Below are 136541 nucleotides of genomic sequence, written 5' to 3'. Positions count from 1 at the left end.
ATCACAGTAGAAAGAACACATTTTCTGTTGAAAACGATGGGATAAGAAAGAATTGTTTCATCGTACTCCTTATCAGGGATGGAGGTAGCTGGTCTTGAAGCAAATAATTTTCAAGCTTTACCAGAAGTCCTCACACAGATATTGTTTCTACAGCAGATTTGACAAAGTGGTCTTATATGTCAAAGCTTCAGATCCCCAGCATCAAGGCTAATGTTGATTTGTTGATAGGAAGCAACTCTACCAAGTTATTGGAACCATGGGAAATTATCAGCAGCTGCAGTGATGGCCCATACACTGTTAGAACAGTGTTGGGATGGACAGTTAATGTTCCTTTAAATAGAAATGACAGGACGCCTAACATGGAACATTCTTCTGTTGTGGTGAATAGAATATCTGTGTCCAAATTGGAGCTTATTCTGAACAACCAGTATAAGCATGATTTTAATGAAGTAACATCTGAGAACAAGGAGATGTCAAGGGAGGATATTAGATTCATTGAAATTATGGAATCTTCTGCAAAACTACAGGATAAAAGGTACTCCTTGAAATTGGCATTAAAGAAACCTGAGATCATTTTACCAAACAAAGTGGCCAAGCAAAGGATACTTGGATTGAAAAGGAGGTTTGTTAATAATTAAGTCTTTCATCAGGAATACACTAACTACATTAAGGAGATCATTCATAAAGGTTATGCAGAGCAGGTACCTGAGGAGCAGTTGCTTTCCAGAAGTGGAAGGGTATGGTAAATTCCACACCACAGTGTGTATCATCCCAGTAAAGGTTCATTATGAGTGGTCTTCGATTGTGGAGCTACACTAAAAGCAGTGTCCCTGAAAGGCAAACTACTCTCAGGTCCTAATCTTACCAGCTCTTTGCTTGGAGTTCTCATTCGATTCAGACAGTCGCAATCATGGGGGACATACCGGCTATGTTCCATCAGGTTAAAGTTGCAGAACAGGACAGGGATTTCCTTCGCTTTCTTTGGTGGCCAGAAGAAAATTTCAATAGGGAACCCAAATAATTCCGAAAGACTGTACATTTGTTTGGAGCAGTTTCATCGCCTAGTTGCGCTAGTTATGCACTGAGGAAAACTGCGGTTGACAACAGCATTGACTTTTCTGCCGAAACTGTGCAAGCTGTTAAGCAAAACTTTTTTGTGGATGGCTGCTTGATGAGCTTGGGCTCAGAGATGGAAGCTATACAAATGGTTAAGGATTTAACCACTATTTGTAAAAGAGGTGGTTTCATTTTGGAAAAGTGGATTAGCAAAAGTCAGGCAGTGTTGCATAAACTTGCAGAAGAGCAACGGGCTAAGAATTTAAAGGAGCTGGATTTAGACAGAGATGATCTTCCAATGGAGAGAGCTTTAGGTTTGCTTTGGTGTATTGAGTCAGATCATTTCAAGTTCAAGATCGAACTGAAACAGCAGTCTCTCACAAGAAGATGTATTCTGTTAACGGTCAGCTCCGTATACGATCCTTTGTGCATTCTGGCACCAGTCACTTTGTTTGCCAAGTTGCTGCAACAAGAACCTTTCAGGAGACGCTGTGGATGGATGAGGTTGTGCCAGAAGATATTTCAAACCAGTGGACTAGGTGGTTGTTAGATATTCCATTGCTAACACCATTCAAAGTGAACAGGTGCATGAAACCAAAGGACTTTGGGGAGCCCATACACAGGCAACTACATCATTTTGCTGATGCCAGCAAAGAAGGCTACAGGACAGTAAGTTACATTAGGTTGATGAACAGTGAAAACATTATTCATGTTGGTTTCATGTTAGGAAAGGCCAGAGTTACACTCCTAAAATCTGTAACTGTACCACGTCTTGAGCTCACAGCTGTTGTTCTGGCTGTCAGGGTGGATACAATATTGAAAGCAGAACTACAACTTTAACTTGAAGAATCTGTGTTTTGGACCAGTACTTCAGTCCTGAAGTACATTAATAACGAAGACAGACACTTTCACACATTTGAATCTCTGCCATTTGAGATGTTTCCAAGCCTTCTCAATGGAGGCACATTGGTTCAAAGGACAACCCGGTCGATGCTGCATCCAGAGGAATGAAGGTGCCTGACTTTCTTAAGTACACCACTTGGTGTGATCGTCCCAGTTTTCTGTGGAGATTTGAGAAGGACTGGCCAGACAATTACATTGATGTGACAGTAGACTTTGAGGATCCAGAGGTCAGAAAGGTTACATCAGTGAATTCTGTAGCCAAAAATCCACTCAGTTTCACTGGCTATCTTATTACTTACTTTTCAGACTGGAAAAGGCTGAAGGTGTCAGTGGCTTGGTTTCTCAGATTTAAGTCCTTCTTGAAGGAACTCAGTGGTCTGAGAAAAGGGTTGAAGGTCTCTGACAATGCACAAGCTGGTCAAATCAAGAACCGTAAGGCCACAATTACCCAAAGGAATAACATCATGACAGCAAAGGATGTTTTGGAAGCAGAGCTGGCTGTCATTCGGTATTGTCAGCAGCAACAATTTCAGAATGAAATTTCCTCTTTATCTGAGAAAGGAACAGTAAACAAAGTTTCATTTACAAGCTGGATTCAGTTCTTGAGAATGGACTCCTAAGAGTTGGAGGGAGATTGTGCAAAGGAGCAATGCCTTCAGAGGTCAAGCATCCTCTCATACTGTCCAAGGATCAGCACATTGCTATGCTTCTCCTTAAGTATACACACCAACTACTGGGTCACAGTGGTCAAAACCATACTCTGTCTGCACTAAGGAGGAAGTACTGGATCACCAATGTAAACTCAGCCGTGAGGAAAATCATATCACAATGCAGTTTTTGCAGACGTTACAATGGACAAGCAGTGGAGCAGAAAATGGCAGATCTTCCGAAGGAGAGAATAATTCCGGATTTACCTCCATTTACCGATGTTGGAGTGGATTACTTTGGACCTGTGGAAATCAGGGGAGCTCGAACAACGTGCAAACGATATGGAGTTATATTTATCTGCCTGACGATTAGAGCAGTTCATTCGGAAGTGGCAAGCTCATTGGAGACTGATACATGCATAAATGCGTTATGTCGGTTCATTAGTAGAAGAGTGCAGGTTGTTCCCAACAAGTCAGACAATGGAACCAACTTTGTCGGAGCAAATAGAGAACTGAGAGAGGCTCTTGCTGCTTTGAACCATCAAAAAATCCAAAAGAACTTATGCTGGCTGGAGTGGAATGGAGTTGTAATCCACCAGCGGGATCCAATTATGGTGGTATTTGGGAGCGTTTGATACGAACAGTAAAGTGTGTTCTCTATTCAATTTTGCATCAGCAGCTGTTGGATGATGATGGACTTGACACGGTTTTGTGTGAAGTAGAAGCTATTCTCAAAGATCGTCCAATTACCAAGCTATCTGATGATCCAACAAATCCGGAACCACTGACACCAACCCACCTTCTTCTCTTAAAGGGAAAGCCAGCATTGCCACCTTGACTGTTCGAACCATCTGATATGTATGTGAAACGTCGCTGAAGACAAGTTCAATACATCGCAGATCTGTTTTGGAAGAGGTGTGTACGAGTGTACCTACTGTTGTTGCAAGAGAGACAAAAGTGGAACCAAAGGAAAATAAATTTAGTACCTGGAGATGGAGTAGTCATCATGGACTCAGCGCCACGTGGTTCTTGGCCTCTGGCTAAGGTGCTGGAGGTGTTTCCAGACAAAAGAGGTCTGGTCAGTCAGGCTCCAGACCAAAACCAACATTATTGAGATACCTGTCACTAAAATTTGTTCAATTCAAAAGGTGTAAATGAAGTGTATGATTTAAGTTTGAAAATGCATGATTTAAGTTTTGAGTATGGCTCCTGTACACATTGTTTTGTGTTGAATTGTTATTCCTGTGTAGCATTAACAATTAGGGGCCGGTGTGTAGGAGCCAAATGATGCTTTGGGTCTCCTGTGGATAATTGGTCACAAAGTATAAATAGAGACCAAATGTTGGCCAGGGGAGATCTTTCCACCTGGAAGCATCAATAGTTTTTTGACCGTTGATAGCGCATTGACTGCGACTGTGAAACGCCAAACATTGAGATGTTCTGTTGTAAACTAAAGGACAAGTTAAATGGAAATAAAACAGAACATTGATGCAAAAGGTTGGCGTGTCGAATGGTGATTGAGGAAGCGCACCAACTACTCAAGAGCGGTGGAAACCTCAGTAGCTTCAAGCGTGGCTTAGCCTCTACAGATTGAAAAATTGAAAGGGGTCTGAATACTTTCTGTGTGTATGTATGTATGTATGTATATATATACAGTATGTAATCTCATTAATCTTTATTTACATTTATATCATAATATTGGGGGAAGCTCTCATTAGCTGCTGTATTTATGTGTTAGTTTTACGACAGTAACAGACTTTACGTAGCCGTTTGTTTATTTACGTCAGATGGGATATGTGACATTTGGCAGGTGTTGCTCTAGGTGATGTATCACTAATTGATGTGTTGCTGTGAGACTCCCAAAATAAAAGTTACGGATGTTTAACCTGTGTACCGCCTTATAACTATGGGTGAAGAGGGATATGAATAAATTAATGCTTTATTTTGAACATGTGCAAAATAACAATAATCAAGATAGATAGATAGATAGATATATACTTTATTAATCCCGGAGGAAACTGCACACATCCACTGCTCAAGCATTACATAATGAACAAACACTGGACAAACACCAGGAGAAAAAGAAACATTGACACCACAGGACATACCACAAGACATACACCACACTAACAGACACAACACGACATATACTAAACTAAAACTAATATATAAACAGTATAAAATTAAAATGTAGTGAGAGAGGACATCATTCCTTCATGTCCTCTCTCACTACATCCATAAACCTCCTCTTTGGTCATCCTCGAGGCCTCCTGCCTGGCAGTTCAAAATTCAGCATCCGTCAACCAATATATTCACTATATCTCCTCTGGACATGTCCAAACCATCTCAGTCCGGCCTCTCTGACTTTATCTCCAAAACCTCTAACATGTGCTGTCCCTCTTATGTACTCATTCCTGATCCTATCCTTCCTGGTCACTCCTAAAGAGAACCTCAGCATCTTCATCTCTGCTACCTCCAGCTCTGTCTCCTGTCTTTTCCTCAGTGACACTGTCTCTAGACCAAACAGTATCGCTGGTCTCACCACAGTTTTGTACACCTTTCCTTTCATTTTAGCTGGAACTTTTCTATCACACATCACACCTGACACTTTTCTCCACCCGTACCATCCTGCCTGGACACCCTTCTTCACCTTTTTTCCCCACTCTCCGTTGCTCTGGACTGTTGACCCTAAGTACTTAAAATCCTCCACGTTCTTGATCTCTTCTCCCTGTAACCTCACTCTTCTGCTTGGGTCCCTCTCATTCACACACATGTACTCTGTCTTACTGCGGCAAACCGTCATTCCTCTCCTTTCCAGGACAAACTTCCACCTCTCTAGCTTCCCTTCCACCTGTTCCCTGCTCTCACTGCAGATCACAATGTCATCTGCAAACATCATAGTCCATGGAGATTCCTGTCTAACCTCGTCTGTCAGCCTGTCCATCACCATAGCGAACAAGTAGGGGCTCAGAGCTGATCCCTGATGCAGTCCCACCTCCACCTTGAACACCTCTGTCACACCTACAGCACACCTCACCACCCTCTTACAGTCCTCATACATGTCCTGCACCACTCTAACATACTTCTCTGCCACTCCAGACTTCCTCATACAATACCACAGTTCCTCTCTGGGCACCAGCTTTCTCCAGATCTACAAAAACACAATGCAGCTCCGTTTGGCCTTCTCTGTACTTCTCTATCAACATCCTCAAAGCAAATACTGCATCTGTAGTACTCTTTTTTGGCATGAAACCATACTGCTGCTCACAAATGTTCACTTCTGCCCTTAGTCTACCTTCCACTACTCTTTCCCATAACTTCATTGTATGGCTCATCAGCTTTATTCCTCTGTAGTTGCCACAACTCTGCACATCTCCCTTGTTCTAAACAATGGGCACCAGCACACTTCTCCTCCATTCCTCAGGCATCTTCTCACTATCTAAGATCCTGTTGAACAACCCAGTCAGAAACTCTACTGCCACCTCTCCTAGACACTTCCATACCTCTACAGGTATATCATCAGGACCGACTGCCTTTCCACTCTTCATCCTCATCAGTGCCCTCCTCACTTCATCCTGACTAATCTTTGCTACGACCTGGTCCACAACAGTCACCTCTTCCGGTCTTTGTTCTCTCTCATTTTCCACGTTCATCAACTCTTCAAAGTACTCTTTCCATCTTCCCATCACACTACTGGCACCTGTCAATAGGCTTCCGTCCCTATCCTTAATCATGCTAACCTGTTGCACGTCCTTCCCATCTCTGTCTCTCTGTCTTGCCAAACTGTATAGATCAGTCTCTCCCTCCTTACTGTCCAACCTAGCATACAAGTCATCATAAGCTTCTTGTTTGGCCTTTGCTACCTCTATCTTCACCTTACGCTGCATCTCCCTGTACTCCGGTCTACTCTCCTCAGTCCTCTCAGTGTCCCACTTCCTCTTAGCTAACCTCTTTCTCTGTATACACTCTTGTACCTCCTCATTCCACCACCAAGTGGAACTTACAACTGCAGCTAAGAAGGGATCGCGGTGGAATGGGCCTTCCCTGCCTGCAGGAATATTATTTGGCAGCTCAGCTGAGACTATTAGTCTGTTTATGCTCCCCAACATACACTACAGGTTGGAAGAGAATTGAAAACACAAATATTAAAGGAATACCTATTGCAGCTATAATAGCAGATAAGACACTACAGAATGAACTGATGATCTCAGAGGAACTTTTCTTGGATATTATACTAAAATCTTGGCAAAAATTAATCAAAATTTGCAAATTAGGGGAATCTGTTAAGATCATGAGGTGGTGTGCATTTGACTCAGACTTTAAACCAAACAAAAGGAATAACGGATTTAAAAGATGGATTTCTAAGGGTTTAATTTCATATTATTCATTTGTCCACAAAGGTGTGTTCCAGAGATTTGAGGTCTTACAAGAGCAAAATGGATCGGGAGAAGAAGATTTCTATAGATATTTGCAAGTTAGACACCATTTCACTCACAACTTGGAAAAGATTGGGGAAAAACTCACTACAGGATTCCTACAGGAATTTTTAGCATTAACTCAGTCTCAAACTTGTAAGAAAATAATTTCAGTGTTATACAATGGTATCCAACAGTCCAAAACTGAGAGTAAAGAGTACATAAAAAGGAAATGGGAGAAATAATTAAATATAAAGATCTCTGAGGGGAGTTGGGACAAAATATGCAGTTGGCAGTGGACCGCAACAGGATCAAATACTTGGCGAGAATTTTGTTGGAAGAATGTGGTGAGATTCTTTATTACACCAACTCAGAAACGGTATCAGGGTAGTGGAGACGCCTGTTGGAGACTTTGTGGGACAAATGAAGCTAACCATTCTCATATCTTCTGGAAGTGTACCATCATACAACCTTACTGGAAAGAGATCCATAAACACATAAATAATGTACTGTATTTGGTTGAAGCATTTCTTTTAAATGTGAAAATTTATACCCGGGAAATGTATCAATTGAAAATGTCTGACAACGATAAGAAGTTGCTTGGTATCTTGCTCGCATCAAGTAAAAAAACTGTACACAAGAAAATGGCTAAGGGTTGAACCACCCACTGTTGATGAATGGCTGGACATTATATATGATATTTACATCATGGAAAAATTGTCATTTACTCTTAAAGTACAAACAGATAAGTTTTACCAGATTTGGTCCAAATGGACAGAATATGTGAAACCTGTAAGATCTGACTTCACCTGAATGTTGCCTTACACTGTAGCCTGATTAATTGCCTCGTTCAATTTGTAGGTGTGTGTATGAAGGACTGCTGAAGACCCCAAGGGAAACTCCCCCTGTTTGTGTGTTGTTGTTTTTTTTGTTTGTTTGTTTTTTCTCCCCCTTGTGTTGTTATTTGTTAAAATTGAAAATGGAATAAAAACATAAAAAAGAAAAAAAAAAAAAAGAAAAGAAAAAAAATTGAAACTCCCAATCTTTCATGCATAGACAGTGTGTACAGGCCCAAAGCACATGGTGCTGATAATATGGCTGACCCCCATTTGGTTGAGGAAATACTACACAGCACTTCTGGCTGGTGTGTGATCAGAGCTGGACATTGTTGATTCTGATGAATCATAGTCAATAATAGTTCCAGGAAATGTTGTTTCGGAACTGGAATACAGTGGAGGAGTCAGAGCGGCTGGTTGGTTGTGGCGTGGAGCTGGCAGGCAATCATTTCCCCTTGCTGGCCCAGCGGGATCTGGAAATGCCAGCTCATACAATTATAGTTTTGAGACAGAGAGAAAACAGAAGAATTTTGACAAGCCACCTGAAAATGATATGATATGAAATGATCTGAAATGATATGAATGTTTTTTTCTTTACTCTTTTATCTCGAACACATTCTTCTCTCAGTCGGCTCTCTGTTTCCCACATTTTCAGATATTTTTCCATCTTTTGCAGGCCTGCATTTTCGTTCCACTTATTCTTTTTTTTTGTTTTAATTCAACATCACCAGTGTCTCGCACTCAAACTTCTCGGAAAGCCATGTTTTCGTATCATATTAGACAAACAAACAAAACTGTTATCACCATACAGTATTTTCATTTTGACAATTATAGATGATGTCCATACTACCTGACTGTCACGGTTTGAAAGTTGTTTCCATTTCACTTCATTTCCAGAGTAAGGACTCTAAACCTCCAAACACAATTTGTCCAGGATTTTGATATTTGGTGAAGTTTACAACGGTGACATGAAAATGTGGCATAATCAAAAAGTATTTGATGTCTAACATGAAGAATTGAACTTTTTGAATCTTTTTCAGGGCACTCAGCAAAATATTGGAGTTACACAATGATGAATCTCAAAACAAAGGGGTCTTTTCACAAAGCAGGTTTAGTGGAAAGCCTTGGTAAGTTAACCCTGACATAAAGAAAAACCAGGGTTTCCAGTCGGAGGAGTAACCCTGAACAGTTTCATGAAACGAGGTAAACTGAACTTCTGGGTTTGTTACCATAGTAACAGACTCTTTGAAGCTAACCTGGTCTGGTGCAGGTTTTATTCCACAAACCAAATGTTTACTTAATTTCGCCTCCTTTCACACCTGCTCGTGCTGTTTCATTTCCTGGTTCTGTCGGACAGAAAGTTTTAATGACATAAGGTTTTATAAATATCTCTGTATTTTAGAGGAAACGAGGCATGTCCGTTTGACGAGAATCCCATTGATGGAGTTCCATCATTAATTCAGAGAATCAAATATTTTTGTATCGTGTTCAGATGTCTCATCATATCCAGACAGCTCTCTTTATTATAGGTTCCGGTTCACGTCCCGATCCATAAAATTAAAGATTAGATTAACATTAAATCACATTATTGTCCATACAATGGGGAAATTGCCTTTCCATTCCACTTGTGCATGCATATATATATATATATATATATATATATATATATATATATATATATATATATATATATAAAAAATGTCCCTCTCACCCTTGTAGAGTGGTATCTGTGTGTCATCCTCAAGCTCGGGTCCTCCATCAGAGGCCTGGGAGTCTGAGGGTTCACAGTATCTTATCTTTTCCTAGGACTGTCTCTGTACACATGGAAGCTCCTGTCAGGCATCATGGCAACTAAAATGAGTAGGCACATGGATCAATATATGGGCGGGGCACAGAAAGGAGTTGGTAGTGACACCAGGGGAGCCAAGCACCAGCTACTGGTGGACAGAGCAGTACACAGAGACTGTAAGAATAGGCAGACCAACCTGTGCACCGCCTGGATAGACTACCAGAAAGCCTACGATTCAATGCCACACACGTGGATACTGGAATGTCTGGAACTGTATAAGATCAACAGGACACTAAGAGCCTTCATCAAGAACTCAATGGGAAGTGGAAGACAACCCTGGAGACTAACTCCAAGCCAATTGCCCAAGTTAACATCAAGTGCGGCATATACCAAGGGGATGCACTATCGCTGCTGCTGTTCATCTCACAGTGGCTACGGATACAGATTTCAAAGCGGGACAACAGTCAGCCATCTCCTCTACATGGATGACATCAAGCTGTATGCCAGGAATGAGCGAGAAATTGACTCACAGATCCCCACCACCAAGATCTACAGTGACGACATAGGGATGTCATTTGGATTAGACAAATGTGGCCGGATGGTATCAAGAAGAGGCAAGATGATCAGAACTGAAGGGGTTTACCTACCAGGGGGCAGGATAGGATACATACAGGACAGCTACAAATACCTTGAATACCTTGAAATACCAGAAAGTAAGGCAAGTCCTGAGAAGTCAGCTGAATGGCAAGAATAAGGTCCGAGCCATCAACATGTATGCACTGCCAGTCATCAGATACCCTGCTGGGATCATAAGATGCCCAAAGGAGGAGATAGAAGCCACAGATATTAAGACTAGAGAGCTCCTCACCATGCATGGAGGGTTTTACCCCAAGTCAAAGGCTTTTACACTAAGCGGAAAGAGGGAGGCCGAGGACTAGTGAGCATCAGGGCCACTGTCCAGGATGAGACATCAAAAATCCAAGGGTACATCAGGAAGATGGCCCCAACAGATGAACTGCTCAGCAGAAACCTGAGGAGGAAGAGAAGGAGGAGACAACATTGAGGGACAAGCCCCTACATGGCATGTACCACCGTCAGATAGAGGAAGTGGCTGATATCAACAAGACCTACCAATGGCTGAATAAAGCTGGACTGACAGACAGCACAGAGGCACTAATCATGGCAGCACAAGAACAGGCCCTAAGTACAAGAGCTATAGAGACCAATATCTACCACAGTAGATCTGACCCAAGGTGCAGGGTATGTAAAGAAGCCCCAGAGACAGTCCAGCATGTGGTAGCAGGGTGTAAGATGCTTGTCAGCTCAGCATACATGGAAAGGCACAACCAAGTAGCTGTGATAGTGTACAGGAACATCTGTACCCGGTATGGACTAGAAGTACCCAAATCCCAATGGGACATACCACCGAAGGTGGTTGAGAACGGCAAGGCTAAGATCCTGTGGGATTTCAGCTTCCAGACCGACAAACAGCTACTGGCTAACAAACATTGTGGTGATGGACAAAGAGCAGAAGAGAGCAGTGGTGATAGATGTGGCGATTCCAGCTGATGCCAACATCAGGAAGAAGGAACACGAAAAGATTGAGAAATATCAAGGGTGGGAAGGACAGCTGGAACATATGTGGAAGATCAAGGTTAATGTGGTCCCCGTGGTAATAGGAGCACTTGGGGCAGTGACCCCCAATCTGGAAGAGTGGCTCCAGCAGATTCCTGGAACAACATCTGACGCCTCAGTCCATAAGAGTGCAGTCCTACGAACAGCTAAGTTACTATGCAGAACCCTCAGACTCCCAGGCCTGTGGTAGAGGACCCAAGCTTGAGGATGACACACAGATACCACCCCACAAGGGTGAGAGGGACATTTTATATATATAATATATATGTGACCACTCTGTTCTGCTGTTTGGAATTGAATGGCTCAGGAGTCGAGGTGGATGGATGCAATGTTTTTATTCCTGAGAATAACAATGGAAACAAAGAGGCACAAATTGGCCGCTGGATGATACAAACTCCGAGACACCACGGCATGTCAGCATCTTTTTGCTGTGCTCATTTCAGTGATTGTATAGTGGTCAAACAAATGATAATTAAAGAATCCTAAAGTTGTGGGACATTAACATAAAAGGTGCACTGAAACATCGTACCTGAGAATAACAATGGACATAAACAGGCACAAATTGGGTGCTGGACGATACAAACTCCGAGACACTGAAGACAGAAAAATCCACATTAGAAATCCAACAAACAGCCACGTTTTGGTGGCATTACTTTTCAACACAGAAATGCCATTACCAGGCCGATAAATGTGACCGATCTACTACACACGTATCACAGCACTACAGAATCACATAATATTGACACGTCATAACCAATGGAAAACATTTAAACAATACTTTAAGACAGTATGACAACGGAGCCTGCATCGGACCAACGTACCCACGGCATGTCAGCATCTTTCTGCCACGGGCTACTCACAGTGCACCTGACAGGTTTCAAAATAAAAGACAGACAAGTGTCCCCAAATTAAATATGAATTTAACAATATTACAAAAACATGTACCCACACCGTTACATACACCCCCCTTAAATTCTGCTTAATTTGGGTGTCATCACAGAAAGAAACCAAATAACAACCAAGAGGAGGATATGAGGAAATCTCCTCAACATGTGAAGCTGGAGCATTGATATACAACATGGTCAATTAGAAATTCTTCCATCGGAAGTGTGTAAGAATGGGGAGGTACCACGTTCCATACTCATCACAGACCAAAGAGAGATGCCGTTTACACTTCCAAACATCTAAAAACCTTTGCTCCGATGAAACATACAAAAAAAACCAAAAAAAACACATGGTTCACAGAGACCCTCTCAGGAAAACACGCAAAAGCAGATCAACACAAAAATGTTACTATACAGTAAAATGTTATCACATGTCCTGAACACTGAGACTGGCTAAACACACAAGCACATGGCCAGAACAATAACAGAAAAATTATCCTTGACTCTCTGCCCTAACATCTCACAAACCAGCCGGTTTTGAGGTCTGACTCGTATCCCAACCTGAGTAAAAACTTGACCTGTGTGCATGTTTAGAGGCTGTGTGCAAACTACTTCTTCAAGCCCAAGATTATAAATGTGTGGGAGGGTACCAGTGGGTGTGGTTTCAGGCAAAGGCGGGTGTTCTGGAGTCTGCGCACCTAAATCAGGTAAGAGGCCTGTACCATCCATGTCTGGGATGGGGCTGTCGGCCACGTCCTTGAAGTGAAGGTGAACAGAGCATTCGGGGATGTCAGTCCTGATTACACCTGACTGAGAGCTGCTCCATCTGTCACCTGACGTGTCATCAACTGGAGCATTCACATCATCACAGTCCACAGCATCAGGACTTTGCATGAGCCAGTCCAACATTGGATTCCTCCACGTCGACATGTAGCACTGAGTCTAAAGCACTGCTTTTTGTCACATCACTGAGGCCTGTTCCCACAGGAAAGGTTGGGGCCATGTCTTTGTCCAAGGGAAGGAAATCAGCTAGGAGGAGGAGGTTTCGGCGCACAACCTTCTCTCTGCCAGTGAAGACTGTCTTTGATTCTGTACACATTAATTTTGGATCTCACCGAAACAACATCACATGGGGTTGAGTCCCATTTGTCAGTGACCTTCCTTTTGCCCTTCTCACCCCGATTAGCCAGCAGGACACAATCTCCCAGAGCAAGAGGGGAACCCTTGACCTTATGGTTGTACAGTTTTGCATGTTGGGCCTGTTCTCCACAGCTCTGCTTCTGTGCAATTTGTGTGGCTTCACGGAAGTCGCACTTCAGGTGGGCAACAAAATAGTGGTTGTTGACAACTGAGTTGTTTTTCAGTGCGTGTTGAAACATAATGTCAATGGGCAGACGTGGAACTCGCCCAAACATCAAGTAAAATGGGGCAAAACAAGTCGTCTCATGCACTGTGCAGTTATAGCTGATACGTCCGAAGTATCTAGGGCCACCTGGACTTTGCCTTAGTGGGAAGTGCTCATATCATGTTCCCTAGGGTTCTGTTGAAGCGTTCTGCAATCCCATTACCCATGGGATGATATGGAGTGATATGTGACTTATGTACTCCAGCCATCTCAAGAAGATCCTTTATAAGGCTGCTTTCAAAATTGGCTCCTTGGTAAGAATAAATTCTTCTAGGGGAGCCATAAATGCAGAAAAAGTCATCCCACAACTGACGGGCAACTTGTTTGGAAGACTGATTCTGACAGGGGAAGGCGAAAGCCATCTTGGAAAAATGGTCTGTCACAACCAGGACATCGACAGTTTTGCTTTCATCTGTGGTGGGGGTTTCGTTTTTCTTAAGGACAGGAGACAGTGTAAAATACAAGATATTTATTTGTCAATTCAAATCATGTATAGGTTGAGTAGCAGTACAATAATATCATCAATAGGTTGAGTATGAGTCCAATAATATCATCGATGATATTGACAGACAGACAGGTTCAACAAACAGACAAGTTCAACAAATACTTATCTAAGCATGATGAGAGCTCTGGAGACGATGAAAAAAGTCCTCCGGTGTGTTGTTGCAGAATGTTCTGGGTACAGGAAAAAACAAGTACAAACTAGGAAATGGATCATATATCTTTCCATACCCTAAAGGTGTGACTAGGGGGAGGTATTAACCTCGGCTCATCTTCTTTCAACCAGTTCTTTACGGGCTTTCAGTTGGTACGTCATGACCTCCAGACGTTACCAAAAATATCAAGTCGACAGTTTCACAAAACTATTTGATGACATAATATAATCAGTCACGCGAACCCTGTGAGGATCTGCTGCAGACATTCTTTGGATGAGCCTGTGCAGAAAAATAATTCTAATTTCAAGTACATTGCATGAAATGATCTGGCTAGCTGCTTCTGTCAGTGTCTAACTTCTTCCAAGGATACCCACAATCATGCAACCATTTCCAAATATGGTCTAACAGGAATTATTTTCATGCAGTGTCTTCATGACCTCGAGACATCGAGGGGCCACCTTCACAAGCGCTGAATAATATGACACACACAACAATCCAGATCTTTGGTTCTATGAGATGATGTTGTTTTATTATAGTATTGTATTGTTTTATTGTATTAAAAACTTTCCACCACACATCTAACTCAGCAGACCAAAAATCGATGCACACCAATTCCATTGGTGCAGATGTTTTAATATTTTCAGGGGGCGCACGGCCTTGTGGTTCTGGTGGTGCAGTGCTTCACATTGCTTATGATGTCCTTCTCCATCCCGGTCCAGAAAAATCTGTCCCTGGTGAGGGAGAGCGTTCTCATTTGGCCCTGGTGAGCAGCTGCATCATGGACACCTTGGAGAACCTGCCGTTTAAGACTGTCAGGTATGATGAACTGGAAGAGCTTCTTACCAAGCTGACGGTCTCTCCTTACCTTCTATAGTAGGCCATCATGTACTCTCAGCTTCTCCCAATGCTCAAGAAGCCCAGCAACACCAGCCGGCTCAGACTTTCTCTCATGTCTGGTTGGCTTCCTAAGTCGCTGTACATAGTGTAGGACCCTGCTCACTGCCATATCCTGCTCCTGCAGACTCATGAGGTGGCTCTGAGGGATAACAATGGAGGGATCCTCCTAAGGTAGATGGAGCGATGACGGGCTAGTAATTGGTAGCCTGGACACACCACCACTATGATGAGCAGCCAAAACAGCAGCCAAAACAGCAGAAACCAACAGGCTGGAAGTCGTCATCATTCTGGCTACCACCAGAACCAGGTGTGTCCTCGGTCAGTTCCCGAACAGCTTGGCAGTTGTTAGAGAGCTGGAAAGCATCCTGCACAGTCCTTCTCACAACACCATTGACCTCATCCAGCAGTTTGATGCAAGGTTCTGTGACTGACACATGACTCCACAAACGGCTCACGACTCAAAACATAAGCAACAATGTTCTTTGACCCTGGGACATACTTCAGGTTGAAGTCTTATGCAGCAAGTTTAGAGACCCATCGTTGTTCGCAGGCATCAAGGCGTGGCTTTGTCAGGATCTAGGTCAGAGGGTTGGTATCAGACCATGCAGTGAAGTGTCGTCATTTCAGCCAATGGCCAAATTTATCACAAATGGCCCATTTCAATGCCAAGAATTCCAACCCATGAGCTGGATAATTCATCTGAGAGGGAGACAGTGTTTTGCTATCAAAGGCAACTGTTCTCGTGATGTTCTCATCTGGTGGCATTTGGGAGAGTACAGCTCCGATCCTATCAAATAAAGCATCAACAGCAAGACTGAATGGCTCATTGAAGTCAGGGTGTGCCAAAGTGACGCTGTGGGTCAGGTCATGCTTCAAACTTTTGAATGTCTCTGTACATGCAGGGCTCCAGTCGCTTGGTGACAGCTTTAAAGGGACATTGGACTTTTTCTTGGGCTGTCGACCCGTCTGGACTCTCCTCACATTTTTCTGTCCTGAGGGCAGCTTAAATACCGGTCTGGCTTTAGCAGAGCAATCCTCAATGAAATGTTGATAATACAGGACCATGCCCAGGAAAGACCGTAGTTTCTTCTGAGTGGTTGGTTCTCACCCTAGTCTCACAGATGATGTGCCCAAGAAACTTGACTGTCCTCCACAGAAAGTTACATTTCTTGGGTGCCAGCTTGAGGTTGTGGTTCTTGAGGCAAGAAAACAGCATCTCGAAGCGCTCCAAGGCCAGCTGTTCACTAGGAGCAAGAACCATTAGGTCATCAATGTAGCAGAGGAGACTGGTGAAATTCTCATCCCCAAAAATTGACATCATCATGCGCATGAATGTTGCAAGACTATTTGACAATCCTTGGGGGAATCCCTTGTACTCATGGAGACCAAATAGTGACGAGAAAGCTGTGTATTTCTTGTGTTCTTCGAACAGAGGCACATTGTAGAAGCCAGACGTCAAGTCCATTGTGGAGAAAAAGACATTCCCTCCAAGTGCAGCAAGAGCATCAGACTGGTGGGGAAGTGGGTGTGCATCTTTTACAGACTTTGCATTGAGCCACCGAAAGTAATTGCAAATGCGCAGGTCACCATTCTTCTTCCACACCAGAACCAGAGGTGATGCATGCTCACTGTGCGACTTCCGGATGATGCCTCTCTCTACCATCTTGCCGAGGGCAGTTCTCAGCTTCTCATAGTGGTTAGGTGGTATCCGGCGATAGGGAAAGCGGAATGGCTTTTCATCAACAAGGTGTATTCTATGGACAAAACCTGTGGCTTCACCGCAGTCCAACTTGTGTCATGAGAAGATTGACTCATAGGTCTCAATAAGTCTTAGAAGATTGTCTCTCCAATCGTCTGACACCTCACAGAAATCCAGGTCCAGGTCCTGCAACCCTAACTTCTCCATAGCACTTCTCATCTCTTCACTGGACCTTTGTTGTATAGGATCATGTGTGACATGTTGTGTGTTAACCTGAATACTTCCAGGAGGGGACAGGTCCTCGACTGCAAGGCAGGGAAAAACATCTGCAACTTTAGTATTTTTCTTTAACACCAATGGCTCATTGGTTGGACTGATCAGTTTCAGAGGCACCCATCTGTCACCCCATAACGGTGTGATAACCCTCCCAACCATGATATTCCCTGGCCTTGATCTCGATTGGCTCGGTTCAGCAATCACTTTGCTGCCTTCTGATATGACAGCTGACTCTGACAACTTGCCCCATACTAGGTGTTCACATTGCGGCTGCAGCATAACACACTGATTCAACTTCACTGTTCCAACTATGTCAGGCACCAAGCTTCCCCTCCACCCCTCTGAGTTAGACAGAAGAGATAAGAACTTTAAGCAGTCATCATCTGCAGCATCACTTGTGTCAGACATGAGCCTCCAGTAGCTGTCTGTCTCCTTCATCAACTGTCAAGGATCACATCAGTCTGTGCCGGAATCACCAGCATCAGAATGAACAGCTTGCAGCCATATACAATCACCTCTGTTTCACACACCTTTTTAGGTGAGACCAGCACTAACAACAATATTACCAGGAGGACACTGTTTAGTGTGAGGGTAGCGTTGCAGGAGATGAGCCTCAGCAGCTTCACTCAGGGAACATGATATAGAGCCACTGTCAATCATGACCTTTAGCTGTAGCCCACCTGCCACTAAAATGTCAGTATAAAACAAACTATCAGCCTGCTGAACTTTGTGTGACCCCTGGAACACTACTGTTTTGCCAGAAGGTGCAGCAACGGAAAACGAACTGTACACAGACTCCATCACAGCTGGAAGATTCACTACCATGATTAACACCATCCTCCCTCAAGTGCAGGTCCACTAGTTTTCCTGCTGCTCGTGTGACTGGGGCCGACCAACGCCAGGGCAGGCACGGCTGGAGTGACCCGGTGAATGGCACCGGAAGCAAAGTCTGTTCTCATGGCAGTGAGTGAAGGCAGAGTGAGTGGCATCACTCTCGATAGTACAAGGCAAGTCATGTAAGCCATCAATCCCACGTAGCCGAGATATGGGCTGCCTGTTTGATCTGGGCCTAGCAGCTGTAGTTGCAGACCTCTGCAATAGAACTTTCTCCAGCATGCCAATAACATGGTCAAGGGCGTCAGACTCTGCACTCTTCGCCCGAAGCGAGTCAAAATTATCCTGAGATGGCATTGGAGCTTGACAAACATCAATTTTGTTCACTAACACCCCTTTGGCTACTTCAGGTGCCAAAGCTTTCAAGCTCAACTCAGAATGATACTCACTCAGTAAATCTTGGACTTCACGTGCTGACCATTTGCCAATTGGTTTAGACCTGAATGTCATTGTGAGCTCTTTGGAAGGACAGTTTCTGATGAATATACGAGTCACCTCAGTGTTCGGGCAGTCCAACGTCTTGCCCTGCTCCTTCAGATGCTTATCAGTGAGGTCCACAGCACGGTTTAGCCTGAGCCAGTAGTCAAACGCGCCTTCGTCTTTCTCTGGCAGAGTTGTATAGAAGTCTGCTAGCGGAAGAGGTGAGCTTGGGACACTACCAAAATGCTTTCGCAGGAGGCTGTAAATAGCGTCAGGGTTATGGATGACATCAACGTCACTGTTTCTGGAACCAAACCTCACCACATCCCTAACCTTTCCTCTAAGGTGATTGAGGATCTCCTCAGCCTGATCTAGTCTTCAGATTCCCCCTCTTGATGTAGTTTCTCATGAGGTCTTCCCACTCACGCACAGAAACTGCATCAGAGCCATCCCCTCTGAAGCTAAGGGGATCCTTCACCTTTCTATGAGACACTAGCTGAACCTGAACAAGAAAGATCGGAAAGGGAAAAATTTGACCCTGCCCGGAGGAAGCCCAGGGCCCACGTCTAGTGCCAGGCCTGGACGGAGGGCCCGTTAGCGAGCGCCTGGTGGCCGGGTCCCGGCCAGGCTCAGCCAAAAAAGGCAAGGTGGACTCTTCCCACCCCTGTGGACCCACCACCCGCAGGGCAGACCGATGGGGTTGGGTACGCTGCCACATGGGTGGCAGTGACGACAGGGGGTGACGACAGACCAGACCCGGGCGGCAGAAACTGGCTTTGAGGACGTGGAATGTCACCTCACTGGCGTGGAAGGAGCCGGAGTTTGTGTTGGAAGTGGAGCGTTATCAGTTGGATCTGGTGGGGCTTACCTCAACGCATAGCCTTGTTTCTGGATCCAAACTCCTGGATAGGGGTTGGACCTTGTTTTACTCCGGAGGTGCGTCAGGCGTGAGGCGCAGGGTGGGAGTGGGGATACTCACAAGCCCCCGGCTGAGCCCCGCTGTGTTGGAGTTTACCCCGGTGGATGAGAGGGTCGCTTCTCTACGCCTTAAAGTTGTGGGGGGGGGGGGGGACTCTGACTGTTGTTTGTGCATACGCACCAAATATCAGTTCAGAGTGTTCGGCCTTCTTGGGGTCCCTAAATAGGGTTCCTTGATGGGATCCCTGCAGGGGAGTCCATTGTTCTCCTGGGGGACTTCAATGCACATGTCGGCAATGACGGAGACACTTGGAGGGGCGTGATTGGGAAGAATGGCCTCCCTGATCTAAACCCGAGCAGTGTTACGTTGTTGGACTTCTGTGCTAGTCACAGATTGTTCATAACTAACACCATGTTCGAACACAAGGATGCTCATAAGTGTACCTGGTACCAGAGCAACCTGTGTGGGAGGTCAATGATCGATCTTGTGATCATATCATCTGACCTCCGACTGTGTGTTTTGGACACTCAGGTGAAGAGAGGGGCAGAGCTGTCAACTGATCACCACCTGGTGGTGAGTTGTGTCGGTTGGCAGAGGAAATCTTTGGATAGACCTGGTAAGCCAAAACGAGTAGTGCGGGTGAACTGGGAACGTCTAGAGGAGGACTCAGTCCGCGATGCCTTCAATACGCACCTCCGAAGGAGCTTCTCGTGCATCCCTGTGGAGGCTGGGGGTATTGAACCTGAATGATTGATGTTCAAAGCTTCCATTCCTGAAGCTGCAGCTGAGAGCTGTGGTCTCAAGGTCTTGGGTGCCTCAAGTCCCTGGGGACTCCTGAAGCAGTTGCAGGGTACCGACAGGCCAGAACCGAGGCTATGCGTGGAGGTAAGCCCCACCAGATCAAACTGATAACACTCCACCTCCAACACAAGCTCCGGCTCCTTCCACGCCAGTGAGGAAACATTCCACGTCCCCTTACCTTTTCTGGCTGAGCCTGGCCGGGCCCCGTCGCAGACCCGGCCACCAGGCGCTCGCTGACGGGCCCTCCGTCCAGGCCTGGCTCCAGACGTGGGCCCTGGGCTTCCTCCAGGCAGGGTCACATTTTTCCCTTTCTGATTTTTCATGGGATCTTCTCAACCATTCTTTGTCTGGCCCTTGACATGAGACCTGTTTGCCTTGGGTAACCCTACTAGGAGTACAAGACTCCCGACAACATAGCTCCCAGGATCCTTAGGGCACACAAACCTCTCCACCACGATAAAGTGATGGTTCCTTGGAGATGTTAGAGGTTTTGGAGATAAATGTCAGAGAGGCCAGACTGAGATGGTTTGAATATGTCAGAGGAGAGATAGTGAATATATTGGTAGAAGGATGCTGAGTTTTGAACTGCCAGGCAGGAGGCCTAGAGCAGTGACAAGCAGTCAGGGGAGGCAGGGGAGGCCTCACCTGCCATAACAAGTGAAAAAAAATGAAAAATGGAAGAAATAAATTAAAAGGTTATATTTATTCAGTGACGCATCTTATAAAGTTATTTTCTATTCAACACCGCCAATTTTAGGTTATTTTTACTCAAAATTTTCACATTTACCGCTGAAATACGGAAAAAAGACCTGCGGTGAGGCACCAGCCAGCCAAGCCTCACCATGGATTGTACAATGGTTCGACTAGCTGTGGTGGCATGCTATACAATGAGACCATAATGCCATCTCTCTATATGTCACTACTAAAATATTTGTGGTGGAAAGTTTTTTAATACAATAAAATAATATAATAATATAATAAAATAATATCATTTCTTGACCCAAAAATCTAGAGTGTGTGTGTGTCAAATCTTTCAGCACTTGGGAGAAACTGCTCCAGGAAGTCTCGAGGTCATGAAAGATTCTGCAAGAATCTAATCTGTTTTTAGAAGTGTATGCGTAAATGTCAGTATCTGTTAATAATTTTGTCTGCACTAAATGTCCGCGTGACTGATTAGGTTATGTCATCAGCCATGTGAAACTGTCGACTAGATGTCTCTGCTAACTTCTTGAGGTCATGATGCACCTACTGAAAATGGGGGAAAGGTTAGTGGAGAGCAGAGGGAATGAAGTTAAACAACTGATTCACACCTCCCGTAGTTACGCCTTTAGACTATAAAAAGAGATGTGATCCATTATTTTAGTTGGTACTTGAAGTTTTCATCTACCCAGAGTACTCTGCAACAACACACCGGAGGACTTTTTCATCGTCCCCAGAGCTCTCATCATGCTTAGATAAGTATTTGTTGAACCTGTCTGTCAATATCATCAATGATGTTATTGGACTCATACTCAACCTATTGATGATATTATTGTACTGCTACTCAACCTATACATGATTTGAATTGACAAATAAATATCTTGTATTTTACGCTGTCTCCTGTCCTTAAGAAAAACGAAACCCCCACCACATATTCAAACACGTTTGCTCTATGAACTACCGTATTGGCCCTAATATAAGACGACCTTGATTATAAGACGACCCCCTTTTTCAAGACTCTTTTTGAAAAAAGACTTTTTGAACACCAAATTAAATTTTTATACAGAAAATAATTACAGTACATCTGAAACAAATGATTATAACAATATATTCGAGAGAAAAAGCATGTTATTTTGCCTCATTTAAATCATGCAAAAACTGTCTATCACATCTTAATTTCTGAACATTTGAAGAACATATGAAGTTTGTATCATAACTTCTCCTCAGCTGCCAGTTAACCTGGCCGATCTTCTACCCACTTTTCTCCAGATTGTCGCTACGTTTCTCCATTTTCTGTTATCTCTTGTCTTTTCTTCTCTTTTCTTTCTTACTGCTATTTTTTATTTTTCTTCTTCGTGCTACCACAATTTTTATTTTTCATCTTCGTGACAAGGGCTCGCTTAGCCTGGGAGGTTAAGTTCAGCATTCGCTTTAAAGATATCTGGCGCCATCTAGAGTTGTGAATGGGTATAATGTCTAGACCCCGAATGTAAGACGACCCCCACTTTTTCAGTCTTATTTCAATGCAAAAAACACTGTCTTATATTCGGGCCAAGACGGTATATTTCCATAATTTAGCTAGTGTACATAATGTACAGTGTTTTTTGTCTACAACTGCATGAGTGTACGTCTGAGTTGAGTGGTCCTGACACCGCTGGGACAAGGCACTACGTGAGGCACGATGCTGTCGCGTCGCATTGGTAGGGGGCGCTGGTGATCCCAGGGATTCGGCCGAGGAGTCTTCTTACTCAGCCGTAGAAGAAGTGACAGCAAACGACGATCTACAGTCAGCGAGTCAAGTGCAGCCATTCATTTGTTTTCCGCTCGCCTTGCCTTACTATATAATTTTTTTGATGCTTTTGTTCAGAAGGAGCAGCGCATGGACTTCATTTATGAGTAAATGTAACATATAAACAAACATGTAGGTGACAACATTATGTATTTTTTAATCAAATGTGCTTATTTGTGTGTTACAGTTTGTAGGTGTAAATAATTCAGCTGAGACTTTAAAACTAACCCTCTCACTGTTGTTAATTTCAGTGGTGAATAAGCTACACTGTAGGTTCATATGTTTGGAAATCTAATTATGATGAGATCAGTGTCTCACCAGCCATGAACCTCACCGGACGTTACTGGTCTAGAGGAAGACCCAAGAGGAGGTTTATGGATGTAGTGAAAGAGGACATGAAAGTAGTTGATGTGAGAGAGGAGGATGCAGAAGACAGGGTTAGACGGAGCCAATTGAATTGCTGTGGCGGCCCCTGAAGCGAAAAGCCGAAAGGAAAAGAAGAAGAAGAAGATGATGTTATAAATCCATCCATACATCTGTCTATTCTGTTGTACACGAGAAAATTGCAATTGAACAACTATCTGTAGCCGCTGCAAAACTGGGGACTCAGAATAGAGTTGTGAGACTAAATTGTGAGACTTGTCTAATTTCACCAACGGGCCACAGATATTGAAAATTGACATAAGTGATAGTCCAATAATAGTCAGAAACAAAGATCTTCCCCCAAGACTACAAACTTAATTAAAAGAGAATAAAATCAACACCACAAACACCAACGGACCTATCAGGTCTCAATTATCAGAGCACTTACACACACAGAGGCCCCGTGTGTGTGTAAGTGCTTATATTGTGTGAGTGTAAGTGCTCACTTCCACACACACACACAGTGGCCCCGTGTGTGTGGGGCACGGGGACACACACACACACACACACAGCAAATAAACCAAAAGACAAGGGATAAAAGTATCAAATGTGAAGGCTGTGCAAAAATTACCACAACACACACAAACTAAGGTGAGTGTGGAACTGAAGCGAGCGACCCTGACCACCGATGGCTCCACCGTCCAAACAGTCCCACTGTCCCCGGCCCTGCAGCACTCATGTAAAGGAAAGGACAATTGAAAACATGTTAAAAGTGAGCAGGACTGCTGCCACAGTCCAGTATATTGTTTTGGGGGAAAAGTAAATACAAGCCTAGAATAAATACAAGGACTACAAAAGGGCACAATAACCTAACAAACAAAATAAAACAATGAAAACAAAAAAGCAGTGGCAATCTATAACGAAAGAAACCAGGTTTGATGAATAATGCTTCTGCCAGATAAACTAATTTATACACAAAAGAAATTGGCCTTTTACTTCCTCTGGAATAACCCTTTCCAGGAATTCACCTGTGTGAGCGGGAGGGAAGCCACTGAACAAAACCTAACGTCCATCATCCATCCATCCATCCACCCATCGTCGACCGCTTATCTGGGGCAGGGTAGCGGGGGTAACAGTCTCAGGAGGGATGCCCATACTTCCTTCTCTCCAGACAGCTCCTCCGGGTGGAGCCCGAGGCGTTCCCAGGCCAGCCGAGAGACATAGTCGCTACAGGGTGTCCTAGGTCTTCCTCGAGGTCTCCTCCCGGTCGGACATGCCCGGAACACCTCCGCAGGGAGGCGTCAAGGAGGCATCCAGAACAGATGCCCGAGCCACCTCAGCTCCGCTCAAGGCGGAGAAGCAGCGGTTCTACTCCGAGCTCCTCCCTGGTGACTGAGCTCCTCACCCTATCTTTAAGGGTGCGTCCAGCCACTCCACGGAGGAAACTGATTTCAGCTGCTTGTATCTGGGACCTTGTCTTTTCGGTCATGACCCAGAGCTCCTGACCATAGGTGAGAGTAGGAACGTACATTGACCGGTAAACCGAGAGCTTCGTTTTGCGACTCAGCTCCTTCTTCACCACGAAAGACCTATACAGCGACTGCATCACAGCAGAAGCTGTACTGATCCGTCTGTCAATGTCACGTTCCATTCTTCCCTCACTTGTGAACAAGACCCCGAGACACTTGAACTCCCTTGGGGCAAGGACTCTCCTCTCCTCTGAGAGCTGCCACCTTATTGTGGTGGGGGAGTTTGAGTGCCCAAATGACCCAGGAGCTATGTTGTCAGGGGCTTTACGCTCCTGCTAGGGTCTCCTAGCAGGAGCGTAAACAGGTCCTGGGTGAGGGCTAGACAAACAGCAGTACAAGAACCCCTATGATGACAAAAACAATTAAGGACCGTGATGTCGCCCGGCATGACGCAAACGGGGCCCCACCCTGGAGCCAGGCCCGGGGTTGGGGGCTTGTATGCGAGCGCCTGTTGGCCGGGCATTTGCCCACGGGGCCCGGCTGGGCTCAGTCCTAAAGGACGACGTGGGCCCAACCTCTGGTGGGCCCACCACCTGCCAAGGAAACCATAGAGGACAGGTGCAGTGTGGATTGGGTGGCAGTCGTCAGCATGGGGCTCGACGACCCAACCCCCAGACAAAACCTAACGTGTGACAAAGAAATCTAAGAAAACATACAAAGCACTAGTGATATCACTAATCATCATATGTAACACACACACAAACACACATTTATATATTTATAATTGTTGCAAACGGTTTGAAGCCATGGGGCGCCATTCAGACATCACTACAAATCACATTACTATAAAAAAAGAAGACAACTGACAGCAGCATGTGCAGCAATCAACTCATGAGCCAGAAAGAAAGCATGGTAATAGCTTATACCAATTCCTGGCTGATTGGTGGGAGGAGCTCACTGCTACTAAAGTCTGATGGCTCAGGAGGGATATTCTCTACCACAGTGTTCTTCAACCAATGTGCCGTGGCACACTAGTGTGCCGCGCGATATTGTCATGTGTGCTGTGGGAAATTATCCAATTTGAGTGCCTGTGCGGTCTAGCGCCTGGCAGAGTAATCATGTAGTACTTTTCCATACCAGTAAGCGGCAGCAGCAGCATGTAACTAATTACCTGATGCTTGGAGACAAGCGAACTAGTGATGCATGGATGCAGCGACAGGTGGACAGCAGGACGACGGTGAAAGTGATGGATAAGTTTTTGAAAAGGAAAAATGCAGACTCTGAACTGGACCCTGGGCAAAGTCCGGACCCAGATGAGGCCCTAGTATGAGTGGTGGTTAAAAGAAAGCGAAGACGTCCAGCAAAGTTTCTGGCGCGAGGCAATATAACAAAACCTATCTTTCATTTGGATTTACTTTTACCGGAGATGCAACGGCACCGACTCCGTTGTGCTTGGTGTGTGGTGAAAAGCTCTCCAACAGTACAATGGTCCCAAGTAAGCTTAAACGCCATCTCAAAACAAAACAAAAAACAAACGTGGAGTATTTTGTTTGCCTGTGTGAACACACAGAGAAACAGGCAACTTTCATGAGTAAAACCGCAAAGGTAAACGAGAGAGCCCTTAAAGCTAGCTACGACGTTGCTGAACTTGTGGCTAAATTAAAGAAGTCCCACACTGTGGCAGAGTAATTAATACTTCCTGCCTGCAAAGCCATTGTGAGTGACATGCTCGGACCCGAAGCGGCTAAAGAAATAGCCAAAGTCCCTCTCAGAAAACACAATTTCCAGACATATTGATGAGATGTCTGCAGACATCAAAAGTGTGGTTTGGACAAGATCCGTATTAGTAATAAATTTGCATTGCAACTTGATGAGTCTACTGATATAAGTGGACATGCTCAACTCTTGGTCAATGTATGTTTGGTAGATGGAGACACAAACAGAGAAAACTTGCTATTTTGCAAGGCTTTGCCAGGAAAAACAACAGGAGAGGAAATTTTCCGAGTCACATCAGAATATCTGGAAAAAGGAGGACTTAAGTGGGGAAACTGCACGAGTGTCTGCACTGATGGACCTGTAGCCATGGTCGGGCGCACCAAAGGCTTTGTAAGCAGAGTAAAGGAAAAAACCCAAGATGTGATCATTATACACAGTCTTTAACACCGCAAAGCCCCTATAGCCAAAACTTTATCGGCAGACCTCTCTCCTGTGTTGAATGATGTTGTGAGCATGGTTAACTTCGTAAAGACCTGTGAAAAGTCACATATTTGCAGTTTTGTGTGAGGAAATGGGAACGGAGCAAAAAGCCTTGCTGTTTCATACGGAGGTCCGATGGTTGTCGCGCATCAAGGTGCTGGCACGTGTGTATGAGCTGCGAGAGGAACTTAAAGTGTTCCTGACAAATGAGGTGTCCTATTACGCAAAGCTGCTTGCAAGTGATGAGTGGTGTGCAAGACTGGCATACCTGGCAGATATTTTTAATCATCTGAATGAACTGAACACACTAATGCAAGGCCGAAATGAAAACGTGCTTACAAGTACAGATAAAATCAATGGATTCCGTTCAAAGGTGCACCTCTGGCAGCAAAATGTGGAGAGTGGCAACCTTGAAATGTTCCCACTCACCAATAAATGGCAAGATGTTAACACTGCTGCACTGTGTGACATAATTGTTAAAAATTTGAAAACTCTTGAGGAGAAGATGTCATTGTTTTTCTCTTCAGCCTCCACGGAGTGCCTTGACTGGGTTAGGGACCCATTCAGCTCAGCATCAGCTGTTGGAAAGGAGCAGGAGGAACTAACTGAACTGAAACAAGATTGTGGTTCCAAGCTAAGCTTTGCTGATCTACCTTTGGACAGTTTTTGGTTGGCAGCTGCCAAGGAGGCCAACAAAGCTATTTTGACATTGCTCCCATTTTCCACAACATACCTGTGTGAGGTCAGCTTTTCAAGCCTGACTGCTGTAAAAACTAAAAACAGAGAAAGACTGAGAACTGTGGAGGAAGAGCTTTGTGTGTGTCTTTCATCGATTCCTGTCAGGATATCAGCTCTGTGTTCATCCAAACAGGCCCAGGTTTCACACTGAGTGAGTTTAAATATGAAGGATTATAAAATACTTTTTTCCTTGTGTTTATTTGAATCCTATTCAAGACATTATAATATAAGCTTTTTTTTTCAAATTTTCAGCTGGTGGTGTGCCGCGGGATTTTTTCAATGAAAGAAATGTGCCTTGGCTCAAAAAAGGTTGAAAAACACTGCTCTACCAGTCACGTATGCAAACACAATCGTGCACTTATCCACCTTGTGGGTAATGGGTTTGCTGGTGCCTATTTCAGCTGGCTATTGTCAAGAGGTGGGGTACACCCCGATGAGATGCTGGCTCATTGTGAGGCCATACAAAAGAAAACAAACATCTGTGCTCCCACTCACACCCGTGCTTGGTGCAGGACACTTAAGGTGGAGGATTTTGGAGGTGGGAGGAAGCCGGATTACCTGGAGTGAACCCGCACAGACAGCAATCAAAGAAAAGGAATGAAAAGCAAAATAATAAGATAAGATAAACCTTTAATAGTCTCACAGCATGGAAATAATGCTACCTTCCCCGGTCAAAATTATCCATTCATCCATTTCAATATCGCTTCTTCTGCTGTGTTGCTGGAGCTTGTTCCAGTCGACTGGGGGGTGTGAGGCACCGCGGAGCCATATGCAGAAACACCATATGCAGACACACACTCACACACACACAGGCAATTTGATACCGGCCAATTCGCCTGAAGTAACAATAAAAATGGATTAGGTTTATATAAAGCCACATACAGTAATCCCTCGTGCATTAACACCTCATTGTGAATTTGTAGAAGGTAGTCAAGTGATACCGAACATGCATTCTATTGGCCGATGGCATCCGGAAGTGCGCTGCGTTCCGTGAGTCTCGGAACGCAGCGCACTTCCGTCAGACACAGAAGTGCTTTAAACAGTCGATAAGAGTGTGGGAAAAGGTAATACAGATATAGGGTGCGTAAAGGAAGGGTTCATAAATGAATAAGATACCGAAAATAATAAGATAAATGGTTTGGACATGTCCAGAGGAGAGATAGTGAATATATTGGTAGAAGGATGCTGAGTTTTGAACTGCCAGGCTGGAGGCCTAGAGGAAGACCAAAGAGGAATTTTAAGGATGTAGTGAAAGAGGACATGAAGGTAGTTGGTGTGAGAGAAGAGGATTCAAAGGACAGGGCTAGATGGAGGAAATTGATTCGCTGTGGCGACCCCTGAAGGGAAAAGCCGAAAGGAAAAGAAGAAGAAGTTTGTCACTACAGGTAGTCGTCGACTTACGACCTATGCAACTCACGACCGACCGACTTTACGACCACAATTTCCGGGCAACGCGGGCATTCCCTCCAGCCACAGTACTCACGCTCTGAGGCTCCCGCGCTCTCTTCAGTCCCCACGGCGCACACACGCTGTTCAGTCACACTGTGAGATCAATAGCCCAGCCCACTACTGATGGGCTGGGCTGCTTAGGAGGCTGTGACGGAGAAATGTATGAATGGCGTATGGAAAAAATGTCAAGCGTTACGTGAACTCTTCTTCTGGATTTCAAAGTGACGAAGAACTTGATCAGATTCGGGAGAAAATAGTGAAACTGGCAAAAAACCTCTCCTTGGAGAACTTACGAATGATCGCGCTGTATGAAGAACTGATCGTGTTGGAAGAAGAAAGAGTGGAAGAAGAAGAGAGAAGCAGAGAAAGAAGAGGAGGAAACAGAAAAAATGTTCACCACCAAAGGCTTGTCAGAAGGCTTTTCCCTGTTAAATAAACTCCGTGCACACTTTGAAGAAATGGACATAGAACATAGAAACATTTGCAAGGATTGAACGGATGGCAAACAACGCTTTCCGTCCATATCGTGAAATTTATGAGGAGAAAGAGAAACAAACAATTCAGACAAAGCTCACAATGATTATGAAAAGATCGTCTCCCGCTCTCACCAACCCACACGCTGCCGCAGCTGACGATCCGGACGACCCACAGCCAAGCACCAGCGATGCTGGATTGAATTTTTACTTAAGAGTCGATTTACGACCAAGTCGAATTACGACCGATCTGTCGGGACCAATCGCGGTCGTAAGTCGACGACTACCTGTATATCACGGAATTCTTTATTTGCATGTGGTTCCTTGAACGCATTAACCACTAGTAATGAGGACTCGCTGTATATTATAGGCCATGGTCCTTAGCAGGAAGCCAGTGGACTTCCTTCTCCGAGTGAGGAACGAGGTCCTTCCACAAGTGAAGGAGTTTTCATGGGGTCCTGTTCATGAATGAGGGTAAAATGGAATGTGAGATTGGACGGAGAATTGGGGCAGCAGGAGTGTTATGGCAGTTGCTTTACCGCACTGTTGTCACAAAGAGGGGGCTAACCAAGAGGCAAAGCTCTCAGTCTACCATTCAATCTACGTTCCTACCCTCGCCTATGGTCATAAGCAATGGGTCATGACTGAAAGAACGAGATAGCGGATACAAGCAGCGGAAATGGGCTTTCTCAGTTGGATAGCTGATGTCTCCCTTAGAGATAGGGTGAGAAACACTGCTATTCACCAGGGACTCAGAGTAGAGTTGTGCTCCTTCGCATGGAAAGGAGTCAGTTGAGGTGGTTTGGGCATCTGGTGCAGATGCCTCTGGGATGCCTCCCTAGGGAGGTGTTCCTGGCACATCCAGCTGGGAGGAGACCTTGGGGCAGACCCAGGACCAGCTGGAGGGATTATATCTCAATACTGGCCTGGGAACGCCTTGGGATCACCCAGTCAGAGCTGGTGGATGTGGCCGGAGAAAGGGAAGTTTGGGGCTCCCTGATGAAGCTGCTGCCCCCGCAACCTGACTGTGGATAAGCATAGAAGATGGATGGATGGATGGATGGACAGATTTATATTGCGCTTTTCTAGACACTCGTAGTCGCTTTTACAGTGGATCCATTATTCATTCACTCCTCATTCATACTTGGTGATGGTAAACTACATGTGTAGCTGCAGCTGTCCTTTGGCAGACTGACAGAAACATTACAGCCATTCCGAGCCAATTGTTATACAGTAGACCACATATGGCAAAATCAAGGCCCATGGGCGAGATCTAGCCCGTGACCGGCCCGCAAGGCCACATCAGCCCGCTGGTATTTTGCACTCACATAAACTACATTCTCCTCAATGCAACAGTAGCGGAAGTCACTGCAGCACAACCAGCGGGCTTTGGTTTCACTGTTTATCAGCAGTCAGAGCGAAGGTTGAATTTAGCTACTCCCCCCCTCAAAAATGGCTAAAAGGAAGATGGAGGCTGAGAGCAGGGGGTTTCAAGCCAGGTGGGAGTCAGAGTATGTTTAGAGAGGTAAAAGGTAAACCTATGTGTCTTCTGCTGAGTTTGTATGTTTCATCTCTGACGCAATGCCCCAGCTGCGCATCCAAGTTGCTCAGACGCTCTTTGTGTTTTGCAGCACAGACATGTGTGAACGGTATATATTTCTCTCTGATAAAGCAGGACAAAACATCACACAGGAGCTGTCTGAATGATAAACACCTTCACTCAGTCCTGAGGATTTCCTCAGGTCAGAACCTGACCCTGAACATTGATGAACTTGTATGAAAGATGATACACCATCAAATATCAGACTCAGCCTCAGACAAGTGAACATCACAGAGCAGAAATGTATTTTCAGTTTTAAAGTCAGTTAAATTTTTACATTTGTTTTTAGAAGACGTGATATCTCCTTAAAGGAAGTTTTGTTTTGTCTGTGTGCCATAGATTTAAGTATTTTATTTTATTTATTTATATTTATTTCAGTTAAATGGACTCAGGGAAAATTGCAGATGAGAGCCATGAGAAAGGATAGAACTGATTTGATTTTGTTTATTTTGCTATTTGAAAGCAGTGATTGGTAGGATTGTAGAGCAGCACAATATTTTAAAAATTTTTTTTTAAATTATTGTACGGAGCTGCATTGTGTTTTTTGTAGATCTGGAGAAAGCTGATGATGGGGTGCCGAGAGAAACTGTGGTATTGTATGAGGAAGTCTGGAGTGGCAGAGAAGTATGTTAGAGCGGTGCAGGACATGTATGAGGACTGTAAGACAGTGATGAGGTGTGCTGTAGGTGTGACAGAGGAGTTCAAAGTGGAGGTGGGACTGCATCAGGGATCAGCGCTGAGCCCCTTCTTGTGCGCTATGGTGATGGACAGGCTGACAGACAACGTTAGACAGGAATCTCCATGGAATATGATGTTTGCAAATGACATTGTAATCTGTTGTGAGAGCAGGGAACACGTGGAGGAGAAGCTAGAGAGGTGGAGGTTTATCCTGATTAGGAGAGGAATGAAGATTAGCCACAATAAGACAGATTACATGTGTGTGAATGAGAGGGACCCAAGTGGAAGTGTGAGGTTACAGGGAGAAGAGATCGAGAAGGTGGAGGATTTTAAGGTCAACAGTCCAGAGCAATGGAGAGTGTGGAATAGAGGTGAAGAAGCATGTACAGGCAGGATGTGTTGTGTGTAGCAGTTTCAGATAAAATGAAATTAAATATGTAAAAAACTGTGGTGAGACCAGCGATATTGTTTGGTCTAGAGACAGTGTCACTGAGGAAAAGACAAGAGACTGAGCTGGAGGTAGCAGATATAAAGATGCTGAGGTTCTCTTTTGGAGTGACAAGGATGGATAGGATCAGGAATGAGTACATCAAAATATTGGTAGAAGGATGAAAATATTGGTAGAAGGATGCTGAGTTTTGAACTGCCAGCCAGGAAGACATGAGGAAGACCAAAGACAAGGTTTATGAATGAGTGAAAGAGGACATGAAGGTAGTTGGTGTGAGAGAAGAGGATGCAGAAGACAGGGTTAGTTGGAGGCAACTGATTCGCTGAAGGGAAAAGCCGAACGGAAAAGAAGACGTTGCCTGTACTTGTCTAGTTGAGAGGTCATTGTCAGTGGCAACACACTACCGGAAGAGGGCAGTAGAGCAAAGTTTAGTATACTACTTACGGGTTAAATATCAACGAAGAAGATCACCGGTGAAAGTATGGCGGCGCCTGTTTCTAGATTTGGATCGCAGTTTTACAGAGTGAGAAGGTAGCAGAGGTTTCATCGCGTATTTTGTACGGCAAACGACCATCGACTGACGTTTTGTAGTTGTTCGAGAATCCAACAATGGATGACAACTTTGATTGGAAGGAACATCTGGCAACTCGGTCGAGGAGGATGGCGGTTGTAGCTGATTATGGAGCTGTTAGCCTGCAAGATGGCGAGGATAGCGAAGTATACTCAACCACAGAAACTGAAAAAGGATCGGACAGACTGAGTGCTTCAAACAGAAGGATGAAGAGAAGAAACTCTGCACCACAAGGCAGCCACCAGAGACACATGCCGATGGAGCCTCTGAAATTCCCCATACCGAGGAAAGCCAAGGAAAAGAGACGTAAGTTAATTTGTACCCTTCGGACAGCTGAGTGACGTTAGCATTTGGAGAAAATAAAAGTTTTCTATGTCTAGTGACCGTTGCACTCCAGCTAATTTAATTTGATTTAGGTGTCTCAGCTGTTTTGACGTTAGCAGCCTGTCCAACGTTCGGGAATAACGAAATAACAAAAGGCTAATGTTGCACAGCAATTGACAATTCTTGCATATGCTGTGCTAGTCCAATGACATGATTTTACGACACAATGTCAACAAAGTTTTTGTTCAGAGCACTGAAGTAATCTAACGTTACAAGTGAACCATTAGCTGTAACGTCACAAAAATAAGTACGTTTAATTGACAGTTAGCAGGGCAATGGTAATTGCTTTCTTATTGAGTTAATTGACGCACGTAATAACCAGTTTTACTGCTTTGACGTTGACTGTTTAGCCGGCTCCCGGTTCGAGTCCCTCTCTGTGCGGTGTTAGCATGTTCTCCCCGTGTCTGTGTGGGTTCTGTCCCGGTTCTCCAGCTTCCTCCCTCCTCCAAAAACATGCCCTTCAGGTGAATTGGACGGTCTCAAATTGTCCATAGGTTTTAGTGTGTGCGTGCCTGCTTGTTTGTCAATATCTGGCTCTGCGGTGCAATGGCGTCGCGCCCGGAGTGTCCCCTGCCTGACGCCCTAGTCGGCTGGGATAGGCTCCCGTGACCCCTGCGACAGCGGATGAAGCGTATATGGTAAATTAATGAAATGAAGTTTGTAGTACAGGTAGTCGCCGACTTACGACCTGTGCAACTTACGACCGATCGACTTTACGACCACAATGTCCGGGTAGGGCGGGGCATTCCCTCCAGCCACAGTACTCACGCTCTGAGGCTCCCGCGCTCTCTCCAGTCCCCACGGCGCACACACGCTGTTCAGTCACACTGAGATCAGCAGCCCAGCCCACTACTGATGGGCTGGGCTGCTTAGGAGGCTGTGATGGAGAAATGTATGAATGGCGTATGGAAAAACTGTCAAGCGTTACGTGAACTCTTCTGCTGGATTTGAAAGTGACGAAGAACTTGATCAGATTCGAGAGAAAATAGTGAAACTGGCAAAAAACCTCTCCTTGGAGAACTCACGAATGATCGCGCTGTATTAAGAACTGATCGCGCTGGAAGAAGAAAGAGTGGAAGAAGAAGAGAGAAGAGAAGCAGAGAAAGAAGAGGAGGAAACAGAAAAAATGTTCACCACCAAAGGCTTGTCAGAAGGCTTTTCCCTGTTAAATAAACTCCGTGCACACTTTGAAGAAATGGACATAGAACATAGAAACATTTGCAAGGATTGATCGGATGGCAAACGACGCTTTCCGTCCATATCGTGAAATTTATGAGGAGAAAAAGAAACGAACAATTCAGACAAAGCTCACAATGATTATGAAAAGATTGTCTCCTGCTCCCACCAACCCACACGCTGCCCCAGCTGACGATCCGGACGACCCCCAGCCAAGAACCAGCGCTGCTGGATTTAATTTTTACGTAAGAGTCGATTTACGACCAAGTCGAGTTACGACCGATCTGTTGGTCCCAATCGCGGTCGTAAGTCGGCGACTACCTGTATAATGTTGTTGTTGTTAGTTGTTGTTAAACAAAAGTTAATTAAAAAAGTTTGCTGTCTTCCAGATTGGTTTGTATGCTCGCACAAGACCAGTGTTTCCTTTGTCTTGGTTTCTATTGCATATTTATTTAAAATCAAGGTGTAAACATTCTAATTGGAATATTTAAGTTTGTTTTCCTCTGGACAAAGTGAATCCAGGATTGATTGATTGGTTGTGTCTGGCATTACGTCAAGTACAATATAAAGTTCAGTTGTGACATTTAAAAAAAAGTTTTGGCATGGAAACTACATTATAAAGTTATACAAAACCATTCATTAACAAACCCCACCATGTCTGTAACCCTAACCTGAAACCAAGGCACATACATTAAGTTGGTTTGTGTTGTACAAACTTGGAATAAATAGTTCGGAAAAAAATCATGATTAAATTTATGGTATGTTAGAAGCAGCTAGAAATCTTCTTCTTTTCCTTTCGGCTTTTCCCTTCAGGGGTCGCCGCAGTGAATCAATTGCCTCCGTCTAGCCCTGTCCTTTGCATCCTCTTATCTCACACCAACTACCTTCATGTCGTCCCTCATGACATCCATAAACCTCCTCTTTGGTCTTCCTCTGGGCCTCCTGCCTGGCAGTTCAAAACTCAGCATCCTTCTACCAATATATTCACTATCTCTCCTCTGGACATGTCCAAACCATCTCAGTCTGACCTCTCTGACTTTATCTCCAAAACCTCTAACATGTACTGATGTACTCATTCCTGATCCTATCCATCCTGGTCACTCCTAGAGAGAACCTCAGCATCTTCATCTCTGCTACCTCCAGCTCTGTCTCCTGTCTTTTCCTCAGTGACACTGTCTCTATACCAAACAACATTGCTGGTCTCACCACAGTTGTGTACACCTTTCCTTTCATTTTAGCTGAAACTCTTCTATCACACATCACAACTGACACTTCCCTCCACCTGTTCCATCCTGCTTGTACACCCTTCTTCACCTCTTTTCCACACTCTCCATTGCTCTGGACTGTTGACCCTAAGTACTTAAAATCCTCCACCTTCTTGATCTCTTCTCCCTGTAACCTCACTCTTCCACTTGGGTTCTTCTCATTCACACACATGTACTCTGTCTTAGTGCCGCTAACTTTCATTCCTCTCCTTTCCAGGACAAACTTCCACCTCTCTAGCTTCTCTTCCACCTGTTCCATGCTCTCACTGCAGATCACAATGTCATCTGCAAACATCATAGTCCATGGAGATTCCTGTCCAACCTCATCTGTCAGCCTGTCCATCACCATAGCGAACAAGGAGCTCAGAGCTGATCCCTGATGCAGTCCCACCTCCACCTTGAACTCCTCTGTCACACCTACAGCACACCTCACCACTGTCTTACAGTCCTCATACATGTCCTGCACCGCTCTAACATACTTCTCTGCCACTCCAGACTTCCTCGTACAATACCACAGTTCCTCTCTGGGCACCCTGTCATAAGCTTTCTCCAGATCCACAAAAACACAATGCAGCTCCGTTTGGCCTTCTCTGTACTTCTCTATCAACATCCTCAAAGCACCTACTGCATCTGTAGTACTCCTTTTTGGCATGAAACCATACTGCTGCTCACATATGTTCACTTCTGTCCTTAATCTACGTTCCACTACTCTTTCCCATAACTTCATTGTATGGCACATCAGCTTTATTCCTCTGTAGTTGCCACAACTCTGCACATCTCTCTTGTTCTAAAAAATGGGCACCAGCACACTTCTCCTCTATTCCTCAGGCATCTTCTTACTATCTAAGATCCTGTTGGAAAAACCCAGTCAGGAACTCTATTGCCACCTCTCCTAGACACTTCCAAACCTCTACAGGTACTGTATATCATCAGGCCCGACTGCCTTTCCACTCTTCATCCTCTTCAGTGCCCTCCTCACTTCATCCTGACTAATCTTCGCTACATCCTAGTCCACAACAGTCACCTCTTCTAGTCTTTGTTCTCTCTCATTTTCCACGTTCATCAACTCTTCAAAGTACTCTTTCCATCTTCCCATCACGCTACTGGCACCTGTCAATAGACTTACATCCCTGTCCTTAATCACCCTAACCCGCTTCACGTCCTTCCCATCTCTGTCTCTCTGTCTTGCCAACCGGTATAGATCAGTCTCTCCCTCCTTACAGTCCAACCTAGCATACAAGTCATCATAAGCCCCTTGTTTGGCCTTTGCTACCTCTATCTTCACCTTACGCTGCATCACACTGTACTCCTGTATACTCTCCTCAGTCCTCTGTGTCCCACTTCCTCTTAGCTAACCTCTTTCTCTCCTGTACCTCCTCATTCCACCATCAAGTGTCCTTATCTACTTTCCTTCCAGATGACACACCTAGTACCCTCCTACCTGTCTCCCCGATCACATTAGCTGTAGTTGTCCAGTCATCTGGAAGCACCTCCTTGCCACCCAGAGCCTGTCTTAACTCATTCCTAAAAGTCATGCAACACTCTTCCTTTTTCAGCTTCCACCATTTCATCTTCTGCTCTGCCTTTACCCTCTTGATCTTCCTCACCACCAGAGTCATCCTACACACCACCATCCTATGCTGTTTGGCTACACTCTCACCTACCACTACTTTGCAGTCACTGATCTCTTTCAGGTTACACCGTCTACACAAGATGTAGTCTACCTGTGTGCTCCTACCGCCACTCTTATAGGTCACTCTATGTTCCTGCCTCTTCTGGAAGAAAGTATTCACTACAGCCATTTCCATCCTTTTTGCAAAGTCAACTACCATCTGTCCTTCTGCGTTCCTCTCCTGGATACCAAACCTGCCCATCACTTCCTCATCACCTTTGTTACCTGCACCAACATGTCCATTGAAGTCTGCACCAATGACAACTCTCTCACTTCTAGGCATGCTCTGCATCACTTCATCAAAGTCCAACCACAATTTCTCCTTCTCATCCAGCTCACATCCTACCTGTGGAGCATACCCACTAACAACATTGTTACACCTTCGATTTCTAGCTTCAGACTCATCACTCTATCCAACACTCTTTTTACCTCCAGGACATTCCTAACAAACTCCTCCTTCAAGATAACTCTTACTCCATTTCTCTTCCTATCTACACCATGATAGAACAACTTGAACCCTGCTCCTAAACTTCTAGCCTTGCTACCTTTCCACCTGGTCTCCTGGACACACAGTATGTCAACCTTCCTCCTCTGCATCATGTCAACCAACTCTCTACCTTTTCCTGTCATAGTTCCAACATTCAACGTCCCTACTCTTCGTCCTATACTCTTGGCGCTCCTCTTCTCTTTCTTCATGCGAACACACTTTCCTCCTCTCCTTCTTCGACCAACAGTAATCCAATTTCCACCGGCGCCCTGTAGGTCAACAGCGCCGATGGCGGTCGTTGTTAACCCGGGCCTTGACCGATCCGGTAGAAGTCATAGGTTTGATTCGCATCTTTGATTTGGCAAAAGTTTTACGGCGGATGCCCTTCCTGACGCAACCCTCTGTATTTTTCCGGGCTTGGGACCGGCACATAAAACACTGGCTTGTGCCCTCTTGCGGCTACATTAGAAGAAGCAGCTAGAAATACTACTAGAAATATTTTCTTAGTTATGAAAGTTTGGAGCTAAAATCTAGATTTTTTGCAATTGAGTCCAATATGTTAAATTTAATAACAATGTTTTCTGAAATAAGGGATTTCCTGCAAACAATTTTAATTCTGCTGTTATGATAAAAGGCATATTTGTTTTGGATTTTCTTAAGAATTATTTTAACATCTGCAAAAGTCTTTAAGGAAAAAATAAACAATATTGTGGGTCAAAACTGTTTTGGTTAAATTTCATTTATAGAACAGCTTGCATGCAAATAATGGAAAATGTTAAGAAAAAGTTTGGTAGTAAAAGTACATCTTTATTGGAATTCTATTTTGAATTAAATACAGGTATTTAAATGATGATTAGGTGAGGCTTTTAATTTTTGTTCAAGACATTTGATAAAAGAGATAACTCAAAAAAGATTGATCAGAAAATCAGCTCAAGCCTGTGCTCGAACTACTGCAGTATTTTGCAAAATTCTGTTAAGGTTGCCATCGTATGAAACTATGATGTCCGTGCAGTAAATGGGTAGTGATGATTTTAGATACAAACAAACATTGACACACAGATCATTGAAATGAACTTACTCTTGATGCTCTGTGTTGTTATGAATAGCCCTTTGTGCTAAACCTTAAACAGCTATTCATTAGGGATTGATGTATTGTCAGATTTCTCTGCTAATTGTGTGTGTAGTCAAATCAGTCCAGCTGAGCCCTTTCCTCAACACTGAGATCATTGGTGCAGGTTTTCTTGTCTCCCGGGAATTTGACTCAACAAGTCCTGCAGTGGCCCTTTTATAATTGGGGTGGTTTAGCACTTAATTTGTGTCCTCAACAGATGCACAAACCTTCTGTTTGGGTGTGTGCACAGCACACCTGAGAGCTGCAGAAAGTTGCAGAATTTATTTAATAGGGGCGGCATGAGCTCAGTCCACGAGGTCTTGGGCTGCGGACCAGAAGGAAGCCGGTTCAAGGCCCATGTGATCCAGTAATTTCAGAGTGTGAACTGGCGTGGATAACTGCCACTTCACCTCCTGAGAACTGTCGAAGTACTGCCAAGGCACTGTCCCTTTTACAAGCTGGTCATTGGATGCACCATAAAGGAGCTACTCTACCTCCTGTCTGTGTGCTTACAGGCCCCTTGTATCTGTGTGTGTGCGTGTTGCAGGGCTATACCCATATGTGTGATTAGCAATAAATGACTAACACTGGAGTGGACAAATAATATCCCTATTGGGTATCAAAAAAGTGGATTTCTTTCTATGGCTTTCATTACATCCCACTGTAATTGTCAGTGTTTGTGTGTTCGTCCATCTGTCCACCAAATGTCTTCACAACCGTTAGATGAAACAAAAAGCACATTACTTGCACGGCAAAGGGGATGAAAATGAGATAATGAGCTTGACCTTGAGAAAACTAAATCAAGGTCAAAGGTCAATTTTTGTACATTTTTGCACATATCTCAGGAAACGGATAAGATAAAAAGACGAAAAAGGTGTTATATTCAGGGAGGCAAGGGGATAAAACGGTGCAGGACATGTATGAGGAATGTAAGACAGTGATGAGGTGTGCTGTAGATGTGACAGAGAAGTTCAAGATGGAAGTGGGAGTCAAGGTGGAGGTGGGACTGCATCAGGGATCAGCTCTGAACCCCTTCTTGTTCGCTGTTGTGATGGACAGGCTGACAGATGAGGTTAGACAGGAATCTCCATGGACTACGATGTTTGCAGATGACATTGTGATCTGTAATGAGAGCAGGGAACTCGTTGAGAAGCTAGAGAGGTAGAGGTTTGTCCTGGAAAGGAGAGGAATGAAGGTTAGCCACAGTAGGACAGAGTACATGTGTGTGAAAGAGAGGGACCAAAGTGGAAGATCGAGGTTACAGGGAGAAGTGATAAAGAAGGTGGAGTGCTTAGGGTCAACAGTCCAGAGCAATGGGGAGTGTGGAAAAGAGGTGAAGAAGCACGTACAGGCAGGATGGAAAGGGTGGAGGAAAGTGTCAGGTGTGATGTGTGATAGAAGAGTTTCAGCTAAAATGAAATGAAAGGTGTACAAAACTGTGGTGAGACCAGCAATGTTGTTTGGTCTACAGACAGTGTCACTGAGGAAAAGACAGGAGACAGAGCTGGAGGTAGCAGAGAAGAAGATGCTGAGGTTCCCTCTGATGTACTCAGGAATGAGTGCATCAGAGGGACAGCAGATGGACAGCTGGGCTTGCGCTAGCCGATCGCCACTACGCCATAGGCGAAGTAAATTCCAGAGTGGTTACAAGGTTTTTAGCCTGTGTAGCCACAGTGGCGTTCTTATTTTTAGGAAAAAAAGGCTAAAACTTACAACTTTTTTTGACTCTCCCCTAGCGATAACATAAGAAAACAATAGCGCATGCTGATGAAAATAGCCGAAGTGACCGGAGCAATCCTGATCATTAAATATGCACTCGGGTCATGACCTCCTCTCTTGGAATGAAAAAAAAGGATTCTATTTTTACAAGTGTGTTAAAATTCTAATTGAACAACAAATGGTGAATTATGAGAGGGGGTAGGAGTGGTGACAGACCGATCGGAAGGTAAATCCAAGGAGGAAGATTCTACAGAGGAAGAGGATGATCTTCCCATAGATCTGTCAAAGTCGAAGTGACATTCAGACTTTTAATTTGTGCTATGTCTCATATCTGACCAATAATCAAAATGATTGAAATCAAAGTGTCTAAGCCAAAGTTAAAATATATTCTAGTCCAAGTAAAATTTACAAGTAAACATTGAGTAAAATTTTGTATGACTGTATCTTCACATAGTGAATGCAAGTTTTCAATTGTTGAATCTCATATTTATACCTGCATAGATAGAAATTAAGATAGTTAAGCTTAAACTGTTGATTTTAGTGTATTTTTGTAGGTAAACTGAACAGAAGATTTTGCCCTCAGAATGCATCAGAATGCAAGAAAATAACCCCCATTATCTAAAAAATTTCCATGGGGACGCCCCCTGGACTACCACCTATAATTCATTCCAGATACACAATATTACCATTTCTCTCAAACATTGTTCACAAATCTGACTAAATGTGTGACATACTCCATCCCACCTCACAGGTGTGCCACATCAAGATGCTGATCTGACATCATGATTAGTGCACAGGTGTACCTTATACTGCCCACAATAAAAGGCCACCCTGAAATGTGCAGTTTTGTCTAACAGATGCCACAAGCATTGATGGAGCATGCAGTTGGCATGCTGACAGCAAGAATGTCAACCAGATCTGTTGCTCGTGCATTGAATGTTCATTTCTCCACCATAAGCCGTCTCCAAAGGCGTTTCAGAGAATATGGCAGTACATCCAACCAGCCTCACAACCGCAGACCACGTGTAACCACACCCGCCCAGGACCTCCACATCCCTTTTTCAAGCTTTTCTATTGTCTCCTGCTTTGTTTGTATGGACAAAAAAACTCTTTTCTCCGTCACTTTCTTGGGGTCCATAGCGAGTACTCAAAAAGAAAATATATTTGCGTAGAACTATCAGAACACCTCACGGGTCGAGGGCAGAATGACAAGGACGCTGCATAGACACCTATCTAGCTACACACAGAGGTCTCTCTTAGCCAGTGGGATGCCAAGATGCGAGGTAATAGCCAATTACAGAGCAGCTATAAGAATGTTGCGTTCAGGAACCTTTGGGAGCTGCAAGTAGCAGCCCATACCTGGGCTTGCACTCGGAGCTAGTATGACTAAGCCACTGTGGCTCAGTGTAAAAGAATTGAGTAAGCCACAAAAGCCACACTCTGTGTCCAAGACAGTGGTGCAGCGCGCGGATGACCAACGCTCGTCGTGGTGTGGTCTGGGGGCCGTTCCCCAGGACATTATTTAAAAATGGGGTTGTTTTCCTGCATTCTGAGGGAAAGTTTACCTACAAAAATACACTAAAGTCAACAGTTCAAGCTTAACTATCTTTATTTCTGTCCTACTTTATGCAGGTATAATTGTGAGATTCGACAATTGAAAACTTCCATTCACTATGTGAAGAAAGTCATACAAAATATTGCTCAATGTTTACTTGTAAGTTCTACTTAGACCAGAAGACATTTTAACTTTGACCAACACCATTGGTATGCCATAGTTTAGTTTATTATTTTTTTTAATTAAATAACATGATTTTTCATTTCAATTTAAAAAGGCATGAAAAATAGCAAGCAAGGTGAATACACATTAACATGCATCGCTGGTTATTCCTGCTGGTCGTAGGGAACAAAAGTCTAAGACTACAAAAAAGTATTGATAATATCTTTCATCTACAATCTGATCGGTCTGTCACCCCTCCTCCCCCCTCTCAGCATTCACCATTTGTTTATTAATGAGGACTTTAACACAAACTCTACTATAAAACACTGGATTCTTTTGATCGACCGTTCTCGCCTTGTTGTACACCAATTCGCGGGTTTAGCTTGTAAAAAAATATTTTTGATTTTCATTGGACGAGAGGAGGTCATGACCCGAGTGCATATTTAATGATCGGGAGCGTTCGGGTCACTTCGGCTATTTCCGTCGGCATGCGTCGGCTAAATTCCATCGGCATGTGGAAATAGCGGCGTTATTTTCACTAGCGCCCCTCGCTAGCGGAAGTAGCGGCGCTAATGCCGCTCGCTAAAGGAAAAAGCGGCGCTCGCTATTTCCGCTAGGCTATTTCCGCTAGGCTATTTCTGCTAGCGAGCGGCGCTAGCGCCGCTATTTCCTTTATCGAGCGGCGTTAGCGCCGCTACTTCCGCTAGCGAGGGGCGCTAGCAAAAATAACGCCGCTATTTCCGCATGCCGACGGAATTTAGCCGAAGTATGCCGACGGAAATAGCCGAAGTGACCCGAACGCTCCCTATCATTAAATTGTAAGTTTTAGCCTTTTTTTTCGTAAAAATAACACCACTGTGGCTAAACAGTCTAAAAATCTTGTAGCCAATCTGGAATTTACTTCGCCTATGGCGAAGTGGCGAATGGCTAGCGCAAGCCCAGCATACTGTATTTTTACCTTTCGTAACTCGAAATTTCTTTTGTAACTAGAGGCAATATTTTCCTGTTGAGTTTCGTAAGTAAAAAAATTCGTATCTAGAGACATTAGTAAGCAGAGGTTCCACTGTATGAGCTTTGTGACATGATATATTATCCTGCTAAAAGTACCCATCAGAAGATGGATACACTGTGGTCATAAAGGGATGGTCATAGTCCTCGACAGTACTCAAGTAGGCTGCAGCTTTTAAATGATATCCCTCACACCATTTCAGTACCGCCGCCAGCTTGAACTGCTGATATGAGGCAGGATGGGGTCATTCTTTCAAGTCATTTATGCCAAATTCTGATCCTGCCATCTGAATTTCACAGCAGTGGGGCGGCAGTGGCTCAGCAGTAGAGCAGATGTCTTGTAGACAGATCACCCCAGCCATCGGTGGATCGAATCCCACTCTCGCCAGGATATCACCGGAGTGTGAGCTGACGGTGGGAGGTGTCAGCTCACCCCCCAGCCACTGCCGAGGCGCCCTTGAGCAAGGCGCTGTCCCCCCTACAAGCTGCTCATTTGGGGCGCGTTCCGGAAGACGCTGCCCGTCACTTTGCCTGCTGATGTGTGTAGTTTGATGTGTGTACTAACTGCATGCTTACATGCCCCCTTGTGTGCTGTGTTTCAGGGGGCCTGTATACACTGACTGTACTGAATATACTTGAGTGACTATGTAATTTCCCTTTGCGGGGATCAATAAAGTATACTTCTTCTTCTTCAGACATTAAGATTCATCAGACCAAACAAAGTTTTTCCAATCTTCCATTGTCCTATTTTGGTGAGCCTGTGCCAATTGTAGTTACAGTGTTCTGTACTTAGCTGACCGGAGTGACACCTGGTATCCTCCTGTGCTGCTGTAGTCCATCTTCTTCAGGTTTGATGTGATGTGCGTTCAGAGATAGTATTTTGCAGTCTTTGGTTATTTGAGGGGTTATTTGAGGGGTTATTTGAGATACTGTTGCCTGTCTATCATGTCAAATTATCCTCTAATCTCTGACATTAACAAGACCTTTTCATCCTCACATTTGCTTGGATTAAACTTCAGCAAATTTTCTTCACCACTTCAGCATAACTAATCAGCCATTCACATGATTTGCAGCCATGTGATTGGCTGATTACCCATTTGTTTTAGCAAGCAATTGAAGAAGAGTAAGATTAAAGAAAACGGATCCATTCATAATTTTATTTCCTCCGTAGGTGAAATTATTTTTCCATTCTGGTTAGTAATCATTACACACACACACACACACACACACACACACACACACACACACACACACACACACACACACACACACACACACACACACGGTGGGAAGTAGAGTGGTGTGCAGCTCTCTCGTGGGGTGCCCCAATGAGCAACTTATAAAGGGGACGTTGCCTAGCTCAAGGGTACCTTGGCAGTGCTCAGGAGGTGAACTGACATCTCTCCATGTCCAGTTCACACTCCAAAATGTTTTTATTTTTTTTAATTTTAATTTAAATTTTTCCCCGACATGGGACTTCAACTGGCCATCCTCCTGTCTCCAGCTCAAGACTTGGTGGACTGAACTACTGCCGCCCTGACCTAATAAAGTGGTCAGTGAGACACAATCGTGAAGTGGGACCAAATTTATTCAATGTGTTATGTTGTGTTTACAAATAAAAAACTGAAAAGTACGATGTGCAAAAGTATTGGTCCCCTGTTCTCTCAGCTCAGCTAACCGACTCCAGGAGTTCCCTGATGGCTTCTGAACGATCCAATGTTGACCTAACTAACAATGACAGAGAGCATCTGTGTTTGATTTGGTCTCACATTTCCACATCCTACTTTTCAGTTTTTTATTTGTAAACACAATATAAAATGTTGAATAAATTCGGTTCCACTTTACGATTGTGTATCACATGTTGATTCTTGAAAAATATTTTCAGTTTGTTTTCTTTAAGTTTGAAGCCTTAAAATGTGGCAAAATGTCAAAAAGGCTTGGGGGGGGCAATACTTTCGCAAGGCACTGTATAGACAGTACAGTAATCCCTTGTTACTCATGGTTAATATGTTCCACGACCACCCGTGAAAAACAAAATTTATGAACCGTCCCCATATTGACATTAAACCACCATATATCTGTATTACCAGTTGCACACTCTATATAGACTGTTTGAAATACTTTTGTATTAAAGAAAAATGTTTCTTTAGAAGTTTTTCTTTAATACATGGAAGTGCGCTGAGTTCCGTGAGTTATGGAACGTAGTGCACACACGGATGCTGTCAGCCAATAGCACGTGCGTACAGTATCACATGACCATCTTCTAAAAATCCACGATGTAATGAAGCCGTACATCTTGATGCGAGGGATTACTGTATACAGTATTCCCTCGCTTATTCGCGCGTCAAGATGCAAGGCTTCACTGCATTGCAGATTTTTCAAATTATATGATACACTGTCATTTCATCGAGGACAAAGGAGAAAGCGAGAGGCCAGGATCAAGTCTCTCCCATGAGCTGTAGCGAAGCGAGACCGTATTGGCTGACAGCATCTGTGTGTGCGCTGCGTTCCGAGACTCAGTGTTTCTCACAAAAATGTTTTAAACAGTCTAAGAGTATGGGAAAAGGTAATACAGCTGTAAGATGGACTAATATCAGTATGGGGAGGGTTCATAAATGTTTAAATTACCATAAATAATAAAAATAAATATTGGGTTCCTTTATCGCAGATTTTCACCTTTGACTGATGGTCCTGGAACACATTTACCGCGAGTAATGGGGGGAATACTGTATATATATTAAATACTGTTGGTAGACTCTAATAACGCTCCTTTTCAAGCGCAGAAATTTTTTACTCTTACTAGTACAATTCCAAATGCTTGCTCATGAAACACTCCTACAGACGTAACCTTGATTTTAATTGTGAAGTTCTCAAAATTAATTACTTTTAATATAATTAAATTAAAACCCAGTGGACTTTGAAGGATTGAATATGAGTCCAGAGGGTGTAAATGCTCACAGACCTTTGTGGTCATTCTCCTTTTTTTTCTTTCAGCTCTTATTTATCACGTGTCTGCTGAGTCCAGGGAGTATGATGACATGAAACTCATTCTGACTTCCAGCTACATCAGCACCACTTCTGCTGGTTGCTTCAGCTACTGTAAACCTCGGCTCGTCCACAATGAACTGTTGGAGAAGGAGGTGAGACATAGTCCCTCTTAAGACAGAGATTATGTATTAACCCTGAGATAAAGAAACTTTTCAATGTCATGTCTTAATTTTAACAGAACCCAGGCCAGATGTGTACTGTGGGTTAAGATAGCAGTGGTTACTGGTTTCACAAAGTTCCGCAGTATAAAATTAGACTCTTAACTTACATTAACACTGCCCTCAGGAAGGAGATACAAGGTACCAACTTATAAGGTTAGACTAAAAAAATCCTTTGTCCATCAATCCACTTAAATGCTCAACCAGGAGCAAAACCGGAGATATGCTGAGTGGTGGACAAGTGCTCTCAACTATTATGTTTTCCATGTTGTCAATATCTGTCATGTCAATGTGTGTGATATGTTCTTCTCTGTTGCATAAAACAGCTGCTAGGTCGCAAAACAAATTTCAGCACTGCTGACAAATAAAATTCATGTTTTGTTATGTCATGTTATGTTGCTTGGAAGTTGCTTTGACTCTTGAATTATGAACTCCAAAACAGATCACTCGTTTTAAAGATCCTGCTCTATTTTCCTCAAACAGGAGACATACAAATGTATCATTTATTTAATATATCTTATCAATTTTCGCTACATAAAATAGCTTAATGATTCCACTATAGAGCATTTGTTGAATAAAAAACAACACACATTGTTTTGTTCATCTGTTATGGGTAACATCGCCAAGTGTTGCAATGCTTTGTAAAATGTAAATGTAATCCAAATGTAAATATTTGCCAAGCAATGAAACCCCAAGTTTAATAAAATGTTAGCACAGACAAGATTTCATAATTTGAAAACAAGAACATTAATATTTAATATTCTGGGCTTGCGCTAGCCATTCGCCACTTCGCCATAGGCGAAGTAAATTCCAGATTGGCTACAAGGTTTTTAGACTGTGTATCCACTGTGGCGTTCTTATTTTTACAGAAAAAAGGCTAAAACTTAATACTTTTTCACTTGCTGGTGGCGCTCTCTAGTGCCGTTATGTCCGCTAGCGCCACTCGCTAGCGCCACTATTTCCGCTAGCACTGCTCACTAGCGGAAATAGCGGCGCTCGCTAGTGCCGCTATTTCTTGCATGCCAGCGGAATTTAGCCGAAGCATGCCGATGGAAATAGCCAAAGTGACCCTAACGCTCCCGATCATTAAATATGCACTCGGGTCATGACCTCCTCTCGTCCAATGAAAAACAAAAAGATTCTTTTTTTACAAGCTAAACCCGCGAATTGGTGTACAAAAAGGCGAGGATGATCGATCGAAAGAAAATGAGAATAGAGTGTTTTATAGTAGAGTTTGTGTTAAAATTCTAATTGAACAACAAATGGTGAATGCTGAGAGGGGGTAGGAGTGGTGACAGACAGATCAGAAGGTAAATGAAAGACATTATCAATACTTTTTTGTAGTCCTAGACTTTTGATCTCTATGACGGGCAGGAATAACCAGCGATGCATGTAAATGTGTATTCACCTCACTTGCTATTTTATATGCCTTTTTAAATTGAAATGAAAAATAATATTATAGAATTAAAAAAACAACAACAACTAAACTATGGCATACCAATGGTGTTGTCTAAGTCAAAGATAAAATATATTCTAGTCCAAGTAAAACTTACAAGTAAACATTGAGTAATATTTTGTATGACTGTATCTTCACATAGTGAATGCAAGTTTTCAATTGTTGAATATTACATTTATACCTGCATAAAGTAGGACAGAAATAAAGATAGTTAAGCTTGAACTGTTGACTTTAGTGTATTTTTGTAGGTAAACTGAACAGAAGATTTTGCCCTCGGAATGCACCAGCATACAGGAAAACAACCCCATTTTCTAAAGATTTTCCTTTCCCGGGGGCGGCCCCCTGGACCCCCCCTATGATGAGAATGGTTTTACACCCCCCAACAATTGAAAACTTGCATTCACTATGTGAAGATACAGTCATACAAAATATTACTCAATGTTTACTAGTAAGTTTTACTTGGACTACAAGACATTTTAACTTTGACTTAGACACTTTGATTATAATAAATTTGATTCGTGGTATTACTCGATGTTTACTTTTAAGTTTTACCATCTATTACTGCATGCCGCTGTCTTGGACACAGAATGTGGCTTTTTGTGGCTTACTCAATTCTTTTACACTGAGCCACAGTGGCTTAGTCATACTGCCTCCTAGTGCAAGCCCAGATATTCTATACCATTTTGAATGTGATGTCAGCAACAAATCTCAAAAAAGTTGGGACAGTGGCAAGAAAGTTTGAAAAGGATTTATTATATTTTTCATAGAACATCTCAATATTAATGAGGTCATTAGTGACATTATTACTTTGTTGTTGTTGTTGTTGTTGTGTTTTAGAAAAATCCTCCACAGAGCTAAAATATTTCTAAAGTGAATATAGGGAGTAGTTCACTACTCCATGAAAGACTGCACTAGAAAATAATGCAACATTTTAAGCACGTTTTGCCAATGTAAAATGTGGGGTGTTCTATAGTTTGCAGGGAATATCATCAGGAATTTGAAGAAATCTCTAAACACACACTGGAAACTCCAGGGGAGGAGACATCCTCTCCTGTTAAAAGAATTCTGCCTCAGTTGTACAATAGTCTTGAGAGCTCTTTGATTTTGTGTCAAAAAACACAAATCGTTAGAATTCTCTAGAACAAGTATGGAGGAATAATTGAGGTTGTCTCAGATTTGTCCTTAATAAAGGGTAAAGAAATGCCAGTGTTGACAAATGTTTATTTGCGTGTTTCAGTTTGTGGAGAAGAGGAAGGAAATGAAGTCAGAAGGCAGGACAGACAAGGAACTAGAGGAGAGCTACTGTTTTCTTTTGGCTGATAATTCAAAGGTAAGGCCAACTCTACTATGTTAACTGTTTGTAGCCTACACACAAATATCTTGTGTTTTGTTTAATGATACTGTCAACACCGAGGCGACCATCCGCGGCGCCATTAGTGATCAATATCAGTCAGGTCATTTATTCTCCAAGTGTCTTTTATGATGTAAAATATTTTGTTGTTTGTGGTGCACTACAGTGTAACTCTGGTGCTGTACACGTGAGCCATGCTTTCATGTACAACATTAACTCAGACATTTTGTTGTGCATGGCGAGGACAATTAACTAAATTTGGTAATACACAAATGTGGCTCAGCTTGGGGGACTGCTAATATTGGTGAAGCTTTAGGTAAAATAAGATTGCTTGTGCACAAAAGCATTGGTTGAGTGTGTTGATTGTTGCAACCATAATGTGTGTGTGTGTGTGTGTGTGTGTGTTTGTGTTTGCATTTAGGTATCCCCACTCTGTGAGAAAGGACTGTTTGTAAGTCAGAGTTGGATCACAGTGCTGGGAAACCCCAGTAAAGGTAGGAATAATCTGATGCATGCAGGTACATTAATTTAAATACCACATGTTGTTTGTCACACTTTTATTTACTAAACATACACTGTGGTTTTTTGTGCTATGCTGAAAGGAGAAAATACAATCCTGTAATTTCCTGTAGGATTTACTGTAGACTTTCATGACATTTTTTTGGAACTTACTGAAACACATTTGATCTATTGACAGCCTCTTATTTGTGCCTCAAATGAGCATGACCTGCAATCTGAATTTTTGCATTTGTCTGTGTGTTCCTTTTAAGGAGTGTATCTGTCCAGGTACTCAGATTTGCTTCAGGTAAACCCCATGCTACCCGGAGCCACAGGCGACATCATCATATTCAAAGTAATGAAGGTAAATTAGAGTGCTGCCTGCCTTAGGCAACATGATATATTTAGAGTCTCCTGCTTTGCCCCAGTGCAGAAACTCCTTTTCCCTACACTGTGCTTCATTGTTACTCCATTGTGTGACTGAAGCCAGAGGCTTTGTGTTTTCTGTCTCATCACTGCTTTCACATTTAGAAAAAAACATCCATTCTCAGTAATGGATGAAATCGATACAGTGAAGTCATGATATGATGGCTTTTAATATCTAAAAATGTTGATTGCAAATTCACTGTGTTCTGGAGTAATTCGTTTCTGGTCATTAATCAGCAGCATAATGCAGGAATAGAAGGAGAAATTATTGAATCAGTGACACCAGCTTTGTGTGTCACCAGACTGGTGGTGATGTGAATACCTCTCTGATGAGAAACGACCCTCATACATCTGGTCAAATTAAACTTCAACACATAACATGTCACCACAGAGAAATTAGTGTTCTGAATGAATGGACTTATTAAGTTGGTATGTAGAATAGAGAGTAGAGTATAACTTTATTTATCCCTTAAGGAGGTTCCATCAGGGAAATAGATTTTCTCCGTCGCACACAGCACAGTGAGTACACAAAACACAGAAAAAGTACACAGAAAGCACCAGTAAATATAAACTAGTTACAACATCCAATAGAAAGATTAATAAACCGTCAACATGGAGGCTTAAGCTAAGATGGTCCCACACCGGTAGCATTAGTGTCTTGTCTTATGTGTTTTTCTAAATTATGATGCATTCAAGACAATATAAAGAAGTGATAGTGCTTTGGGACTAAAATCAAGAATATCTCTGAGGCTCTCATTCAGACCTAGGATGGGTGGTATCTGTTTTCTTGAACCGTGGTAGGGTAGGCCATGGTGGGAGAAAACATAAAGAATCCACTTGTCTCAGCTAATTGTGTGACTACCTTCCAGTTAACTGATAGGTGTTTAACTCGGATAGCTGCCATATCGTTTTACATGCTGCAGTGAGAGAAAGGAGTTAGTTAAACCCTCCAGAGCAATCAGACGTCCTGTTGGATTTGTCCGACTGTTAAGGGCTTTGAAGTGTCTGCTGATGTGATAAGCACTATACAAAAAAAGTTGGATTGATTATAAACATGCCTCCAAAAAAAGATGCAAAAGTTGGAGAAAAACCAAGTGACAATGAGTGCTTCCTTGTAAAAAAACAAAAACTTCAAAAGTTAATGAAGAAAAAGAGAGCTATTACTGACAGATATTACTGAAATGTGTATGTCGAAGGCTCTGTCAGCTTAATGCAGTGTCCACAGGAGAATGCAGTATATGAATTAAAGGCAAACTACTGAGTGAAAAGCAAAAGTGAAAAAAATAACTATTACATCTTTCTTTATTTCTGAAAGTTTTTTTAATTACTACAGGCCTTAACATTTTGATAAAACTAATATATAATTTTACTCTTTTTTCACTTAAACAGTTATGACGTCGTTATTAATAAAGTCATTTAAATTAAGTTTATTTAGTTTTTATATTGTACTATTGGCAAAACTCAATCCTTGCGTATGCTTTTACTGTATATTGTTATTACTTTTGGGATGCATAAACGTCATGTTGGGATGCACAAATTTTTGTTGAATCTCATCCCAGGGATGCACAACTTAACTGAGATAAAATTAACTCTAATTGATCTAAAACAATGCTATTGCCCAGTGTAAATGCTGTAATCTACTGTAGATTCTAGTTTCTGACAGAGTAATGTAATGCTCTCCAATACCACTAGGTGGCAGCAATTTCCCTGTCATTTTGAGACAAGAGAATAAGTGATGCATATACTACAGGTGGTTGTCACAGTTTAAAAAGGAAAAATGCTAACTTCCAGCTGGGCCTTGGACAAAATTCTGACCAAGATGAATGCTCGAGTACGAGTAGCAATTAAATAAAAGCAAAGACTGAGCTCAAGGCACCCACACACCCATTATAAGTGGTGCAGGGGTCACCAAATGGCGGACCGTGGTCCGGATCCGGACTGCGTGATGTTTCTTTTCCGGACCCGTGACCAGTCATCATGTCAGTCATCTTCCAACCCGCTTAATCCGCTAACGCAGGTCGCGGGGGAGCCGGAGGCTGTCCCGGCAGTCTCAGGGCGTGAGGCAGGGGACACTCCGGGCACAACGCCAGTGTACCGCGGAGTCACATAGAAACAAACAATCACACACACACTCACTCCTATGGTCAATTTGGGACCGGCCAAATAACCTGAAGCGCATGCTTTTGGAGGTGGGAGGAAGCCGCAGAACACGGAGAGAACACATGCAGACACGGGGAGAGCAAGCGAACTCCGCACAGAGCGGGACTCGAACCCGGGTCCGCCGTGTTGTGAGGCGGCAGCGCTAACCACTGCGCCACCGTCCTGCCCCGACCCGTGACCACTCCATGATATATTCATGAGAGTAGATTTTTTTTGGAGAATTTTTTTCTGATGGTCACGGCTACAGACGGTAGCTGCCACTCCAGTTAATACGTAATAGTGCCACTCAGTTCAGCCAATCAGATCGTTTGTTTGCCCTGCACTATCAGTGCACCTGGAAGTGAGACAGCTACCGCTGTGAGTTTACCGCTACAGGAGCACAGAGGAAGGGAGACAGTGAAGACAGCATAGCTCCAAACGATGGAAGGTTAATGAGGAAAACCGCTGGCTAACAATGAGTGAACGAAATTTGTTTATTCCCCCGTCAGGCAGTTGAAAACCATCGTGCCTCATATGGTCTGAACACGTAGCATTAATTAAAAATGGTAACGTAAAGAACATCTATGAAACAAAACACAGAACGTTTGTGCAAAGTTATCCCCTGAAGTCTGAGCTGAGGGCAAAAAGACTGAGAAAAATGCAAACTAATGTTCACTAAAGGCACGGGGGATTTTGGGGCAACATAAACAATCTTTCACTGATGGGACAGTTGTGGAGGATTGCTTAAACGCTGTTGTTGAGACTTTAATTGAGGGAAAACAGAAAGATGAGGTGTGAAAAAATCAAATCCCAATGTCAACTTCAACAGCAACCAGAAAATCAGAAATATTAAAAGCTTGATGCAGCTATTCAGAGAGCACCATGCATATCTGTGGCCGTTGATGAGTCTACAGATGTTACTGGTAATGTCCAGCTTTTGTGTGTGTCAGGTTCTTTCACAAAGACAAGGAGATCTTTGATAGGTGTAACACCACTAACACACGCAAGAGGAGGGGACATGTATGCAGCAATAAGATGCTGACAAAGAGGGACATAGATCTGAAGCAGGTGGTCTCTGTCACCACAGATGACAGAGACCACCACCCTCTCTTTTTCCACCACCTTGTCATGGTGACAAAAGAGAGGGGGGCTGTGCCAAACAGCGAGAGCTTTCCAAAACAGTCAAGGTGTGCTCTGTGCACAAGTAACCTTGTGCACGAGGTGTGCAAATGATAATGCTAGTAACTTGTGCACAAGTAAATTACTGGCAGGCCACATGCTCCTTTCTCTCATCAAGAAAGTTCTGTTTGCTTTTTTGCAAACAGAAAGAGCCAGTTTTTATTTATACTTTCTGAAGATGTTAATGTTTTGTACTTGAAGTGTAGACCTTCAGTTCTTTGGGCCGAGATGTCTTTAATTTACGATAAAAAGGTTCATTCAGCTCTTTTTGCACTTTATTTTTAATTCTGAGGTGTTCTTCAGTCTAACAAAGGTTAGATATGTATGTGATATATGTTCTTCTCTGTTGCATAAAACGGCTGCCGAGTCGCAAAACAAATTTCAGCAATGCTGACAAACAAAATTCATGTTTTGTTATGTTATGTTATGTTGCTTGGAAGTTGCTTTAACAGATGAATTATGAACTCCAAAACTGATTACTCGTTTTAAAGATCCTGCTCTATTTTCCTCAAACAGGAGACATACAAATGTATCATTTATTTAATATATCTTATCAATTTTCGCTACATAAAATAGCTTAATGATTCCACTATAGAGCATTTGTTGAATAAATAACAACAAACATTGTTTTGTTCATCTGTTATGGGTAACATCGCCAAGTGTTGCAATGCTTTGTAAAATGTAAATGTAATCCAAATTATAAATATTTGCCAAACAATGAAACCCCAAGTTTAATAAAAATTAGCACAGACAAGATTTCATAATTTGAAAATGAGAACATTAATATTTAATATTCTGGGCTTGTGCTAGCCATTCGCCACTTCGCCATAGGCGAAGTAAATTCCAGATTGGCTACAAGGTTTTTAGACTGTGTATCCACTGTGGCGTTCTTATTTTTACAGAAAAAAGGCTAAAACTTAATACTTTTTCGCTCGCTAGCGCCGCTCACTAATGCCGCTATGTCCGCTAGCGAGTGGCGCAAGCGGAAATAGCGCCGCTCGATATTTATTTGCCTGAGTTTACTTTTATTTATGGTGAGGTAAAAGAGCTAGCTGTGCACTCACTTAAACATATCCTGCATTGAAAATTGATAATAAATGATAACGTGGACATACGGACTGGCAATAAGACACAACGTCGACTTGGGTTTGGACCTTTTACTAACAGGAAGTTTTTTATAACCGAAGGTCTGTGAGTTTTCATTGAATACCCCTGACACACACCCCTGGTGTGTGGTGAAAGCAATATAACTTTGTATGGTTCCAAGCTAGCTCAAATGTCCATCTCCAAATGAAACACCCATGACTTAAAAACAAGAAGTCAGACTTTGTTAACCAGATTTTAACCAGATTTTGTTAACCTTCGTGAAGACACTGACAAACAGGCAACATTTATAAGAAATGCAATAAAGGTGAAAGAAAGAGACCTCAAAGCTAAACTAGCTGAACTTGTTGCTAAAATTTAATGTCCCACACTTTGTCAGTCATAAATGCCACCTGCTTGCATAACCATTGTAAATGGCGAATCAACAGGTCCAGCTTTCACATAATCAAAAATGTGCTGTGGCTCAAAAGAGGTTGAAAAACACTGGACTTGACAATAGCTATAGAATAGAATAGCCTTTACTGTCATTGTATCATATACTATGTATTAAATACATTAAAATGAAGATGAAAAATGAAATGATAAAAATTGCCAAAATTCCCCCAAATAATGGAATGCTATTTTAGGGACATATCAGACATCCTTACCTATTTGTACCTAAATGAAGCTTTAAAGACAGTTGGTTATTAGAATATCTGTTAACAAAGGTAAAGGACAGACCTGTTGTCTTGTGTGTTGAGCCAACATAGCTGTAATCATAGAATAAAACATGAAAGGGACAGTGTGAAATTAAAAAAAGTACAAATTTATTATTTTACTGTTAGGCTGTGAAAAGAGGTTCTCATTGAAATTTAACTCTAAAGGCTACAAATAGAGATAAAGGCAGAATACAGTGCGCCCTTGCGCATTTGTGCACATTGTGGGGTAACGCACTTGGCACTGCCTCACAATCTTGGTAAATGTGTGTTCACCATCTCTCATTCATCGCTGCCACAACGTACGCAGCTTTTAATGCTCTGTTTACCCCAATGTCCAGTGGTTGGATTTCTTTAGTTCATCCTCCTGGAATGATGGCAAGCTCTGAATTCAGTTGCTTCACATAACACTAGAGATGCTTCCCCCTCTTATTTTTTTTTCCAGAATCCATTGTTCCAGCTGTATCTTCATTGTATTTCTCTTCCACCCAACTGGTCAAGGTGGATGGCTGTCGATCAGAATCTGGGTCCTGCCCAGAGATTTTCCGTCAGTGAGGGAGTTTTTCCCGGTTCCTGTCGCTTCTGCTTGCTCTGGAGGGTTCTGTTGTGTTTCTCTGCCTGTAAAAGCATTTGAAATGTCTGTTGACGTGATTGAGCACTTGACAAATAACAGTTAAGTTGCTTTGAACCTTAAATAAGGGCCATCTATTTAACACCTATTTTTATGTCACATAATCAATGACATCACTAAATCAACTCAGAGCTGCTATTTTTTTGATCACACCCCTTTTGGTAAATGACTCATTTTCACAGAGTCAGTAGCGTGCACATCATTCCTGTTGGGTCTGTTAGTTTTTATACCAAGTCTTGTAGAAACTTGTGTAAAAGTTGTAGTTTTAACAAAAACAGTAAGTTATCTTGCTAGTGATGTGGGACTGCTATTATTTTGAACAAAACTGTCGGTTGAATTACAAGAAAAACATTCTTTACTCTCCACAGATAGTAGCAGGAATGTTACATTATGTATACATAATTTGGATTAATGTTTTGACCAAGTTTATCTTCTTGTTTTTGGACATGTACTAAAGTTAGATGAATGAGAACAGGTTGTATTTTTGGGAATATTGTAGAACTTTTGGGATTTGAAAGCTATTTAATAGGAAAGTGCAAATAATACACTTCTTTCACAAGAAAAAGAATAATCCCGATAAATTTGCCTGATCTCCTTACTGATCAGAATATTTCTTCTCTGATATATCTTAAATTAACGTGTTATTATTGTTCCTCTTTCCATTTTGGTAGGGGAGAGTGAAGAGCATTTATGAAAATATGAAGAACCTCTTTGATCCTACACCTCGCTTCGATAGCCACATTTCCAAAAATGCGAGTAAAGTGACCTCACTCACCTCTTTCCGGGCCTTTGAACTTACACAGGTAAACTCAATTGCACACTCATACATTTTGGCAACTGCATACCCAAAACATCTTTACATTTTTACAAAATGTTCTTTCATCTCATTTTTTGTTGTTGTAAAAGTAGTTGTGAAGCAGTAGAAAGGAAATTAGAGGGATATGACATGTAACCTAGGTGACTTGTGTCATGTACAGTAATCCCTTGCTTATTCGCGATTCAAGATGCGTGGCTTCACTATATGGCAGATTTTTAGTAGCTAGTCACGTGATACCGTATATTTGCGTGCTATTGGCTGACAGCATCCATGTGTGCACTGCGTTCTTAGACTCACAGTTCCTCCAACTTTTCTTGAATACAAAAGTGTTTTAAAAAGTCTGTGATAACCTGTTATTCTGTTGTGTGTATTGCCCTGAGTTTCCCTAAGTGAGTGTGTGTTCTGAATGTGTTTGTGAGACTGAGAAGGGAGAGTGAGAATCTGAGCGGGAGATTGTTGTCAGTTCTTGTTTGTTCCTTGTTAAGGTTGAACACCAAGTAAAGACTGTTGAAAGAATATCATGTGCGTCATCCTGTTACCACCTCTTTTTGAATTTTGTGTGAAGGGTGTATGCTAGGTAGACTTTGATTAGTCAGGCTAGAAAAGCACTTTATAAGTACATTCCCATTACGTTTTATTACAGGTGTACTTCTACGAATATACATTCGATGAGCTGCGGCAGAGGCCTCGTCAGATTTGTCCTTATGCCGTTGTCTCATTTCACTTCAAAGGAAAAGACTGTCCACTTCCAAGTACACCTCTCCCCCCCACCAGGTATGGAATTAAACACTTAACACTCTTTTATTTGTATGATAAAATACTGATCAGTAGTGTTAGTTTTATAGGTATGTTACAGATTGTTTTACACTTACAATGTAAAACTGTCAAATTCTAATTTGGATCTTGACATTAAATGAGAATCCCCCTTCTCTGTGTTTGCTTGGTTGACAGTTTAAATAGCTATTCAGGAAAGTGGAGTAAAGGTGAGTCCTTGTTTTCCTTTTTTGTCACACAAAATAATCAGGTGAAATGCAGAAAGTAATAGTAATGATTTATTCAGTCTTGTCCTGAGTTTGCTGAGATACTGATGGTTGTAAACTCTCTTTCATTGTATTTAAACATTCAGAGCAGGTTCAGTTCACAGTCTGGACAGGAGATTTGGTGAAAGGTGACAAAGTTCTCTTCCAGATTTCATTTCGCTCTTATTCTCCACCCATCCTGCCCCAAGGACTGTGAGTACTGAACTAACTTCTCATTTTGATGCAACTTGAAAATTTTGAAGTCAATCAGTCTAGTAAGGTAGTGTTAGGTGCCCAATCTGAAAAACCCCCAAAACAAAACACCTTAAACTAAATTCTGCTATAATTAGCTCAAAAAATATCTTATTTTAGTGGGAAAATGCACTTGTAAAGCAGCTGCTGTATACCGAGCATATAATTTTATACTTAGTAATGTGTTTCTATTGAAATTTACTGAAGCTTTTTTTCAGCCTGCCTTTAATTTTTAACTGCTTGTGGTAAAGCCAGCCTGTCCTTACCACTAATATGTTTCTAGCCTCCCATGTTAATTATTATTAGTTTAATATATTCAAATATATTTGTTACAATATATTCTATCTTCAATTAAAGTTTTCTCCATGTTGCCCAACCTGAGTAATTGAATGCTGCTTAGTCAGCTATGAATTACAAGTGTTTTCACAGTTTGGCCCGATTTTCATCACGTTACATGTGCAGTTCATTTGCACATAAAGCCGCAGTAGGGCATAAGCCAGTGTCTTATTGTGCCGGTCCTATGCCCAGATAAATGGAGAGGGTTGTGTCAGGAAGGGCATTTGACGAAAAACGTTTGCCAAATCAAACATGGAAATCAAATCTATGACTTCAATACCAGAAGTCATAGATTTGATTCTTGTTAACACCGATGCTGGGTTAAGAACAACCGCCATCGGTGCTGTTCACATACAGGCTGCTGGTGGAAATTCGACTGCTGTTGGTCGAAGGAGAGGAGGAAAGTGTGTTCTTAGGAAGAGAGAGAAGAGGACTGCCAAGAGTACAGGACTGAGAGTAGGGACGCTGAATGTTGGAACTTTGATAGGAAAAGGTAGAGAGTTGGTTGACATGATGCAGAGGAGGAAGGTAGACATGCTGTGTGTCCAGGAGACCAGGGGGACAGATAGCAAGGTTAGAAGTTTAGGAGCAGGGTTCAAGTTTGTCTATCAAGGTGTAGATAGGAAGAGAAATGGAGTAGGAGCTATCTTAAAGGAGGAGTTTGTTAGGAATGTCCTGGATGTAAAAAGAGTGTCAGATAGAGTCTGAAGCTAGAAATCGAAGGTGTGATGTTCAATTTTGTTAGTGGGTATGCTCCAAAGGTAGGATGTGAGCTGAAAGAGAAGGAGAAATTCTGGTTGGACTTCGATGAAGTGATGCAGAGCATCATGCTAGGTTGGACAGTAAGGAGGGAGAGACTGATCTATACAGGTTGGCAAGACAGAGAGGGGAATGACGTGCAACAAGTTAGGTTGATAAAGGATAGGGAAAGAGGTGTATTGACAGGTGCCAGTTGTGTGATGGGAAGATGGAAAGAGTACTTTGAAAAGTTGATGAATGAGGAAAATGAGAGACAACAAAGACTAGAAGAGGTGGCTGTTGTGGACCAGGAAGTAGCAAAGATTAGTCAAGATGAAGTGAAGAGGGCATTGAAGAGGATGAAGACTGGAAAGGCACTCGGTCCTGATGATATACCTGTGGAGGTATGCAAGTGTCTAGGAGAGTTGGCAGTAGAGTTTCTGACTGGGCTGTTCAACAAGATCTTAAATAGTGAGAAGATGCCTGTGGAATGAAGGATAAGTGTGTTGGTGCCCATTTTTAACAATAGGGAGATGTACAGAGTTGTGGCAACTACAGAGGAATAAAGCTGATGTGCCATACAATGAAGTTATGGGAAAGAGTAGACTAAAGACTAAGGGCAGAGGTGAGCATTTGTGAGCAGCAGTATGGTTTCATGCCAAAAAAGAGTGCTACAGATGTAGTATTTGCTTTGAGGATGTTGATAGAGAAGTACAGAGAAGGCCAGAGGGAGTTGCATTGTGGTTTTGTAGATCTGGAGAAAGCTTATGACAGGGTGCCCAGAGAGGAACTGTGGTATTGTACGAGGAAGTCTGGAGTGGCAGAGAAGTATGTTAGAGCGGTGCAGGACATGTATGAGGACTGTAAGACAGTGGTGAGGTGTGCTGTAGGTGTGATAGAGGAGTTCAAGGTGGAGGTGGGACTGCATCAGGGATCAGCTCTGAACACCTTCTTGTTTGCAATGGTGATGGACAGGTTGACAGACGAGGTTAGACAGTAATCTCCATGGACTGTGATGTTTGCAGATGACATTGTGATCTGTAGTGAGAGCAGGGAACAGGTGGAGGAGAAGCTAGAGAGGTGGAGGTTTGTCCTGGAAAGGAGAGGAATGAAGGTTAGCCACAGTAAGACAGAGTACATGTGTGTGAATGAGAAGAACCCAAGTGGAAGAGTGAGGTTACAGGGAGAAGAGATCAAGAAGGTGGAGGATTTTAAGTACTTAGGGTCAACAGTCCAGAGCAATGGAGAGTGTGGAAAAGAGGTGAAGAAGTGTGTACAGGCAGGATGGAACGGGTGGAGGAAAGTGTCAGATGTGATGTGTGATAGAAGAGTTTCAGCTAAAATGAAAGGAAAGGTGTACAAAACTGTAGTGAGACCAGCAATGCTCAGGTTCTCTTTGGGAGTGACCAGGATGATTAAGATCAGGAAATGAGTACATCAAAGGGACAGCACATGTTAGAGGTTTTGGAGATAAAGTCAGACAGGCCAGACTGAGATGGTTTGGACATGTCCATGCTGAGTTTTTAACTGCCAGGCAGGAGGCCTAGAGGGAGACCAAAGAGGAGGTTTATGGATGTAGTGAAAGAGGACATGAAGGTAGTTGGTGTGAGAGAAGAGGATTCAGAAGACAGGGTTAGATGGAGGCAATTGATTCGCTGTGGCGACCCCTGAAAGGAAAAGCCGAAAGAAAAAGAAGAAGATACTGTATATATATACACAGTACGGAAAGTATTCAGACCCCTTTAAATTTCTCACTCTTTGTTTCATTGCAGCCATTTGCTAAAATCTAAAAAGTTCATTTTGTTTCTCATTAATGCACACTTAGCACCCCATCTTGACAGGAAAAAACAGAAATGTAGAAATTTTTGCAAATTTATTAAAAAAAAACAACTGAAATATCGCATGGTCATAAGTATTCAGACCCTTTGCTGTGACACTCATATTTAACTCCCATGCTGTCCATTTCTTCTGGTCCTACTTGAGATGGTTCCACTCCTTCATTGCAGTCTAGCTGTGTTTAATTAAAGTGTTTGGACTTGATTAGGAAAGGCACACACCTGTCTATATAAGACCTTACAGCTCACAATGCATGTCAAAGCAAGTGAGAATCATGAGGTCGAAGGAACTGCCCAAGGAGCTCAGAGACGGAATTGTGGCAAGGCACAGACCTGGCCAAGGTTACAAAAGAATTTCTGCAGCAATCAAGGTTCCTAAGAGCACAGTGGCCTCCATAATCCTCAAATGGAAGAAGTTTGGGACGACCAGAACTCTTCCTAGACTTGGCCATCCAGCCAAACTGAGCAATCTTGGGAGAAGAGCCTTGGTGAGAGAGGTAAAGAAGAACCCAAAGATCACTGTGGCTGAGCTTCAGAGATGTAGTAGGGAGATGGGAGAAAGTTCCACAAAGTCAACTATCAATGCAGCCCCAGTCAGGGCTTTATGGCAGAGTGGCCCGACGGAAGCCTCTCCTCAGTGCAAGACATATGAAAGCCCGTATAGAGTTTGCCAAAAAACACCTGAAGGACTCCCAGACTATGATAAACAAGATTCTCTGGTCTGATGAGACCAAGATTGAACTTTTTGGCATTAATTCTAAGCGGTATGTGTGGAGAAAACTAGGCACTGCTCATCACCTGCCCAATACAATCCCAACAGTGAAACATGGTTGTGGCAGCATCATGCCATGGGGGTGTTTTTCAGCTGCAGGGACAGGATGACTGGTTGCAATTGAAGGAAAGATGAATGCAGCCAAGTGCAGAGATATCCTGGAAGAAAACCTCTTCCAGAGTGCTCAGGACCTCAGACTGGGCCGAAGGTTCACCTTCCAACAAGACAATGACCCGAAGCACACAGCAAAAAATAACAAAGGAGTGGCTTCGAAACAACTCTGCGACCATTCTTCACTGGCCCAGCCAGAGCCCTGACCTAAACCCAATTGAGCATCTCTGGAGAGACCTGAAAGTGGCTGTCCACCACCATTCACCATCTGCAAGGAAGAATGGCAGAGGATCCCCAAATGCAGGTGTGAAAAACTTGTTGCATCATTCCCAAGAAGACTCAAGGCTGTACTGGATCAAAAGGGTGCCTCTACTCAATACTGAGCAAAGGGTCTGAATACTTATGACCATGCGATATTTCAGTTTTTTAAAAAAATAAATTTGCGAAAATTTCAACATTTCTGTTTTTTTCTGTCAAGATGGGGTGCTGAGTGTACATTAATGAGAAATAAAATGAAGTTTTTTGATTTTAGCAAATGGCTGCAATGAAACAAAGAGCGAGAAATTTAAAGGGGTCTGAATACTTTCCGTACCCACTGTATATTTGTGTATACACACACACACACACACACACACACACACACACACACACACACACACACACATACAGGTCCTTCTCAAAAACTTAGCACATTGTGTCTAAAGTTCATTATTTTCCATAATGTAATGATAATAATTAAACTTTCATTATTTTTGATTCATTGCACACCAACTGTCTTTTATTGTTTTAATACTGATGATTTTGGCATACAGCTCATAAAAACCCAAAATTCCAATCTCAAAAAATTAGCATATCATGAAAAGGTACCTTACACGAGCTATCAACCTAATCAACAAATTAACTCTAAACATCTGCAAAAGATTCTTTAGACTTTTAAGAACTCCCAGCCTGGTTCATTACTCAAAACCGCAATCATGGGTAAGACTGCCAATCTGACTGCTGTCCAGAAGGCCATCATTGACACCCTCAAGCAAAAGGGTAAGACAGAAATTTCTGAGCGAATAGGCTGTTCCCAGAGTGCTGTATCAAGGCATCTCAGTGGGAACTCTGTGGGAAGGAAAAAGTGTGGCAGAAAACGCTGCACAACCTGAATAGGTGACAAGACCCTGAGAAAGATTGTAGAGAAGGGCCGATTCCAGACCTTGGGGGACCTGCGGAAGCAGTGGACTGAGTCTGGAGTTGAAACATCCACAGCCACTGTGCACAGTAGTGTGCAGGACATGGGCTTCAAGTGCCGCATTCCCAAGGGCAAGCCACTTTTGAACCAGAAACAGCGGCAGAAGCACCTGACCTGGGCTACAGAGAGGCAGCACTGGACTGTTGCTCAGTGCTCCAAAGTACTTTTTTTGGATGAAAGCAAATTTTGCATGTCATTTGGAAATCAAGGTGCCAGAGTTTGGAGGAAGACTGGGGAGAAGGAAATGCCAAACTGCCTGAAGTCCAGTGTCAAGTACCCACAGTCAGTGATGGTTTGGGCTGCCATGTCAGCTGCTGGTGTTGGTCCAGTGTGTTTTATCAAGGGCATGGTCAATTCAGCTAGCTATTGGGAGATTTTGGAGCACTTCATGCTTCCATCTGCTGAAAATCTTTATGGAGATTAAGATTTCACTTTTTCAGCACGACTTGGCACCTGCTCACAGTGCCAAAACCACTGGTAAATGGTTAACTGACCATGGTATTACTGTGCTCAATTGGCCTGCCAATTCTCCTGACCTGAACCCCATAGAGAATCTAGGGGATATCGTGAAGAGGAAGTTGACAGACACTGTGGATGAGCTTAAGGCAGCTATCGAAGCATCCTAGGCTTCCATAACACCTCAGCAATGCCACAAGCTGATTGACTCCATGCCACGCCGCATTGAAGCAGTCATTTCTGCAAAAGGTTTCCCGACCAAGTGTTGAGTGCATAACTGAAAATAATTTTTTGAAGGTTGACTTTTTTTGTATTAAAAACACTTTTTTTTTTTATTGGTCGGATGAAATATGCTAATTTTTTTATATAGGGATTTTTGATTTTTCTTTACTTTTTGGCAGAAATCATCAATATTAAAACAATAAAAGGCTTGAACTACTTCAGTTGTGTGCAATGAATCTAAAATATATGAAAGTCTAATGTTTATCAGTAAATTACAGAAAATAATAAACTATCACAATATGCTAATTTTTTGAGAAGGACCTGTATACAAAGTGGTATGAAAGTTAGGTGACCCCTGATAATTCACTGGGTTTTCCATCATAAATCACTGGTAGTTTGGATTAACAATTTCAATTAAGTATATAGCAGAGGAACACAGTGGTGTCTGAGAAGTGAAATGAATTTTATAGAATTTATAAAAAGTGTACTGTAATAATTATTTTAACAAAAGTAGACAGGTGCATAAATTTGGGAACCCCAACACAAAAATTACATTAGTATTAAGTAGAGCCTGTTTTTGCAGAAATAACAGCCTGTAAATGCTTTCTATAGCTTCCAATGACGGTCTGGATTTTGTTTCAAGGTATTTTTGACTATTTGTCTTCACAACACTTCTCCAGTTCAGTTGGTTTGATGGTTGCCAGCATGATCAGCCCACTTTAAATCAGACCACAATTTTCTGACAATATTCAGGTTCGGGAGGGAGATGGCTATTACAGAACATTACTTATTCCTTTGCATGAAAGCCTTAGTAGAATTTGAACAGTGTTTCGGGTCGCTGTCTTGTTGACCAGCCCCTGCATAAATTCAGCTTTATGTCTGATTCTTAAACATTGTTTACAAGAATCTGCTGAAACAGACTGGAATCCATGCAATCTTCAATTTTAACAAGATGGCCAGTACCTGCACTGGACACACAGCCCCACAGCATGATTGAACCACCACCAAATTTTACTGTGGACAGCAAGTGTTTGTTTTTGAACGCTGTTTTCTTCATCCATATGTACCACCCCTTGTTATGTTCAAATAATTTTTGTTTAAGCAGTCCAGAGCATCTCATTACGTCCCGCTTGAAAGCGGTGATGTATTGTAATTGTCAGCGTTTGTGTGTTCGTCCGTCCGTTCGTCCACCAAATATCTTTGCAACCATTGCAGATAGAAAGATGAAACCGAAAGCATGTTACTGGGGTGGCAAAGGGGATGAAAATGAGATGATGACCATGAGAAGACTAGGTCGAGGTCGAATTTCAACTTTTATACACTCAGGAACCAGATAAGATAGACAGACAAGAGAAAAGGCCAGTGTGAGTAAGACCGTAGATCAAAGCTACTGCTTTAATCTATGAAAGTAGGTGAGAGTACTAGCTTTGATCTTTGACCTATGCAAGTAGGTCGGTAAAATTTGGAATTTAGGGCAATTGTGGGATGTTGCAGTCTTTGACTGCATTGGCTCTTGTTCTAAAATGAGGCTGACTTGTCCAAATGTGCTTTAGCGTCCCTCAAACAGCTGTTTGTGGCATGTGCACAGACAAAGCTTCTTCTGCATCGCTCTTCCATATAGCATCCATTTGTGCAAAGTGTGCTGAATTATTGAACGATGCACAGTGATACCATCTGCAGCAAGATGATGATGTAGGTCTTTGTAGCTGGTCTGTGGCATGACTTTGACTGTTCTCACCATCCGTCACCTCCGCTTATCTGACATTTTTCTTGGCTTGCCACTCCAGGCCCTAACTAAAACTGTGCCCGAGTTCTTCCATTTTCTCACTACGTTCCTTACAGTGGAGACTGACAGATAAAATCTTTGAGATTCCCCTAAACCAGGGGTATTCAATTAAAAGTCACAGAGATCCAGTTATTAAAATTTCCTCTTAGTATAAGGTCTGAACCCAAGTCCAGTTTGTGTCTTATAGCAGGTCCACGTTTTCAATTGTTATCAATTTTCAATGCAGGATATTATTTAACTGAGTGCACAACTAGCTCTTTTACCATAAATAAAAGTAGACACAAGCCAATAAATTTAAAGTCTTTATTTAAGATTGAAGAACACACATAAACCTCAGAATTAAAAACGGAGCTAAATAACCCTTTTTTCTCATAAAGAGGTCCCAGCCTAAATAACTGAAGGCCTACACTTCAAGTAAATAAACATTAACATCTTCAGAAAGCATAAATAAAAAGTGGCTCTTTCAGGGAAGAATGCAAACAGAACTTTCTTCATGAGAGAAAGGGGCATGAGAATGGCCTGCCAGTCATTTAAATCTTGGTTGGAATGGACTCAGTGTCATTCTGATGCAGACAAGTAGCTGTTCATTGGTGAGTCTAGAACAGTGCTTGGATTCTTGATTAGCAGGAGGATCTGCTGCCTAATGTGCTCCGGGTGTGATGCCAGTGCATCGTGGAGCCACAGACATGAACACACACACACTCGCACGCTCACACCCACAACTTCTGTCAATTTTGAAGCCGGCCAATTAACCTAAAACGCATGTTTTTGGAGGTGGGGGGAAGCCAGAGAACCTGGAGAGAACCCACGCAGACACAGGGAGAACGTGCAAACTCTACACAGAGTGGGACTCAAACCCAGAACCACCTTGTTGTGCTGCAACAGCGCTATCCACTGCACCATCATGCCAATCAATCAACCTGTATTTGTATAGCACTTAATCATATCAGCAGACATTTCAAAGCGCTTTAACAGACAGAGAAACCCAACAGAACTCTCCAGGCATAGGCAACAGCTTATGCTTGCTCTGGAGGGTTTAACTAACTCCTCGCTCTCACTGTAGTGCGTAAAACGAGCAGACGCATTGCCGTTTGGTCGATTTTAATAAGGCAGAATCAAGCAGGTGAGTCTCTTGATGAGAAACTCAAAACATAATGGTGATTTACAGGTTTGAATTTATTGTTGTTGAATGGAAGTGCATTTAAAGCTTTCGTCCCAGGGCTGCACGCTGTCAGACGATCGTGCATCTCTGTCAAAAAACATGTGTCAAAGACGCAAGGACGCACACAAATGAGAACACTGAATGCATTTTCTTTATTTTCATGACTACATTGTAGATTCTCACTGAAGGCATCAAAACTGAATGAACACATGTGGCTTTATGTACTTAACAAAAAAAGGTGAAATAATTGAAAACATGTTTTATACTATAGTTTCTGCAAAGAAGCTACACTTTGTTCTGATTACTGCTTTGCACTCTGTTCATATTCTCTCGATGAGCTTCAAGAAGTAGTCACCTGAAATGGTTTTCACTTCACAGGTTTGCGTCATCAGGGTTAAATAGTGGAATTTCTTGCTTTAGCAATGGGGTTGGGATCATCAGTTGTGTTGTGCAGAGGTCAGGTTAATACACAGCCAACAGCCCTAATGGACAACTGTTACAATTCATATTATGTGTATAGATATGTACATACGTATGTGTGAGTGTGTGTAAATATGTATGCATTTATGTGTGTGTGTTGCAATTATTAATTATTGCTTCACCAAATAGACGTAATCATATCATGTCAAGTTTATCTATAGAATAACTGAGATGATTCTGATTGTAACTTCACATTTTGTAGCTTGTACACAGGTGAGGTGACAGTGTGCAGTAAGCCTTTTTATGATGTAATGTTGGTGCTTTTGAAACATAAACAAAACATCAGACACTTCATTAAGCATTATCCCGAGTCCATTAAGTGTGTTTTTGAGAATTTGAATGTATGTATTCTGTGTGTATCATGTAACTCCATCAGACCAGAGGCATTGGATATTGGTCGGTTGATGAATCTTGAGGAGGTGACCAAGCTGCTGCCATCCAAATTGTTTTCCTACAACCTCTACAACGGCTGCCAAGAAGGTGAAGTCCATTGTACAGCATCAGTAATAGCACATGGCACACCAAACTAATAACAGAAAGACTTTGAAGGTCGATAATAATTAATGTGCAGATTTCCACTGTCTTTTTAATTTCTCCAATTGTTATCTTTTAATTTGTTGTAGTCACTTTTCAGAATCTGCAGTTGCACCATCACAAGATGGTACACATTCTGCCAGTGTTGACTTTTCAATAAGTGTGATCTTATTGAACTGTATTATTATTTTACTTTATTTTATTGTAGATATTATCTAGATGTCAAAAATATCTTAATGTCACATTGAGTATAATTTCTATAGTTGTGAAAGATGGCCATTGCTGCAGTCTTCTGTTGGTGACTGACAGAAATCGGTCCTCTACCAGTGTGAGCAGACTGCTGCATGAATTGGAGATAAAGGGGGTGGTGAGTTTGGTTTTCTTTAATTGGTAAATCCATTAATTTTGCACCACAGTGACATGACAGAGGTACAACAGGCGTTACTTTACGGTGCATAGGAAACTAAGTCCTTGGTTAATGTTGACAGCTCAACAAACATCCACACATACTTCATTTGTGTTGAGAACGTAGTTCAGTGAAATTAAAATACTTTTTGTTTAATTTATTTGAGTTTTATTGTTGTTTGTCTATTTGAATTTGACTTTATAGCAGCACAAACCTTCAGATTGGCTGAAAGCTCCAATACTGAGCAATACTATTTTTTCAAGGCACCAATACATTGAAAACACTGTCCATTTTTGTTAACTTGGCTATTTTTTATGCCTGAATTTGAGGAAAAAAAGGTCATTATTTAATATCAAACCTTTTAGCAATTACAACTTAAGCATGCTAGGAAATGAGAAAAAAGGTTAGAAAGAACAATATAGAAAGATTAAAAAAATGGTCTCATGTTCTTGCTACAGGTTCTTGTGACTCCACTTACAGAAGGAGGCTTTCTTTTCCTTCTGTCCAGTGTTCAAATGGCTGCACCCAGTGGTATGATACAAACAGCTGTTCTAATTAAATAGTTTGGTGTTGATGAGCCATAAACTGAAATAAATCATATTTTTTTCACTTTTGTCACTATGATTTAAATTTTTCCATAGCCATTAGCCAGAGGGCAAAATTTTAAAGGTTTTCGTTGTAATGTAGGTTGTTAGTTATTGTACAGCTTCAAGTTAGAAGAGTCATGTTTTTGTGTTTTCAGAGAGAGGAGACAATTGGAAGAGGTGTCTTCAAGCCTTGTTTGTCCTTCCAAAGGCTAGATATTTGGCCAAATCCAGTGAGTAACACATGGACATCGACTGTAGATGCTTAATTCAATGTCATTCATTCATTCATTTTCATGTACCGCCGCTGTATCCGCTGTAGCGGGTCACGGGGAGCTGGAGCCTATCCCAGCTGGCATAGGGTGTGAGGCTGGGGACACTTGGGGCACGACGGCAGTGCGCAGCCACATACAAAGACATACAAACACACACACACTCCTACGGGCAATTTTGGGACCGGCCAATCAACCTGAAGCGCATGCTTTTGGAGATGGGAGGAAGCTGGAGAACCCAGACAGAACCCACGCGGACACGGGGAGAGCATGTGAACTCCGCACAGAGCGGGACTCGAACCCGGACCCGCCATGTTGTGACTGCGCCACCGTGCCGCCCTAATTCAATGTCAATACTTTCCAAATAATTTCATACCCAGTAGGGACGTTACTCTTTTTTTTTTGTATGGATAAATTGATCTCTTTTTTGACTTTTTCCTTTTTACTCCCTACAGAACTGAGGCTCACCTCCTCTCCCCGTAGTACCACAGGGTCAGTGACTGGCAGTACGGTGATGCGAGAACTAAACCACTTCATCCCGGCATTGCACCATGCCCTTGTCAAGGTTCGCGCTGACCCCCCACCTGAGCTGTCTGCTGGTGTGGAGCAACAGGCACGAGAATATTTTATTGGCATGAACGACGGCAAGGTGTGACCAACATTTCTTTAAATCTTACAGATGCTCTGCACTCAGATATAATGAAGATAAAATGATCACAAAGGAATGCCTAATTTCTATGAGCAGAATAATCATATTTACCATCTGTCATCTGATAGAGCAGACTGCATATCCATCCATCATCTTCTTCTTCTTTTCCTTTCGGCTTTTCCCTTCAGGGGTCGCCACAGCGAATCAATTTCCTCCATCTAGCCCTGTCCTTTGAATCCTCTTCTCTCACACCAACTACCTTCATGTCTTCCCTCATTACATCCATAAACCTCCTCTTTGGTCTTCCTCTAGGCCTCCTGCCTGGCAGTTCAAAACTCAGCATCTTTCTACCAATATATTCACTATCTCTCCTCTGGACATGTCCAAACCATCTCAGTCTGGCCTCTCTGACTCTCCAAAACCTCTAACATGTGCTGTCCCTCTGATGCACTCATTCCTGATCCTATCCTTCCTGGTCACTCCCAGAGAGAACCTCAGCATCTTCATCTCTGCTACCTCCAGCTCTGTCTCCTGTCTTTTCTTCAGTGACACTGTCTCTAGGCCAAACAACATCACTGGTCTCACTACAGTTTTGTACACCTTTCCCTTCATTTTAGCTGAAACTCTTCTATCACACATCACATCTGACACTTTCCTCCACCCGTTCCATCCTGCCTGTACACACTTCTTCACCTCTTTTCCACACTCTCCATTGCTCTGGACTGTTGACCCTAAGTACTTAAAATCCTCCACCTTCTTGATCTCTTCTCCCTGTAACCTCACTCTTCCACTTGGGTTCTTCTCATTCACACACATGTACTCTGTCTTACTGTGGCTAACCTTCATTCCTCTCCTTTCCAGGACAAACCTCCACCTCTCTAGCTTCTCCTCCACCTGTTCCCTGCTCTCACTACAGATCACAATGTCATCTGCAAACATCATAGTCCATGGAGATTCCTGTCTAACCTCGTCTGTCAGCCTGTCCATCACCATAGCGAACAAGAAGGGGCTCAGAGCTGATCCCTGATGCAGTCCCACCTCCACCTTGAACTCCTCTGTCACACCTACAGCACACCTCAGCACTGTCTTACAGTCCTCATACATGTCCTGCACCGCTCTAACATACTTCTCTGCCACTCCAGACTTCCTCATACAATACCACAGTTCCTCTCTGGGCACCCTGTCATAAGCTTTCTCCAGATCTACAAAAACACAATGCAGCTCCCTCTGGCCTTCTCTGTACTTCTCTATCAACATCCTCAAAGCAAATACTGCATCTGTAGTACTCTTTTTTTGGCATGAAACCATACTGCTGCTCTCTTTTTTGGCATGAAACCATACTGCTGCTCATCCATCCATCCATCTATCCATCTTCAACTGCTAATCTGAGGCTGGGTCGCAGGGGCAACAGTCTCAGCAGGGATGTCCATACTTCCCTCTGCCCAGACACCTCCTCAAGCTCCTCCGGGGGGAGCCTTAGGCGTTCCCAGGCCAGCCGAGAGACATAGTCCCTCCAGCGTGTCCTAGGTCTTCCTCGAGGTCTCCTCCCGGTAGGATATACCGGGAACACCTCCCCAGGGATCCAGAACAGATGCCCGAGCCACCTTAGCTGGCTCCGCTGTTCAATTCCGAGCTCCTCCCTGATGACTGAGCTCCTCACCCTATCTCTAAGGGTGTGCCCAGCCACTCTACGGAGGAAATTCATTTCAGCTGCTTGCATCACACTCAGCTGCAAACTGTCCCAGTGTGTGCTGAAGGTCCAGGTTTGAGGAGGGCAACAGGACAGCATGTCTGCGAAAAGCAGAGACTAAAACCTTTGGTCCCCAAACCAGAGTCACTCTGGATCCTGGCTGCACCTAGAAATTCTGTCCATAAAAATTATGAACAGAACCAGTGATAGAGGGCAGCCCTCCCGGAGTCCAACGTACTCCTGGAACAAGTTTGACTTACTGCTGGCAATGTGAACCAAGCTGTCTTCGGTTATACAGGGACTGGACAGCCCTCAACAAAGGACTGCAAACCCCATACTCCCAAAGCACTCCCCACAAGATACCATGAGGGACACGATCAAATGCCTTCTCAAGATCCACAAAACACACGCTGACTGGTTGGGAAAACTCCCGTGAACCCTTAAGCACTCGATGGAGAGTTTAGAGCTGGTCCAGTGTTCCTCGACTGGGACGAAAACCGCATTGTTCCTCCTGAATCCACAGTTCGACGATAGGTCTAGTCATCCTCTCCAGTACCCTGGAGTAGACTTTCCCCCCGAGGCTGAGGAGTGTGATCCAACTATAATTGGAACATACCCTCCATTCCCCCTTTTTGAAAAGAGGAACCACCGCCCCGGTCTGCTAATCCAGAGGTACTGTCCCCGACTGCCATGCGATGTTACAGAGACGTGTCAACCATGGCAGTCCCTGCACATCCAGAGACTTGAGGTACTCAGGGCGAATGTCATCCACCCCTGGTGCTTTGCACCAAGGAGTTTGGCAACCACCTTGCTGACTTTGGCTTGGGTGATGGACGAGTCCACCGCTGAGACCTCAGCCTCTGCTTCCTCTATGTAAGATAAGGTAGTGGAATTGAGGAGATCCTCAAAGTATTCTCTCCACCGCCTGACAACATCCACAGTCAAGGTCAGCAGTTCACCGCCTTTACTGTAAACAGTGTTGGCATTTGCATTGCTTTCCCCTCCTGAGGCGTTGAATGGTTTGCCAGAATTTTTTCGAGGCTGACCGATAGTCTTCCTCCATGGCCTCCCCCAACTTCCTCCGCGACTACTCGAGTTGCACTGCGCCTGGCCTGCCTGTACCTGTCAGCTGCCTCCGAAGTCGCACAATTCAATAAGATTTGAAAGGACTCCTTCTTCAGCTTGATGGCATCCTTTACTTACGGTGTCCACCACGGGGTTCGGGGTTTACTGTCACGATAGGCACCAGAGACCATGCAACCACAGCTCTGAGCAGCTGCTTTGACAATGGAGGTGGAGAACATGGTCCACTCTGACTCAATGTCCCCAGCCTCCTGTGGTATCTGGGAGAAGCTCTTTCGGAGGTGGGAGTTGAAGACCTCACTGACAGAGGGTTCTGCCAGATGTCCCCAACAGACTCTCAAAACACGTTTGGGCCTGTCCAGCCACCCAGTCATTCTTTTCTTGCCATAGGGGTTTTTGTACTGCTCTTTGTCTGGCCCGTCACCCAGGACCTGTTTGCCAAGGGAGACCCTAGCAGGGGCATAAAGCCCCTGTCAACATAGCTCCTGGGATCATTCGGCACTCAAACTCCCCCACCATGATAAAGTGGCAGCTCTCGGGAGTAGCAGGCTGCCTATTTAGTCTTATTTTTTTATCTGTCCTTTCACAGCAATTTGTTAGTTAGTGAACATTTATGAAGTTGATCAAAACACACACCCATGTTTCACACTTTTACATGCGTTTTTGTTTTCATAACAACACATGAAGTGCGTAATGTTGTCATATCACCATAACACATCTAAAACAGCACACTGTTTCAAGATAATGAGTAACTAGTAGAGCTTCAATCCTGCTCCTGTTCATCCTAGAAGGTTTGCCTGGGGTTTTGCTGTGGAAGTCATAAGTGGGACAGCAAGCATTCTTCAATACTTTTATTAAGTATTTAGTAGTATTTGGCATTTGTCTTTTTTAGTTTTTTCCTGGGAAAATTCTTCATGACATGAAAGCCTGTTTGTACCTGTGCTCTCCAGATTCAGCATTATCCCATGGGACAATATGATTCCAAATTGGATGAGCAAGTGGAGCCTTTGCCTGTTCCAAAACACCGAGTGAACATTGATGGCTATTTGGGCTCCTATCTGTACAGCCCCACCCTCTATCTGCTGCCAGTGGTCCAGGCGACACTGATGATGGAAATGTACATTGGCCTCGAGGAGCAGAAGGAGATGAGTTTGAGGAAATCCTGCGGAGGCCAGCAAGAGACAGCAGGAAAGGAGACCATTAACACAAGAGACATAAAGACCAACACAGAAAAGGTAATTATAGTTAGACATTAAGGTAACCCAGACTTACATACTCTATATACAACTATGTATGGATTGTGATGCACTTTTACCCAGTATTCTCTGAGCACAGAGTCAGAAAGAAAAGGATTAAAATGTTGTTTGTCATTCAGATTCAGCAACTGATGGACCTGGTTTTGAACTGCAAGCTGAATGCAGAGAATGAGGTAACGAAGGAAGAAAGAACGATAAGAGCACCAGAAAAGAAAAGGCGACGGGAGCAGGATATTGCAAAGAAGACACTCAAATTCTTAAAGGCATCAAGAGAATCTGGAATTCACAGCAAGACTCCAGGTGCGCAGACAAGATAGGAAGTAAAACTATCAGATTTTCATAAAAATTTGACGGTTAAGACTGCTCTCAGGTTCAAGCCACATTTCTACAGCCATCATCCCATTCACAGCTTGCTACCACAGCTTGATGAAAATATTTTTAATTTAAATTTGATCATTTTTTAACTTTATATACTAATCGGCAGTGGCACAGTGGTAGAGTGGGCGGTACAGCGGGTAGTCTAATGTTAGATTCCCGCTCTCGCCCAAAAAACACCTGGAGTGTGAGCTGACAGTGGGAGGTGTCAGCTCACCTCTGGAGTACTTCCGAGGCGCCCTCGAGCAAGGTGCCATCCCCCTCACAAGCTGCTCATTTGGGCGCTCAACAAAGGGGCTGCCCGCCATTCTACTTTCCGTTGAATGCTTACAGGCCCCCTTGTACGTGGTTGTATGTATTACAGGGCCTGTGCATGTGCAAAGTAATATGCATGCATGTGATTGACTAACATAAACTAGAGTGTGCGTTCTTAATTTCCCTTTGGGGTTTATAACAGTGTATAAAATTTTAAAAATAAAATTTAAAGTAATCTGATCCCTGAGGAGAAATTAAGAGCACACTCCAGTTAGTGAATACTTCAAATGCATGCATTCGTTAGTCTGTACAGGCCCCTGTAGCACACGCAAACACATGGGGCCAAACAGGGGGCCTGTAGGCATGCAGCGGGAGGTAGAGTGGCAGGCAGCTCCTTTGTGGAGCACCCCAAATGAGCAACTTGTAAAAGGTGTCTCAGCATTGTTCTGGAGGTGAGCTGACACCTCCCATTGTCAGCTCACACTCTGGGTGTATTTTTGGGCGGGAGCGGGAATTGAACCTCTGAGCTTAGGAACATTGGACAAACACGCTCCACCGCCCGCTCCACCGCCCGCTCCACCGCCCGCTCCACCGCCCGCTCCACCGCCCGCTCTACCACTGAGCCAATGCTGCCAGTGGATATTACTGGGTCAGTCTTATTTCTCAAACCAATCTCCTTTATTGTCTCTAAAATTGTGGTGATGTCAATCTGCACAGTACATTCACGTTGGACTGTCCCGTATTTGCATTCCAAATTTCTAGAAACTTTTCTGGAAATAGTTTATGCAGTTTATACTTGAATTAGAGTACAAAACATGTCAAAATGTGTCAGCAATTTCTGTGAAGAAAATGTATAAAATGAATCCATGTTTTTAATGGTCTGACATTTTCAAAATTTAATACATTTACACAGGGCAGCAGTAGCTCAGTTCACTGTTCACTGGGTCCTGGTCAAGAACCACGGGGAGTGAAGTGTGAACTGGCTGTAGGAGGTGCCAGTTCACCTCCTGAGCACTGCCAAGGTGCCCTTGAGACACTGTCCCCTTTACAAATCGCATGCCTATAGGTGCCTTTTGTGTGTGTGTGTTAGTAACAAAATAGTTTTTTACATTCAAAAAACTGTAAATTTAAATATACAGTTTTTTAAATCTCGTACCCCAACATAAAATAAAACATAACAAAACACCTAGCATGTACTGCATGTGTACCTACAGCGTTCTCATTTGCGTGCATCCTTGTGTCTTGGACACACATTTTTTGACAGGGACGCACGATTGTCAGACAGTGTGGGACGCAAGCTTTAAATGCACTTCCGTTCAAAAAAAATATAATTTTTTTCCCCATATCTCCACTTAAATTTCGAACCCAGAAATGTTTTGATCTCATGATGAAAAACTCGTGTGAGTTTTTCGTCACAACACTCACCTGCGAGATTCTGCCTTAATAAAATACCAAACGGCAACACAACGTCCGCTAGTTGACAGCGAAGAGTTAGTTAGACCCTCCAAAGCAAGCATAAGGGTCCTGTTGGGTTTGTTTGTCTGTTAAAGCACTTTGAAATGTCTGCTGATGTGACTAAGCACTATACAAATAAAAGTCGAACCCTTGGAAATTCCACGATAAAACAATAATATCAGAATTCATACCAAATACAGTCAAACCTCGGTTTTCGAGCGCTTCTGTTCTCGGCCAAATCGGTTTTCGACCAGAAAATCCGAGAATTTTATGTCTCTGAACTCGACCAAAATTCGGCTCTCGACCAAACCGAAAGAAGCCGAGCGTAACTGAACGCGACTCACTCGGGAGCCGAGCGAACTCGAATGCCCAGGATGCTTCCTCCGTAGCGCATTCGTGTTCAAAGTTCGATAGGATATCTTTCATTAAAGTAAAACAGAGTCTATTTCTACACTTTTTTATTTATGGTAAACAGTATACAGTGCAGTTTATGGTTTTAAAATAGTAAAAAAAAAACTTCGAAGAAGTTGTTTTTTAGACTTGGGACGGATTAAAATTATTTACATTAATTATAATGGGATTTTGAACAACTTGCTTTTAGAACAGCCTTCTGGAACGGATTGTGTTCGAAAACCGAGGGTTGACTGTATATGAAAACAAATGTATTGGTATTATAAACCAAGCACACCCAACGTAGTCCAAAATCAATGTGGTGACGTAAAGATCTTGGTGTTGGCAAATCATGGATTGCATTGGGCGGACATTGCGAAGCCGTGGATGACTGGAGAAAGAAAGGTAACTAATCATGAGACTGGGAAAGGAGCTAATGTTTAAGGAAAAGGCACCTGTCAAAAGAGCAAGTGGAAAATTTTTTAAAGAGAAATGATAGTTCTGTTAGGTGACTACATGAAAAGAACTGTATGTAGTTACTCAAAGACTGTTTTTGTCAGATGCCCAAGGAGCATTTTAGATACTACATGGATTGTCCTATTTTAATCAGAAACCATATCTGGGCAGAAGACTGTTTGTACTAGCCAGCTAGTTTCACTCAGAAATTGCTGCCATTGTTTGTGTCATTCCTACTGTTTGGACTTTTTGCTCAAAAACATGAAAATTGTCGGAGCAGTTATGGCACTCTAAAATTATGGTAACTGGGAAGTCAGTTAGTTAGTGATGTGATATACAGTAGTTAGTCAGTGATATACAGGTAGTTAGTGATGGGCAGATGAAGCCACATGAAGCATTAAATCTTTCCATTTCAATCGGTTCACTGCGATTTGAAGCTTCATGAGGATCATTCACTCTAGTACTCTATCTACTGGATGCTAAAATATCACTTGGCATGAGTTTGAAGTGTTGCATTTTGCAGACAGCCTGTGAATAAAAATGGCAGCAAAACAAGGAAGTATGCAAAACATGTATATTTTAGTGATGGCAGTACACTGTGTGTGTGTGTGTGTGTGTGTGTGTGTGTGTGTGTGTGTGTGTGTGTGTGTGTGTGTGTGTGTGTGTGTGTGTGTGTGTGAAATAAAAAAATCAAATACAGTAAATCTATTAATTCCTGTAGGGAAATTACTTTTAACTCCAAATGCTTGCACACGTATACAGTATACACACACACTGTTAGTATGGAAAATGATCATTTGGACATGACGAAAATGAAAATGCAGTAAACGTGCAGTGAGGGGAGGGTGGTTGGGGTATGGACAATGATTGTGCTTTTGTAACGTTGAGGTATAACCAGTGATAATGCTTGGGTAATTTCATTGGTTATTATTTAAGAACATTTTTTGCTTTAGAAAAAAGCAAAAAATTGCTTTATACTGCTGTTTTGACAGCCTTATATTGCTGTCAAAACTAGTGGCGCAAACCAAACCTACCAGAATCAGGCCATGTCCACACATAACCGCATAAGTGGGTTGATCAATATGTGTGAATAAGTAGAGCAACTCTGAGAACGGAACCGGGACGTGTGGAAATTCACACCGTTAACTTTATGACTCATAAAGAAAGAAATAGACGAACAAATATCCAACTGTCAAACATGTTTATTAACGCATTTTTTGATGTGGAGCTGTTATACGTCAGAAAATAGTCTGTTTTAACTCTGTCCATTCTGTTTGTACATGTAGAAATAGGTCACACACACTAACATCACAGCGGTTTTTGTCGCAGGGAAACATCCCCCGATAGAAAAGGTTTCGGTTAAAGCATCCACACAACAACGCATACCGGGGTTTTCAAAAAACTTCACTTTGGCCGGCATTTTTGTCCCGGATATCTGCGGTGTTGTGTGGACGAAAGGCGAAACCGCAACGAAAAGCCCTACTGCCCGATGCCTTACACCATATTGATCAAGTGATTCCTTGTGGCAGATGCGCCGTGATTGGTTGGGCGCTTGATTGACAGGTAGTGGGTGGAGTTAAAAAGCGTTTTCAAGTGAGCTTATTCAAATATATAAATAAGTTGGGAGATTGATTATCACCATGCCTCCGAAAAATATGCAAAGGTTCGAGAGAAAGCAAGTGACAATGAGAGTTTTCCTGAAAAACAAACAATAAAAAGTTAATGAAGAAAAAGACAAATATTACTAACAGATTTTACTTTAATGTGTGTGGAGAAAGCTTTCTCAGCTTGGGGTAGTGTCCACAGGAGAATATATGAATTAAAGGCAAAACTATTGAGTGAAAAGCAAAAGTGAAGAAAACTGTATTGCATCCGTCTTTATTTCTAAAGCTGTTTTTTTAATTGACTACCAGGCTTTGACATTTTGATAAAACTAATATAGAATTTTCCTTTTTTTTTCTTCTTTTTACTCAAACAGTTTTGTTAATATTTATAAAAATATTTAAATTAACGGTTTTGTTTGGTTTTTATATTGTTCTATTGACAAAACTCAATCCTTGTGTACGCTTCTACTGTATATTCTATTATTTTGGGATGCATAAACGTCATGCTGGGATGCACAAATTTGCATTCCAGGGATGCACAATTTTCTTGAGGTAAAATGAACTCTGTACTTGTGTGTGTCTACTTCTACGTGTTTATGTGTACATCAGCCTTAACGTAGAGGGGGCTTATCCACTGAAGATTGAAGAGTTTAAAATGTCATTTGCACTCTAAAGAACAATCTTGTGTTTTACTTGATATGGACATTTGTCTTTCATCTTAAGTTTTGTATGACAATGACTCTGAACACGATATTACAGATTATTTGCTTGTATTTCTTGACCAGCAAACAGTGAGCAAAATTTGTTTTACTGATATCTCCTTTAATGCTTTTGCTTAGTAGTTGAGGGAAACCAAGTCCCTTCCTCAATCAGCCCTCTTGCATCTGTGATTGGACCACTTGGTTTGAAGGAAGTTGATCTGAGAGAAGATGGATCTGTACAAGCTACAGAACTTCTTAGCGTGCTGACAGGTGACTTCACACTTAAACTTTAAATAAGGGGGGAGCACAAAGGGAGCATAGAACATATTTATAGAGATGTTTCCATTTTTGCAACACATTTTTAAGTGCAACACATTTCTTCAAAAAAATGTTCTATTTTCTTCACTAACATTCAAACATGTATGCATCACAGGTAAAAACAACAACAATATATGTGATCTGTGATTATTTGTGATTGGCCATAGAGTATTTATTTCAGGTTTAATTCCCATTCTTTTGGGGAAAAAAATTGTTTTATTTATTCCAATTCATAGTAGCCCTTATTTTGTTTGTTTTATTTTGTGTAATTTACACCAACCTATTCCAGGTGCCTATGTTAATTGAAAAGGCCTTAGCGCATTGTAGGACATTATTAAAATATGACAAAGATAAAGCTTTGTAACTAAATTTTTCACTGCCCACTGACAGGGCTTAGTCGGGCTGCAAGGGGAAAGATCAGTCCGACTGTTGGTGAAGAGCGAGAGGGGGGACAATCTAGTCCATTTGATAAGTTGGCCACCAAGCTGGGTCTGCCCGCTCACTGTGATATTGACCTGAGGAGACAGGAGGAGCTCGAGGTAATGTCAATTTTTATTGAAGTACTTGCAATGATGAAGTATTTTATCTTTTTTTTTCAACACATATGTATACTTCAGTTGTAACTCCCTGTGGGTCAGTGCAGTCACCTAAAAGTTAATTACTTAATGTTTGTGAAATTTTGAAACATGCAGTGCAGAGACCTTAAAACCAGTATAGTATGTTCTCCTGTTCCAAATCCTTGCCAGCGCACTGTACTGATCCCCGTAGGGAAATTATTAGTCCTCTCTAGCACACATTTAGAGGGGATAAATTATTAATAATAATAAAAAATAAATTGTGATTTTCTTTTTTCCAGAATCATGCAGCCCTGCTTTACATTTAGCCAGTGAGTAGTCATGAACAGGTCAAGTCTAGAGTTTGAGGCATCTTACAAAAAACAATTTTTGATTGTAATAATCTGAAGATTATTCACAGAGCTAAACTCTGAAATATAAATGAAGAGGTTCACTAATAATGGCTTTGAAAAGCACCATCACTGTTTTTCCTAGACATGACAGTCATGACATTGTAACACTGCAGTTGATATTTTTAAGGTTTGTTCATGTTTTGTTGGATGATTAAAACATTGTTTTCAGGGTGGTGTGGTCTGATGGATTTATAAAATCAGATCTTTTACTTTAGCTTACACTATCAAAGGGAAATATTCTGCTATTGTTTTATAAAAGTACAGCAGCCATATGCATAATGACATTAGAAGTATACTTTATTATGTGTTATTTATCCATATGTCTACATAGGAGCTGACAACAGGCAGTGTCAGTAGTTTGGAAGGATTTAGTCCCAGCTCGCATAGTGGGGACATGAATCACTATGGAGCAGCAGGTAGAGTGGAAGGAAGAGTTTGGCTTGGAAGGAAAGAAGGAAGATCTGAAGATGACGAGGAAGAGGTGGAGATCCCGTGGGTTCTCATTCCCATCACAGGTTTGTTTATCTGCCAGCCTAGTAAGCATGTGTAACCCTATTTCCAAAAAGGTTTGAACACTGAATTTTACATAAATAGCAATGGAACAGAGAACAAATATTTTCAATACAGTATTTTCCGCACTATAAGGCGCACTGGACTGTAAAGCGATGATCGAGGCAGCTCAGAGGGGGGATGGGGGAGGAGATGGGGAGCTGAGAGCTACGCCCCATTAAAACAGAACATTTGAGGGCGGAGGAGAATTTATCAATAATCAAAGATATTAAGGACCACGGATCATTTTGGGGCAAGACATTTCAAATACAGACATGCTGTATTTGCCTCTGTAAACTAATAGACACATACTCACTACAACTCCTCGCAAACTGCTTGAATGATCTCAGAACATGTCCGGATCGAAACTGTGTCTAAAGAGAGTACAACTGAAGTTGTTGTTTCTTCAGTCTGACCTCAATGGCAGTGATGGCATTTTTGGCACCTATCAGTCGTATATTCAACCATTTGTCAAAAATTTGTGTAATATTTTTGATAGTGGCTTTTGATTAAACGAATTAGCTTTTGTCAAAATGCGATTTTTCCAGCTGGAGACACTGGCTTAAGTTAAGCCACAGCTGTCTTTTAAGGATTTTGAAAGCGTCATACATGCTTTAGGATATGTTACGAATGATACTCTGTGGTTCTGGACCAGTCATAATTCCATCTCTAGTTCGTGCAAAATGCCTCTCAGCTTTTAATCACAACTAGAAAAAATGAAATAATCATTCCAGTTATAGCTTCATGCCACTTTAGGAACAAGTTTTTGGAATTTATTGCTTGTTTTAAGGTTTTAAGTGGATTGGCACCTTTTTATTTATGTGGCTTGTTACACAACTACACACACTCTGAGGTTGTCTAGTCATGATTCTGGATCTTCCCAGAACACAGTTTAGCACCAGGAGTGATCAGGCCTTTGTGGTGGCTACACCAAATTTACGGAGCATTTAAAAAATAGTTGCATAGTTGAGTCTTCAATCTCAACTGAAGTCCCACCTTTTTTCACTGGTTTTCAACTCACGTTCATCTCAAACATAATGCATCCACATTTTACTTCCTATATGTGCAATGCTGTTAATGTGGTTTTTCAGTAGTTTTTCCTGAAAAAATACTGCTACAAACTATAAGACTTGTACTTTTTTAACTGTAAACTGGTCTTTTTTTGTCCAGGTCTGCGTTCAGAGGGCTACGCTCAAAGAGACAGAAACATCCCTCAGGACCCTCGTTTCCAGCACATCACTCCAAAAGTCAATTTTTCCAGGACGAGTCCAACCCCATCGCCTGATCTCAGCTCTCCTGCCACTCCTTCTTTATGCCCATCCCCTGAGCCAAGCCCTCCTCTTTCCCTGTCTCAGTGTCCATCACCAGAACCCAGCCCTCCTCCTTCAACCTCACAATGCCCCTCTCCAGAGACCTGCCATCCCCCTTTTCCATCTCAGTGTCCGTCCCCAGAGCCCAGGTCACCCTCCTTCACTTGTCATTGCCCATCTCCAGAGCCCACCACTCCCTCATTTCCCTTTCAACACTTGTCCCTTAAACTCAGCCATTGTCCTTTCCGATGCCAGTCCCAGGAGCCAAGTGAGCACAGGCCATTTAACAAGGAGCTTTCAGTCCCAACAACCTCCTTGGAATTTTCAGGTAACCATTGTAACACTGTTATTTTCCAAATGTATGCTCATTTTTAATGTTTTAGACAGAAGTCATGAAATTGAAAATTAAATTCCAGCTGCAGAGACATTTTGTGATTTTTGACCTTTTTGCTTTTTCAACATTGAATTGCCTTGATGCATTCATATAGACAAAAGTTAAATTAATTCATTTTGACTTATTAAACATTGGATAGCTGTTACACTGAACATCTAGGTAAGCATAACCTCAAAATTAAATCTGGAACTAAGCATCCAACACAGTACAATCAAGAAATAAATGTGACTCATCAATCTAGATGGGGCAGTTGTTTTTATTTCGTTTTAAAGGGTTTTGAGACTTAGTTTGTGCAGGGTCAATTATTATTGATTCCAAGGTCTACTTATACTGGAGCTTGGGTTTCTTACCTTTAATGTCACCATTCTTTGTATTACATAATGGAAACACAACCAAACTTCATACATAGTGTCCTTTACAATTTAGGCCATTGGGTTACATTCTATTTGTCACTTACTGATGCCACAGTGTCTGTACTTATACAGTGTGTTTACTCTCATAATTGCATTTTCAGTCTTGCATTGTTTGCCTCCCACAGGAATTTTTCAAGACAAGGAAAAGAGACTTCTGGGAAAAGAAAAGAGCAATGAAGAACCATCCATCTGTACATTCTTCCGGCCACCTATCCCTCCAGTCTCAAAGACTAGGTCAACTCCCTCACAACCACCCTTTGAAGTTGCAGATGGGAACATGGAGGAACTGAAGAGGGTAAAGGAAGACTCTTTGATGCACAAAAAAGAAACCACACCACTACAAATGCAATCATTTGCAGACATGCAAAAGCGAGGGGCAGAAGATGTAAGCAAGGGTAAGCAAGTTGAAGAAGAGGAGATAGTGGAAGTGACACATGCTAGTGATGAAGATCAGAAAGGAGACACCAAGGAATTGTCCTGTGGCTCTTTGTTTTCTCTGCCCACTGCTCCTTGTCATCATCTCCAACATATTGACAGCATTGTGGACAAACATTTGGACACGTTTGCCTCAGAGATACAGCTCATCCTGCAGAAGGAAAGTATTTATTACAGCTTTCCGCAGTGCCCACACTCTACGTGGAACACAGAAGCCAAAGCACTTCAACATGCACCTCCATATTTACCCATAACTCAGTTTTCACCATATGTGTCTTTTTACAACATCTGCCCTCCTGTGCAGGACTACATCAGCTCTCTACATGACAGTATTAACGGCATGTTAACAGACTTGGATGACAGCTGGTTAAGACAGGGTCCTGCCAGCAGTCCAGCTAATGATGATTCTGTCTTGGCTTGCAAAGTTAGCGCATTTGTATCAAACATCCGGGTAGCTCATGCAAAAACAGATGATGATGTAGGTCTCTGTGGTCAAGTGCCAGCTGCAGACATTGGTGTTCCAGTTTGTCAGACTCCTGGTATTTCAAGAGGGGCTGAAGAGTGGAAGTCACATACAATAGCACAAGCTTCTGATCCTCCAATTCCTAAAGTCACTTTGTCTGATACTGCCTCTGAATCTAGTTCTTTATGCAATACCAACTCAGATTTCTTCTCTCCTCATCCTAACATGTCTCCAAAGACTCCTTCAAAACCACAGCATAGTCAAACACTAGAGGTCAATGTCAGGCAGATGCAAGATAACAGTATTACCAGGACTGTATATTGTACTGATGGTGTAGAGGGCACAAGCTGCAAGGTGACTTTGTCAGGTTTGAACAGTGTAGCCCATCCCTCGGGGACAGTGTCCAGTCCATCCTGTGCTTCTGTCCCTGAGACCCACTCAGGGCCTCCTCCCCCAGCAACAGCCCTGAGCTCCCTTATTAGGCAGTTGCAGCCAGAGGTCTTCACCAACCTGGAAGAGATCATGAAAGACATCAAGAGAAACTCCACATACTTCTACCTCCACAACACTGAGCCAGAGGACCAGGTCTATAGAGACGTCAAGGTAAAGTCACTGGCAGACTGAGTGGATTACATGTTTGATGTCTAAATATATGCAAACAGTTGTTAATGCATTAATTCAGTGTAGTTCTGATTAGTTCTGATTTATGATGAAGATTCTGTTAACGATGTTAAGTTACTATTTGTAAATATCAAGGGTGGGAGTAGCTCAGTCCACTAAGTCGTGGGCTATCTACCAAATAGTGGCTGGTTCAAGGTTCATGTGGACCAATGACAATTGAAGTGTGAACTGGCAGTGGGAGGCGCCCATTCACCTCCTGCACACTGCCAAGATGCCTTTGAGCAAAACACATTCCCCTTACAAGTTGCTCATTGGACGCACCACAACAAAGCTGCTGACCGTGCTACCTCTCATTATTTGCATGCTTACAGGCCACGTGTGTGTGTGTTTGTAATGGGCTTGTACCCATATATATACTATATATATACATATGCATGTGTCGTGGAAAAAAAAATTCCCCTGCGGGCATCAAAAAGTTCGATTCATCTTCCTCTAAAAGAACAAAAATGAATAAATAAACACAGACCTCAGTTTTCTCCCACTGGGATCAGTCCAAACAAGAGATTGGTAGCAGATTTGAATATATGTGGTGTAGAATTCAGTCCTATGTGAGAGTAAACTGTATGCTGTTTTTGCAGGAACATCTATTGAAGCAGGGTAACGTGGAGCAGAGTCCTGGGACCTTTCTCAGCCAAGAAAACTCTGACAGCAGGCTTCTGGTCATAATTAAGAATAAGGACATCTCTGGGTGCATTCATAAGGTACCTCACAAAGGCGGATGCCGCCGTCCAAAGTCTGAGTCCTGACCAAAGTTTCTTCCTAAATAAGGGTGTTTTTCCCCACCTGTTGGATTGGGTTTCACTTTCTGTAAAAACATTTTAAAATGTCTGCTGATATGATTAAGCACTCTACAAATAAAAGTTTATTTATTGATCTCTGAATAATCAGCTGCTTCAGGTGAACAATTGGTGGTTGATTGACATTTTGTGACTGACATTCTGTGTTGACCTGGAGGTAACATGTATGCAGGAAGCAATATCAGTTTTTTTTTACCAGAAATGTAGGGCTGTGGCTGACTATCAATCAGGCATTTCTTGTTGTTACTACAGTAATCCCTCATTATTCGCGGTTAATGCATTCCTGTGCTGGACCACCAGCGAAAATGAATTTCCGCGATATAGCGACCAAGTATTTTACTGATTAAGGTAATTTATACCTTTATCAACCCTTCCTATATCTGTATTATATGCATATCTGTATCACCTTTTCCCACACTCTTATCGACTTGTAACTCCCCAGTGTTATGGAAGGCAAGGATGACGCACACAGTATTCCTTGAACTGTCATTATTTTGCGTCCAGCCTTAACAAGGGGCAAACAAGAACTGACAACGATCTTCCACTCACACTCTCCTTCTCGCTCTCACGCCCCCTTTTCAGTCTCGCTAACACGTGCAGAACACACACAAGTAGGCCAACTCAGGTCAACACACAACAGAACAACAGTTTTGTCTTAAAGAAATGGTGCAGGATGAACCGTGAGTTTGGACTGCAGTGCACAGACAGATGCTGTCAGCCAATAGTATGTGCGTATGGTAATCCGTGACTACGTACTAAAAATCTGTGATGTAGTGAAGCCGCGGGTCTTGAAGCAAGAATAAGTGAGGGATTACTGTATTATTGTTGGCTTATTAGCTTTCTTTGTGGGAGTAGTGTATGCTCCACCCTTACCCTGTTTTCAAAATTATTATTTAAGCCATACTTACAATCTGTAGATGGGCTGATGGTCATGAAGCTGCAATTGCCCTTTTTGAGGCACACAGTCATACTTACAATCGGTTATTTTTTTAAAAATGAAAGTGATTTTCTGTAAAGGTACTAAAAAGGATGCCGGGCTGTTTGTCTCAACAGATTCCAAGTTTAGTGTCTCTGAAGAGACACCCTTCTGTGGTGTTTTTGGGAATCGATACACTGGATGACATCCTCAACAAAAGCTACAATGAACTTTTTGTTTCTGGAGGCTGCATTGTTTCTGACGAGGTAATCCTCAATCCGGACTTCATCACTCATGGTATGTCATAACTCCAATATGATACCTTTTTATTTCATTATGATCAAATTCATGCGGTAGGGGTATTTATGTGTTATGTTTCTAACTTCATTGTCTTTTTGTATGATGTGTTGTTTATAATGGATCTGTTGTATATCTGGTACATGTTTCAGTGAAAGCAATGTGTTTTTAACAAGATGTTGTTCTGCAGACCAGCTGACCGCTCTGCTGATGATGCTGGAACAGCACAGTTCTGTCGAGAGTGTATGGAGGTGGAAGGTTCACTTCAAAACCCACAAGAAACTAAAAGAGCAGTCCAGGTACTGATGGAGCATTTGGGCTTCTTAATAACACAGCACCACATACAAGATTAAATTCACATGGTCGCTGAGGCTTTTCCTGTCAGCACTCAACCTTCAGTTATGAGGCGGTGCCTTTATTAACTTCAGTCACAATTTAGCCTGCTTCTTAGTGGAATGTGGGATGCTACTATTGATGGATACAGTGTGTCCTTTCTAGAACCATTGTAGGCTCCGCATACAGCTTAAGCACAGTTCACACACACTCTTTACCTTACAGCTGGATGAAAGATTTTTTGGGCTCTGACAGTTTAAAGTAACAAGCATGAAGAGGGGTTTAATTTTCATTGTGTGTATCCTTTAATTTGGTCATCAGGTTCAGGAGAGATGCAGCCAACCTGCTAGACATACTATCAGCTTATCATAAACGGCAAATCGTTGAGTTTCTCCCATATCATGACTGTGACATGATGAATCATCGGTCACCAGACCTGGACTGTATTATGGAGCTCCAAGCCCGGTACATACAGTATCGGCACATGGTCCTCATGACTGGTACGTATCATGGAAGTGGTGTCAATCAATGGTGGTGATCAATTGTTTCTGTAAAAAGTCTTTTAAAAGCACAGTATATTTTTAATATTATTAGAAGTGACTCCAAAATTGTAGTTTTGCAGTGGTTCCTTGTGTTCTTTTGCATAGAGGATCTGTTTGTGGAGGCTCCTGGCTATTCCAGCCGAGGCATCATCATGGCCAGCATGAAAGAAATTATGCATAATTTCACCACACTGGTCAGTAACCATGATGTCAAGGACAACCATCCAATCATAGATGACCTGCTTTCTCCTCAAGGTTGGTAGTACAATTCGAAGTATTTCATTTAATGAGAAAATATATAAAATATTATGTATGCTTATTGTCATGAACCTTGACTCTCATGGGATATTCATGCAACTTGGCATTTAACTTCATATGCAATACCGTATTGGCCCGAATATAAGACGACCCCCTCTTTTTCAAGACGCAAATTTGAAAAAGACTTTTTGAACACCAAATTTAATTTTTATATAGAAAATAATTACAGTACATCTCCGTACATTACACCCTGTGACACCATATTTCACAGCCGCTTTGCAATTGTTTGAAGACTTTATCACCGTCATCTTGAAGTTTGCATCATAACTTCTCCTCAGCTGCCGGTTAACCTGGCCGATCTTTGACCCACTTTTCTCCAGATTGTCGCTCCGTTTCTCCATTTTCTGTTTATCTCTTCACTTATTTTCTTCTGTTTTCTTTCTTACCGCTATTTTTTCATTTTTCTTCTTCGTGCTACCGCTATTTTTATTTTTCTTCAGCATTCGCTTTAAAGATATCTGGCGCCATCTAGTGTTGTGAATGGGTATAATGTCTAGACCCCAAATGTAAGACGACCCCCACTTTTTCAGTCTTATTTCAATGCAAAAAACACATTCTTATTTTCGGGCCAATGCGGTAATGGCAATAGCAATCTTTTCTGTGCTGAGTGTCAGTGTAGCAAATTGGATGGTTGAACCCAGTGGCGAGCTGTGCGTTTCACATCTGGGCCTTCAGTGGTATTCTCCTTAGTCAAAATTGCATAAATACAGTGCGCATCAACGCTCATGACTTCACCTCATCGCCAATTTTTGGTAGGCAGTCAAGTGATACCGTGCGCACATTCTATTGGCTGATGGCATCTGAAAGTGCATTATGTTCATCCTATGGAACGAGTCTCGGACGTCCGTGAGAAACAAAAGTAGTTTAAAATCAGTATGGGGAGGGTTCATAAACATTTAAATTACCGTAAATAGTAAGATAATTAGTTTGTCGCTGTGTCGTGGAATTCGTTAATCACATGTGGGCACACTGTACATCTCATAATACTATAAACGGCTCGCACCGCTGCCACCAGTGTAGCGTTCGAGGACTGATGCGTTTATAACTTGACACCTGATTCCGTTACATAATGCAAGACAAGAGCAAGCTATGCGGCATTACCCATGTCTGATGTCTCATCCACCGTTGTAGGGACATAAAGCCATTTTTGATTTCTGCTTTGATCTCTTCTCCAATCACTTCTGAAATAGCACAAATGAGGTCATTTTGTATTTTGCCAGATCTCCCAGTAAACACTCTGCTAATTAGAAAAGTGGTAATGCAGGTTTGTGTCATGCTCAGCAAGAAAAGAAAGAAGTTCCCTGTAGTTGTTACCTGTTCATTGAGCTACAAATCCACTCTGATCAATCAACCTTTATTTGTATAGCCCATAATCACATAAGGAGAAATTTCAGACAGAAAAAATCCAGCAGGACCCTCCAGAGCAAGCATAAGCGATAGCAGCGGGGATAAAACTCCCTCATTCAGTAAGAAACTCCGGGCAGGACCCAGACTCTGGATGGCGGTCAACCGCCTTGGTCGGTTAGGTGGGAAAGAAAATCCAATGGGGATAGACACAGGACAAGGAACAGAGAGCGAGACATAGAGAGTGACAGGTAGGCCAGAAAGAATTTGCAGTCATAGTTGAGCTCTCGCTGCTGAAGTGGGACAGGATTTTCAAGCCTTTGGATTTCCTGTCTTCTACACATGCTCCCCACAGCTGCATGCATGACTGCATGATGGCGACGGAGGAAGGAAGGAAGCAGGACCCCAGCTGATGGATAGATGAGGGATGACAATGATGGAATTAGAGGAGCCGGTCCATAGCGGCAGATGAGGGCTGAACCTAAGAAAAGATGTAAGGGTATAAAGCACAGAAACTCGGGGGAGAAGTCGAGTAAGGGCATAAATGATAGAAACTCGGGGGAGAAGTCGAGTGAGGTGTGAATGGAGACTTGGAGACAGAGGTCGGGGAGGAGGAGGAGGAGTAAGAGAGAGGGGTCAGGGCGAAGAGGGAGGAGAGGACCTTAGTGTATTGATGTTGAGTCTCCAGCAGTGTTGGCCTATAGCAAATAATTAACAGCCTGAGCTGCAAAAAATTTCTGGTGTCCCCAAAAGTTTTTAAAAGCACAGTAGCTTGCAAATGTCCAGTCGTGCTTTGATGTCTCGTTGCTGCCTTGGTTAAACAATTAGTTAAAAAATCAAGTGTGGCTCCAAACACCAAATCAATCTCTTGTAAACAAAAGGCATTCCCAGATGAACAATTTGCAGCATACCCTGAAGCCTGTCAGCCATGGGTCTTCTTCTTCACCTTTTGGTTTTTCCCTTCAGGGGTCGCCACAGCGAATCAGATGCCTCCATCTAACCCTGTTTTGTGCATCCTCTTCTCTCACACCAACTACCACTTGTCCTCTTTCACTACATCCATAAACCTCCTCTTTGGTATTTCTCTAGGCCTCCTGCCTAGCAGTTCAAAACTCAATATCCTTCTACCAATATATTCATTATCTCTCCTCTGGACATGTCCAAACCATCTCAGTCTGTCCTCTCTGACTATCTCCAAAACCTCTAACATGTGCTGTCCCTGTGATGTACTCGTTCCTGATCCTAGCCATCCTGGTCACTCCCAAGAGAACCCCAGCGTCTTCATCCCTGCTACCTCCATCTCTGTCTCCTGTCTTTTCCTCAGTGACACTGTCTCTAGACCAAACAACATCGCTGGTCTCACCACAGTTTTGTACACCTTTCGTTTCATTTTAGCTGAAACTCTTCTATCACACATCACACCTGACACTTTTCACCACCTGTTCCATCCTGCCTGTGCATGCTTCTTCAACGCTTCTTCCAGCCTGGGACAGGTTAGCTAGTTGAGGGATTGGACGATCAAATCTTTGTTTTCTCCTCCTTCAACCATTGTGGGAGCAAAAAGCAAATAGATTTTCCAGGTTCAAAATGCTTGTAGATTTCTCCGCTAAAGCTCTGCGCTCTAACCGTAATGATCTGCGTAACACTGCCATCTCAGAAGTGAGTATCAATCAACCTTTATTTGTATACCGCTTAATCACATCAGTAGACATTTCTAAGCGCCTTAAAAGACAAACCCAACAGGACGCTTATGATTGCTCTGGAGCAGGGGTGTCAAAGTGAAATACACGGAGGACCAAAAAATAACAAATATGCTCCAAGCCGAGGGCCGGACTGGTTCAATGTTTATTAAAACATATTGAAATGAACATAGCCTATTGAACCAAGAGCTAACAGAGTGTATATTATTTAATGATTACAGTATTTTCCGCACTATAAGGCACACCTAAAAGCCTATAATTTTCTCATGAACCTGCGGTGCGCCTTATAATCAGGTGTGCCTTATATATGGAGTAATATTAATATTGGTTAAAACAAGACCGCTGAAAAGAGCCGGCAGTCTGGCTGGTAGTCATTCCGGACTACGCCACCAGGGGTTGTTCCCCAAATGGCAGGTTGGCCGGTAGTCAGGGGGCGTAGTCCGGCAAGACTGCACATGAAAGTCAGGGGGCTTCACCGAAGTACAGCAGGTAAAATAACGGTAGATAAAGTGGAATTCCAGTCCCACTTTACTGTACTTGTGTGTGGATACCCCAAAATGGCACCTGTTAAGAGACATGCTTACGATGCAGACTTACAAAGCTGTTTGTCAATCCACTGGACTTTAAGAAAGTTCTTGAAGACATTTCGTTTTCTTCAGTTTTGAAGAACTGAAGAAGTCTCCTGGATGAGAGACGAAATGTCTTCAAGAACTTTCTTGAAGTCCAGTGGATTGACTTAAACAGCTTTGGATAACCATGACCTGGATAACTGAGAACCTACACAGACGCAGACTTCAAACTCAAGGCTATTGCTCATGCAGGAGAACATGGTAAACAGAGCACCAGCGAGAGAATTCAGCATTAATGAATCATTGATACGGAAGTGGAAGAAGCAGCAAGATGATCTGCTGCAATTCAAAAAGTCTACAGTTTCAGAAGGAACAAAGCGAGATGGCCACAGCTGGAGGACAAACTTGAACAGTGGGTGGTTGAACAGAGAGCAAGTTAGAAATGTCTCTACAGTCACTATTCGGATGAAGGCAACAGCACTAGCGAGCGACATGAACATTAATGAATTTAGAGGCGGTCCTTCTTGGTGTTTTCGCTTCATGAAAAGACATCCTCTCCATCCGCACACGAACTACTGTCTCACAACAAATGCCGAAAGATTACAAAGAAAAGATAACCTCTCTGCGCAAAAACAAGATCAGTGAACTGACTATCCAGCTAGAGCACATCGTCAACATGGATGAGGTTCCGCTGACTTTTGATATTCCTGTGAACCGCACCGTGGAGAAAAGGGGGACCAATACGGTGAACATACGCACCACAGGGAACGAGAAGTCATCCGCTGTCGTTGTCGCATGCCAGGCTAATGGCCAGAAACTTCCACCAATGGTTATTTTTAAGAGAAATACCTTGCCTAAAGAAAATTTTCCAGCCGGTGTTGTCATTAAAGCTACCCGAAGGGGTGGATGGACGAAGAAAAGAGTGAGTGGCTGAGGGAAGTTTATGTCAAGAGACCGGGTAATAGTGAAGCACACTAATTCGGCGCCTGCCTTCATTCCGGGTGGATTGACGAAAGAACTGCAGCAGCTAGATATCAGTGTCAACAGGGCATTCAATGCTAGACTGCAAACTGCGTAGGAGCAGTGGATGATCGAAGGTGAACACACGTTCACCAAGATGAGGAGACGGCACCGGGCGTCATACGCCACAATCTGCAGATGGATCGTAGATGCCTGGGCTGATATATCAGTTTCAACTGTGGTCCACACTTTCGCAAAGGCAGAAATTGTCACTGGATTGCCAGACGACAGCGACGACAATGATTCGGATGATGACTTTGACGATTTGGAACCAGGCATGACGGATGCCGTAATCGCCGTACTGTGCAACTCGGACACTGAAGGGGAAAAATTTGAGGGATTTGCTGATGAGCGATTAACTGAAACTGTGAGCTTCTGTTTACAACAGAACAAGGCTGAGAGTTATTGTGAATATGGACATTAGTTTTGAACGATGTTGAGTCATTGTGTTATTGTTATTTATTTGCACTATTTCAAATTACAGTGCTGTGTTGTAATAGCACTAACGTTTGATTTACTGTAGTGGTATCAGACTGTTTCTTTTACGTGTTTACTGAATTAGGAAGAAGTTCCCCTCATCAAGTTGTGAATGCACCAACTTCATGACAAAAAGTTGCACGACCTGTTGTACCTTGCTGTTGGTAAAAGATAATACTACTTCACTTATTTCGGGGAAAAATAAAACAGCTGTTCATGCAGCTTTGAACTGTGACAAATGAAGTTGGGAATACATTGTTTTCAACGTACTGTAGTTGTTTTGAGAGTGAACGGAGTATTATTATTAAAGACTCAGTGGGACTGTGCTTGGTTTGTTCGAACCACTTTATCCACAGTGGTAACTCCCGTTTTTCTACGGAAAACCATCCTCCGTCACTCATTCGCTACACCCAGCTAAAGAATAAAATAAAAACCCTAAGGCCCTACAGCGCAACCGAGCTGTCCTAAAATGTGCTTGACTAATAATAAACATCATGTAACGTAGCAAAACATAGGGAATTTGCTATAATTCTATTTAAAATGTTTGACTTATTTCAGTATTTCCCAACCACTGTACCGCAGGAAAATAACCCACTTTAAACGTAATTAGTCGAAAAATGTCATTGTCGAGTGTCAATGCTGTAATCTGGAATCTTGTGAAGGTCCTTACTATTCCATACTAGTCTGCGGAAACAGAGAAACTGGCATAAAGGTGAGTGAAAGACCCTCAAAGCTGAACTCCCTGCCTTTTCTGAAATTTCAAGAGCTTGAGTCACTGCTAGACAAAGGGGCCTGGTGTGCTGCAATTGATTTGTAAATGTAGTTGACACTTGAAACAAAAGGTAACTGTGTGAGTGTGTGTGGGTGTGTGTGTGGGGGGGGGCAGCTTAGATGTGGGTTGCTTGTTTCTTCTCGGCTCCTGGACAAATCTGGGGGCTTCCTGTAAATAGGCACGAGAAACTGCTTTAGACCAGCTCTATATGGAAAGATCCATGAGATGACTTCTGTTAGGATTTGGCACTTTTGAAATAAAATCTAATTTGACTATGTTTTTAAATCATTTTGTAGTACAGTATTTTGTAATACTTGTAACATTCATTTCAGTAACTAAGGGAAAAACCCGTGCGTGTTGACCTCTTCCTAAGATGGCAAAGTGATCAAGTGATCAAATTTCCTTGATGAGGCTTAGAATGGCCTCTTTGACATAACAGTTCACAGGTACTCAGGCAGTCATAAATGCAATCCCTGTAGCGCGGCTCCATCTAGTGGACGGATAGTGCAACTACAGCTGTTTTATGATTTCCACTTTTTTTTTTCGGAATAAAAACAACTTCAGTTTTATTATTAACCTTAGTTTTAAGTTCAAAAGCTCAACAGATCCTGTGTTTAACTTAGTCTGTGAACACTTTGGAAATACTGTATATTTTTGTGTTCCTTGTCATATTGTATGAAATGTTACTTTTCAAAGAGGGTGTACTCATTATTGCTGTGCACTGTATATCACCTCAGCCACAAGCTGTTCCAAATACTGCTGTCTGGGTAACAGTACCACACCATCCGTGCTCGCACCAACAGGCTCAGAGACAACTTCATCCCTCAGCCCACAAGACTACATAACCGCACATTGTAGATATCTTTTAATTATCTCAGGTATTTAGATCAGTGATCCCAAACCTTTTTTGTGTCACGGACCTGTAAGACAATGTGTTCACGGACCGGCTTTTATTTGCTCGATAATCGTTAATGACGCCAGGAAGGCTGTAGTCTAATTATAGTTATCCACACTGGTCTTATATCAAATGTAGACATTAACAGACAATAAAAAACCTTTTGTTCATAAATTGATAATCAATACTTTATTAAAAGAAATTATTTTAGAACAAAAATCCTTTTTAATAATCAATAATGAACTTAATTCAAGGGACTGCACTGATGATTTTTATTTTGAAATATAGCGGGTGATCCTAGAACCGCAAATAATGAGTGATCACTGTACCTACATTCATCCCACAGTGGGGAAATTTCCAAATCCCACTTGTCCCTCATGAGAAAGCAGTTTGGTGATGGAGGGAAGGAAAAACTTCCTTTTAACCGAAATAACCCTTGAGGAGAAGCTAAAATCCTTGGAGGAGGAAGAGAGAGACAGAGGTGGAGAGACTGAGCCAAAGAGAGAGAGAGTGATGGAGAGGCAACAGTACTACCATCACCAAATAGAAAGAGAAATAAATAACCCATTATAGAATAATCAAAGAGAAAATCATAAATAGGCATAGCAATAGAAAAAATAAACAAGCCTAGTCAGGCATTGGTAAAGTGTCTATAGTATTTACATTGTTTTTGGTGCATTGTTTGTGTTATCCCTCAGCTCTCGTGTGGACTCTCTTCTTCTTCATCTCCCCCAGAGAGGAGTTGTGCAGTTTAATGGCTCGGGGGATGAAGGAGTTCTTCAGTCTGTTTGTCCTGCATGTTGGGAGGCTCAGAAGACGGAAAGACAAGATGGACAACAGGAGCAGACATTAGAGTAGACCAAAAGACTTGCAGCAATTTGCAACTCAGACAGATAGTGGGACAACAGAAGGAAAGAGAGCAAACAACTATGGGTAAGAAAAGCAAATAGTAACATGTATTGATGTATCGGCACCTATAGGGTGCTGGTGGAAATTGGACTCCTCTTGGTCAAAGAAGAAGAGGAAAGTGTGTCCGTAGGAAGAGAGAGAAGAGGAATGCCAAGAGTATAGGACTGAGAGTAGGGATGTTGAATGTTGGAACTATGACAGAAAAAGGTAGAGAGTTGGTTGACATTATGCAGAGGAGGATGGTAGACATACTGTGTGTCCAGGAGACCAGGTAGAAAGGTAGCAAGGCTAGAAGTTTAGGAGCACAGTTCTATCATGGTGTAGATAGGAAAAGAAATGGAGTAGGAGTTATCTTGAAGGAGGAGTTTGTTAGGAATGTCCTGGAGGTAAAAAGAGTGTCAGATAGAGTGATATAGTCTGAAGCTAGAAATAGAAGGCGTGATGTTCAATGTTGTTAGTGGATATGCTCCACAGGTAGGATGTGAGCTGGAGGAAAAGGAGAAATTCTGGTTGGACTTGGATGAAGTGATGCAGAGCATACCTAGAAGTGAGAGAGTTGTCATTGGTGCACGCTTCAATGGACATGTTGGTGCAGGAAACAGAGGTGATATGGAGGTGAGGAGCAGATTTGGCATCCTGGACAGGAATGCAGAAGGACAAATAATAGTTTACTGCAAAAAGGATGGAAATGGCTAAAGTGAATACTTCTTCCAGAAGAGGCAGGAACATAGGGTGACCTATAAGAGTGGAGGTAGGAGCACACAGGTCGACTACATCTTGTGTAGATAATGTAATCTGAAGGAGATCAGTGACTGCAAAGTAGTGGTAGGCGAGAGTGTAGCCAAACAGCATAGGATGGTGGTATGTAGGATGACTCTCGTGTTGAGGAAGATGAAGAGGGCAACGTCAGAGCAGAGGTCAAAATGGTGGAAACTACAAAAAAGGGAAATTGTTTCTGACTGGGTTGTTCAACAGGATCTTGGATAGTGAGAACATGCCTTAGGAATGGAGGAGAAGTGTGCTGGTGCCCACTTTTAAGAACAAGGGAGATGAGCAGAGTTGTGGCAACTACAGAGGAATAAAGCTGATGAGCCATACAACGAAGTTATGTGAAAGAGTAGTTGAAGCTAGCCTTAGGGCAGAAGTGAGCATTTGTGAGCAGCAGTATGGTTTCATGCCAAAAAAGAGTGCTACGGATGCAGTGTTTGCTTTGAGGATGTTGATAGAGAAGTACAGAGAAGGCCAGAGGGAGCTGCATTGTGTTTTTGTAGATCTGGAGAAAGCTTATGACAGGGTGCCAAGAGAGGAACTGTGGTATTGTATGAGGAAGTCTGGAGTGGCAGAGAAGTATGTTAGAGCAGTGCAGGACATGTATTAGGACTGTAAGACAGTGGTGAGGTGTGCTGTAGGTGTGACAGAGTTCAAGGTGGAGGTGGGACTGCATCAGGGATCAGCTCTGAGCCCCGTCTTGTTCGCTATGTTGATGGACAGGCTGACAGACGAGGTTAGACAGGAATCTCCATGGACTATGATGTTTGCAGATGACATTGTGATCTGCAGTGAGAGCAGGGAACAGGTGGAGGAGAAGCTAGAGAGTTGGAGGTTTGTCCTGGAGAGGAATGAAGGTTAGCCGCAGTAAGACAGAGTACATGTGTGTGAATGAGAGGAACCCAAGTGGACGAGTGAGGTTACAGGGAGAAGAGATCAAGAAGGTGGAGGATTTTAAGTACTTAGGCTCAACAGTCCAGAGCAATGGAGAGTGTGGAAAAGAGGTGAAGAAGCGTGTACAGGCAGGATGGAATGGATGGAGGAAGGTTTCAGTTGTGATGTGTGATAGAAGAGTTTCAGCTAAAAGGAAATGTGTACAAAACTGGTGAGACCAGCGATGTTATTTGTTCTAGAGACAGTGTCACTGAGGAAAGGACAGGAGACAGAGCTTGTGGTAGCAGAGATGACGATGTTGAGGTTCTCTTTGGGAGTGACCAGGTTGGATAGGATCAGGAATGAGTACATCAGAAGGGCAGCACAAGTTGGAGGTTTTGGAGAAAAAGTCAGACAGGCTAGACTGAGATGGTTTGGACATGTCCAGAGGAGAGATAGTGAATATCTTGGTAGAAGGATGCTGAGTTTTGAACTGCCAGGCAGGAGGCCTAGAGGAAGAACCAAAGAGGAGGTTTATGGATGTAGTGAAAGGGGACATGAAGGTAGTTGGTGTGAGAGAAGAGGATGCAGAAGACAGGGTTAAATGGAGTCAAATGATTCGCTGTGGCGACCCCTGAAGGGAAAAGCCGAAAGAAAAGAAGTAGTAGTAAAATGTATCAATTGAATGTGATTAAGCAAAAGTAGAGACAGGAGCTCACTGAGGTTCCCCAGCGATCTAGGTTTATGACAACTTATTGGCTATTGGATGGATTAAGTATTATTAAGACAAGCCAGTCTACTCTTGAACGTGGAGATGGTATCTGCCTCATGAATCAAATCAGGGAGCTGACTCCACAATGAAGGAGCTTGATAGCTGAAAGCTGTGCCGCCCAGTCTGACCACAACAGACTGACATTTTGGGACCGTAGAGTCCTAGTGGGGCTATAGTTCACCAGATCCAGGGTAATATATTCTTTTTTTTTACTTTCTAGGAAAAGCCTCTTGTGTATATTATGATGAATACAGTACTAAAGCAGTCATCACTGACATCTAGATGAATTTTAAAATATCCCGTTATTAGTCTCTGTTCTACAGTTGGGTTCAAAATAATAGCAGTCCCACATTACTCGTAAGATAAATCGCTGTTGTTGTTAGAATTTCAACTTCTACACTGCAAGTAAGCTAAGTTTAGTGAAGGTATAGAAATCCAAGACACAACAGGAATAAAGTGCATGCTGTTGATTCTGTGAAACTGAGTCAGTCACCAAAAGGGGTGTGCTAAAAAAAAGTAGCAGTGCTGTGTTCAATTAGTGACGTCATTGATTATTAAAAAAAAAAAAGGTGTTAAACCGGTGGCCCTTATTTAAAGATCAAGGCAACTGATTCTGTAGATGCTGGCTGTGCATTTGTCCTCGAAAAACAGAATAAAGTGGGTTGTTCAAGAAATTGTTCAGAAGAAGAACATTCTTTGATTAAGAAGTTAATGAAAAGGTAAATCCTATACAGAAGTGTAAAAAATAAAAGCTGTTAAGCTAAAATGATTTCAAACGCTTTAAAATGGCATCCAAAACCTGAAAGGTAGGAAAGAAATTTTAAAAAAGGATGATTGAAGCAGAGTCTTTTCAAAGCTTCGTTATTCCGTGGGTTCTTGTTATGAGGAAAAGAAAGAGACAGCCGATTGTCATAAGTTTAAAAAGTTTATTCCTGACAAGTCTAATACAGATATCCAGGCTTTCCCAGTGTCTTTGACTGCTGGCACTACACGGGTCTTACGTCAGACGCAGCTGAAGAAGAGCAAATTCTGTCTTGGCCCGGTCAAATTTAAACGACTCAGATTAGGAATATGCATGAGGGAAAAAATATGCATAAAAATATGCATAAGGGGAAAATGGCAAAAATATGCATAAGGGAAAAGCCAAAAAGAAGGAGAAGATGAGGGGATGTGGTGTCTTCTGGTCCAATCACATCGTGACAGGTTTCAGCCGCTTCTTCTCAGTGTAGTTCCTGTTTCCGGTCTCATCCTTTAAACAAACCTGCCTACATCCCGATCAACCCATAAGTATGAAAACTTCCATAAATGCAATCGTTATTGTAACTGTGTGTGTGTGTGTTTTTGTTTGTTTGTTTGTGTGTGCGCACATGTGCGTGTGCGTGCGCATCAAATTAGATGAGTTCAAGTGTGTGGAAATTTACTCAGAGATAGAAAAGTTCATTGTACAATTAAAACTAAATACTTATGCAGCCAGCAAAATAATGAATAGCATCTATTTAAATTTCTTCATTATTCGAATGGATCAGAGAATAACCAAAATGGCAAAGGCTCAGCCAACAATCATCTCCAGGAGCATCAGAGGAGATCTAAGATGGTCTCTGAGTACTGTGACAATCAGATGACGTCTATCTGAAACAAACCTACCAGCAAGAAGCCCCTGCAAAGTCCCATTGTTTAAAAAAAAAGATATCTGCTGAAGTGGTTACAATTTGCTAAAGAACTCACTGACCGACCTAAAAGGGAATGGCACAATATTTGTGAAAATCAGATTCTTTTTAGGTTGAAGGGCCAGAGACAGTCTGTCAGACGACCTTCAAACACTGAGTTCAAGCCACAGTACACAGTGAAGACAGTGAAGCATGGTGGTGCAAGCATCATGATATAGGGATGTTTCTCGTACTATGGTGTTGGTCCTATATATCCCACACCAGGGATCATGGATCAGTTTGAGTCCATCAGTATACTGGAAATAGTCATGTTGTCGAGTGCTGAAGAGTAGATGTCCTAGAAATGTGTGTTTCAACAAGACAGTAACCCCAAACACACCAATGACGGAGCAAAGTCATGGTTCCAGATAAGATTCAAACAATAGAGTGACCAGCATAATGTTCACACCTTAATTCCATAGAAAAGTTGTTGGCTGACATAAAAAATGCTGTTCATGATGCAAAACCAAGAAATGCAGAGGAACTGTGGAACCTAGTACAATTGTCCTGGGCTGCAATGCCTGTTGACCGGTGCCAGTCGTTAGTCAACTCCACGCTCCATGGTGTAAAGCAGTTAACAGAAACTGTGCTTATGCAACTAAATATTAGTTTAAGATTCTCGGGAAATGTTGAATCTTCAAGCATTTCATAGTTTTATGCAGTACACTTGAGTTTTGAAGAAAGATGCCAACACTGTTATTTGTTTGAATATTATATTTCTTGACTTTACATAAAATATTATCAAATACAATGAAGTTTTCCACTTTCCTTGCAGCAATGTCATTTTAAACTTTGAAACTTTGTTTTGTGCTGTGGCTAGAATTAGTCACTGAGTACTCCTCGAATTTTTACACTCACCTTGTACTGGATCATGTGATTCTGTCTGACGTGGGGAAATAAATTGAATTTATTTCCCCGCCTTTTGTTTATACAGTTTTTCTGCACTGTGGCACTAAGATTTTGGATAAGTGAGATGAAGTTTAGTACCTCCAAATTTGAGATCATGGGCCTCAACTGGAAAAAGTTGCTCTCTGCATTGGTGGAGAGTCTTTATTCCAAGTGGAGGAGTTCAAATATCCTACTTTGTTCACAAGTGAGGGAGTGATGGAATGTGACATTGACAGATGGATTGGTGTAGCAACTGCAGTGATGTAATCGTATGACTGTTATGATGAAAAAGGTGCTGAGTCGAAGCTGTCGATTTAGTGGTCAATCTATGTTTCTGCTCTCACCTATGGTCTTCAGCGGTGCCTCTTGATCGAAAAGACAAGATCCCAGATACAAGCAGCTGAAATGAGTTTCCTCTGTGAAGTGGCTGGGCGCACCCTTAGAGATATGGTGAGGAGCTCAGTCAACAGGTAGGAGAGGATCTGCTGCTCCTCCTTATCAAGCAGAGCCAGCTGAGATGGCTCAAGCATCTGTTTCAAATGTCTCCTGGACACCTTTACTAGGGAGGTGTCCTGGGCATGTCCTGCCAGGCGGACACACTGAGGAGACTATGTCTCTGGAGGGGTTCCCAGGCTGGCCTGGGAACCCCTCCAGATGCCCCCCAGAAGAGCTAAGCAGTTGAAGATATTGAAGATAAATGGGGGACATTGTATATCTGTCCTTTTGTACCCAAACCACTTTCATCATATGTGCTCCATAAGGGAACATGAAACACAAGACATCATTATGTCAAGAAGTTCAAATACTCAGATATCTTCTTTTCCTTTTGGCTTTTCCTTTCAGAGGTTGCCACAGCGAATCAGTTACCTCAATCTAACCCTGTCTTCTGCATCCTCTTCTCTCACACCAACTACCTTCATGTCTTCTTTCACGACATCCATAAACCTCCTCTTTGGTCTTCCTCTAGGCCTCCTGCCTGGCAGTTCAAAACTCAGCATCCTTCTACCAAGATATTCACTATCTCTCCTCTGGACATGTCCAAACCATCTCAGTCTGCTCTCTGACTATCTCCAAAACCTCTAACATGTACTGTCCCTCTGATGTACTCATTCCTTATCCTATCCAACCTGGTCACTCCCAGAGAGAGCCTCAGCATCTTCATCTCTGCTACCTCCAGCTCTGTCTCCTGTCTTTTCCTCAGTGACACTGTCTCTAGACCAAACAACATCACTGGTGTCACCACAGTTTTGTACACCTTTCATTTTAGCTGAAACTCTTCTATCACACATCACAACTGACACTTTCCTCCACCCGTTCCATCCTGCCTGTACACGCGTCTTCACCTCTTTTCCACACTCTCCATTGCTCTGCACTGTTGACCCTAAGTGCTTAAAAACCTCCACCTTCTTGGTCTCTCCTCCCTGTGACTTCACTCGTCCACTTGGGTCCCTCTCATTCACACACATGTACTCTGTCTTACTGCGGCTAACCTTCATTCCTCTCCAGGACAAACCTCCAACTCTCTAGCTTCTCCTCCACCTGTGCCCTTCTCTCACTGCAAATCACAATGTCATCTGAAAACATCATAGTCTATGGAGATTCCTGTCTAACCTCGCCTGCCAAGCCTGTCCATCTCCATAGCGAACAAAGAGGGGTTGAGAACCGATCCCTGATGCAGTCCCACCCCCACCTTGAACTCCTCTGTCACACCTACAACACACCTTACCACTGTCTTACAGTCCTCATACATGTCCTGCATCGCTCTCACATACTTCTCTGCCACTCCAGACTTCCTCATACAATACCACAGTTCCTCTCTGGGCACCCTTTCATAAGCTTTCTCCAGATCTACAAAAACACAATGCAGCTCCATCTGACCTTCTCTGTACTTCTCTATCAACATCCTCAAAGCAAATACTGCATCTGTAGTACTCCCTTTTGGCATGAAACATACTGCTGTTCGCAAATGCTCACTTCTGCCCTAAGGCTAGCTTCAGCCTCAGGCATCTTCTCGCTATCTAAGATCCTGTTGAACAACCCAGTCAGAAACTCTACTGCCACTTCTCCTAGACACTTCCAAACCTCTACAGGTATATTATCAGGACCAACTACCTTTCCACTTTTCATCCTGACTTCACTTCATCCTGACTAATCTTTGCTACTTCCTGGTCCACAACAGTCACCTATTTCTAGTCTTTGTTCTCTCTCATTTTCCTTGTTCATCAACTCTTCAAAGTACTCTTTCTATCTTCCCATCACACTACTGGCCCCTGTCAATAGACTTCCATCCCTATCCTTAATCACCCTAACCTGCTGCACGTCCTTCCCATCTCTGTCTCTGTCTTGCCAACCTGTATACAAGTTATCATAAGCCCCTTGTTTGGCCTTTGCTACCTCTACCTTGAACTTACGCTGCATCTCCCTGTACTCCTGTCTACTCTCCTCAGTCCTCTTAGTGTCCCACTTCTTCTTAGCTAAACTTTTTCTCTGTATACACTCCTGTACCTCCTCATTCCACCACCAAGTCTCCTTATCTACTCTCCTTCCAGATGACACACAGAGTACTCTTCTACCTGTCTCCATGATCACATTAGCTGTAGTTGTCCAGTCATCTGGAATCATCTCCTGACCTCCCAGAGCCTGTCTCAGCTCCTTCCTGAAAGTCATGCAACAGTCTTCCTTTTTCAGCTTCCACCATTTTTTCCTCTGCTCTGTCTTTGCCCTCGTCATCTTCCTCACCACCAGAGTCATCCTACACACCACCATCCTATGCTGTTTGGCTACACTCTCGCCTACCACTACTTTGCAGTCACTGATCTCCTTCAGATTAGACCGTCTACACAAGATGTAGTCTACCTGTGTGCTCCTACCTCCACTCTTGTAGGTCATCCTATTTTCCTGCCTCTTCTGGAAGAAAGTATTCACTATAGCCATTTCCATCCTTTTTGCAAAGTCAACCACCATCAGTCCTTCTGCATTCCTCTCCTGGATACCAAACCTGCCCATCACCTCCTCATCACCTGTTTCCTGCACCAACATGTCCATTGAAGTCTGCACCAATGACAACTCTCTCACTTCTAGGTATGCTCTGTATCACTTTATCAAAGTCCAACCAGAATTTCTTCTTCTCTTCCAGCTCACGTCCTACCTGTGGAGCATACCCATCTATAACATTGAACATCAAAACTTCGATTTCTAGCTTCAGACTCATCACTCTATTTGACACTCTTTTTACCTCCAGGACATTCCCAATAAACTCCTCCTTCAAGATAGCTCCTACTCCATTTCTTTTCCTATCTACACCATGAATCAGAATCAGCTTTATTGGCCATCGTTTATAGAAAGCAGACGAGGAATTTGTTTCCGGCAGGTGGTGTCTCAAACTGTGCATTCATAACTTAACTATTCTAAATACTTTAAATATTATAAATAACTATACTAAATACAAAATGTAAGATGCAAAATGCAGTAGGTGGGGGGGTGGGGGTGGGGCACAATGTACAGGTGCTGAGTGCATGTTGCAGGGATTTGGAGACAAATATTTAACATTTATTGTTCAAGTGTCTTATGGCTTCGGGGAAGAAACTGTTTTTAAGTCTGGTTGTTTTTGAGAGGAGGGCTCTGTAGCGCCTCCCGGAGGGTAGACTTTTAAATAGACGGTGTCCAGGGTGTGTTTGGTCTGAGATGATCTTCCCTGCCCGACTCCTAGTTCTTGAGGAGTACAGCTTTTGGAGGGAGGGCAGGGAGGTCCCAGTGATCTTCTCAGCAGACCTGATTGTCCTTTGTAGTCTTGTCCTGTCCCCTTTGGGTGGCAGCACTGAACCAGACTGTGATGGAGGAACACAGAACCGATTCAGTGACTGCCGTGTAGAACAGGACCAACAGCTCCTGTGGCAGACCGTGCTTCCTTAGCTGCCTGAGAAAGTACATCCTCTGCTGGGCCTTCTTGAGGATGCAGCTGATGTGGAGAGTCCACTTCAGGTCCCGGGAAACAGTAGTCCCCAGGAACTTGAAGCTCTCCACAGAGTCCACAGGGCTGTTTGCGATGGTGAGGGGGAGCAGAGGGGAGGGTAACTTCCTAAAGTCCACTGTCATCTCCACAGTCTTGAGCGTGTTCAGCTCCAGGTTGTTGCGACTACACCAGTCCACTAGCTGTCTCACCTCCTGTCGGTATGCAGACTTATCCCCATCCTGGATGAGTCCAATGACAGTTGTGTCATCTGCAAACTTCAGGAGTTTGACGGCTGGGTGCGTAGATGTGCAGTCGTTGGTGTAGATGGAGAAGAGCAGTGGAGAGAGGACGCAACCCTGGGGGGCACCGGTGCTGACTGTCCGAGTGTCTGAGGTGATCGCCCCCAGCCTCACCTGCTGTGTCCTGTCTGTCAGGAAGCTGGTGATCCACTGACACATGACAGAGGGGACTGTGAGCTGGTGAAGTTTGGAGGATAGCAGCTCAGGGATGATGGTGTTGAACTCCGAGCTGAAGTCAACGAACAGGATCCGTGCATATGTCCCTGGGTGGTCGAGATGATCCAGGATGAAATGCAGTTCCATGTTGACTGCATCATCCACTGACCTGTTTGCCCGATAGGCAAACTGCAGGGGGTCCAGCAGGGGTCCTGTGATGTCCTTCAGGTGGCTCAACACGAGGCGTTCAAGGGACTTCATGACCACAGATGTCAGAGCGACAGGCCGGAAGTCATTTAGTCCTGTGGTGGAGGGTTTCTTGGGGACCGGGATGATGGTGGAGTGCTTGAAGCAGGAGGGTACCTCACACAGCTGGAGGGATCTGTTGAAGATCTGTGTGAAGACTGGAGCCAGCTGGTCCGCACAGACCTTGAGGCAGGAGGGGGAGACACCATCAGGGCCTGGCGCCTTCCTGATCTTTTGTCTGTGGAACTGCTGACTCACCTCCTGGACGGTCACACTGAGGGGGGTTGGGGGTGGTGTGGGCTGGGGGTGTGAAGGGGATGGGGGTGTGGAGGGGAGGGGGGTTGGAGGTGGGGCAGGCAGGGGGTGTGAAGGGGGTGGGGTGCAGACAGCATTTGTTGAGGGGAATGGAGGTGTGAATGGCGGTGTGATATGGGCTGCAGGTAGTGGAATGGGGGTGGTGGGTGTGAAGGCCTTTTCGAACCTACAATAGAATCTGTTGAGGTCGTCAGCCAGGTTCTTGTTGGCCTCAGCAGGGGGGGACTGGCGTCTGTAGCCGGTGATGTCCTGCAGACCTCTCCACACCGACGAGGGGTTGGTGGCTGAAAGGTTTCCTCTCAGCTTATCAGAGTAACTCCTCTTAGCTACTCTGATCTCCTTAGTCAGTGTGTTCCTGGTCTGCCGGTACAGAGCCCTGTCCCCAGATCTGTAGGCCTCCTCCTTAGCCAAGCGCAGTTGTCTCAGCTTGGCTGTGAACCATGGCTTGTTGTTGCTGTATGTGCGGAAGGTCTTGGTTGGCACACACAGGTCCTCACAGAAGCTAATGTAGGCTGTCACAGTGTCCGTGTAATCACCCAGGTTGTCTGTAGCAGCTTCAAAAACACTCCAGTCGGTGCAGTCAAAACATTCCTGTAGTTCCTGCTTAGCCTCGTTGGTCCATTTCTTCACCGTTTTCATCACAGGCCGAGATGTTCTCAGTCTCTGCCTGTAGGCTGGGATTAGGTGGACGAGGCAGTGATCGGAGTTTCCCAAAGCTGCGCGGGGGACCGAGCGATAAGCGTCCCTAGTTACCGTGTAGCAGTGATCCAGCATGTTGTTTTCCCTTGTCGGACAGGTCACATGCTGTCTGTATTTAGGGAGTTCGTTGTTTAGTTTCGCTCTGTTGAAGTCCCCCAGGATGATTAAAAATGAGTCCGGGTGTTTCCTTTCTATGTCCGTGATTTGTTCCACTAATGTATGGAGTGCGACATCCACATTAGCTTGCAGTGGAATGTAAACACCGACGAACACGAAAGAGGAGAACTCCCGCGGAGAATAAAAGGGCTTGCAGTTGATGCAGAATGTCTCAATGTTCGGTCCACAGAATCTGCTGAGCACTGTGACATCCTTACACCAACCTTCGTTGATGTAGAAACATATTCCACCGCCCTTGGTTTTCCCCGACCGCTCCTTGACGCGGTCCGCTCTGTGAAGTTGGAAGTCCGGCAGATGCAGAGCGCCGTAGGGGATCGATTCACTGAGCCAAGTTTCAGTGAAACACAGGGCAGCGGAACGTGCAAAGTCCATATCTATGATAGAACAACTTGAACTGTGCTCCTAAACTTCTAGCCTTGCTACCTTTCTACCTGGTCTCCTGGGCACACAGTATGTCTACCTTCCTCCTCTGCATCATGTCAACCAACTCTCTTCCTTTTCCTGTCATAGTTCCCACATTCAACCCCCCTACTCTCAGTCTTATACTCTTGGCATTCCTCTTCTCTATCTTCCTACAAACACACTTTCCTCCTCTCTGTCTTCGACCAACAGTAGTCCATTTTCCACCGGCCCCCTGTAGGTGAACAGCACCGATGGCGGTCGTTGTTAACCCGGGCCTCGACCAATCAGGTATGGAAGACATAGGTTTGATTCGCATGTTTGATTTGGCAAAAGTTTTACGCCAGATGCCCCCCCCCCCGATGCAACCCTCTGTATTTATCTGGGCTTGGGACCGGCACAATAAGACACTGGCTTGTGTCCCCTTGCGGCTACATTCAGTCTAATCATCCGAATTGCAATTCTTAGACTTTGTGCCGGTGTTATTCTGAACAAAACAATATGACCCACTCCAAGACAGCACACTGATGAGTGCTGTAGTCTACACTATCAAAATGCTAATAGATTTCAAATTGTTTAGTTATTTTCAATTTGTTAGAACTTTGTGTATATTCACTAATTTCAATTTTCAGGTTAATGTGCATTTGTTTCAACATATTTTTGTTCTCTGTCTTATTTTTTTTAAATGCATTTTAATTCTACGACAAAGTCAGCAGGACTTGTAAGTGCTAGAACTCTTTGTCTGCCATCAAAGATGTTTCTCCAGTTCTGAATGGCTGTTGACGTGTTCAAGATATTTAATCTCTTGGGAGTCGCCAAGTTAAGTCATAATGACACTCATTGAAACTCAGTCTTATCCCACAGCCACCATCCCCAGGAGGATGAAGTCACATGAAAGTTGTTTGGATGATGGCTCAGTTGGCTTAACCCAGCACAGTGATCTGCCATAACCTTGATGTCTAATAATCTTCACTGACTTATCAATGCATTACTGCTCGGTTTTTTTTAAGGATTATATGACTGCCAGCGACTGCTCTGTGATCGTTCCTTCCTTCCTTCCTGGGACTTTTGTCACTCCAGACATTGTTGTTTTTATCAAACAAATATTCATTGTTCCCAAAAGTGAATCAGTGCAGTTGAAGAACTCATTAAAATCTTCTCTACCACAATAATCTCAATGTTCACAGCACTGTCCTTTGTCATGGGGTTCAAAATCATTGTAAAATGCATGTGTCTTTGATCTTTTTGGAGTGCACATGTACTGCTAATTAAGCAGCAGCTGAAACTGAGTCACAATGAATAGTATGTAATTCTGAACAATAACAATTCCTTCCCTTGTATTTACAGAGCACTTCTATCCCCTCTCATTTCATCAACAACCGGAACATCTCTACCAGTTCAGTTCAGTTAGTTTCCACCCTCTCTCTCATTCCTTAAACCAGCTCATGTCGGACACCTCTTGCAAGGAAGGTGTAACACAGCATTCCGGCAAAGACTTTAAGGATCTTCAGGAGGCCATTTTAAAGTTTCGAGCTGAACGCCAGGCACAGCATCAGCAACAGGTAGACTACGAAACAGTGAGCATCAGCTCTGTCAAAAGCTTGCTTTCCAACTCCATTCATCCCAGTAGGCATCACACCGTCCAGCCTCTAGGTCAAGGAGGTCCTGGCAGGTTGGTCCAGCTCACTCCAGGCCAAAGAGCAGTGACAACCACTCTTGAGTCAATTCATCCAGCAATATTGGAACCAGGCAAGGAACAGGCAGCAGAAGTCAATACTGAGTCACAAAGGAGTTCAGGAGAAGGATATCAGCGAGACAATAACTCACTAATAGTATTGGGTTCACTGGAAGGAAAGCCAATTCCTGATAACCTAAAAACTCCAATCAATCAAGACACAGCTGTAGTGACCGTACCAAATATACACACAGACTCAACTAATGACAGAGAGAGAGCAGATCTACAAAGAAAATCTACATTCTCCAAATCAGCTAAACATATTGCCGGTCCCTCAAGCATATCAAATGGAACAAAAGGCAACGGATCCATCTTAACAACTACCTGCAGGTGAGTCCGTAATCTGATAGAAGAAACCTGAAAGTTAATGCTTCAGGTAAGCAATGTGGAACATACTGTGAGAACATTTAAGCAGTGGGATATGATCAAATTCTCATACCCTGATAGTAATTTCATATTCAGAAATCAATTCATATGATGATCATACATTACAGTAGGGAGAAGTTTTCCTTACTGAGTGACAGTGTTAAAATTCATCTGGAATGCCATTGACGTACAATAAACTTGTCTATAAAGAGACGGAGCTGTGTGATTAACTGTACAGTAAGTGCATGTGACTACTATTGTGTACTAGAGTGGACTAATAATTTCCCTACAGGGATTAAAAAAGTTGATTACATTTACGTAACATTTACATTTAGATTTAACATCATACTGCATCGTTAACTAAAATAGCAGTACATTTCATTTCAAACATGCAAGCATTCTATGAAGCAAGTTTAGCTTATATGCTACAAAAGCATCCAACATGATGATGTCCCTTGTAACATTACCATAGCATTCATAAAAGCAGTACAAATGGATTGATTGTAAATCAGAAATTAAAATTCCAACCCATGGAATAAAAACATAATATGCATACAATGCTAATAAATGTTGTGTTGGCTTAATTCTAACCTCTTTAGAGGTTAGATATCAAAGGATGCCATCTTGGTATTTAATGTTCGTCAAACCGGCTGTACACGAAACATGCCATGGTGGCGGGATTTTTTCTTGATGAATCAAGTGACCAAGGTCTAAGATTCTGTCGCAATGCATTTCGATCAAGCAACTGAAATGTGAAAATGTATGCAAGGAAACTCTGAAGGACTATAACTACACCCTACAATTTGATCAAAAACAGACTATATTCTCAGACAAAGGTTGTTATCAGAATCAAACATAGTAATAAACAGCCATTTTTTATATATTTCAAGTTGTGGATTGCTTTTTTCTAGTGTGTTGAAAATTTGTTTTACAGGTCATCTTTTCAAATTTCTTAGCAACAAAAGTGAATTACAGTAATCCCTCGCTTATTCACGCTTCAAGATGCACAGCTTCACTACATAGATGATTTTTAGTAGGTAGCCATATGATACCGTATGCGCACAGAACGCAGCGCACTTTTGTGTATTAAACACTTTCCTGTTGTTGTTTGTAGTATATTTATTACAATTCTACAATCGCAATTTGAGGTAATTTAAATGCCATTTCTATTCTAAATACCTCTAAATACAAAAGTGTTAATCCCTAAGATTTACCAGAAACAATTACATAACATAAAAACAAATGAAATAAAATACAATGTAACGACTTACCTCTAGAGTCAAACACAGGCCGCGAATCAATAGCACACAGAGAGAAAAAGTAACTTACATTGTTTCCAATTAATTTTTTGATTCTAAATAATTCTTTGTTTTGGAAAATTACCGGTTTTAAAAATACCCGGCTGCATATGGTCATGACCTGAGTCACACAAGATGCTTGCCTCAATCATGACTACATTCTTAAGTGGGCTGCTCTGGCCAGTAAGACAGAATACCTTTAAATTGAGAATCCCAACCCAGCGAAATGAACAAAAGGTAAAAGGGCTAATGAAGAGAGAGTAGAGGAACCTATGACTTCAAAGAAAAAGAAAGCTGCAAAATACCAATGTTTATGTTGGTTGTATCAGTTTTTGTTGTATTTATCTGCCACACTTTAAAGGCCGGTCTGTGAAAATAATGTCTTGACATTAAACTGGTTCATGGAACAAAAAAGGTCCACTGCTTGAGAGCAAGGGAAGAGGAGGAGGGAGGAGTTATTGTCGGTGAGAGGCGGAGATTGTCACATTTCCTTACCACTACCACCGTCATCACTAGCCTTATGCTTTTTGCCAAAACCCCTCGCACTCACCTTTGCTTTATCAGGTATGATAAACAGAAAAGTATCCAAGGGGCTACAAAGCTTGATGCGCTGAGAAATTCCCACAGATACAACAAGATGGTGTAGATGAATGTTGGAGATGCGCATATGCAGTGGTGCTGCTCAGCAGGGTTTGCGGCAGAAAGGAGTATTAGAGTAGTCTGACATGGCGGTGTATGTTTGTTCATATCCCCGAATGTTCATAAGTTGGGTGTTCGTATCTTGAGGACTACCTGTATTTTGTTTTAACCATGGCTGTGATAAACCATCTCTACAGTCAAAGTTGACATGGTAGGCTACGAAACAGTGAGCATCAGTTGACATGGATGATGATCCAACAGACTTTTAGCTCTACTGCATTACTACATTACCAGTGTGGCTATTATCCCTGCTTGTCCTGTGTTTACTTTGTATTTTTTCTATAATTTTAACATGAGAATAAACAAAACACTTTTGTTTAATATGATTAATGCACTTGATATGCTGTATAAGACATAAATTTAAAAATTCTATTTTCGGAAATTATTGAAAGTCTATATTTAACTGAAATCAACAAAAAGGCAACATTTTGTGTGTTGAAAGCATCAAATTAAGTCATTTAGAATTTGATGCAGTAACAGATTTCCAAACTACAGTCTTGGTCGTTTGCATGTGTCTCTGTAGCTTGTCTTTCCCATGACCCACTTATTCATTAGGGTTTGTTGAAAAAAGTTTTTGTGTTTATGGACGTAAAATTACATCAGCATTTTTAAAAAAATGAAATGAAAACCTTTGATAAATTTTGAATGTTTCGGCTTCCAAACAAGCCAGCCAACGGTGAAAGCACAGCTCTTTGGAGGAGATACAGTGGTACCACTACTTACAAAATTAATTGGTTCTGGAAGATATTTCATAAGTAGAAATTTTGTAAGCAGAGACGCGTTTGAATGCAAATGCCCTAATCCGTTCCAAGCCCCCCAAAATTCAGACATAAATGTTTTATAAAGCATAAAAATGTATCAAAACGTAACAAATACATGTTACAATTACATTATTACACAATAAAAGAGTTGTGCATAATGTAAAAACAAAAGAATAAAAATTATTGTCATGTGCCTTTTAACTGCTGTCCTCATTGTTTTTTTGCCCTCTTTGGTTTATGCGGTCTTGCCTCACCATGCCGAACAACAGAGTGAATTTCAGACCTCTTTCTGAACTCTCAAACCACCCACGCGATGCCTTAAACTCCCTAAACTTCCTTTTGTTTTAATACCGTGGCGATTGCAGATGCATTATGGCCATATGCATTGGCGAGATCAACCAAATGCATCCCCTTTTCATGCTTTTCTATTATCTCTTACTTTGTATGAACAAAAAAACTTTTCTTCGACTTTTGTTTTCCTCTTTTCTCAGTCACTTTCTTGGGGTCCATAGCGAATACTCAATAAGTTAGTATATTTGCGTAAAACTATCAGAACACCACGCGTCGAGGGTCGAATGACGAGGACAGTGCATAGACACCTATCTAGCTACACACAGAGGTCCCTCTTAGCCAATGGGATGCCAGGACAATGCTAGGTAATAGCCCTGGCAGAGCAGCTATAAGAATGTTGCGTTCAGGAACCTTTGGGAGCTGCGAGTAGCAGCCCATACTGTATTTTTACTTTGGTAACTCGAAATTTCTTTCGTAACTAGAGGCAATATTTTCCTGTTGAGGCGTATCATTAGTAGAAAATTTCGTATCTAGAGATATTCGTAAGTAGAGGTCCCACTGTAATTCTTAACAACAGCATTCAACAGCTTCTAATTGAAGTTGTTTGAAATGAAAACAGTTTTAGCTTTAACTGCGGCCCCATTAAGTCTTGGATTGGGGACCGACAGTCGCTGGCTCAAGAAATTGGTGGGTCAAATATATGTGGATTGTGAACTGGTAGTAGGAGGTGTCACTTCACCCCCTCAGCACATCCGAGGTGCCCCTGAGCAAGTTATCGTCCCACTACAACCTGCTCGTGGCACGCCCCACGCCACCTACCCATCGTCAGCATGCCTACAGTGTGTGTGCATGTGTGTTTGTGCGCACGGGTCTGTACGATATATTGTATATATATGTGTGCAATTATTTGGAATGGAAAAAAAAGATTTTCCTACGGGGATTCTTCTTCTTTTTTTTAAAAAGTTTGACACACATTTTCAGAGTGATGAGTCTGAATTGCAGGCATGTCATTTTAGCACCCAGGGCTAATTATTATGAAGCAATTTTATTAAATGTCCAAAATATGGTTTTCACTGTATTGTTGAAATAAGCAAGTCCTTCCCTGAAAAAGCCTTTGTGTACTTGGCAACATATATTTTTTCAAAACTCAAATATTTTGTTCAGCATTAATATACTGTACCACACTGTCATGGATGCTGGCTTTGAACTATGTGCATCTTTCACAAAAATATAAACCCTGCTCCATCTTTACTTTAGGAAGACCTTACATTTCTGGATGCTCTTTTTTTATCCAATCCTGTTACTATCTTGTTCTCAGGCAATTTCATTAATTGTGAGATGTTCCACTAGGTGTTTTTTTGTTTTTATTCTCATTGATGTTGGAGTTAAAAGGCAGGAAACCTTTAAGGTCTTTCAGTGCAACTGGCCTGCTTTAATTCAAAAAAAACAAAAAATAAAAACAAATGGACAGCCTTTCGACATTTCAAATATTGTCTATGTGCTATTTTCAATTAAATAGGGGTTTGCAGTGTTTTGCAAATCACCACATTCTGTATACAGTTGTATTTAAAATAATAGCAGTCCTGCATCCCTAGCAAGATAAATTGCTGTTTTGTTTTGGTTTTTTAGAATTTCAAGTTCTGCACTGCAAGTATGTTTGTATAAGGTAAAGATATAGAAAACAACAGACCCAACAGGAATGATACTCATGCTGCTGATACTGTGAAGATCAATCATTAACTGAATGAGGTGTGTTCGAAAATATAGCATTGCTGAGTTCAGTTGGTGAGGTCATTGATTATATTAAAAAAAAGGCGTAAAATAAATGATTCTTATTTAAGGATCAAGCCAATTGATGCTGTATATGCTGGTAGAGCATTTGTCCTTAAAGTTAAATGGGTTAAATGGGTTGTTGAAGACATTGTTCAGAAGACGAGTGTTCTTTGATTAAGAAGTTAATAAATGGAGGGAAAACCAATGAAGTGCCTAAAATGGTAGGCTGTTCAGTTAAAATGATATTAAATGATTTGAAATGGCAGTCAAAACCAGAAAAGTGAGGAACAAAAAGAAAAAGGACTTCGGAAATTAACGAAGATGGTGAGGGCTCAGCCAATAATCAGCTCCAGGAGAATCAAAGATTTAATAGGGATCATGGATCCTTTTGACGCCATCAGAATACCGGAAGAAGTCATGTCATGTGGCTGTATCCTGAAGAGGAAATATACTTGAAATGAGTTTCAACAAGACAATGACCCCAAACATGACAGTGAATGAGCATAAGCATAATTCTAAATAAACAAAATTCAAGTGATGGAGTGGCCACGCAGTCCCTGTAACTTATCCCATAGAAACTTGTGGGATGACACAAAAATGCTGTTCATGAGGCAAAAGAAATGCAGAGGAACTGTGGAATGTAGTACCATTGTCCTGGGCTGGAGTTCCTGTTGACTGGTACCAGATGTTGGTCAACTCAACGCATCACAGTGAAGCACTTATCAGAAGCTGGGATTAAATATTAGTTAGATTCTGGAAAGTTGAATATTCAAGCATTTCTTATATACAGTAAATTTTCAAGTTTTTAAATAAAGATGCCAGCACTGTTTTCTCTTTTGAACATTGTATTTCTTTCTGTAAAATTAATCAAATTTGATTACTTTTTCCAATTTTCTTATTTTGGAATACAACATGCAATATCCCTAATGTATTTGTGTGCATTAAAATAAAAATTATTTGAAGACTTTTGAGGTTTACTCACCTTTTTTAACTACTTCCATTATTATGAACATAAGTGTATATTTCCATTTTACACAGCATCCAAACGTTTTTGGAAATACAGATGACACCCTGTAGAAAAAAAAACATCTGTGCTACTCTTAAATTGTTTTTTTTCTCTCCTTCTTGCAGAGGCCCACATTTGAACCAGGAACAGTCAGTTGGAGGAGAGGAAGCACTGTCTAGCATCACCAAAGTGCCAGAAAGTACAGACAAGGGACACAACATGATTCCTTCTGAGGTCTGTCCAAGATGGATGCAGCCACCCCAGGATAATGGGCAGACACTTGTAGGGCAGTGGGACACCAGCCTCCTGCAGCACCTCCATGGGCCTCAACTCAGCAATAAGATTTATTCTGATTGTCCCTTGCCTGCACCCCTGGCCTCTTTTGGACGGGGCCATTTGGTGCCAATACCTGGCTGGACAGGGGACCTGAACAGTGCAAGTGCTGCCTCCATGGTCCTGGGCATCCATCCAGCTCAGAGTGACTACAATGAATCTAGGCTGCTAGAAGGGTACTACAAACCCACAGGCAAAGATGGTAATATCTACAAAGGGGGCAAAAGAGGAGGGGGATTTAATAGCATGTAGGAAAATAATTGTGCCCCAGTTTGCCAGCCCATAACAATGGTCACAGACCTCTACACATCTGCATCGGTTCATGTAACAGATTTAAAAGTGGAAACAAAACCCAATTACTGTATCCAAGTACTGAAAAGCATCCTGAAAACTGGCAGAACAGGATTGTAACAAGCCCAACCCACATTATTCATTATTTATCATCAGAAAAGAGTCAGAGTCTGATATAATCTGAATGAGTCACTAAGCTCCATCAAACAGTTGTCAGTTAGAAATGCATGACCTACTGTTCCACTGAGGTGACTACCTCAGTTGTATGAAACCAAAGATTAGGATTCAGGATCTCTGTAGATCTGTCAGTTGTTAATTCAAACTAGTGTTGTCCTGAGTAATTGCAGAAGATATGGACTGGTCTAACAATTACCGTGCTGTCGAAGTCTCCAGAAGGTCAAGGGTAGCTTCTAATTTTGAAGCCTATGTGATGAAGAGAAACATACTCTGGTGTACCTGCTTTATGGTGAATTCTGTTTAAATTGTGGCATCATATCCAGCAGAAGACACCAGCAGAACATTTGCATTGTTTAATGTTTTAAAATGAATCTCCATCTTCAGTTGTTAAAAAAACCCAGCACAACTGTTTTACTGCCAAGAAACTATCACCATGGAGATGAGTGCATAATGACTGATTTTTGTGGTGGACTGTTCCTTTAATAGAGAGGCTCTCTCTTAGTCCTTGTACCAATCATTCTTAAGTCACTAAGAGCAGGATGTATTTTGGTAATGTGGGTCAGATCCTGGATCTGGGCTCAGTGGGTTTCCTACCCACTTGCTTTTTATGGGGTAGTCTTGCAAATAAACAAGTGTAAGTTGGACCTCTGAATGAACATAGCACCTCAGCGTGTCAGTGAAATGAAACCCCTAAATCTCAAGCACAAACTTGACCTGGTAGGGACCCAAATCGTTATTACTTTCTGGAACCACTAAATGTTAACCTGTTTGGACCGGAGGGTCACAAAAGCAGTGGTAGAAAAGACCATTTCACTTCCTTTGCACAATGAGGAAGTGTTGTGTTTCTGATATAGTTTCTCTTCTTGAAGCTGAAACCCGGAGATCTAGTTTCTCAAATGGACCTCTACCTTGTTCTTGTAATACACTTAGTTTTGACCAACTGGGAGATAAAGGTTTTGCTTTTTTTCTGGGCACTGGTTGAACTCCCATGTTTTCTTGAGGAAATCTGTCACGTCTGAAAGAGTTTTAGTTATCAGAGATATACATCCTATTTCTCAACAGATATGAGATGACCTTAAAAGCATAAAATGGTCAAACTCGCATGTCTTCCTGAGAGTTATTTATGCCTGATAAACATTTTTGAAATGAATGTTTGTTATTCCTGGGAGCTTTTTCTATTGCTGTGATTTGTACAGGATAAATCTGTTGGTTTTAAATTGAGTCATTTTTACATCTTCTTTTTTTCATTATTTTTTTTTCAATTAAAACTTGCCAAAATAAATCTGCGAGTTTCACTTGTTCACTTAAGCTACAAACTTAACTTCGAGTGGAACAAGAAAGTCTATAAATTAACCACATCAAGCCAATCATTGACCATATGGTGACCTGGCTATTCTCTATCAGAAGAAGTCGGAGGAGATTTATGGCATACCTGATTTTATGACGACCTCTGTTCTGGGTTTCTGGGCTCCTCCAACTGGGACCTGATCGTAGGAGGAGCTGGAAAGCACAGCAAGAGAGGACAGCATCTTGAAGAACTGATCAGTCTGATGTCCTACTCTGAATAGAATCGAAAGAAATTTAACTTTTATCCTCAACATTATCCAACTAATGAAATTGAATGTACCATTATCATATCCCGGAAGAAAATAGTTTTAATCTCTTTACTATTTTTTAATTGAGTAACTTTGTTGGTAGTTTTACAATTACAAAGATGTTGAAACGCTGTGTAAAATGTAAGTAAAATCATGAAAGCTGAAAGGAAACCATCATTGTTGCTTAAACAGAAAACAAGACTGCAATGGGCTAAGGAGAGGCCATCATGGACTGGATGACTGGATGAAGGTTATCTTTAGTGATGAGTCATGAATCTGCATTGGACAAGGTGATGATGCTGGAACATTTGTTTGGTGCCGTTCCAGTGAGATTTACAAAGAGGACTGCCTAAGGAAAACATCAAAATTCCCACAGTCCTTGATGATATGGGGCTGCATGTCAGGCAAAGGCATTGGGGAGATGGCTGTGGTTAACATAACACGGGTTTACATTGACATTTTGGACAGCTTATCCCTTCAAATGAAAAAAATGTTTTGAGATGATGAAATCATTTTCCAAGATGACAATGTATCATGCCACAGAGCAAAAAACGGAATCCATTCTTTGGAGAAAGACACATCGAGTCAATGTCATGGCCTGCAAATAGCCCAGACCTCAACCCAATTTAAAACTTGTGGTGGAAAAATGGTCAACAGCAAGGCTCCAAACCTGCAAGGATGATCTGGCAACTGCAATCAAAGAGAGTTGGCACCAGATTGATGAAGAATACTGTTTGTCACTCATCAAGTCCATGCCTCAGAGACTGCAAGCTGTCATAAAAGCCAGAGGTGGTACAACTAAATACTAGTGATGTGTTTTGTTATTTCTTTGTCTGTTTTTCATGATTCCATATTTTTTTTCCTCGGAATTGAGTGATTCCATATTTATTTCCCTGCACTTGTTCTATAAAAGTAACATTTACTGACCACCACAACGTTTTTTTCTTAATTTCTTTTAGTGTTTCTGAATGCCAAGGAGTTGCACTTTTGTACAACTTCATTATTTTTTCATGCTTTTTATCTGAGTTTGTTCTACATAATAAAATGTCTGAGTGAGTGCTCGTCCAAGACTGGTGATTCCATACTTTTTGCTAGGGGTAGTACAAAGACACAATGCAGCTCCCTCTCGCCATCTCTGTACTTCTCTATCAACATCCTCAAAGCAAATACTGCAGCTGTAGTACTCTTTTTGTTGGCTAGAAACCATACTGCTCCTCACAAATGCTCACTTCTGCCCTTAGTCTAGCTTCAACTACTCTTTCCCATAACTTCATTGTATGACTCATCAGCTTTATTCCTCTGTAGTTGCACATCTCCCTTGTTCTTAAAATTCGGCACCAGCACACTTCTCCTCCATTCCTCAGGCATTTTCTCACTATCTAAGATCCTGTTGAACAACCCAGTCAGAAACTCTACTGACTCCTCTCCTAGACACTTCCATACCTCCACAGGTATATCATCAGGACCGGCTGCCTTTCTCCTTGTCATCCTCTTCAATGCCCTCACTTCATCCTAACTAATCTTTGCTACTTCCTGGTCCACAACAGCCACCTCTTCAAGTCTTTGTTGTCTCTCATTTTCCTTGTTCATCAATTCTTCAAAGTACTCTTTCCATCTTCCGATCACACTATGTGCACCTGTCAGTACACCTCCATCCCTATCCTTAATCAACCTAATCTGCTGCACGTCCTTCCCATCTCTGTCTCTGTCTTGCCAACCTGTATAGATCAGTCCCCCCCTTCCTTACTGTCCAACCTAGTAACAAGTCATCATAAGCCCCTTGTTTGGCCTTTGCTGCCTCTACTTTCACCTTACACTGCATCTCCCTGTATTCCTGTCTACTCTCCTCAGTCCTCTCAGTGTCCCACTTTTTCTTAGCTAACCTTTTTCTTTGTATACACTCCTGTACCTCCTCATTCCACCACCAAGTCTTCATATCTACTTTCCTTCCAGACACACCAAGTACTCTCCTACCCGTCTCCCTGATCACATTAGCTGTAGTTGTCCAGTCATTGAGAATCACCTCCTGACCACCCAGACTCTATCTTAACTCCCCCCTGAAAGTCATTCAACAATTTTCCTTGTTCAGCTTCTACCATTTCATCCTCTGCTCTGACTTTGCCCTCTTCATCTTCCTCTGCATCACTTCATTAAAGTCCAACCAGAATCTGTTCCTCTCTAGCTCACATCCTATCTGCGGAGCATACTAGGTGTGAGCATACTGTGTGATTTTCAACAATGTTGAACATCACACTTTTGATTTCTAGCTTCAGGCTCTTTTTACCTCCAGAACATTACCAACAAACTCCTCCTTCAAGGTAAGTCCTATTACATTTCTCTGCCTATCTACACCATGATAGAACAACTTGAACCCTGCTCCTGAACTTCTAACCTGGCTACATTTCCAACTGGTCACCGGACACACAGTATGTCTACGATCCTCCTCTGCATCATGTCAACCAACTCTCTACCTTTTCCTGTCATAGTTCCAACATTCAACGTCTCTACTCTCAGTCTTATACTCTTGGCATTCCTCTTCTCTCTCTTCCTACGAACATACTTTCCTCCTCTCCTTCGACCAACAGTAGTCCAATTTCCATTGGCACCCTGTAGGTAAACAACACCAATGGCGGTCGTTGTTAATCCTAGCCTCGACCGATCCATTATGGAAGTCATAGATTTGGTTCTCATGTTTGATTTGGCAAAAGTTTTACACCGGATGCCCTTCCTGACACAACCATCTGTATTTATCCGGGCTTGGGACCGGCACAATAAGACACTGGCTTGTGCCCTCCCGCGACACCCCTGAATTCAAAATTTTACCCTGACCTACTTGCATAGGTCAAAGATCAAAGCTAGTGCTCTGACCTACTGTCGCTGATCAAAGCACTAGCTTTGATCTATGGTCTTACTCACACTAGCCTTCTCCCTTGTCTTTCTATGTTGTCCGTCAAAATTTAACCCTAACCTAGTTCTCTCAAGGTCAAGTTCATCATCTCATTTTCATCCCCTTTGCCGCCTGAGTAAAGCATTTTTTGTTTCATCTTTCTATCTGCAACGTTTGTGAAAATATTTGGTGGGCATACTAACGGACGGACGAACTAACCAACGAACACACGAACACTGACAATCGTAATACATCACCGGTTTGAAGCGGGATGTAAAAATCATCATTGAATGCCTATGACCTTCAGTCCGTCAGTTGGCACTGCATTAAACACAAACATCAGAGGTGTGTGATGACACACTGAATGACATCACACGGAAGTGGAAGTGAGATTCAAAATGTCGGCCCCCTGCTGCTATTCAAAATAGCCATTTTATACAATGAATTACAGCTTTCAGATAGTAAGAGTAAACTCAGTAAAAATCTGTACGTAAAACTACTCACAGTGGGGAACTTGGAGAAGTTTATCGACGATTATTTCAACTGGTGTGCCATGGAGAGCCCAAGTGTCACTACCTCCCAAGAGAATTCCAACAAGAGGAAAAAGAAGGATTCCTCAATAGACACCCAGGACCCCGGACACCTTGGGCATCCAGTTATGCGTCCTGGATTCAATAAACAAAAAGCTTGATGTCCTTGAGAGCAAGTAAATCAAAGAACTTAGAGCCAGCCTGGAGTTCACCCACCAGCAGATAGCTGACTTGCAGTGGGACAACTCCGAACTTAGCTCCACGCTGACGGCTGTGTCCACGGAGGTAAGTAGTCTACAAAAAGAACAAGTCCCACATGCTCCTAGTGGATATCCTGGTGAGGAGCATGCGGGACGTCATCTTTTCAGGCATCCCAGAGTCCACACAGTACAACCCAGAGTCCCAGGTGAAAAACCTTTTAATGTCGGCTCTCAAAATTCCAAAGGAAACTGAATAACATCACCGTCCACCTTGTCCATTGGCTCCGACCCTGGGGAGGAGAGCGCTACCAGCCTTTCATTGCAAAATTCGAGCACTTTCAGCAGAAAGTGCATGTTACGAGCAAAGGTCTGGAGCTGAACGACCAGTTACCCAGGGAGATTAATGCATAAAGGCATAAAGTACTTTATCCCATCATGAAAGAGGACAGACAAAAAACCCGTCACTCCGCCTCCCCCTATTGTTTGATGTTTGATGTTACTAATTGCATGCCTACAGGCCCCTAGTGTGTTGTGTTCAGGGTCCTGTATTCAACTATGTATGCATGACCTAACTTACAGTATATGTAACTGCATGCAACTGTAGTGTAGAGTGAGAAAGACAATTTCCCCATTGACGGATAATAAAGTGGACTTTCTTCTTCTTTCTTCTTCTAAATCCAGGATCCCTCTGGTAACTATTCCCAAACACCTCTAGAAATTAATGACATCTTCTATAGATATTACCATAACTTACAGTATATTCAACTACTGTAAAGCCAAACAAAGAAGGTATTCACAATTTCCTCACCAATTTAAATCTACCCAAACTAAAATCTGAAGAGAGACATCGTAGACGCTCCACTGACTATCAATGAATTACAGAGTCTGCTAGATAGTATGCCAGCAAGCAAGGTACCTGGTCCAGATGGTTTCCCTGCTGAATTCCTCACACATTTCTGGTTAGCAGTAGCCCCTATTTTCTTCAGAGTAGTAATAGAATTTAAAAATAATGGTTATATCAGTGGTCATATGAATACAGCCACAATACAGATGCTGTTAAAACCAGATAAAGATCCCACACATCCTTCTAGCTATTGACCTCTTTCACTAATCAACACTGACATTAAAATAGCATCTAAAGCACTTGCCTCCAGATTAGAGAAATTTATTCCATCAAGTATTGACAACAATCAAACAGGATTTATTAAGGGTCGACACTCTACCAACAATGTCAGAAGACTACTGAATCTGGTTAGCTTGATGCAACGCTGCAACAGGAAAACAATTGTTTTGTCTTGACGTTGAATTAATTGGACTTTTCTGCTTCATAAATTTAGCTTTAATGAGTCGTTTATCCACTGTGTATCAACCCTGTATAACTCACCTAAGGCCACAGTCACCACTAATGGGATAATTTCACCAAATTTCACTTTACAAAGGAGAACCAGACAGGGATGCACTCTCCCCTATTGTTCGCAATATTTATTGAACCACTAGCAGGAGCAATATGTCACAACCCAAATGTCAAAGGTATCTGCTCTCAGGTGTGTGAACACCAAATTAACTTAAAAGCGGATTACATTTTACTTTATCTCGAAGATCCAAATACATCAGGGAAGGAAGTACGTACACTAATTACAACCTTCTCTCGTCTTTCAGATTATTCCATAAACTGGTCAAAGTCAATCGTACTGCCATTAACAGAGAACTCATGGAATCCTGCAGTCCACAACTCACTTTACTCTTTCCTAATATTACAGTAAAGAGTATAACTTTATTTATCCCTTAAGGAGGTTCCATCAGGGAAATTAATTTCTCCATCGCACACAGCACAGTGAGTACACAAAACACAGAAAAAGCACACAGAAAGCACCAGGACATAGAAAGTAGTACAACACCAAATAGAAAGATTAATAAATAACCCATCAAGAATATACAAATAAAAAAGCCTAAATAGGCATAGAAATGAAAAAAATAGGCCTAGTTAGGCATGGGTATCTTAAAATGTCTATAGTGTTTGGATTGTTTTTGCTGTATTGTTTGTGTCCTCCATCAGCTCTTGTGTGGACTTTCTTCTTTTTCATCTCCCCCAGAGAGGAGTTGAGCAGTTTAATGACTTGGGGGATGAACGAGTTCTTAAGTCCATTTGTCTTGTTGGGAGGTGCAGCCTCTGGCTGGTCAGGCTTCTCTGGTTGTTGTTAACGGTGTGCAGAGGGTGGCTGACATTGTCCATGATGTTCAGCAGTTTGTCCAAGGTTCTCTTCTCTGCCACCATTGCCAGAGGGTCCAGCTTCATCCCGACCACTGAGCTGGCATGCCTGTTCATCTTCTCCAGCCTGGAGAGGTCGGCCTTGGTCAAGTCTTAGTCATTAGATATCTGGTTAGAAATATTTCTAATAAGCTCTCAGAACTAGTCCACTTAAACTTCACCCCACTTTTGGAAAAAGTCCCTGGGGATCTAAGGCGTTGGAATAACCTTCCCATATCCCTTCTGGGATGAATAGCTACTGTTGAAATGGAAAATATTACCTCAGATCAACTACCTTTTTCCCTGATCCCATTTAAACCAACATCAAAGTGGTTCCAATCATTGGTAAATTCTAATAAACAGCTCAAATTAGCCTGACAACTCTCCAGAAAAAGAAATCTGACTACCCAACTTCTTACAGTATTACTTAGCAAATCAATTACAATATCTGATCAAGTGGATCCATACACAGGAGGATTATAACTCCTGGCTGGATCTAGAACATAGAGACTGTAATCACATCAATCTCTCTGATCTTCCAGTTCATTCATTCATTCATTTTCCAACCCGCTTAATCCGCTAACGCAGGTCGCGGGGTAGCCAGTGCCTATCCTGGCAGTCTCAGGGCGTGAGGCGGGGGACACTCCGGGCACGACGCCAGTGTACCGCGGAGCCACATACAAACAAACATACATTCACACACACACTCACTCCTATGGTCAATTCGGGACCGGCCAATTAACCTGAAGCGCATGCTTTTGGAGGTGGGAGGAAGCCGGAGGTGGTCTCCCCACGCAGACACGGGGAGAGCATGCGAACTCCGCACAGAGCGGGACTCGAACCCGGGTCCGCCGTGTTGTGAGGCAGCAGCGCTAACCACTGCGCCACCGTGCCGCCCGATCTTCCAGTTTATAACTTCAATACCTTAAACAGCATCCTTGCTTCAGGAATCCTTTGATTGCCTCCAACTTGTCTGCTTGGTGGAAAACCCTTGATATTACAAGATCTCAGTTACAACCTGGTACTCTCCCCAATATGGCCCGACCCGGACTTATTAACAATAAAAAAAAAGCTCTCTATTTTAGAACATGGGCAGAGAAAGGGTTCACCCACCTCTATCACCTTCTTGAAGATAATAGACTAATGGCATATACAAACATCTGTTCAAAACATTTGAAATGAGTAATGGAAATTTTCTCCCAGAACTGCAAATAAAGAAGACAATTATAAGAAGTACAGGCAAACCTCGGTTTCCGACCACAATTCGTTCCAAAAGGCAGTTCAAATAGCGATTTGTCCAAATTCTAAACACATTTTTCCCATTACAAATAATTTAAATGGTCTTAATCCGTTCCTAGATGCTAGAAGACTACCTTTTTCAACATGATGTTATTTCTTAATGTCATTTATATGTCAAATTGTACAATAATGAAACATATCAAAGAAATGTAAAAGAAAGAAGCAAACACGAGAAAGAAAGAAAGAAAAACGTAATCAGGTTAGCCTCAGGTACGAGTTACCGTCGTCTTTTGGACAGAAGTTTATGGTACTGCAACTCGTACCATAGGCAATGGAACGCAAATTAAGTGAAAAATTAGAGAATACAGTTAACTAAAATAAAAAGCATATTATGTCACGTTTTCTCTAGACTTTTCTCGCCTTTATCGCGCTTGGCAGCGAGAAAAAGGCATTTGTTTCGCGTTTGACTTCCAAATTTTGTTCGACTTCTAAGACAGACAAATTCCGACTTTTTTGGTGGTTGGCTTGATGCTCCTGGGGTTGGTGCGCTGCCGGCTGATGAGGCTGGCTTGAGGTCGGGCTCTGTTGGTGGTCCGCCATCTTCACTCAGCTAATGGGGCTGCTTCATTGGACTGGTGATTTGGCTGGTGAACCGATGGTGTCGATGCAAAGTACCTGAGTGCGGCAGGAATGGACTGGCTGCTGGCTGTCGACCGTTGGCGGCAGGTTGAAGGTGGTTGATGGGCATGTGCTGCACTGCCGGGGTGCTCGGCTGGGTGTGGGTAGCTGCCTGGTGGGTGGTGAGCGCCGTGGATTGGTTCGAGGGTCAGTCGTGGGGGCAGGGGGGTGGGGGGGACTTGGTTGTTTGGTGGCTTCTATGCCTGAGTGGTGTGGTGGCTTTGGGGTGCTGGCTGGCCTCAGTGCTGTTGGGCTGGCCCGCTGTGGCCCGACAGCCGGGCCTGGTGGGGCGGGCTATGCATTGCCTTCCTTCCCCGCTGTGGTCCCATGGTGGTCTATTCCGGAGTACTGGAGAGGAGGATTAGACCTATAGTCGAACCGTGGATTCAGGAGGAACAATGCGGTTTCGTCCAGGTCATGGAACACTTGACCAGCTCTAGACTCTCCATCGAGTGCTCGAGGGTTCATGGGAGTTTGCCCAACCAGTCCACATGTGTTTTGTGAATCTGGAGAAGGCATTCAATCATGTACCTGGTGGTATCTTGTGGGGAGTGCTTTGGGAATATGGGGTCCGGGGCCCTTTGCTGAGGGCTGTCCGGTCCCTGTATGACCAAAGCCAGAGCATGGTTCGCATTACCGGCAGTAGGTCAGACCTGTTCCAGGTGCATGCTGGACTCCGACATGGCTGCCCTTTATCGCTGGTTCTGTTCATAATCTTTATGGACAGAATTTCTAGGCGCAGCCAGGATCCGGAGGGAGTCCGATTTTGGGACCAAAGGATTTCATCTCTGCTTTTTGCATACGATGTTGTCCTGTTGGCCTCATCAAACCTGGACCTTCAACGTGCACTGGGACGGTTTACAGCTGAGTGTGACACGAGTGGGATGATGATCAGCACTTCTAAATCCGAGGTCATGGTTCTCGACTGTAAAAGGGTGGTGTGCCTCCTTCAGGTTGGCAGAGTCCTTACCCCAAGTGGAGGAGTTTATGTATCTTTGGGTCTTGTTCACGAGTGAGAGAGGAATGGAACGTCGAGATACAGACGGATTGGTCCAGGATTTGCGGTGATGCAGTCGCTTTATAGGTCTGTCGTGGTGAAGAGGGAGCTGAGTCACAAGACAAAGCTCTCGATTTACCGGTCAATCTACGTTCCTAGTCTCACCTGTGGTCATGAGCTTTGGGTCATGACCGAAAGGACAAGATCAAGCAGCGCAAATGAGTTTCCACTGTAGAGTGGCTGGGCGCACCCTTACAGATAGGGTGAGGAGCTCAGTCACCAGGGAGGAGCTCGGAGTAGAGCCGCCGCTCCTCCCCCTCAAGCGGAGCCAGCTGAAGTGGCTGAGGTGGTTCTGGATTCCCCCATGGACGCCTCACTGGAGAAGTGTTCCGGGAGGAGACCTCGAGGAAGACCTAGGACACGCTGGAGGGACAATGTCTCTCGGCTGGCCTGGGAACGCCTCGGGCTCCCCCCAGAGGAGCTGGAGGAGGTGTCTGGGGAGAGTGAAGTATGACCCGGCCCCGGATAAGCAGTAGATGATGGATGGATTTCGGTTGTGGGCTGGGTCTACGAGGAGCGTCTAGTTGAGTAATAGAGTGGATGATGGGAGGAGTGGTCGTCCAGGTGTTGAGAGTCAAGTGAACAGAGTCAGATTCATCCTTCGTTTCATCCTCCTCCTCAACACCCCGTGAAGTTCAAGACAGGGTTGCACCGTTAGACGTCTCTTGTACAATACATCAAGAACTGATCCACCTTGAATGCTTGTTGAATCAGATAGTAGTGCTTTCTTCACCACAGGCTTTGGCCTGTGTTCATTTATGGTAACCAGCACGATATCTCACCAACAACCAGAAGTGAGATGTGGAACAGTCAAAGAGCAAAGTACCCCCCTGTGCGTGAGCCAGTGAATCTAATTTCAAGCATATACCTGTAGGCATATAGTCAAGTAATACACGCCCTCAGTTGTCGACATGTTGAACGTAATTAGTAAATTCTTCAATGGACATCCTCAGTCTTTCAAATTCCGTTGCATAGACTCTCAGATGAAGGGTTTCAGGTCATATTTCATAGCTGTATAGATTGACAAAGGGGGTCGGCCTCCTACTTCTAAACTCTGTAGCCAAAAGACACTCACTGTGGAGCTGTTGTCTTTTTCCTAGACAGAAATCCTTCCGTGTTCTTTTTCCTAAGAATGACTGGACATGAACATCCTCACCACTTATACACACTACTGCTTTTCTACTCCCCTTTTTTCTATCACCTCTCCCATGAGACCACCAAATGAAACACTATAACCACGCCATCACACATTCCTGCATATGCACTCATTCTTATTCTCATCTGAATGTCACCAACTCATAGGTGAAAGTTCAAGATTTTTAGCACAGTCAGCCGAAACAAGAGCCCCCTCCTCACGGAATTACATCTAATGTCATAATCACCAATCAAAGGGATTGAAGCATCGAAAAAAGCTGTATGACTTACATAACTATGCCAACACCTATTCCTACATATGCGCTCACTCATGTTTCTCATTATACCTTATTAAAGAACCGGTCAAAACCAGTTTGGCATACATAACTATGTCAAGAGGCAGGACATTCACCGGAAGAGGTGGAATATACACCGGAAGGGGCGGGTTTTATAAAAAACTCTGTATTTTAGAGGTATTTTAGAGGCAAACATGGAATGTCCGTTTAATGAGGATCCCATTGATGGAGTTTCAGCATTAATTCACAGAGAATTAAATATTTTTGTATCGCATTTACATGTCCCGTCATATCCAGAGTTATCTTTATTATCAGTACTGGTTCACATCCCAATCAATCACATACATCTATGACCTGATCAATTCTCACATCTGCAGCATTGCTGTGTGTCGCGCTGTGTTCAATATTTATTTTTTTATTTGCAAACAGTAGTTTTTCTATGCAATGTGGGAGATGCTAGTGCGCCTTACCTCGAAACTTTTACCCCAGGTTTTCTATTTCCCTCGAGATAAACCAGGGAAATAGAAAACCTGGTTTATCTCCAGGTTCTCCTCAAGGAGGAGTTCCACAGGATTTCGAGTGAACGATGTAGAAATATGATAAATAAATGTGAAATTATATTCTCTTGATGGTATTGTGCTGCAACTTCAGAATTGGATTAGTAACTAATTTCTTTAAGGACTTCCCAATGTAATTGGCTACATAGATGGTACCCCCATTCCCATCGTACCCATCAAGGTACACGTAGATTGACTACTGTTTCAACATGTTAAAGACTGTATCATAGGTAAACTGACATCTGTCCAGATCATGTGCAATGCTGCAGACTACATTTCTGATGTGGAGGTGTTCTGGGACGGTTCCTGACTCACAGATGTATGATAAGTCTTACCTGAGCAGCAGACTGTAATGTGGTCAGTAACTTACAGTATTTTTCGCACTATATGGCGCGCCTAAAAGCCTTTAATTTTCTCAAAAACCGACAGAGTGCCTTGTAACCCAGTGCACCTTATCTATGGGGAAAAAAAATTGAAGTAGGCCATTTATTGACGGTGCGCCTTATAGTGAATACTGTATATCCACAATAATCCACTTGTCTCCATTGTTTAATCCACTCTAATGAATCCACTATATATTACAGGAGAGTTTGATGGTTTTTTGCTTGGGGACAGGGGTAACCCATGCCAACCGAGGCTGCTGACCCTTCATTCTGACCTAGACACTCAATATAACTTCAACTCCGTTCACTGCAGAATAAGAACCCAGGTAGAGATGATCATAGGCCAATTAAAGCCCATTTCCAGTGCCAACGACACCTCAGGATTAGTGCAATTAGTAGTACAATATAGCGGTACAGGGGAGGAGTGACGGGTCGCGTGAGGAAATCGCACCCCCATGAGCATCTTGTGGGGGTGCGGCATGCGGATGGCACATTTGACTTAAATCAGTGTAGAGAGATGGAGGCTTTAATAAAAAACTATAAACCAAAGGATGAAAAATCTAAACATGTTCAAAAACGCAATAGAGAATTAGCTATTTTGCAGATGTTTCCTACCCAAGGAAAGAAATTAAGACACACATCTAAAAAACATGTAGAAAAGTCAGTAGATGCGGGAAAGAAAGTGTCTCCTCCCACGTACTCCTCTCAAATGCCTATCCGAAAAGTATTGCTAATGGGAGATTATGTGATGAAGTCGGAGAAGGATGTACTTTATCCTGTATTAGACTCGATAAAACAAACAAAAACAGAACAAGTGGATGAAATATCTGTGCCCTGGCAAGTAACACAAAAGAAAGGCAGACGTACAAGTGGCTTCAGTACCAGAGTTAAGTGGAGTCTTCAAAAGGCTGAGGCAGCAGGTGGAGAGTATGACAAAGAAGAACCGGAAGAAGCCAATGAAGAGGCAGATGAAGAATGCTCATCAGACTCTTATTCTGAACTCCCTCCACCAACACCCAGGCGAGCAGGAGCAGGTCAAGGGGCAAGACCAAATGAATCCATGGGGCTTCGTACAGGCAGACCCAGACCCAGACATCACGATGAAACGGGGAATTTTGAACCTCCAAGTATTCCAGAACACATGTCAACGCCAAGACCAAAAACTTCTTTACTATTTAGCGGTAATGAACTTGTGGAGGAACGAGGACATTTGAATGGTGAAATCACATTTGTGATGCGTGAACCACCTGTTACTACAGCAGTGCAAGAGGGATCAGAGTACCCCCTACTGGCCAAGGGACCAAATCTGCAATATGCTCCCTGGCCTGGAAGGATTAATACAAAGACTTCCCTGTATTCATGAAGGAGCAGGAAAATGGATTGCTACTTTTGAAGAAGAAACAATCTCTACAATCTTGGCAATGGGAGATCTTAAAGCTCTTTGGGGAAAAACAGTGGGAAAGAGTGACATGGAAGAAATTCTACGAGAAGCTGGACTGGAACACTATGTGGGGACAGGTACACAATGGAGACATCTTCAACAGGTATCGCAATGTGCTGTGGACAACGTTGAGACAGCGATATCCTGCCAGAAGCAGACCTGACAGCATCATCATTTCTCCAATCAAAGACAGTGAGAGCCCACAGGGCTATGTTCACAACACCCGGAAGGAGTGGATCAGACAAACTGGTGCACAACCAGATCAAGACATTTTCCACAACGTTGCTCTCAGGAAGATCATTGCTGATGGATTGCCAACAGCAGCTCAGAGCAGACTGAATGATGCTGTGGGACTATATAAAATGCCATTTAATCAGTTCACAGATTATGTGGTGGATGCTGTGACAAAGACAAGAACTAAGATCCTTCACCAAAAGCAGGCTGATGAAGAAGCCATGAGAAAACTGACGCAGCTGCAGCTTACAGAAGGAAAGAAGAAGATACAAGCTGTTGTGGCACCAGTCACCCCATCACAAGAGACACCACCAAGTGCTCCAATACCTGTACCTCCCCAAGTGGTATATGTGCAGCATCCAGGCTGGGTAGATCCTGCAATGTGACGAGGCAGAGGAATGACAGCAAGAGAAATGAACAATCCGAAGATGGGACCACCTAGATGCTATAATTGTGGAAAAGTAGGACATGTCCGCAACAATTGCAAAGCACTTCATTATGCTGGATCTTGGCAAAACATGCAAGGACAGAACCCCTGGCAGGGACCTCCTGCTGGGTACTAGGGGGGCCTTGAGGATCCTAAGGGAGGTCATCAGCTGGCTATTACATCACGCCCTGATGAAGAACCGATGCTGCAGGTTAAATTAGCGGGAAAGCCCATGGAGATGATGGCGGATCCAGGTGCTGCTTACACATGTGTGGGCCAGGCCGACTCGCAACACCTCCCAAGATCAGGACAGTATGTTCGAATCGTTGGATTCTCAGGGACAAAGCAACCGATACCTACTTCCGAACCAGTCCCCTTGCAATTCCAAGGAAAAACTATAGAACTGCCTGTGCTGATATTGGATCAAACTCCCGTGAATCTTCTTGGAAGAGATGCGTTGTGTAAACTTCAGTGCACCATTTTGTGCACTCCAGCGGGATAATTTGTTGATGCAAGAAAACTCCAAATGACTTTGAAACCAGAAGAGGAAATGGTGTATTGGCTTGGAAACCTGAGTGACTCCTTTCTGAATCCAGCCAATGAGTGGATGAACTTTATCAAAGCAAACTTGCCTGATGCGAAGCCACCAACATGCCCAAAACATTGTACACTTAAATTTTTTAAAGACGGATCTAAAGCCAGACCAAACATTTGGGTTAATGATCAACCTGAAAGGGTTGAGATTCAGTCCGATTACATAATATTAGGAAAACAGGGAGCCGCGATGGAGCTACATAAAAATACATATTTGGGCAGAGAATTTGACATTAAAAATAGCCTTCCTCATGTAATATTACTTGTAAATTCAGGTTATGAGCCTAAATACTTAGGACTTTTGTTTCTTGAAGCAAAAAACATGAATTACATACAAACAGAGAACAAAAGCATTTGGATTAGTGAAGATAAATCCTTTCTTAAAATATTTATTTCTGCATCTGGCTGGGCTCAGCCACAGGTAATCAGGATGATGTCAACCAGAATGATGTGTTCAGCATTCAGACCTAAGAAAGGAAATGATGGTGACTGTACCAGCTGACTTGTGGTCAAAACATGACACTGATGTAGGGTTGGTCAAGTCAGCTCAACCTGTTGATTTCAAGCTGAAACCAGGGTGTAGACCACCGTGGACACCTCAATATCCACTAAAACCTGAAGCTGAAGCGGGAATTGAGGGAACTATTCAAGGTTTGTTGGAGGCTGGAGTACTGTTGGTTGAGTCGAACCCATGCAGTAATACAGCAATCTTGCCAGTGCTAAAAGCAAATAAAAAGAAGTACCGTTTAGTGCATGACTTACGTGGGTTGAATGAAGTAATTGAGGACTTCCCTGCTGAGGTTCCTAATCCTCACACTTTGCTGTCAAATGTCCCACCTGATGCTAAGTGGTTCACTGTCATTGATTTGTGCTCTGCATTTTTTAGTGTACCTCTAAGTCCTGTCAGCAGGCATCTTTTTGCATTTACGTACAGAAACCAATCCCATACGTACACGCGCATGCCACAAGGCTTCAAACATAGCCCTCATGTATTTAACAAAGTACTGAAAGAACACATGGCTGACTTGGCTGGTAAAATTAACAGTACAGTTATCCAATATGTGGATGATATCGTTTTGTGTGCATCAGACTTGGACACCTGCCATAAGGACTCCATGATCCTGTTAACTATGCTGGCTAAAAAAGGCCACAAGGCCTCACAAGAGAAATTACAGTACTGCATGGATCAGGTAGAGTACCTGGGTAGGTTGATCAAAGAAGGGACACGATCAGTTTCTCCCTCCCAGTTGGAGGTGGTGTCAAAAGCTCCCAAACCAACCACTGTTAAAGAAATGATGACATTTCTGGGAATGAAGGGGTACAGTTCAGAATGGGTTGATGGATATTCTGCTATAGCACAGCCTCTGAGAAACATGATTAAAGAAAATGGAGCAGGAAATTTGCGAAGCAGATTACTTTGGACATCAGAAGGACACATTGCTTTCGAAACTATTAAAACTTCGTTACAGCAGGCGCCAGCTTTGACTCTTCCAGACTATGAGAAATCGTTCCAGTTGTTTGTGTCGTGTCGTCAGGGACTTGCAGTAGGGATGTTAGGCCAGAAAACAGGTATAGGTACACATGCTCAACCAATTGCCTATTATTCTGTTGCAACAACGCCGGTAGAACTAGGTTTGCCAGACTGCTATCAGCACCTGGCTGCCGCTCATTTGTTGTATGAAAAAGCATCAGCTCTCACTATGGGGTATTCGATAGAGATTTTATCACATCATAAGTTGATAAACTTAATTGAAAGAGGAAAATTTGTGTTAACCGCACAACGGTTGACTGACTATCACCGACTTCTTGAATATGTGACATTGCATGTCTGCAGGGTGAAGAACCCAGCAGACTCCATTCCACTCCCGTTTGAGGGAGAACCACATGACTGTGTGGCTGAGGCAGAGAGATATGCTAAACTAAGGTCTGAGCTGAGTGCTATCCCTTTGGAGTCAGTCGACATGACTCTGTTCGTGGACGGCTCCTGCTACAGAGATGGGGAAGCACTCAGAGCAGGTTGTGCAGTTATTGAGTTCAAATATGGCAAACTGAGATTGTTCGAATGGAAGAGTGTGTGCAGCTGTTTTCTAGCCAGTTTGCAGAACTAAAGGCTTTGACGTATGCATGTGAGTATGCAGAGGGTAAAAATACTAACATCTATACTGATTCTGCCTATGCACATGGGGTGTGTCATTTGTTTGATGCAGTGTGGAAGGGGAGAGGTTTCAGAAAAACTGACGGCTCTCCCATTCAGCAACGTGATCAGATCATGAAATTATTAATGGCAATGATGAAACCAAGATCCTTAGCCATGATGAAGTGTGCTGCACATCAGAAAAATGATTCATGGGTTGCCAAAGGAAATGCAGCAGCAGATGAAGCAGCTAAAAGTGCAGCTTCAGTGAACAATAAAGCTATAATGATAACTCATGCTGTGGATTTTGAGGAACAAATAACTTCTAAAGATTTGATATTGTTACAAGAAGAAGTTCCAGAAGCAGAATGCCATTTATGGCTTCAGAGAGGAGCTTCTAAGGATGCTGAAGGATTGTGGAGAAACCACGAGGGGGTTTTTGTTGCTCCTAGTGGACTCCTACCTTTACTGATCCATGAGGCTCATGGGGTAGGCCATGAGTCTAGAGGCGATGATGAGAAAAATTTGAGAATGGAATTTTTCGGCTTCTAAACTACAACAACATGTTGATGAAGTGATTGGCCGATGTGAAACATGCTTAAAAAGTAACATTCAAAAAGGAGAAACACCTCCTGCTGGACATATTCCAGCACCTGAAGGACCTTTTCTACACCTGGTCATGGACTATGTTGATATGGTGAGACCAGTGCAAGGGAAGAGGTATATGTTGGTGGTGATAGATAGATTCAGCAGGTGGGTTGAAGCGACACCGTCACACATAAATGCAGAAACTGTTGCAAAGTTTCTGTGCCGTGAAATCGTTCCGAGGTTCTGGATTCCACTAAGAATAAGTTCAGACAATGGAAAAGAGTTTGTGGATAAAACTGTGAAATGCATGTTGCAGAAGTTAGGAATCAAGCAGAGATTTGGATGTGTGTACAATCCTCAGAGTCAAGGTATTGTGGAAAGAGTGAATGGGATTTTGAAAAACTAACTTTTGAAAATTTGCATGTGCACGGGGTTAAATTGGGTAGATGCACTGCCACTTGCGCTCATGGCATATAGTTCAAGTGCTCATAGAGACCTGAAAATAACACCACATGAAGCGTTAACCGGCAGGTCAATGCTTTCTCCAATTTACAAAACAGCTAAGGGACCTTCTCTTGATATTTTGACAAATGACATGAAATTATATGTCAGACAAATGACTAATATCCACAGGAGCATCTCTGCTCGTGTTATCTCATTACAGGCAAAAGCTGACCGCGAGGAGACTCCACCTTCAGTGACACCAGAAGACTTGGTGTACATAAAGGTGTTCAGACAGAAGTGGAACACCCCCCGACAGGAGGGTCTGTACGAGGTGGTAAGAGCCACTTCCACTGCAGTGCAGGTCAAAGGATCCCCTACGTGGTATCATTTAAAGCATTGCTTAAAAGCACCCATTGACATTGTCAGTGACAAAGATGAAGGCCAGGGGAAGGACTCCCTGGAAGAGGGGAATGCTCCTTCTTCTCCTCCTAGCTATGATGGGGATGATGATACAGCACAGTTTCCAGTTATTCAATTCCCCAAAGAGAAGTGATACCAATAATGATGTTAATAATCCACAGAGCAGATTTAGAAGGGAGATAAGGAGTGGTCCTGGACGTCACTGAACTCTTCCACAGGCTGGATTCCATTCAAATGTCACACTAACAGACCTTTTCCAGTTCCTACAGCTCAATTGACAGCCAAAGGTGCTGAAGGCCCACCAGGCCTGAGACAACTATCACTTTCTCCCATCTCACAGAAAAACAGGCGGATGTGTGTGAAAGTGTTGTGGCTGAAAGTAACAAGACAAAAATGCTCTGAACCTAGGTGGACAGGTCCCTTCCAAGTGACTGAGAGAATGGGAACTGCAGTCCGTTTGCTGGGAAAGTGGGACACGTGTTGCCACGCTTCATCTACCAGACCAGCCAGAGCCAACCAAGGATCTGCTCTCCCTCCACCGGCTGGTGACGGTGCCACTCCAGACCCTGATCTGGAAACAGAGGTTGCAGCCCTTGCAACCCCAAAAAGTTCCTCGGCTGAGGAACCAACAAAGGCAACGGCCTCAACTGAGGACATTGTGTGTTGAGTTGTTGAGGACGTCGGTTGTTTTGGTGTGAGAGGAAAAGATCCAGACAACTCATCCCAGAGGAAAAGATGAGTGAGCACAGCGGCGGTGGGGACTCCTGCCAGAAGCTCACTCACCGGTGTGAGGGGAAGTCTGACTACAAAGGGGGGTGGATGTATAGATTCCACTCGTCTCAATGTCAGTGAACCAGGGAGATCCTCACACCATTAGGGGTTGGGCTCTGGGGGAATATCCTTATTGCCATGCAGCCAAGTACTGGACAAGAACACTATGAAGGACTGATAACTTTGTGTCACCAAGAAGTTTTTCAGTGATAATTCATAAACTCACTACTACATATTGTTCAGTTTTTCAGTAATCTTTGTTTTTTAGTAATCATAATGTCATAATTCATATTAGAAGTGTGTTTACTTGATTGATCAGTAGTATAAAAACCTTTTAAAAATCTTTTTTAATAATGAAATAAAATGAGAAATGAATTATTTTAAAATTTAGCAATGATACATCTATAGATGAAATGTTCATGTTCAAATGTTTTGGAGGCTGCTAAGTTTGGATTGTCTTCTCTGCAGGCTAAGAAAGCGATCGTTCAGTGAGGGTTACGGAGGAATTTTTCCCCAATAATGTAATCATCGGGGTTTTCGCCTCCGTCTGTAGTGAAAAATAGTGAGATAGTAGCCATAGATCTGCGGCATCTTTGTTAAAAATTGGATTGTTGCATTTTATTAAATTTACCACTTGTGGTCCATGGCTTAAAAGCAATGGAAGGGGGGATTGTGGTGGAAAGTTTTTAATACAATAAAACAATGCAATAATATAACAAAATAATATAATTTAATTGAACCAAAGATCTGGATTGTTGTGTGTGTCATATTATTCAGCGTTGTGAAGGTGGCCCCAGGATGTCTCGAGGTCATGAAGACACTGCATGAAAATAATTCCTGTTAGACCATATTTGGAAATGCTTGCATGACTGTGGGTATCCTTGGAAGAAGTTAGACACTGACAGAAGCAGCTAGCCAGATCATTTCATATGCTGTACCTGAAATTAGAATGTATGTTTCTGCACAGGGTCATCCAAAGAATGTCTGGAGCAGATCCTCACAGGGTTTGCATGACTAATTACATTATGTCATCAAATAGTTTTGTGAAACTGTCGACTTGATATTTTTGGTAACGTCTGGAGGTCATGACGTACCAACTGAAAGCCCGTAAAGAACTGGTTGAAAGCAGATGGGCTGAGGTTAATACCTCCCCCTAGTCACGCCTTTAGGGTATAAAAACATATGTGATACATTTTTTAGTTTGTACTTGAAGTTTTTTCCTGTACCCAGAACATTCTGCAACAACACACCAGAGGACTTTTTTCATCGTCTCCAGAGCTCTCATCATGCTTAGATAAGTATTTGTTGAACTTGTCTGTTTGTTGAACCTGTCTGTCAATATCATCAATGATATTATTGGACTCATACTCAACCTGTGGATGATATTATTGTACTGCTACTCAACCTATACATGATTTGAATTGACAAATAAATATCTTGTATTTTACACTGTCTCCTGTCCTTAAGAAAAACGAAACCCCACCACAGTGCCACTCACAATTCATTTACAAATGTGATTGCAC

General features: G+C 42.7%; 1 protein-coding gene across 1 annotated transcript; it reads left to right on the top strand.

The window, feature by feature from the left end:
• Positions 1–32525: 32525 nt before the first annotated feature.
• On the top strand, positions 32526–114690 carry LOC137595204 (protein TASOR-like). Its single transcript, XM_068315128.1, has 28 exons — positions 32526–32911; positions 46139–46284; positions 49044–49136; positions 49579–49651; positions 49928–50019; positions 56501–56632; positions 57290–57420; positions 57598–57629; positions 57773–57878; positions 67429–67532; positions 67850–67953; positions 68451–68523; positions 68735–68809; positions 69304–69497; positions 73221–73505; positions 73646–73826; positions 78901–79032; positions 79471–79619; positions 80379–80562; positions 81767–82234; positions 82839–84214; positions 84871–84993; positions 86143–86302; positions 86493–86601; positions 86957–87135; positions 87283–87432; positions 107779–107993; positions 114486–114690. Exons 1-28 carry the CDS (start codon positions 32644–32646, stop codon positions 114537–114539), a joined length of 5388 nt encoding a protein of 1795 aa, XP_068171229.1. The 5' UTR covers positions 32526–32643; the 3' UTR covers positions 114540–114690.
• Positions 114691–136541: the final 21851 nt, after the last annotated feature.

This window comes from Antennarius striatus, chromosome 5 (genome assembly GCF_040054535.1).
Source record: "Antennarius striatus isolate MH-2024 chromosome 5, ASM4005453v1, whole genome shotgun sequence".
In the NCBI taxonomy this organism is placed as follows: Eukaryota; Metazoa; Chordata; class Actinopteri; order Lophiiformes; family Antennariidae; genus Antennarius; species Antennarius striatus.
Note: the sequence above shows the minus strand (reverse complement) of the source record. Positions and strands in the feature narration are given on the sequence as shown.

Coding starts and splice junctions, on each gene's coding strand:
- LOC137595204 (XM_068315128.1), top strand. CDS start 32,644: ATGGATGACAACTTTGATTGGAAGGAACATCTGGCAACTCGGTCGAGG. Junction 67,954..68,450: donor AATTGGAGATAAAGGGGGTG/GTGAGTTTGGTT, acceptor TTCTTGCTACAG/GTTCTTGTGACTCCACTTAC. Junction 69,498..73,220: donor TTGGCATGAACGACGGCAAG/GTGTGACCAACA, acceptor TGTGCTCTCCAG/ATTCAGCATTATCCCATGGG.